Source organism: Ochotona curzoniae, unplaced genomic scaffold (assembly GCF_017591425.1).
Source record: "Ochotona curzoniae isolate NIBS_2020 unplaced genomic scaffold, NIBS_Ocur_1.0 contig_3819, whole genome shotgun sequence".
NCBI lineage: Eukaryota > Metazoa > Chordata > Mammalia > Lagomorpha > Ochotonidae > Ochotona > Ochotona curzoniae.
The window spans coordinates 8338777-8478558 of record NW_024466004.1 but is presented as its reverse complement, the minus strand read 5'-3'; the positions used below and the strand labels follow the sequence as shown (position 1 = coordinate 8478558).

Below are 139782 nucleotides of genomic sequence, written 5' to 3'. Positions count from 1 at the left end.
TGATGCCATTAACTTCAAAAGTGTCAAATTCATTTATTGCTTCATCAGTGAATTGGAATACTGTTCATCAATGAAAGGGAATTTGTTTCATTTTTCACGACTCAGACTCCTAAGGGAGCACAAGATAAATTACATTCATGACCATATGTGGCAGTTCTGCTTCTCCTAATAGGATCACATTGATATTCAATACATATTTGTTGAATGACTTTATAATGGCAAAAATGTAAACACAGCCTAAGTGGCCAATCAATATAACCTAGCTAAGTTCAAGAAATTATAGTATATCTATTTAATGCAATATCACACAGTCATTAACAATTATGCTTTTGAGGACCTGGCACGGTAGCCTAGCAACTGAGGTCCTTGCCTTGCACATGTTGCAATCCCATATGGACACCGGTTCTAATTCTGGCAGCCCCGCTTCCCATCCAGCTCCCTGCTTGTGGCCTGGGAAAGCAGTCGAGGATGGCCCAAAGCCTTGGGATCCTGCACCCATGTGGGAGACCTGGAGGAAGTGTCTGGCTCCTGGCTTCAGTTCGGTGCAGCATCAGCCATTGCGCTCACTTGGGGAGTGAATCATTGGACGGAAGATCTTCCTCTTTGTCTCTCCTCCTCGCTGTATATCTGACTTTGCAATAAAAATAAATAATCCTTTAAGAAAAAAAAAAAAAGCAGTAGAGGATGACCCAAAGCCTTGGGAACCTGCACCTGTGTGGGAGACCTGGAAGAAGCTCTTGGTTCCTGGCTTCAAATTGGCTCAGCTCCGGCCACTGTGGCCACTTGGGGAGTGAATCTTCCTCTCTTTCCTTCTCTCTGTATATCTAAGTTTCCAATAATAAAGATAATAATAATAATAAACCTTGTAGGTACATTATGACCATATCTGTGTAAGAATTTTTGCACAGGAAGAGGGGTCAGAACTCTAATGGTGGTTTTTCTCAAGTGAACAGAATCATGGGTGATTTTTTGTTTTTAATTTGTAAAAGATTTATTTGAAAGGCAGAGTTACAGAGTGAGAGGGGATAAAAGAGCAACAGAGAGAGGGGGAGAGAGAGAGAGAGAGAGAGAGAGAGAGAGAGAGCACTTTCATCCACTGGTTCACTCCCCAAATGGCCCCTGCTGTGGAGGCTGTGCCAAGTGGAAGCCAGGGACCTTAAACTTTATCTGGATTTCCCACTATTGGTGGCAGGGGCCCCACTCCTTGGGTCATCATCTGTTGTCTTCCTAGGGGAACTAGCTGGGTGCTGGATGGAAAGTGTAGCAGCCTCCCAGGGTGCTCACATGGGATGCCTGCATGGCAGGCAGAGGCTTAACAACCCCGTGCTGCACCGCTGGCTTCTCTTTTCATGTCATTTTTAAAAAGTTCATTGTGGAGAAGAGGGAGATGTTAAAAGGGGTCAATAGTCGTTGCCCATTCTGAAGCAGGTTCTTGTGTCTGATCTTTCCCTACTTAGCCTTTTCTTTGGACGCATTGCCTTCCAAAAGGCGACTCGTAGCAGTCATTTGGCTCTGAGATAGCTTTATCTATTTGTCTACAGTAATACTGGCATTATAGGTTGCCTGCAATTTTTCATTGGAGAAAAAAATATATGGTAGAGTCATGTCATGACTCAAATTAGTTTAAAAGCCAGTTCGGGGAAGAGGGGGTCAGAGTAGGGCAGGCGTCGGGGTGGGTGCGGGTTGGGTGGAGATTGTGGAGGGCGCAGGGCGGGGACTTTCCAATACCCCCGACGTGGGGAAAGCCGTGCTGCGGGGACCTAAAGATGTGAAGGGCTGGGGTGGGCAGCAGCGTGCCCATGTTCTGGACCCACAGACTATCTTGCAGGTCCTTGTTTGCTCCCTGAGCGGGAGGGGGGTCACGAGCCCCTGGAGGGGCTACCCAGTCTCCCCTTCCCCACGCCCCTCTAACTCTCCGACCTCACAGGTGGAGCCACGGAGAGTGAGTCTGAGATCAAGCATGCACGTGCACAAGAGGGGTGGGGCTGGGGGACCTTGGCACAGGCACGGTCGTTCCCAGCCCAGCGCTGACCACCAAAAGGAACCGGGTGCGGAGTCCTAGCCTTGCGGGGTCGCTGGGGGAAGACTGGCAGAGAGCGGAGCAGCTCGCCGGAGGAAGCCTGGGACAGGCTGATGAGGGTTGGGGGCGGGGAGTGGGAGGGGGAGGCGAAACGCGTGGCCCGAGTGTGCCTGGGCTGTAAAGCAGAAGCGTGGATGGGCAGCGGGCTGGTGCGAGCAGAGGTGGGACGCGCGGGTCAGGGAGGCGGGGATGGGCGGTGATCAGAGTGTCAGGGTGGCACTCCCCCCGCCTCGGTTGGGCACTGCACCCTTTGCTCCCAATTGGATGCCCACGATTTCCTCCTTTCGCGTGGAAGAAAGCGAGGGTCGGTGGCAGCCAAGACCGGAGGGCATGTAGGAGGGGTGGCGCGAGCAGGCGAGGGAAGGGGCCAGCCGGGCGAGGTGCGCGCCGTGCGTCGCGGGGGGAGGGGTGGGCGCGGGGCGCGGGCGGGGGGCGGGCCCCGGTGGCACACGCTCCGCGGGCTGCGGGCCGAGCGCGCGCCACGAGCCGCCGCCGACACCGCCAGCGCCACCGCCGCCGCCCGGGGTCGCCCGGAGCCCGAGATTCCCGAGCGCGCGGCTGGCATGGCAGCCGCCTCGGCTCCTGGCTCCTCGGCCAGCTAGGGGCGGCCGCTCGGCGGAGCCCGTCGGATCCGGCCTCGCTCTGCGCCCCGGGGCGCGCCGCCTGCCAGCGGGAGGTGAGCACCAGGAGGACAGGGGCGCGCGCGGCCAGGGTGGGGGGCGGCCGCGGGAACCCCAAGGCCCTGGGTCGCCCGCGAGCCCAGCGCGGCGGGGATAGGGAGGGGACGAGGCGGCCGGTCCTGGGTGGCCAGGGGGTGTCTCAGGTGGAGGTTGGCCTGGGGACCGTCCCTTCCTCTGTCTCCCGTTCTTCCCACCGCCCCCGCTTCCCCTCTGTGCTCGAGGCCGCTTCTCGGCGCTCCATCCCGGGAGCCCCTCCATCCCGACTGTGACCCCAGCCCCAGCCCCTGCCAAGCTCCGCGAGTGCCCATCCTTCTCCTTCCCTTTCGACTCGGCTCCTCCGTTGCTGCCTCCATCACTCCCCCTGAGCCCCTCGCAAGCTCAACCCTCCCTTGCCCCAGCCCTCCTGCTGCCCCCACCCCCTTCTTCCGTCCCCTGCGGCCCCCTCTTTTTCTCTGGTCGACTGTTGTCACTTGGAACCCGTAACCGTGCGGCTATGTTTTGAGTCTGGCCGCCAGGTCCTAGCGAGTGCCGTCCCACAGGTGTCCACACGTCCGCCCGTCCGTTCGTCCGTCCCACTCGGGGCCGGCGCTGACCATGCCCAGCGGATGCCACTGCCTACGTCTCGTGTGCCTGTTGTGCATCCTGGGGGCGCCGGGTCAGCCTGCCCGAGGTGAGCGCACCCCGGGGCTCCGGTCGCGGCTCTGTCCTCGCTTGCACGTTGACCTCTGCCGGCCAGAGACGGCACTGCAGCCGTCCCACCGGAATGGGACGCTCTCTATAGACTCTGGGCTGAAGTCTTTGCCTTCTTGAAATCCCAAATCCCCTTCCCCATCCCCCGCGAGTTCAGCATGCCAGAGAGGCAGACTCCAACCCCTGCCTCATACTTCTCGCACGAATCTCTTGCAGCCGATGACTGCAGCTCCCACTGTGACCTGGCTCACGGCTGCTGTGCGCCCGACGGCACCTGCAGGTAGGTATCTTGCACATGTGTCCCTAAACCCTTTACTCACCACTCCCCAGCCCTGCATACCCACAGTCAGGTCAAGCCCCAGGACAAAGAGAGATCCTGGTGATCACTCCCTCCCCCATCCTCCCAGAGGCCCCCCTCCATGGCACCCAAACATCTGCAAAACCTGCCTGCCTTTTCTCCAGTCCTACTCCATTCCCCATTGGCCCTCTTTTACTTCTTGCAGCTTCTCGTTCTGCACTTGGCTTTATCAAGAATTAAACAGGGATTCTGAAGCACTGGTTTTGCCTGGGCAGAGAGGCTGGGGTGGCAGGTGCTGCTGAGAAGCAACTGTGATGAAACAGACTCTCCTGAGAGCCTTTTCAGGAACTGAGTCACCAGCGGTGTGGGGGCTGGGCAGCCCCTATAGCCCGAGGAGGGACGCGTTGGGGAGCTGACAGGGCTGGTTGCTCAGCTAGCAAGGGGTGTTTGAGATCCACAAGAAGACTTCAGAAAGTTCACAGAAATGGAATTAAAAGCTAAATTTAAAATAAAGATTTATTTTTACTGAAAGGGCAGATTTACAGAGAAGGAGAGATAGATTTTCTGTTTGCTGGCTCACTCCCCAAGTGCCTGCAATGGCCAAAGCTGATCTGATCTGAAGCCAGGAGCTTCCTCCAGGTCTCCCATGTAGATACAGGGTCCCAAGGACTTGGACCATCCTCTGCTCCTTTCTTAGGTCATAAGCAAGGAGCTGGATGGGAAGTGGAACAGCCAGGACTCAAACTGGTGTCCATATGGGATGCTAGTGTTTCAGAGACCCAAACTGTCAGCTGATGGCCCTGGAATTGGAGTGGGAAGGTAGTCCTGAAGACCCTTGAGAATTACTTTTTAAATACTTGCAAATACCCCAGGCATGCCAGAAACGGGGTACTGAAGGAATTTAGACATTGCCATGTTCTTCCCAGCACACGCCTGGTTCATAGGTGACACAATAGGAGCTTAGAAAGGTTGGAGTAGAGCCAGGGCTTGAATGTCGGTTCAGATGGTCTGATTCCACACGTGTGTCTGATGGCATTGCACAGCCCTATGCCCACCAGGGACAAGGTGTCATTTCCATAGGAGCAGTCAAATGCTCTGTGGGTTTCTAGCAACTCCAGCCCCACCTCCCTTTCCTCCCAGGGTCCTGACCTTGTGCTTCTCCTGGTCAGGTGTGACCCAGGCTGGGAGGGGCTGCACTGTGAGCGCTGTGTGAGGATGCCTGGCTGCCAGCACGGTACCTGCCACCAGCCCTGGCAGTGCATCTGCCACAGTGGCTGGGCAGGCAAGTTCTGCGACAAAGGTAGGTGGGAGCTGGCAGCTGGGTCCCCTCTGTGTCCCCAGAGGACATCCCTGTGGTGCCCCTGCTATATTCTACTCATGCCCTCTAGTATGGGGTGTCAGTCTGTTGTATGAGCTCATCTTGGACACAGCCATACAGGTAGTAAAGGTAGCTAATAGCAATGATGCCTGTTCTACAGATGAGAAACTGAGACCCAGAGAGGAGCTGTTACACAAAGGCAGTTTTGAGAGACTGACAGAACTCAATATTGTTTCCCAACCAGATGCTTATAGCACCCCGGGTGGTGGGCAGGGCTTCTAACGTGAGCCACATCTACAGACCCGAGGTCAAGGTTGGGGTTGGAGGGTGGCATGACTGCACAACCTGGTGAGTGAGGCCTGGGCAGGAATGGGAGCCAGATGTAAGGGGCTGTCTGCCCATGGGTCCCGTCTCCTCTCCAGATGAGCACGTCTGCACCACACAGTCCCCTTGCCGGCATGGAGGCCAATGCGTGTATGATGGGGGCGGGGAGTACCACTGCGTGTGCCCACCGGGCTTCCATGGGCGTGATTGTGAGCGCAAGGCTGGGCCCTGTGAGAAGGCAGGGTGAGTGTGGGCCCGTGCTGAGTGGGAGGTGGGGTGGAACCCATCTCTTTCAAGTCTATGGGGGCTGCAGGTGGAAGAGATACACCTCGGACTGCTTGGGAAGGGGCCTGGGCATCCTCACACCACCCTGGCAAGCTGGCTGGTGGTGGGAGTGACCTATCCTTTTGTCTGCAAGCTTTGGCGGCTGTGAAGATAATAGCACACTTAACCCTGAGCCCGGCCTCTGGGCCAGACCCTGTGCTAACTGCTTAACACCCATTATCTTATTTAACTCCTATGTGTTGGCTTGGGACTATTTTTATGCTCTTTTAAAATGAGGCAGATGAGAACTCTGAAAAGGGTGCCCCAAGGTGACAGAGAGCTGGAGAGTGGGACGCTGTGGTCAGGGCACTGTCCTGTGGCTGTGAGTAACTTGGCATCTTTCTCCCCTTCCATGTCCCCTCCCCAGCTCCCCATGTCGGAATGGCGGACAGTGCCAAGACGACCAGGGCTTTGCCCTCAACTTTACCTGCCGCTGCCTGGCAGGCTATGTGGGTGCCCACTGCGAGGTGAATGTGGACGACTGCCTGATGCGGCCTTGTGCCAATGGTGCCACTTGCCTTGATGGTGTCAACCGCTTCTCCTGCCTCTGTCCTGAGGGCTTTGCTGGACGTTTCTGTACCATCAATCTGGATGACTGTGCCAGCCATCCTTGCCAGAGAGGAGCCCGCTGTCGGGACCGTGTGCACGACTTTGACTGTCTCTGCCCCAGTGGCTACGGTGGCAAGACCTGTGAGCTTGTCTTATCTGCCCCTGACCCTCCCACCACAGCAGACACCCCTCTGGGGCCCACCTTGTCAGTGGTGGCACCTGTCACAGAGCCAGCCCCCCGCAGCATGGGGGCTGGGCTGCTGCGGATCTCAGTGAAGGAAGTGGTGCGGAGGCAGGAGGCTGACCTCGGGGAACCGAGCCTGGTGGCCCTGGTGGTATTTGGGGCCCTCACCGTGGCCCTGGTCCTGGCCACCATGCTGCTAACCCTGAGAGCCTGGCACCGGGGGGTCTGCCCCCCTGGACCCTGTTGCTACCCTGCCCCACACTACGCCCCAGCATGCCAGGATCAGGAGTGCCAGGTCAGCATGCTGGCCACGGTGCTGCCCGTGCCACCTGACCTGCCCCTGGAGCCTGGGAAGACTACAGCACTGTGACAGAGGGGGTAGGGGCTTGGCAGCCCCCTTCCCTGCCTCCTCCACCCCTCGGCTCTGGTGATCCACACGCCAAGGGGACTTCAACCTCTTGCCAGAAATATACTATTTTTTTAATACACAGAATATAAGATGGGGATTTTATCAAATAAAAATCTGAAAATGCCACATGAACGCCTATCCCAGAAAAGTCCAGCTGTAAAGGGCTAGAGGCGGAGGCTTGGTTCAGAAGACACCTTGGGGCTCTGCCCACCCCACGAAGGAGCTCAGACAGCTAGCTCTTTCTCCCAGTGGGGAAGGGAGGGAGAGGTAGTACCACATGGGAGATTATAAACCAGCAGGCCCAGCTGTGTGCCAGACGGGAGGAGTGGGGGCCCAGGGCACGGGGCTCTCATGGGGCTGCCTGCTGGCTACTCTGCAGCAGCTGCTGGAACAGCGAATGGGGCTGCCTGCGCAGTGCACTGGGTGAGTCCAGCTCCACGACCCTTCCTGCTTGCAGCACCAGGACCCGGTCTGAGTTGAGGATTGTGTTGAGCCTGTAGGAGCAGGGAGTCAGAGGAGGATCTGTGTAGGTGCTAGGGGTGGGGGGATGGGAGGGGTGGGTAATGCCCTAAGGGAAAAAGCTGAGCGGCTTGCCCCCCCAGCCCGCCCACACTCACTCTGCCCTCATTGGATAGAACAGCTTTGTCCCCACAGGCTTGCCCTAACCCTGGCTCTCCTGGCTGGAGGAGAGACCACAGAGGTCCCTTCCTTGTGTGCCATAATGAGCTTGGAGCAGTAGTTCCTGGAGGACCCTAGGACCCCAAAAAAGAACAGGCTCTGGTCCCAGGTCCCTGCAGGCCCTGATGACACTCCAAGCCCTGGCAGTGAGCACACCTGTGGGCAATGGTTAACACGGTCTTGTCTGCAAAGCGTTTGCGGATGGTCTGTTGGAGCAGCTGCTCAGTCTTCTGGTCCACACTGGCTGTGGCTTCATCAATACACAGGATCTGCGAGGGATCCAGAGAAGGTGTAGGAATGGGGAGGAGAGGTTGTGGGGTGAGCTGGACTGCCTTACCAGTCTCTACCTCCTGTTCTGTCTGGCCCAGCTCAGCTCAGTGTACCTGCAGCCCTGCCCACCTTTTCCCTCTCCCCTGGTCCTGTACATGGTTCTCCCTCTCACCTTACCTTGGCATCTGTGAGCAGAGCTCTGGCCAGACACAGCAGCTGCCTCTGCCCCAAGGACAAGCTCCGGCCTCCCTCGCCCAGCTCACCATCCAGGCCACCTGTGAGCCAGGGTGGCTTTACCATGGAGCCCCACCTCTCCCTGCTGCCCAGAAGAGGCCAGGGGCACAGCACTCACCCACGGAGCTGATCACCTCTCTCAGGTGGCACTGCTCTAGCACCTGCCACAGTGCCCCATCCTCGTGTAGGCCCTGGGGGTCCAGGTTGTCCCGAACGGTCCCACTGAACAGAAACGGTTCTTGGGGGATGACAGCCAGCTGGGATCTGGGGGGAGAGAGATACAGCTTCCATGTGAGTTGCAGATGTGGCCACTACTGCTCTCAGTACAGTTTCTAGTTCTGGGGCTGGTGCCTCAGGCCAGGATGCCTTAACTCCCATCAGGGCACCAGTTATCAGCCATGTCTATGAGACTATGCCAGTGCCACAAGCAACAAAGGCACCCAAGGCCTAGGCCCTGTCCTCAAGAAGCTTATATCTTAGGGCCTGGCATGATGGCTTAATTGGCTAATCCTCTTCCTGTAAGCACCAGAAACCCATATAGGAGCTCGCTCATGTCCCAGCTGCTTCACTTCCCATCTAGCTCCCTGCTTGTGGCCTGGGAATGCAGTAGAGGATGGCCCAAAGCCTTGGAACCCTATGCACACATGTGAGACCCAGAAAGAGGCTCCTGGCTTTAGACTGGCTCAGCTCTGGCCATTAGGGCAGTAAGCCAGTTGATGGAAGATCTTTCTATCTCTCCTTTTCTCGGTAAATTTGGCTTTCCAATAATAAAATAATAATTTTTAAAAAAGCTTAGATTGTACTGAGCTACAAGACTTGGAGGAAATATATGCCCTGACTTGGGGACAGCAGTGGCTAGGCAGGGAATGCCCATAGCAGCTGAATCGGGGAGACGGGGGACACTTCGAGGTTGGAGTAGGCCTGGAATTGGTCTCTAAGCAGCCATGTGGTGAGCTATAAGGTAAGGCACTGCCGCTTCCAAGACTGGGAAGAAGGGCAGTGGATGGATAGTGTGCTCATGGATTAAAGACAGTTTCTGGGTATTCCTCTGTTGTGAGATTTACAGGAAACGATCCCCAGGTGAACCTGGGTGTGGGGTTGGGCGGCAGTGGGGGCGGGGCGGAATGCGGACACACATACCCCAGCTGAGGCCACTTGTGGCCACCAATGAGAGGCCCAGCTCCCCAGCTGTCCCAAGCACCACCTGCCAATCCTAAGACCCAAGGGTTGGGTGTTGTGGGGCCGAGCACTGAGAGAGATGGTGTCTAGTGTGAGGATACTGGGAGGTAACGAGAATGATTGAGTTGTAAAGCTCCCCTGGTCAGGGCATCCTGAGACCCCCAAGTGGGAAGTGAGGCCTGAGCACTGCTTTGTCCTTCCTTTGCTTTGTCCTGTCTTCCATCTCACCCCTCTGATAGCTGGGCCTTCTCTACATGCCAGCAGTTCCGCTTCCCTTCTGCCTGCCCCGAGACCTGAGCTCGGCCAGCTGCAGCTGGCTGGTATCCACGCCGTCCAACAGCACTCGCCCCGAGCTGGGCTCCAGCAGCCGGAAGAGCACCAACAGTAGGGAGGACTTGCCAGAGCCCGTGCGGCCCACGATGCCCAGCTTCTCCCCAGGTTGCACACGGAAGGTCACACCATCCAGGGCATGGGGCAGCCCTGGCCGGTACACCAGCACCACATCCTGGAACTCCACACTGCCCTGGGTCAGCCAGCTGACGCCCTGCTGGTGGGGCTGTGCGTAAAGAGATGGGAGTGAGAATGATGGGAAGTGGGGGAGGGAGTGAGAGGTGCAGGAGACGTGGGGAAGGACAGACACAAGCATGGCAGAGGAATGGTGGCCATCATGCATGCAGGCAGGTGAGAGGAGCTGGAAAAGACCGTAGGAAGGGGGCCTGGGGCTGCAGAACGCACCTGCTGTGGCCAGCCTGGGGGCTCCTGGGGTTCCTGGGGCAGGTCACAGCAGTACTCCTCAAGCCGCTCCACACTCACCAGCATGGCCTCCGTCTGCGTGAAACTGCTCACCAGGCCCGACAGCAGGCCCGTGAGAGACAGGGCATAGGACAGCGACAGGCCCACCAGCCCTAGGGAACAGGGACACATCTGCTAGAGGAGACCTGGAGCCTGGGACCAGTGTTGGGGAGAGTGGCTGAACAGAAGGAGCCCGAAGCACAGCCAGTGGCTGCAGGGTGCGGAGTGGGCCTTGCTGACAGGTGGAAGACAAGGCTGAGAGCAGGGAATGGATCAAGGAAGATGGGATGGTTTACCATGGTCCCACATCTACCCCCCGGCAAGTCATTCCCTGAGATGTGGTGTCCTCAACTTTGGGAAGGGAGTGCTTGCTTCAGCAGCACATATACTAAAATTGGAACTTTGGGAAGGGGGTCATGACTGATGATGTGGGGGACTCCCAAGGGGCAGGGAGAGGCCTGGGGCAAGAAAGCAGCATGGGATAAGCAGGTAGCACCTGGGTTGGCGAGGCCCTGCCTGTACTGCACCAGGGCGATGGCTGCAATGGCACTGACCACTGCTGCCCCCATGAGCTGCAGCCGGATGTCCAGCCACTGCATTGTGGCACTGGCAGCAAACTGGCACCTCTGGTTTAGTTCCAGGAGTCGCTGGTTCTCTTCCTCAAACCTGGGGGGGTTCCAGGAGAGAAGTGAGGCCACTGCACTGTCACACAGACCATCCATCTCCTCTCCATAGCACACTCCCTCCTCGGGAACTAATCTATGCACCCTCAGGCCTCAGCTTGGGAACCCAAACACCAGTGTGCTTTTTTGGAAGTGGTGCTGGGGCAGGGAGGGGTCTGTTCTGCCCACGTGGTACCATCATCTCTCCTTTCCTCCTCCCTCAGGGGGCATACTCCCCCCTATCCTACCCCTGACCACCCACCACCCTACATGGCCCTCTTCTCTCCATCTATAGTGGCTCACTGTCCTGGGCTTTGGCTGGCAGAGGCACACTTCACACACCTGTGGGTGACTCCGGCGGCCCGTAGCACGGGGAGGCCGGCCAGGGTATCGGCCAGGTGGGTGTAGAGTGGGGACAGCGTGAGGCTGCCGAGGCGCCGCAGCTCCCGCGAGGACGCCCTGTAGTGGCGCTGCACGCGGTAGTAGATGACACTCAGTAGTGGCAGCAGCAACAGCAGCCAGGGCAGCCCCGAGCCCAGCACAGCCAGGAGGCCCAGCAGGCCCGCGGCATTGGCCAGCAGGATGTTTAGGATAAAGGGCAGGCTGTCATCCACGCAGGCCACATCGGAGGAGAAGCGGTTCAGGACCCGGCCGGTGGGCGTGCAGTCGAAGAAAGTCACTGGAGCCTGGGAGAGGAGGTATGGTTTGGGCAAGGGCAAGAACTGGTAGAAAAGAGGTTGGGGGAGAGTCTGGGGGTGGGTACCAATGTGGGGTTGTTGAACTTGTGGAAAAACTATCCCAAGGGTGGAAATGACACACTCTCCCAGCCCTCTGCCCAGTGGGGATCCCCAAGAAGCCACACTGCCAATTCCTCTCCTTCTGGGCTAGACACATACTGCTTTGGAGGTGAGGGAGCTACTGTGTCTCCCAAAGGTGGGGCTGGCAGACCAGGGAGTGATAGAAGTGTGAGGCAGGATGACTGCAGGATTAAGGGTTAGGGCTCTGGAATCATCCACAACTGCTACCTAAAACTGGGGGGACCCCAGGCAAGGGACTAATCTATCCCTCAAAGCCTCATCTGAAAAAGGGGACAATCAGAGGCCATACCTCCCCAGGCTGTTAGGACTGAAGGCTGTGTACAGTGGCAGTTCAGAAAGTTTGAGGGAAAACAGAAGCAGAGAGTCAGGTACAGCAGTGGGAGCTGGGGGAGGGGGACAGGCAGCCAGGTGCTAAGTCTTACATGAACAGAGTAAGGGGAAGCCACTGAAACAGGCCTGGGAGATAGATGAGGAAGATAAGGCTTTCAAAAAAAAAAAAAAAAAACCTCAAAGAACTGAAAGTCAAGGTGGCAGGAAAGGGCCCCTTGGCCACAGGTTAAACTAAGAAATCTGGCAAGAGGCTGGCACTGTGGTGTTGCAGGTAAATCCACATCACGAGCTGCCAAACATCCCAAATGGGGGCTTGCTTATACTCGGGCTCACTCCATGTCAGATCTGATAGTGTGCCTGGGAAAGCAGCACAGGACAGTCCCTGCACCCAATGGGAGACCTGGAAGAAGCTCCAGGTTTCTAGCTTTGGCCTGGCCCAGCCCCGGTCGTTGCAGTCATCTGGGGAGTTAGCCAGTGGATGGAAAATCCTCTCTTTCTCTCTGTAACTCTGCCTTTCAAACAAAACAAAACAACAAACAAAACGCCTGGCAAAAATTAAGCCGTCCCTTAATGTGGAGGTGGTGGTGGCCTCTAGATCCCATTCCTGTTTAAGCATCTGCCTGCATCATGGCATCCTTTGCCACCCAGAGCCAGAATGAAATGTTATCTTGGAGCCTTTTGTACTGCACAAATCACCAATTTGAAAAAAAAAGTACTTTCAATTAAACTTATCTTGTTAAATTGACTTGAGAAGTACAGAGACAGATCTCCATCTACTGGTCCATGCCTCAAACGGGTGTGAAGCCAGGGCTGAGGTCGGGAGCTGGGAATGACACCCAGGTCTCCCAGGTAGGTGGCAGGAATCTGATCACGTGCACCATCCCCACTGCCTCCCAGGGTCTGCATGAGCAGGAGACTTCAGTCAGTCAAGTGCTGGAGGGTGTCATTGAGCCCCGACACTGGGGAAGGGGGATGTCATCATTTTAACTGCTGGGCCAAATGCTCACCCCGATACTATGTTTTAATTACATTTTCAATGAACTTGTTGAGAGCTCCTCACAGATAGTAGTCAAATGCTCAGCACAGTCAGCCTAGCACACAGTGGGTGCTCAATAACAATGGGTACAAGCAGTCTCACAGACAGCTCTTTCCCTACCTCCTCCCAGTGAAGAACTGAGGCAGTGGACTAGGTCAAATGACCTTCCAAAGCACCTCTATGTCAACTTAGGAGACACGAAACCTGAAATCTGCTGGGATCCCATATGGGCGCTTGTTCATGTCTTAGTTGCCCTGCTTCCCATCCAGCTCCCTGCTTGTGGCCTGGGAAAGCAGCCAAAGATGCCCCAAAGCCTTGGGACCTCACACCCATGAGGGAGACCCAGAAGAAGCTCCTGGCTCCTGGCTTCAGGTCGGCTCAGTTTAGGCCATTGTGGCCACTTGGGGAATGAACCAGTGGATGGAAGATCTTTCTCTCTGCCGCTCCTTCTCTATAAATCTGCCTTTTTGATAAAAATAAATACATCTTTTAGAAGTATCTTAGGAGATTCTGATTCCTTCGCAGGAGGGTGCCCCCTTCTTGGCTCCTAGGAGGAGGCGGGACCTGGGCAGCTGCTGCTAGACAGGCAGTGGGGAGACCCCCAGAGTACTGAGGTCACAACATGGCTCTCTACAAGCACCAGCCTTGGCCAGGTCATTTTATCTCTTAGTGCCTCAGACTGCTCACCTGTGAAATGGGGTTAATGGTACCTGCCTCCCAGACCCTGGTGAGACCCTGAGAAGACAATGGACAGACTAGGACTTTGTAGTGAGAACATCCAAAGTAAACTGCTGGCCAGGCACTCACTATGTGTCAGCCAGCACCCTAAGCACTCACCATGTGCTGACAAGTCTAATTCTCACTCATAAGGGGTAAACCATGTGCTAGATCGACACATAGCAACGGGAACGATCTTAGAAACAGCTTCAATAAAAATGGAAGAGATGGAACATTGGATGTAACCCAGAAACATTTCCATAAATTAGAATTACATGCACACACCACAGGCATTTTTTAAAGAGATAAAGGAGAAGACAGACGCTGTGCATGGCAAAGATTGGTGCCCAGCAAGGAGAAGAGGGTAATGGGCACAGAATGGGAAGGGAAAGGGGCCCCCCATGAATCAAGGGTCTAACATCCGGAACCTTAACCCCAAACGGAAATAACTCAGGCATATTTCTTCCCTCTTTTTTGTCTCACTTTACAAATGGGAAAATACAGGCTTCCGTGACTGGCTTTGAACCCAGGGCCTGAGCCTCTGGGTCTGGGAGGTTGTCAAGTGGGGCACCCACACAGTTCTAAGGACTTGAGGGTACAACAGTCCCCACCCCCTGTTGAAACCCATGTCCTGGCAGGTCACTTTGCAGGACTAGGGCTGCATTCCGCCACCCCCTCCCCACTCCTCACCATGAGGACTCGAAGCAGCAGACGGTGATGCAGGGTGGCAGCTGCTTGCAGGGTGCCTGCAGCAAACAGCACTGCCCGGAGGAGGGTACACAGGGAGTTGAGGCCAGCGATGGTTGCGTAGATGGTGAGGTAGAAATGGACGTCTGAGGAGCCATTGAGGGCAGCTGTGGGTAGTGGGAGCACTGGGGTGCTGGATGGTGGGGAAGGGGCTGTGGGTAACCAAAAGTCAGGGGCCCCTTCCCCTCCCTTTGGGTGCCTCCACATCTGCTAGGAGACACATCCCGCTTACCCTCCACTTTCTGACTGGGGACCACTTTGAAAGCACGAGGCCTGCCCTCAGCCTCAGCCACTTACTTGAGGCTTCCAGGAGAGAAGAAGAGCAGCTGCGGTGAGAAGGGACCTGTGGGAGCCAGGCTGGCAGAGGCTGGCACCTCCTGGGAGCTGTTCTTGGATGCCTTCAGTTCAGAGATCCAGTGGGAAAGCCACCAGTCGGCAGCATTGCGTGTGGCTGAGAGGGGATGAGAAAGAAAAAGATCATGACAGACCCATTGCCCTTGTTCTATTCAAACACCAACTTCCTCTGCCCGGACTCTGACTTCTGCCCTTCTGGCCACTACTCTAAGGCCTCCCAACTTGGGGCTTCTCTCCTAGGCCAATGAGCCTCTGGCTCCAGGCACGGCACCATCTCCCATGAGCAGGACGCCAGGTAGTCTGAGGGAGAGGGTGATCAGAAAATGGTGAGAGAACGTACCCCTCTGAGCCCCAGGACTCTCTCAGAATGGGTGGGTGGGGCATGCCTTTTGTCCCACTGTTGCTCATGCGTGGTGAGTCTCTGGGCTTGGCAATGATTAGTCCAAGGTGACGCAAGGCTGAACAGCACGATCGGAGATAGTGTAAAAGATGTGTGGCCATCCTCTCACCTTGCATGAGGAGCAGTGAGAAGAGGATGGCCAGGGCCAGTGCCGGGCCCACAGCCTTCCAGTATGCCCGGTACACGTGTAAGGCCACAGCACCCTCTTTCTTGCTTTCTTCCCCCAGCAGGCGCCCACAGGCACGTGGTTCCACGTCCAGCCCCTCTTGGGATTTCTCTGGGTTGGGAGCCGACTGGGCCTTGGCTGTAGGCATTGGGGCGTACAGAGGAATTAAGGATGCAGAGGACAATTGAGCATTGCAGGTTTCAGAGGAGCAGGCCAGCTTCGTAGAGAAGAAAGGCATTCTCCACAGTGTGGCAGCGAAAAGCAAGCCCCTCCCTCCTGTCCCCTTGGACCATACCTGAGTCAGGCTCTTGTCCTTCCTCGCCACAGACTTTGGGGATGGCTTGGACCAAGGGCAGAATTTCAGATGGGGGCCCTGGGAGGAGCAGACAGCAGGGGCTGCAATGGCTCTGTGCCCTGCCTTCCTAATAAACACACGTACAAGTTCTACACTGGTTGCCCCAGCCTCTGTAGGGCTCATCAAGGCACTTGGAGACCATCCAGCTGGCCAGATGTTCATCCTTGGAGGACAGTTGCAGTTGCACACATGTACCTATCCAGTCCTGCCCATTCCCACCCAAATCGGTCCTCCTCATGCTGGTGTTTCATTCCTAAGGCTCTATGTTCTTCCGGCTTCTCTCCCCATGAGCTTACCAGTATGTCATGTCCCTCTGGGCAAGAAGCCTTCAGACTTGGTTTGCTTGTTTTCACAAAGGCTGTCCTCCACCTGACCATATGTTCCTTTTTGAGGGCATCAGGCTGCTCTCAGACACTGTGCACTTCTCAGTTTCCAAGACCAGTAGCAGGTCCCCCAACCCTCAGAATCCTAAAGCTGCTGGCATTGTGCCACTATGTTCCAGTCTCCTGCTTTCCTACAGCCATGCCCTAGTTCTGCAGAGGCAGGAGGGGACTTTGGCTGGGCTCGGGACACATCTGACGATCCACCTGTGTCTCTCTAGTCACACCCAAGCAGATGCCTCTCTCCCTCGACTAGACTCCTGTCCACGTTACCGGCCTGGATGAGTCGCCCAGCGTCCATCAGTAGCACCACATCCGCTCTCTCCAGGTACTCAGTGCGGTGGGTGCACAGCAGTCGTGTGGTGTGGCTCAGCATGCCCAGGATGCACCTGTGCATCAGGTGATTGGCCACGTCTGCATCCACAGCAGCCAGGGGGTCATCAAGGAGATAGAGTTCCTTTTCCTGGGGGGAAGCAGGAGGACCCTTGGCACTGGGACCCTGGGCACCACAGCCTCAGTCCACACAATGCTTTTTTTTTTTCTTTTCCCACATAGTGGTCTTTAAAGGGCCTAGAGCTCTGCCTTGGATCCATTGAAGGGAGTTGGGAAGGCCAACTTCTCAGGACCATAGGGAGACAAGAAAAGAACTGGATGCTGGGGAAATATCCCTATTCCCCCACTCAGCCAAGTGCCTGGGGCTTGGGATGCCTCCTAACCCAAGCCAGTCTCCTCCCTCTAACTTACCTGATAGACAGCACGAGCAAGGGCAATCCTGGCCCGCTGGCCCCCACTGAGGGCCACACCCTTCTCCCCGACTTCAGTCTGGTCTCCAGCCGGCATGAGCTGACAAAATAAACACCCCAGCGGGTCTGTGAGCTCCTCAATACCATCCACCTCATCGCCCATCGCTTTGCAAGTCAAGCCAGTAGAGGGGTTTGCAGACACTGAACTTCAATTTTGGGGCGAGTCAGAGGAGACCAACCCTAATTTCAATATTATCTAATATGTCCCCAACACGTCCTGCATCCTCAGCTCATTCAAACGCCATGACAACCTTATGATGTTGGTGAATTTCCTTTTCACAGATAAGATCAAAGGTCAAACAGGCTCACCACAGTGAGAACAGGCAGGACACAAGTCCAGACCTTTTCTTTTTTTTTCCCTACTTGACTTCACAGAGAGAGATTTTCCATTCTCTGGTTCTAGTTCACTCTTCTAAATGCCTATGACAGGCAGGGGTGGGCCAGACCAAAGTCAAGGCCCTGGAACCTAAATATCTGAGCTATTACCTGCTGCCTCCCAGGAGCACACTAGCAGGAAGCCCGACTGGAAACCAAGTAGCCCAGGCATTCCAATATGGATGCCAGTATCCCAAATGGAGCCCATTGGCTTTCCCAAACCCACCCTGCCTTGGTAACAGGCAGGAGGGCCCATGGGACAGGTTGATGTGAAAGTTTTCATAGGTCTTTTAGAGAAGCAAAGCATCCTGAGCTGTCCTAGGGCCTCAGAAGCGGCCTGCTAAGCCAGAGGGTCCCTGGACCCAGAGGGCAACTTTGTGGTGTACTAGCCAGTGAGTGTCTCCAGGGCAAAAAGGGGTAGTCACTCTTTCTTAGTATCTAGACAACACTGGATCCAGTAGCCACTTGGGAAATGCTTGATGTATAAAGCAAATAAATGATAAATGACCTCAGGACATCTAAAGGTCAAAGTCAAAGGCGCTCTTTTCCCAGGAAAGACTGACACATCCCCAGGGAGGGGTGTGCAGCAGTGATGGACGGAGGGGACATGGAGCTGGGTGGAGGAGTCATGAGAGAAATCCTGACTCTCCTAAGAAGTCAGCACTCTGGCTGGAAGGCAAAGGGGGGTGGTGGTGTGGATGTAATGGGCTTGGCAGGCTTCCCTAAGTTTCCAAGTGACACCTTGACCCTGGCAAGCCTTCCCTGTAGGAGACTGGGAAGGCCCTCTGAGTGGACCCAGTAGCCAGACCTAAGACTAAAGGAGTCCCCTGACTGCCACCCTCACATGCTTCAGTGCTTTCACAGGGGTTGGGAGGACATCACTCCATTACCACCAGCCTTCTGGGCCCTGTGGAGATGGGGACAAAGTCATTGGATGCTTTGGAAGGAGTCAAGTGTGCTGAGCAGTTCTATATAAACGATCCCTTACAGAGGCTACCCCTCAGAGAAACAAGTCTCTGGTTTGAGGTTGCAGGGACCCATGAGAAAGCAAGTAAGGCTGTGCACTCACGCGGAGGTCATCATCGAGGGCACAGGCCTCCAGCACTTGTCTGTACAGCTGGGCATCAAACGACTTTCCAAAGAGGATATTGTCCCGGATGGTGGCAAACTGGATCCACGGTTCCTGGGTGGCCAGGCCGAAGCCCTTGGACAGCCCTGACACTGCCACTCGTCCGTGCAGCCTGCAGGGCAGAAGAGCAAAGCAGCCCAGCAGCATCGGGGCTCAGCTCCCAGCTCACACAGGGTCCCTCTGCCTATGGCAGGTGACTGTGAGCTGGCAGCTGCTGGGGGCTAGTGGTGCAAATGAAGCTGCAGGCTCGTGGTGGATCAGGGAAGGAAGAAACTGCTCTCTGGTTGAGCCCAGCAGCTGTCCTGTCTGGGCTGCCCAGGAGCTCAGAAGAGGCTGAGGCTGGCTAAGGGTATCCTTCCCACGGTCACACTCACATGCCTCCCTGGGTCCCCCTACAGTACAACTGAAGAACAGCAGACATCAGATCCACTTGTCTCCTTCCCCAGGGGTCGGGACAGTGATGGTCCATCCCTCTCCAGACAGCCTCTCCCTTTCCACACTGAACAATTCACTCGAGAAAGTGACTGTGTCTTGTTTTTTGGGGGGCTCCTGTGCCCCCCCTCAAAAGGTGCCTGACACTCAGCAGCAATTCGGCAAGTGCAGAGCTGAGGGCGGGGCATGCTGGGGGATGGTACCTATGGAGTTCCCCAGAGATGGCAGCCAGCAGGGAGCTCTTCCCGCAGCCCACCTTGCCCACGACGCCCACCAGCATTCCCTGCAAGGAAATCATGTGATTAAGTGTTGCATCCCAGAGTGGCAAGAGGGGCAGAAGGACAACCCCAGGCTCCAGCACCTGGAGGTCACACTGGCTAAGTCCCCTGCAGCAAAAGGCTGGCCCCCCTCTTTGGACAAGTGTGCGGCCCTGTGATTTTCAGCTGCAGACGTTCTGTTCTTCCCTCATTTCTTAGTTGCTACATACACCCCATGGAAATCTTTCCTTGCTCAAAAAAAACAAACACCAGAACAACTTCCTCCTCCAGGAACAGGCTGGGCTGTTTGTGATGTCCCCGCCCTGCAGGCCTGGGTAGATCCACTTGGTGGCCCAAAGGCTAACCCTAGCCCTTCCCAGGGAGTGTGGGATCACATCCAAGAGGAGGTTTCTCCCTGCTGACTGCGGCCACTCCTTCCATTCAGAGGAGTGTGGATCTCCGGAGAGAGAATGAGGCAAATAAATGAGTGCGAGGCAGGGAGAGGGCAGGGAGCTGTGCAAGTTGAGGCCTGGTTCTGGGGCCATGTCTGAGATCTGGCTGTATTCTTGGCTTGGAAGTCTGCAATTCAATTCTATGTCCCTATTCTCAATTCTTGTTTGCTTAAGCTAGCTCCAGTTGGTTTTTATGACTTACATCCAAACAGCCCCAACTAACACATTAGTAGAATTCCTTTGAAACATTCTAGCCTTGTCTTGCCTAAAATAAGAGAAAACACACAAACAACAGACACATATACACACACAGCCCCAGCCAGAAATGTGAGCCAAGCATGACAGGGGCAAATCAGTCACCCCTGGAACAGACTGGGCTGAGCCATGGGGTAAGGGGTCAGAAAAAGGTCAGGGGAGAGTGACAGCTCTGGACTGGGGTGGGTGGGGGTGGAAGTCCCCTTCTGGCCAGGAACATTCCCCCTGCAGGTTCTTCTTCCCCTGTGCATGTTGCCATGTGTGTTGTGGGCTGTGATTGCTTGACAGCAAGTCACACACACAGAGCACAGCCAAGCCATGGGCAAAATCTTTAGCCTGGAGGGATGCTGGCTAAGCCCCAGGGTCTCCTCTGAACTTCACAGCTGCCAAGAAACATGGCAGGAAAAACACACCCCTGAGACAGGCTGGGACAGGGTTTCTGGCCCAGCGAACCTTTTTCACTTCCAGGTGACTGATGAAGATCTCTTGGCTGCTACCAATGGGGTCCCAGGAGAACAGGGCTGCACACAGCTCCAGCACCGTCAATGGCTCCGCAGGGGGATCTGAACAGAGATGCAGCTACTCAACTTGGCTCCTGACCCACCTCCAGCCTGCTCAGGTAGGTCACCCAGGGCATGTTGCTATCAGTGCGTCTGTCCCGTCCATTGCCCAGAACTCACTCGGCCTCGGCCTGCCCTCTCCCTGACTCAGAGGCCACATTCCCTCTCTCCCTCCCCATTGCCAGTGTTGCCCTCTGGCTTCCTCTTACCTGGGCTGTAGTACGCCTGGGGGCTGTGGTTCGGAAGATCCAGGAAACCCTGGATCCGGTCCAAGGACACTTTGGCCTCCAAGAGACCGTTGATCACCCAAGGGAAGCTGTTGAGGGGCAGGATGAGCATACGGACCAGTGCCAAGGCTGTGAACACCTATGAGGGGTGGAACGGAAGTAAGGCATCAGTCTGATGCCCAAGAGCTGCCAGAGAGCCTGCTGGAGACACAGGGCGCCCTGAGGAGGAAAAACAGGGCAGCAGCAGAACCGAGGGCCTCAGTGGACGGTTCTGGCACTCCCGGACACTCATGCAGGGTTTCAGACTACATCTTTGCAAGCGCACAAAGCTGGCTCACTCTGAGTTCCCCCAATAACTGTGCAGCATTGTCCCTGGGTGCTGGCCAGACCTAGAAATGGGTCATGGGCTTCTCCCTGCAAAATTGTTAAAACAAGGATAAACAGATCTGACTGTTAGATCCAGGACTAACTGGAAGGCAGGATGGCGATGCCATGTCTCAGAGTGTCCCCTTGGCTGGATGAAGCCACAGAATCCTTTTCCTGTCTTCCCCAGCTAGCACTGAGGGTCTGAGTCCCCTCCCATGCCTTTTTAGCACATCTGCTCTCCTCCCTTCCTGGTCCTTACCTTGGTGGCAGTGAGCTGGTGCCCCATAAGGACATAGGTGATGAAGATGACGATGGAGATGACAACTGGCAGGGCAGCCCACAGGTAGACACAGGCTGCATCCAGGTACTTGATGACACGGAGTCGCCCCAGCTCTTTAGCCCGGCAGGCCTCCACTCGGGCCCCCAGTGCCTGCTCCCACCCGCAGAATTTGATGACCCGCACGCCGCTCAGCAGCTCTGTCATGAGCTAGGGACAGGGACCAAATGGGCAGTGTGAGGTGGAGACACTGTTCATGTGCCTTCTCCTTTGCCCAGTCTCCCCCCATCTCCTCCAGCTGCTGGCTAAGCATGCCCAGGACTCTGAGCTCCTGGATGTTCTGTCCTTCCCCAGCCCTGGGCTTTCTTCCTTGTCTCTGTCCCTTCTAGAAATCCCATCCCTCGGATCTTTCTCATTCCTTCCAGTCTTTTACATTTTCTCCATTTGCTCCACTTGGGGGAATGAGTGGGAACTGGAATTTCTTTTTTTCTCCTGGGAGGTGAAGGAGGCACGCAGGCCTCACACAGGGTAAAAACTCTCCTTCTCCCAGTAGATGATGGACAAGCGACCAATTCCCAAAGCCTTAAGACATGGGCTTTGGGAACAGGCTGCCAGTTGTGGCCCATAGCTTGGTGGGGATACAGCAGCTGTTCCCACAGAACAGACCAAAGAGGGCACATTGCAGCCTGGGCCCCCCAAGCCAACGTACCCAGGCCAGATAGCCACAGGAGAACTCTTTGTACCGTAATAGTTGCGCATCTGTCTGTACTCTGAGGAGACATTGGGAGCCTCCCCAAAGGGTCTGGGAGACCTAGCCTGTAGCCATCCTAGGCTAGGGGTGGGGGTGTGTGGAGGATTGTTTGGGAAAGCCTCATGACATAACCAGCTGTAGGGGGATGCTTCCTTACTCTCTTAGTAGTCTAGGCTATTCCTGCCTGAGGTCTGACAGCTAGGCCAGATGGATCCCTAGAACTGGCAAGCCCTTGGTAGAGGCACTCACCATCATGACAGAATGGGTGGAGTCATAATCATGATACCTATGGCTGGTCCTGGCTGAACAGTGAGCTACTCCTTTCCCAAGCCCTTCCCTAAGAAGGCTGGGGCTGTAGATGGGGCTCTGCTGGGCTTCTCCCCACACAGGCTAGTCTGTGCCCTAGACAAGGAAGTGGCCAACTTTGCTTTATAGCTTTGTCATTAAAAAAAAAATCCATTGGTAGGAAAGATGACTTTCCAACCTACCAAGGCTGCCACTTAGAGATGTTAACTAATATGCTACATTACTAATGGGCTATGCTGACTCCAAGCTTGCTTTGGGACAGGTACTTTGTAAAACATGATTGTACAGCCTCACAAGACCTTGGGAGGAAGTAGAGGTTCAAGTGAATGACTTGTTGGGGACAACTGAAGTTATAAGTGCTAGGGTCCTGATCGGAACCCAGCTCTGTCATTTTCTAGCTTAAATTCTTAACCTGGTAGGTCACACTCACTCCCTGAGGCATGGTGCACGGGAGGTGGTAGGGTGGGAGTCCTGGGGACCTGGATGCCACAATGGGGAAGGCTTCCATGTTGCTGAGAGGGGTCCCAAGCCCTCACCTTAACCCGGGCATCCTTGTGTTTCAGCATCTCCTGGTTGCTGGCCATGATACGAGTGGCAATCACCTTGTTGACAGGGACCAGCAGCAGGGCCAAGATGAGCCCACCCACGAAAGCCACACCCACCTGCTGGTGCAGCAGGTAGAGGGTGATGGCCAGCTGTAGGGGCAGGCCCCAGGCCTCATGGAAGCTCCCGGCAAAGTTAAGCAGGCGCTCCGAGTCGGTGCCTAGCAGGTTCAGGACCTCTCCGGCGGGAGGGCGACTGGGCCCGAGCTGGAGAGCCTTGCGGTACAGGAGGCTCAGCACCGCCCCCCTAATCTGCAGGGTCACTTTCCGTAACTCATACCCATACTGATTCTGCAGTATGGCACCCAGGACAGCCCCACCGGCCAGTCCCAGGGCATAGAGCAGACCATGGCTCAGGGGCTCCTGCCCCTCCTCCAGGAAGCCCACCAGCAAGGAGAGCAGCAAGGGTCCAGAGAACCCAAGCATGGTTCCCCCCAGCTTCAGCAGTCCAAGAGTCAGGTAGCACCGCCCAAATGCCACATACAGAGCCTTCCACAGCCGAGCACCTTCCTGCCACTGTGCCTGGAAGGCACGGGCCAGGTAGGATGGATGCAGCCTGTGGGGGAGACGGCAGGTGTCCTGGGGCCTCTGTAGCTTGCCACAGGCACCACGGGTCATCAAAGGTGCCAGCCAGGCATAGGACAGGCGGGACAGCCAACTTTCTCCATCTTCGGCCACCTCTGGTTCTTGTTCCTCAGGTATGAGGAGTTCCTGGGTTGGGGGTTTCTGTGGACCCCCTGGGGCTGCCCAGCCCAGACCATAAGCCAAGAGGGCAGTCAACTGCAGGAGGAGAAGGCAGAGACGGGCTAGGGGCCCTGGGAGAAGTGGGGACAGAAGTGTGCCTCGCTGGCAATGCCATAGCAGGGTTAACACCAAGGCTGGGGCTGGCAGGAAGGCAGTCAGAGCCAAGGTCAAGGGCCCTCGGGAGCAGGTGTGAGGGGAATGAGCCAGTGCCCAGAGGGTGAGGCTGTGGCTGATCCAGGCCACAGCTGCCACACACCCAGCAAACACTTCCAGCCCAACAGGCCCTGGGCCTGCCCCTGGTGGCAACGCAGCTGGCAGAAGGTCCAACAATGGGAGGATGGCGAGCAGGACGGAGGCTGCAAGTCGGAGGCGCCAGCCAGGGCTACAGCGTATGATGGAATCTGGCCTCCTGGGGACATGTTGGAAGAGAGAAAAAAAGGCCCAACGTGGCGGACCCCAGTCAAAGACACACCCCTTCTCTCCCATCACTCCCTCACCTGTACTCACCAATGCCCTTTTCTATTTGTTCCTCTTATCCCCATCTCACTGAACATTGGAACCCAGGATCTTTTCTTCCAGGAAGTCTTCCAGATTGACTCTACCCATGCTCTGGCCTACCCACACTTACTTCTTTCTTTTTCATTTTCATTTATTAGAGAGTTACACACACACAGAGCTAATTGTTGTATCATTTCCCCCAAATGCCGCCTGGGCTGTGAGAGGCTAAAGCCAGGAGCCTGGAACTCAGTCAAGGTCTCCCCTGTGTGGATAGCAGGATCCCAAGGATTTGAGTCACCAGCCACTGCCTCCCAGGGTGCACCTGAGAGCTGGATTCGGAAAGGTGGGGCTAAAACCCAGGCCTTCCAACAAAGGGTGTGGGTGTCCAAAGCAATATACTAACTACTGCACCAAAACTCACTTCCATTTTAATATAAGGGTCTACTTATGATTGTTCTTAAATTCACTTTAGAGAAAGATTTATTTTTCTATTTGAAAGGCAAATTTACAGAAAGAGACAGTAAGGATTTTCCATCTGCTGTTTCACTCCCCAAATGGCTGCAAAAACCAGCCAGAGCTGAGCCAATCTGAAACCAGGAGCTTCTTCTGGGTCTCTTAGTGGTAGAGGGTCCCAAGGACTTGGACCATCCTCTGCTGCTTTTGCAGGTCATAAGCAGGGAGCTGGGTGGGAAGTGAAGCAGCCAGGACAGAAACTGTCACCCGTATGGGATCCTGGCGCCTATAAGGGGAGGATTAGCCTATTGAGCCACCATGCCTGTTCCTTAAATTGAATTTCCTTTTTTCACATTTATTATATCTTTAATTTTAAATTTTTATTTGAAAGGCAGAATTACAGAGAGAGGATAGCTAGCTCTTCCATCCATAGTTTCACTCCCTAAATGGCAGCAATGGCTGGAGCTGGGCTGATCCAAAGCAGGAGCTTCTTTCCAGGTTTCCAATGTAGATGCAGGGGCCCTGCTGCTTTCCACTGTGCATTAGCACGGAGCTAGAGCAGAAGTGGAACAGCCAGGACTTGAACTAGTTATATGGGATGCCGGTGCCACAGGCAAAGACTTAACCTACTATTCTATGGAGCCAGCCCCACCAAAAAAAAAAAATTTTTTTTCTAAGAGCCAGGTGATTTGTGCACATTGAGAGTCAACTACAGAAAACACACCTGCAGCAGTATTAGAAAGCCTTGAAGGTTCACAGAGAGAAGAGGACTGGGCAGGGGCATTGTTACAGCTGTTAACATGCCAGGTTCTTGTACTGCAGGACCTGCTGTACATCCTGGCTCCATTTCCAACCCAGCTTCCTGCTATCACACACCCTGGGAAGGCAGCAAAAAATGGCTTGATATATGTGGGTCCCTGCCGCCACAACAGAGGCAGACTGAGTTCTGGCCTCCTGGCTCTGTCTTGGCCCAGTCCTGGCTGTTGTGGGCAAGGTGGAGTAAATCAACAGGTGGAAGAACTCTGTCTTTTGAATACAATGAAAATAGATACAAATTTAAAAATAAATAAAAAAAAGGACTTAACTTGTTATGCTTTTTGTTGGCAGAGTTCAGTCACTAGGAAATTTGGCTGTAAATAAAAATGCTTACAAATAAATCTTTTTTTTTTTAAAGATTTATTTTTATTATTTCTTTTTAAAGATTTATTTTTATTATTTTTTTTCATTGGAAAGGCGGATATACAGAGAGGAGAGACAGAGAGGAAGATCTTCCGTCCGATGTTTCACTCCCCAAGTGAGCCGCAACGGCCGATACTATGCCGGTCCGAAGCCAGGAGCCTCTTCTGGGTCTCCCACGAGGGTGCAGGGTCCCAAAGCTTTGGGCCGTCCTCGACTGCTTTCCCAGGCCACAGGCAGGGAGCTGGAAGGGAAGCGGGGCTGCCGGGATTAGAACCGGCGCCCATATGGGATCCCGGGCGTGCAAGGCGAGGACCTTTAACCACTTGCGCCACCGCGCCGGGCCCACAAATAAATCTTTAAGAGGAAGGGGGATGGCATCATGGTACAGCAGGTTAGTATCCCATATGTGAGGACCAGTTCAAGTCCCGGGTGCTCTGGTTCCTGTTAATACCAATGTGCAAAAGCAGTGGATGAGCCAGCCTTTGGGCTCCTACCACCACCTACATGAGAGACCTGGATTGAGTTGCTGGCTCCTCTTTTTTGTGAAGGAAAAGATTGGAGTTGGTGCTTAATCCTCTGCTTGCAAGTGCCAGCATCCCACATGGGCACCGGTTCATGTCCTGGCTGCTCCACTTCCCATCCAGCTCTCCACTTGTGGCCTGGGAAAGCAGTAGAAGATGGCCCAAAACCTTGGGACCCTGTACCCATGTGGGAGACCCAGAGGATGGTCCTGGCTCCTAGCTTCTGATTGATTCAGCTCTAGTTGCTGTAGCCATTGAGGGAGTGGACAAGCAGATGGAAGATCTTTCTGTCTCTCCTTCTCCGTAAATCTGCACTTTCAATAAAAATAAATAAATAAATAAATAAATAAAGGAACCAAGTTTTCCAAGATGTGGGACTAGAAGAACAAAAACCAGGCTGGTGGAGATGGTTTCCTGATCCCAAGTTGGCCATTCAGCAGCCTCTAGGCCTCTCTCCATATCACTTTCCTCCCTGGTACCATGAGAAGCCTGAAGTCTAGACCCAAAGCCAGCTGAGGTCCTCTGCCGAGATTCTGCACAAAGCCTGTTGAAGCAGTCATTCAGAACTGTTGTTGAGTCTGTGATGGTATTCCTTGCCCTTCCTTAGGAACCAGGAGCTCCCAAGAGTGGGCCAGTCTCCAGCAGCCACTCCTCGCAGAGGAGCACACTGAAGTATAAACTGGGTCTCCCACCTTGCTGGCTCATCTTTTTTGTAAAGGAAGAAGATCTGAGGCTGGCTTGATGGCTCTTTTGCCCAACCCTCACTAGTCCTGTTCCCTCCAGACCAAGCAGATCTGTAGTGTCTCCTGGCCAACACAGCTGCCCCTAATTCCTCTTGTATGGGCTCCCTCTCCGTCATCAGCCTACGGAGACATCGGAATGCTGGGCTTTATCAGCAGCCAGAGACTAACCTCGGCTGTCTCCGATCATACAAGGACTAAGGTTACAATCAGGATGAGTTGAGCATCCCACATTTTAGAGCCTTAAACGCAGGAAGGCCAAAGGCTTCGGTTTTACTCTTTTACTGTCATCTGCTTCTCCAGCTGAGTTCCCATACGTTTTTCTTACCCTAGGAGCACTCGGGCATGTAAGTGGTGAGAAACTGAACCTACAGTTTATTCAACACAAATCAGACTTTTTGATGAAAAACACTGCTTACCCAATGCTGCCTTCAACCCATGACAGCTGTGTGTGGGCATGTGCCAATCGATAACAGGGATGAGTTCTACCATGTTTGAGAACTATGCCAGGCACCAGCCGGTAAAGCCACCACTTGCAACACCAGCAGCCCATACTGAAGTACAGGCTAGAATCCAGTTGCGCGGCTTCTGATCTGCCTCTGGGCTAATGTGCAGGGGAAAGCAGCCAACGAAAGCCCAAGTACTCAGCTCCCTACCACCCACATGGGGGAGACGGGGCTGGAGTTCCCTGCTTCCGCCTGGTCCAGCCCAGAAGCAAATCGCTGGATGGAAGATCTCTATCTGTGTGTCATACTGCCTTTTAACCATATTCTTTTTCTAGTTGCCAGGCACTGCTCTATAAGCGTAAAGGCCCTGTTTCATTTATACTTCCCAACAATCTTCAAGACTCACAGAGAAGGGAAACAACTTATCCAAGAATAGCACTCTGCTAAGCGGTTGCGCTTCAGTTTTATTCTCCTTAGTCCAGAGACCTCCCTACCTGGTGACAGGCGGGAGAGGCCTGCGGGCAAACACGGACAGCTGTCTCTACCCACCTCGGGCGGCCCAGGTGGCAGGCACTGAGGACGGCGAGCAGCGCGTGGGGCAGGGCGCTGAGCACCAGCTGGGTGAAGCAGTGGCCCGTGGTGTCCCCTTCCCACACCGGGAGCGGCCGCGCTGCGCTGGTGCCGCACAGCCGGGCCAGAAACTGCTCCATGGCCGCCTAACCTGCGGGGGAGAGCCGAGGGGCAAAGGCTGAGAGGGTCGGCCAGCGGCGCCCACCTCCCACACTGCAGCCCATTCTCTGCGTGTCCTTCCGAGGGGCAGGAAGTGGGGGAGGCTATGCTCCCCGGAGCGGGCGGCTCTCTGCACTCTGCTCACCCACCCACTCGCTTCCCCTGTTTCCCTTCCCCTCGGGAACCTCAAACCTGAACAAGTTGCTGGGAGCCAGATTCCGAAATCCAGAGTCCTAGGCGCGCAAAGGGACGCGTTGCCGGGGTCAGAGGGCTGAGCCGGACTCGTCGGGCGCCCCCTGGAGGCGGGAAGACCTTTCAAGGCGCTGCTCGCCCCGCCCATCCGCTGCTGCGCGCGTCTGTGCGCAGGCGCGCCGCCGCCGGCCCTGGGTGCTTCGGCAGCTTATCCTCAGAGCGGCAGGAAGGCAGTTGAAAAGCAGAATGTACTTACTAACAGGGTAAGGCTGCTTCAGGACTCTTAGAACCATTTGCTTCCTTATTCAGAGGCTGTATTATCTCCTTGGACCTCAGTTTAGCAGTACAACGGGGTTAGGAATACCAGTACCAAAGTACAGTTAAGAGATTTGGATAATTAAGAGCGACAAGGCCAACGGGCTGTGCTCACAGTAGCCCTCCAAAAATTAATTTTAGAGAACTAGTGCAGGGTGTGGTATTGTGGGGTAGCAAGTAAAGCCACAACCTGTGTAGTGGGCAACCCATAGAGGTTTCCAGCTACTGCACTTCTTTCCTTTTTTTTTTTTTTTAATTGTTTAGGCAGATTTACAGAGACAAGGAGAAACAGAGAGAAGGATCTTTGGTCGCTGGTTCATTCCCCAGGTGACCACAGTGGTCGGAGCTGAGCTGATCTGAAACCAGGAGCTCTCCCACATGGGTGCAGGGTTCAAAGGCCAGCCTCCTCAGTTTTCCCAGGCCCTAAGCAGAGTTGGATGGGAAATGGAACAACTGGGACATGAGCCAGCGCCCATATGGGTTTCCTGTGCTTGGAGGTAGAGGATTAGCTGTTGGGCCAGTGTGCCAGCCCCCCTTCTTTTTTAAGATATGTGGGAAGGCAGTATGTGCCTAGAACATGCCATCCAGCCATCAGGCTAGCGTGCTGTAGATTGCCCAAGGAAGGGTGTCTAGAGATTTATTGGCGTGGATGAGGGCATGACAGAGGAGGAATGGTTTCTGGGTTCTTCCACAGACTAGGACACTGTACTCACAGATAGGTGAGCAAATTGAGATGAAGTGGTTGAAAGGGGGGGAAACCAGAGGACATATCTGAATCAAGCCAAGACACTCATCCACATGGGAGACCTGTGCTGGAATAAATAACTTCACCTGCCGCCCACAAGCACACACAGAAAAAGCAGGACTGAGGGCAGACCATGCCAAGCTGGGCCATAGCACCTGCTGGCACATAGGAGATCTGGAACTAGTACACCTGGTAGGGACACATGGGGAGCACAATAGCTGAGGCTGGTGGCTGATCAGGCTGGGTCAGGGCACAGCAGCTGGTGGCATGCACAAGAGCTGAGACAGGGTGTGGGCCTTGCCCGGCTGGACAGGCTGCAACACCCAATAGTGAGTAGGCCATGCCAGGCTGGATTGAAGCACTCAGAAGTACACATAAGATCCAGAGATGGAAAAAGGCCTGGAAGGGGAACCCTGGGACTCCCCTACTAGGCTACATGAGAGAGTCAGAATGGATGTGGGCCAGCCTGGCTAGGCTGCAGCACCAGTAGTTGGTAAGTGCCAGGACTGGGTGCAAGTCATGTCAGGCTGAACTGCAGTGCACCCTGGAGGTGCAAGATTCAGGGCTGGAATGGGACTGGTAGGGGAACCATGGACATTCCTCTGCTGGGCTCCGGCTCCTACTAGAGAGCATGAGAATCAGGGTTGGGAGTGGGCCAGGCTAGTCAAGGTGGCAGCATCTGTTGGCATACATGTGGGCCAGATCTGAGGACTGGATGGGATGAGCTAAGCTGCAGCACCCATGGGTGTGCATGCATGAGAGTGAGAAGGGGTGTGAAATGGATCAGGCTAGACTGCAGCACATGCTGGCACACAAAAACCTGGGCCTGGAGACAGGCCTGACAGAGGTTATTGGAGGCACTGTGGCACTCACTGGTATGCATGAGGACCGGGTCTGTGGCAGCCTGGCTGGGTTAGACTGCAGCACCCATTGGTTCATGTGAGATATGGGTCTGGGGTGGAACTGACCAAGCAGCTTCATCCACTAGTATGTGAGTTGGCTGGTGCAGGTGACAGGCCAAACCTGACTCTATGCTAGCTAGCACACATGAGTCAAGCCTGAGGTCACCTCAGGTAAGTCTAGACCACTGGGCCCAGTCCATGAGCATAGGGAAAAATCACAGGATGTGTGTTTCAACCTTGGAGTGTGTGTACTGGCACTGGGCCTCCTCAATTGCTGATGCCTATGCAGTAGATAGCAGGCCCAGATGCATACTGTGGACATGATAGTCAGCTCATCTAGGCAAGCAAGGAATGTTGGCGCCCTGTCGGAGGATAGAAAGCAGAACAGGTTAGACAACTCTCCTAGCCAAGCTTTGCTACATGTTCCTGGGTCTGTGGATGCGCTAAGGTGGACTTGGTAAGCCATGGGCCTTGGGAAGATTTTATCAACCCTGGTGTAACAAAGCTGCCATCAACATTGGAAAACTATCAAAATCACTCAAGTAACACCCTTGGAACATTCTTCCCGCATCACATTTTCTTCTTTGTTGTTGGTTTGTTTTATTTTGTTTTGTTTTCTCTCTCTCTCTCTCTCTTTTTTTCTGGGGTAAGGGAGAAGATAAAGGAAAAAGCCCCACCCAGCCTCCCACCCATTTGAGGGTTCCCGACGTGGGGCATGCTCCGAGGGCCCTGCACACGTGCTTTTTTTCCCCCAAAGATTTATTTTCTTTTTATTACAAAGTCAGATATACAGAGAGGAGGAGAGACGGAGAGGAAGATCTTCTGTGCAATGATTCACTCCGCAAGAGACTGCCACAGCCGGTGCTATGCCGATCCGAAGCCAGGAGCCAGGAACTTCCTCCAGGTCTCCCACACGGGTGCAGGATCAAGGCTTTGGGCTGTCCTCAATTGCTTTCCCAGGCCACAAGCAGGGAGTTGGATGGGAAGTGGAGCAGCCAGTATTAGAACTGGCGCCCATATGGGATCGCAGTGCATTCAAGTTAAAGACTTTAGCCGCTAGGCCATTGCGCCAGGCCTGCTCAAGTGGTTTTGATAGTTTAACAGTTCTGAATTGCTGCCAATCTCACCATTCCAAGCACGATGAAATCTCTCCAGGATCCACTGGCTGACAGTCCACCTTAGAGTCTCCATTTGCCCAAATTTTCACTGTCAATACTTGGCTGGGGTAGATGATCAATTTGTTCTGTCCTCCATCCTCTGTTGTGGTACTAGGTGTCCTCTGCAGGTTCTAATGGACAGCCATTTCCTCCATGTGCACCTGGATATGCTGTCCATTGCTCTGTCTGAGCCTCTGAGGAGACAGCTTTGACACATGCACTCCATGGTCAAACTGGAAACTACACTTCTCATGGTTGTGGTTCTGAGATCAGTTTAGTTGGAGGGTTCCCCAAAGAATCTTCATCTGAGATGATCCCAGGCCTGATTCTTGTGTGTGAATGCCAGTGCAGGGTCCAGCACAGTCCATCACCCTAATCAGCTTATGCATATGTTGGTGGTTACAATTGCCGGGTCAGTTCTATTTCTAGCCCTGTCTTCCACATGAACCAGTGGGTGTTGCAGTCCAGCATGATCCTGCTTACCACAATTATGACCCTCACACAAACCAGTGGGAGCCTCAGTCTAGTCGGAGTAACCCACAATAACCTCCACCAGGCTTACCCCCTGCCCTGGTTCCTATGCTTGCCAGTATGTACAGTAGACAGGTCTAGTCTATCCCACATCTCGTTCAGCTCTCCTACATGTCAATGGGCATTGAAGCCTAGTTCAACCCCAGCCCAACTATCTAGCTCACACATATGTGGGCAGGTGCCATTATGTCTAGCCATGCCTGCCCCAGTCCTGGTTCTCATGCTCACCAGATGGAATGGCAACCCAGAAGGAAATGCCTATTGCTTCCCTACGGGCCCCTCCCCACTCCCGGATCATGCACTCTTCAGGTGGTTCTGCATTTTAACTTGACAGAATTAGCCCCCAGTGCCAGCATCTGTGGCAAAGCCCAACCAACCCTCACCCACTCTGATTTATGCTTGCACCAGTTGGAACAGTCAGTCTAGCCTGGCTTTTCCCTGATCTAGCTCACATGAGGCCCACAGGTGTAGCCTTGTCTGGTCTGGTCTGTTCCCATTCCAACTCACGCTCTCCAGTGAAAGAGGTGTTCCAGCAGAGGAGCCCTCCGCATTCCCTCTACCACCTTTGTCCCCTCAGCACTCCTGGTTCTCACGTGTGCTGGTTGGGTGCTGCGGCCCAGTCTTACATGTCTCACCTCGCCTCCACGTTTACCAGTAGCCCGGCCTGGCCCAGCCAACCCCCAATTCCAGCTCATGTTGGTGGGAATTACAGCCTCGTTCAGCCCAGCGGGCACCCAGTCCCAGCCGTTATGTGAACTGGTGTGTGTTGCCACCAAATCCAGCCTGACCCACACTCTATTCCAGTACTCAGATTCGCCAGTGCATGATGTGAACTGGTTCAGCCTGGTCTGCCCCCGACCTGTGCCAAATGTGTGCTGGTGGGTATTGTTTCTTGGCCTGGTCTGGGTTACTCCCTCTCATGGTTCTTGCCTCACCTGCCCCCACATCATCACATTTTCTAAGGCATCATCAAATGACTGCCATTCCCAGGTGTCAATGTAGTTTGACAGGAAGGAGTGGTTCCCCTCCCATTCCGCCTGCAGATACTACAGAATAAAAAAAACTGAAACATATGTCGCACCCACTTTCCTGCATACCTCAACCCTCTGCAAATCAAGACCCTCATGGGTGTGCATCACTCTCAACTACGTAAACAATGTTAAAAATAATTTTTAAAAATAAGTAAATAGGGGATCTGGCACAGTGACCTAGCAGCTAGAGTCCTCACCTTGGGTGTGGCAGGATCCCATATGGGCGCCGGTTCTAATCTCGGAAGTTCCACTTCCCATCCAGCTCCCTGCTTGTGGCCTGGGAAAGCAGTCGAGGACGGCCCAAAGCCTTGGGACCCTGCACCCGCATGGGAGACCTGGAAGAGGCTCCAGGTTCCTGGCTTCGGATCGGCATAGCACTGGCCATTGTACTCACTTGGGGAGTGAATCATCGGATGGAAGATCTTCCTCTCTGTCTCTCCTCCTCTCTGTATATCTGACTTTGTAATAAAAATAAATAAATCCTTAAAAAAAAAAAAAGTAAATAGGGCCTGGCATGGTAGCCTAGAAACTAAAGTCCTTGCCTTAAACGTGCTGGGATCCCATATGGGCGCTGGTTCATATCCTGGCGGCCCCACTTCCCATCCAGCTCCTTGCTTGTGGTCTGGGAAAACAGTCAAAGATGCCCAAGGACTCCCTGCACCCACGTGGGAGACCCAGAAGACGCTCCTGGCTCCTGGCTTTGGTTTGGCGCATCTCCAACTGTTGCAACCACTTGGGGAGTGAATCGTTCATTGGATGGAAGATCTTCTTCTCTGTCTCTTTTCCTCTCTGTATATCTGACTTTGTAATAAAAACAAAATAAATTTAAAAAATAAATAGAGAGCCCAGTGCGGTAGTGTAGTGGTTAAAGTCCTCACCTTGAACACGCTGGGATTCCATATGGGTGCCAGTTCTAATCCCATTGGCCCCACTTCCCATTCAGCTCCCAGCTATGGCCTGGGAAAGCAGTCGAGGATGGACCAAAGCTTTGGGACCCTGCGCCTGCGTGGGAAACCTGGAAGAAGCTCCTGGTTGCCGGCTTCAGATTGGCTCAGCTCCAGCCGTTGCGGCCACTTGGGGAGTGAACCACTGGATGGAAGATCTTCCTCTCTATCTCTCCTCTGTGTATCTGCCTTTCCAATAAAAATAAATAAATCTTTAAAAATAAATAAATACCTCATGGGACAGTGTATGTCCCCCCCCCAAAAAAAAAGCTGGCCTGAATCTGATTAAGTCACTAATTGTAATTATCTACATACCAGAAATACAAGGGACAGTTAACCAGTACTCCAATACAGCTGCCAATGTTCAGCTTAAGGGTTCCAGTGTTACGGTGCAATGAGTTAAACCCCGGCCTGTGATGCCAGTATCCTATATGGGCCCCAGTTGGAGTCTCTGCTGCTCCACCTCCTGTCCAACTTCCAGCTAGTGTGCTTGGGAAGGCAACCGAAGGTGGCCCAAGTACCTGGACTGCTCTAGCCATGTGGGAGACCTGGGTGTAGTTCCTGACTCCTGGCTCCTACAAGGCCCAGGGCGTTTTGGCCATTTTGGGGTGTGAAGCAGTGACTGGGAGATGTACCTCTGTCTGTGTAACTGCCTTTCAAACAACTCTAAGAGAAAAGAGTAAGGAGAAAATTGCATATTTATTGAAATGCATATAGGATTTATTAATGTGGATGGGTGACACTTTTGGATTTAAAACTTAAGCTGTCTTAACATTACTAGAACAAACTCGGCTATGGTACAAATGTGTGCAGAATAATATGTGCAGAAAATTTATAGAAACCCACTCAAACTTCGAAAATATCTCTTAATACTAAAACTGATCTGATCAAATATGTATCTATGAATTGTGGAAGTGTCGGGCTTAATGGGGACATGTTAGAAACACTCTCTTGAAACAGAATCAAAAGCAGGAAGCCACTAAAACCTCATCTATTTTGGTATATATATGGTAGCCCAAGCCACTGCAAAAAATAAACAAGGCAAAAAGTCAAATTAACAGAAGCTGGAATAAAAGGTGGGGACTAAAGTATATGAAATTGTTCACAGCAGGTTCAAGTTCTGGCTTCTTTACTTCCAATTCAGCTCCCTGCCTATGGCCTGCAGAAACGTCAAAGGATGGCCCAAAGCCTCGGGCCTGTGCACCTGCATGAAACACCCAGAAGAAGCTCTTGGCTCCTTGCTTTAACCAATCCAGCTCTGGCCATTGCAGCCATTTGGGAACTGAAGCACTAGATGAAAGATCTCTCTGTGTTTCTCCATCTTGCTCTGTAAAATCTGCCTTTCAAATAAAAATAAATCTTCAAAAAGAGAACTTAGATATTTTAGCATCCTTTGACTTTAAGAATTAAGTGTTAATTTTTTAAACATGTGATCATGGTATTTTGATTAGTTTTATCTTGAAATATTTATTTATTTGAAAGGTGGAGTTAAAGAGAGATGGGAGAGACAGAAATCTTCTATCTGCTTGTTTACTCCCCAAATGGCCAAAACAGCTGGAGCTGAAGCCAATTTGAAGCCAGGAGCTTCTTCTGGGTCTCCCACAAGGGTGCAGGGTCCCAAAGACTTGGGCCATCCTCCACTGCATTCCCAGGCCACAAGCAGGGAGCTGGATGGGCAATACAGAAGTTGAGCCACAGCTGGCTTCCATATGGGATGCTGCACTTGAGCCGTTGCACTATTACGCCTACTCCTTTCATTTTTCAAGTGAGTCCAAAGGTACAAGCTTGTGTCCTTCCGTCTACTTTGGGGATTATTTGTCAGTGCAGCAGCAGTTAGGTGGGAAGAGAAGTGAAGGTGCACTGTCTTGAACTTCCAGAAGTCTTAAACCAGTCACACCTATCTTTTCTAGATTTATATATTATTTATTTAAAAGACAAGAGTTGCAGAGATGGGAAGATATAGAGATTCATCTACTGGTTTGCTCCCCAAAACAGAAACCAGGAACCTGGACCTTTATCCAGGTATCCCACTCGGGTGCAGGGTCCCAAGGCTTTGGGCCATCCTAGACTGCTTTCCCAGGCCATAAGCAGGGAGCTGGATGGGAAGCGGGGCTACCGGGATTACAACTGGCACCCATATGGGATCCCAGCATGTTCAAGGCGAGGACTTTAGCTGCTAGGCCACCACACTGGGCCCTAAATCTGCTTTTCTAATAAAAATAAGTAAATCTTTAAACACACATACCACAAATATATTTGGAACTTCCGCATCTCGGGATGCTTCTCTCTGCCTGCTGTCTAAACCTCTTCATCGGAAAGGTCTTCCCAGTCACTCTATCCAAGTGGAAATGCATCTGTGCTCGCTTTGGCAGCACACATACAAGAGGAAATGCGTCTACATTGATCACTCCCTGTTCCCTTACCTAGTTTAATTCAAAGCGCATAGTGCTACATGAAATATTCTTTATTTTGTTTTTGTTGATCACCTGCCCCACTTCTACTAGACTATGCATTCTGTGAAATCAAGGGTTTTATTACTTTTACTCATTTCCATATCCTTAAGGCTTCAAACAGTGCCTGATGCATGGTAAATGCTCAATAAGTTACTTGTTGAATGAATGAATGAACTCATTAATGGGGGAAACTAGGTCAACCTACAAAAGGCTTTTCTGCTCCCGCCCACTCTGCAGCAGGGAAGTGAGTAAGAAACACAGCAGCAGCTACAAGTATCACTTTCGGAAAGCAACAACACTGTTGGGGCCTGAGTGTCCATTAAGTGTTTGATGATTCTGACAATTGCACATATTCTGTAATGGTTAGAAGCATCCTGCAGAGTGAATCTAGAACCTGGTGGGTAGCCAAGCAGGCTTTAGAGACCAGGATTTGAGTCTTGCTCCCTGTTCCTTAGCCATATGATCTTAGACAAATCCTTCAAAATGTTTACCTCTGCTCCTCTGCAAATGTGGTTAATAACAGAATCTCTCACCGAGTTGGAGGGAGAATTGAATGAGATCATGTAACTAAAGCATGTAGCAAATTCCCTGGCATAGCTAGTGGCTGGAGAACTGTTGCTATGGTACCCATTTTTCAAATGAAGAAATTCATTCTTGGAGTGTTACACTGAGCAGGTTGGGATCGCATGAATATCCGAAGATGGACTGAGTGAGGATTCGGAGCATATTTTGTCTACAATATTACATGAGGCTTCTCCATTGCCAAGTTCTGTTCTGCCTTTTAAGTTTCTTTTCCAGCTTGTTAGCTCCCCCTTGTGGTAAATAAGCAAATATTTACTCATCGGAGCTGGGGACCGTGGTTGCCATGGACAAGCATCCTCTCAGCATCCTAGGACACTGAGCCGTCCAGAGACAGGCTCTCCTGTAGCAGAAATCTCAGGAGTGTTAGCACCCTGCTCCCGCTCTCTCCCTGCAGCTGATGATGCTGAGGCCACTTTGGAAAAAAATGTGAAGGAAAAAAATATAAAATATTGTAATACCAAAAGAGCCTATGTTTAATACAGCATTTCAGCTATCTTTGTGGCTCATGGTATTGTTGGATAAATATGACTTACAGACCTCACAGGGTATATCCATAAGCATGTCAAGGAAAAATCAAAGTTTGAGATGGTAAACGATAATGCATTAAGTTGCTTTGTTGTAGCTACTCAGTCCCCAAACAAATCTTTAACTAAAACATGCAAGAGTTGATGCTGCAACATAATTTTATTAGAGAAAGCAAGGTAAAGCCTACTGAGCCCAGGACCCACACCCTTTACCAGAGTTCACCCTGAACAGTGGAGGGTTTTTTTTTTTAAAGATTTATTTTTATTATTTTTTCATTGGAAAGGCGGATATACAGAGAGGAGAGACAGAGAGGAAGATCTTCCGTCCGATGATTCACTCCCCAAGTGAGCGCAACGGGCCGATACTATGCCGATCCGAAGCCAGGAGCCTCTTCCGGGTCTCCCACGCGGGTGCAGGTTCCCAAGGCTTTGGGCTGTCCTCGACTGCTTTCCCAGGCCACAGGCAGGGAGCTGGAAGGGAAGCGGGGCTGCCGGGATTAGAACCGGCGCCCATATGGGATCCCGGGCGTGCAAGGCGAGGACCTTTAACCACTTGCGCCACCGCGCCGGGCCCATATATACAATTTTTTTTAAAAAGATTTACTTATTTTTATTGGAAAGGTAGATGTACGGAGAGGAGGAGAGACAGAGAGGAAGATCTTCCGTTCGATGATTCACTCCCCAAGTGAGCACAATGGCCAGTGCTGTGCCAATCCAAAGCCAGGAGCCTGGAACTTCTTCTGGGTCTCTCATGTGGGAGCTGGATCCCAAGGCTTTGGGCTGTCCTCAACTGCCTTCCCAGGCCACAAGCAGGGAGCTGGATGGGAAGTGGAATTTCCAGGATTAGAACCGGTGCCCATATGGGATCCCGGTGCATTCAAGGCGAGGAATTTAACCTCTATGCTATTGCGCCGGGCCCTGACCTCTATATACCTAATAATAACCTCACATTGTCTTACTCTTACATTTCACTTTTACAGCATGGATTCTTTAACAATGTAGTGGAAGCAGAGAAAACACAGAGAATGCTGTAATTTTAGGCAGTATAGGGAAAGAGAAAATCGGGAACAGCTTGCTGAAATGTTATATTTGTCAGGTTTCTCACTTGAATAGATTCTGAATAAGTTAAATTGCTGAGTAGCTCAGAGAAGCACTACAAAGTCTGGACAGCAGGCTCAGAGCCCACACACAGTCCTCTCTGCCCATAATTCAGATGCTCCAAGAATAGTGCTCGGTCAGGGCGCTTTGCCCACTACCTGCCATGTACATCACTGGCAGCAGCAGGTCACTGCTCCACGGCTGCTATGGAAACTGGAAATTACTTCCTTCAGGAACATTCTTTTATCGATGTGGCTTATTTTCAGCAAACAGCTCCAGAGTTGGAATCTAGTGTAGGTGCTCCAGACAGGCCCAACGTCAAGTCAGGGCCAGCATCTGGCTTCAGCAGAGGCTAGGAAAACGTGTGTGTGGTATTCCCAGCTGCTCTGGTGAAAAGTGGGGTTGACTTTGGATGAAATGCATAAGGTGAGAAATTCCCAGATGCTGAGCAGTGTCTCTTTCCACGTGGAAGACCTGTGTTGGGATAAGCGACATCACCCAGTGTCCACTGGTGCTTTCGAAAGCCATCGCTGGGGGGCATACCTGGCTGGGCTTGGCTATAGTACCCACTCATGAGTGTCAGAGCAGAGGATGGGCCACGTTACGCTGGGTTGCAGCACCAACCAGAACATGAAGGAACCAGATCTGGGTGCAGACTCTATTGGGGGACTGTGGGCTCACCTCTGGAGCTGCAATGCCTGCTGGCTTATGCAGAATTGGGGACAGTGACTGGCCGAGCCAGGCTGGATCAGTGGGATTCACTTGAAAGCAGCCCACTTGACACTCACAGGGGCTGGGACTAGGAGAAGGCCGGGTGAGCCAGACTGCAGTAACCGCTTGCAGATTTGGGGTTGGGAACAGGCCTGGTAAAGGAACATAGAGAACCCCTTTATTAGTTCGTAGCTCCCTCTTTGGAGCACAGGAGCCAGGGCTGGAGGGTGAGCCAGACAAGGTAAGGCTGCACCACTCATCAGCGTTTGTGTGGGCTGGACCTGGGGACAGGCTGGGCTGGGTCAGGCCTTAGCACCTGCTAGCATGCACAAGAGCTGGGACTGGGGATGGGCTTCAGAGGGAAACTCTGGGTACTCCCCTACTGGACTGCAGCTTCTACTGGTGAATGTGAGGACAAGGGCTGTGGGCAGATCAGGCTGGGCAGGGTTCCAGCATCTGCATGTGTATGGGCTGGGTTTGGGGGCAGGTCAAACTGGCCTGGGCTCTAACACATGCTGGCACTCATGAGAACAGGAAAGGGCATGGGACATGCCAGGCTAGGCTGCAGCACCCACTAGGTCACATGAAAACCATGTCTGGTGGCACGCCAGGCTGGGCTAGGCTATAGCACCCATCACTGAGAACCAGAATGGGTGTGGGTCAGGCTGGGCTAGGCCACAGTACCCTCTGATGTGTGCCAGGACTGGGGACCAGCAATGTCAGTCTGATCGTCAACACCCAACCACATACCAGGGATCCAGGGCTGGGAGTGGGGAACTTGGGGAATGTTCTTACTAGACACAGCACCTGCTGGTAAGTGTGAGAGTCAGGGCTTGGAACAGGCTAGACCAGGCTGAGCTGCAGCACCTGTCAGTAAGTGTGTGAGTTGATCTGGGGGTGGGCCAGACAGGATCAGTCCAGAGCAACAATGGCACAAATTAGAGGCAAGACAGGGTACAGGCCAGCCTGGGTTGGACTACAACAGCAGCCAGTTCATATGGAGGTTAAAGGTAGGCCAGGCTGGGCTAGGCTGTTGTACCTGCTGGTGGATGCTGTGACTGGGGGTGGACCATCTCAGACTGGGTAATAGCACCTGCTGACAAACATAAGACCTAGAGCAGTTGAGAGTGTGTCTGGTAGGGGAACTTTGGGAACTCCCATGCTGGGATGCTGCTTCCACTGGGAATGTGAGAACTGGGACCAGGAATGGTCCAAGCTGGGCTAAGCTGCTGTTTAACAGCAAGGAGTGGCCCTCTCTACCTTCTGCCCTGTGGACTCAGGAGAAAAAAAAACCCTGAGACATTTGTTCCATCCACCTTCCTCCATACCTGCCACTCCCCACCCTAATCAGAGGCTTACATGGGCATGTTTCCCTCTCAACTATATAAACAATATTAAAAATAAAATAGAATTTAAAAACATGCGGCAAGGCAAAGAACAGCATTTTGGGTCAGGCTGCAGATTGCCCAGGGAAGGGAACTTGGAGATATATTAGAGTGGGAACACTGAGGGCATGATTGACAGTGAAGGAATCATTTGTGCAGTCTTCCACGGACCAGATCACTGTACTCTCAGGCAGGTGAGTGAACTGAGACAGAGTGGTTTACAAAACCGAAGTTGGAGGGCATGTGTGGATTAGGCTAAGGTACCCATCCAATTTTGGAGACCTGGGCCAAACTAAGTAGCCTCTGGGATTGGGGGAATGGCCAGTTGAGCTAGGCTACAGTACTTGCTCACAAGTGTCAGAGCCACATGTCAACCATGACATGCTGGGCTGCAGCACCAACCAGAATGTTACAGAACCAAGTCTGGGGGCAGCATCTGTGGGGCACATGTGGCCTTACCTCTATGGAACTTCAATACCTGCTGGTATGCATGAGAAGTGAGGGTGGTGATGGGCTGAGTCAGGCCAGATGCAGAACTCACTGATACTTGCAAGAGCCAAGGCTGAAAGAAGGCTGTGCTGGGACAGGCTGCAGCACCACCAGTTGCTCTCAGCTGCGACTAAGGGCAGAGCATGCTAAGCAGGACTGTGGCACCCACGAGCACATGTGAGATTCAAGCCTGGGACCAGGACTGGTAAGGCAACAGCTTCTGCTGGTGGGCATAATAGCCAGGGTTGGGGTGGGCCAAGCTGGTCTAGGAGGCAACAGCCATTGGCATATGTGTGGGCCAGGTTTGTGGGAGGGACAGGTTGAACTAAGCTGCAGCATCTGTGTGTACAGGAAAGCCTGACAGGATGCCCTAGGCAGGATGGACTAACCTAGGGCATAGCACATGCCAGCACACACAAAAATCAGGGCTGTGAGTGGGCCTGGTGGGAGCGCTGGAGCTCGCCCTAACTAGGCCCCAGCACTTGCTGCTGTGTGTGAAGACTGAACCTGTGGTGGGCTGAGCCGGGCTAGGCAGCCAGTTCATGTGAGAGAAGGGGCTGGAGATAGATCTAACCAGGCAGCTGCATTCGCCAATATGTATATCAGCTGGTACAGGTAACAGACTGAACCTGACCCTACGCCAGCTGGTGCACATAGGAGCCAAGTCTAAGATTGAGATGTCTTGGGAGATTCCCCAGCTAGATGGCTGGACTCAAATCCCAGCCACAGGGAAAATCACAATGTATGTGATGTGACCCTGAAGTGCATGTATCAGTACTGGGACTCCTCAGTTGTTGACGCCTGTGCAGTGGTCAGCATGCCCAAATGCACACAGGGGACATGACAGCCAGCTCATCCAGCTGAGCAGAGCATCTGTAATGCCTCGTCAGAGGATGGAAAACAGATCAGATTGGTCAGCTCTCTTGGCCAAACTTTACAGCATGTTCCTGGGCCTGTGGATGCACTAAGATAGACTTGGTCAACCAGTAAATCTTGGAAAAATTTTCTCAACCCAGGTGCAATGAAGCTGACTACATCTTAAAACCATCGAAACCATTCAAGTAACACCCTTGAACACTCTTTCCCACATCAGGGTCTCTAAGGCATCGTCAAATGACTGTCCCCCATCCCCAGGATTGATGTAATTTGACAGCAAGGAGAGGCTCCTCCCCCTTGTTTCCCAGCAGACCTGGAGAATAAAAAGGAAAGAATAGACAAAAAAAAAAAGGGGGGGGGGGTGGAGAGGGGTCAGCGCAGTAGCCTCGTAGCTAAAATCCTGGCCTTTCAAGTGCGGGGGCTGGGTGGATGGGAAAGGTGGCACTGGTTTGTGTCCTGGCTGCTCCACTTCCCATCCAGCTCCCTGCTGTGGCCAGGACTGGAAAGTAGTTGAGGATGACCCAAATTCTTGGGACCCTGCACCTGCGTGGGAGACCTGGAAGAAGCTCCTGGCTCCTGGCTTCAGATCAGCTCAGCTCTGGCCATTGTAGCCACTTGGGGAGTGAAACATCGGACAGAAAATCTTCCTCTCTCTGTCTCTCTTCCTCTCTGTATATCTGACTTTCCAATAAAAATAAATAAATTTAAAAAAAAAAGTAAAGCAAAAGCTAATTAAGTATATTAGAAGTCAGAATAGTGCATTCATCTGTCTTTAAAACTTCTAAAAATTGCATTTGAGAGACATAGAAAGGGAGAGGCAGTGACCCAAGAATTGGGACCTCCCAGGGGCCACCTCTGGAGGAAGCTGGACTGGGAGCACTGCTGGACTTGTGCTTAGGCACTTCAATATGGGATGCCTGCAGGTGTCCCTAACAGCATCTTACCTGCTGGGATAAACAGGAGCTCCTGTTTATTTCCCTGATAATCCTGTACTATTTGGTATTTTTATATTCCTAAACAGTACAGATAATCTAAGTATAAGCACAGTATGCCCAGGCTGCAGGCAAGTACCTAAGTTGCTTTATTTCTAGGCAGGTGTAACACTGCTGGGAGAAAAGCAGCTAATAGCTGGTGGGCATTCTGGGACTGGTTAATGCTAAATTTCTGTGAATTATACCAATATGCCAGCATAGTTGCTTATTTTTTTAAGTGGCCAACCAGACCACTGTACTTGCATGTAGGCAAGGGGGCTGACATTGGGCGGTTCAAGGAGGGAAACTGCAAGGCCTTTCTGAGTCAGACCACTTCACTCATCCACATGGGAGACATGAGCTGGGCTGGTTACACAAAATCCAGAGTTGGGAGGCATGCCTGGCAGGGCTAGACTATAGTACCTGCCAATGAGTGTTGGCACAGGAGATGGGTCACACCATGACACCAACCAGCATATGAGATAACTGGGTCTATGGCAGATTCTGTGGGGAATTTATGGACTCACCCCTTTGTGACTGCAATACCTGCTTGTTTGCTCAAGAGCTGGGGATGGTTATTGGCTGAGCTAGGCAACAGAACTCACTGACACTCATGGGAATTGGGATTAGGATCAGACAGGGCTGGTCCAAGCTGTACCACCCACAGGCACACTCAAGAGTTAGGTGTGGAATGGGCTGGGCCACAACATCCACCAGCACACACGAAGATTGAGACTGGGGGACAGAATATACCAGGTAGGAGCCTAGCACCCACTGGCATTCATGAGATCCACGTCTGGGAGTGAACTTGGTTGGGGAACTTGAGGCACTCCCCTAGTCAGTTCCCACTGGTGAACATGTTAGTCAGGGCTGGGTGTGGGCCAGGATGCCAAGGCAGCTCCATCTGTCAGCAGGTGTGGGGGCTGGCTTGTGGGGAGTGGACTGCTGAAATACACAGGAGCCAGGATGGGGTGTGGGCCATGCCAGGCTAGGCTATCTCACCTACTTTTTTGATTGAGAGTCAGGGTTGAGGGCAGGCTGGGCAGAGCGTGGCTCAGCACTTATTAGGAGAGTTGGGACTAGGGCACAGCTTGCCAGGCAAAGCCAGGCTGCAGCATCTGATGGCAAGGGCCAATACAAGGGCACCCATACCAGGCTGGGTCAGAGTAACCACTGGCATACAGAAGGTCTGTGGCTGAGAGAGGGCTTAGTAGGGGAGAATATGGGATACGCCTGCTGGGCTATGGTTCTCACTGGTGAGTGTGGAGGCTGGGAATGGGGACAGGCCAGGCTGAACATGGCTGCAACATCCCTCAACATGTGTGTGAGCTGGGCCTTGGGGGTGTGCCAGATTGAGCTAGGTATCAGGACCCATTGGTGCTCATGAGACCCAGAGTGGGTGTGGGCTGGGCTGGGCTGGGCTAGGTCTCTGTACCCACTAAACCAGATGAGAGCTGCTTCAGGGGGTGGGCCAGGAAGGGATGGGATGTAGTGCCCACTGGAGAGAGCCTGAACGGACATGGGATGGACAAGGGACTAGAGGTAGATTGAGTCAGGCTGAGCCAAACACCCACCAGTGTGCGTGAGATCTGTAACTGCGAGCTGATCTGATAGGGGTACTTGGGGAACTCCCCTGTTAGGATACAGCCCCAGCTGGTTAGTGCAAGAACTGAGGCTGAAGGTAGTGCAGGCCAAGCTAGGCTGCGGTACTTGTCAGCATATGTGTGGGTCAGGTCTGGAGGCTGGCTGGACTGGGCTGGTTTGTAACACCTGCTGGCAGGTGTGCGAGTCAGAGTGGGGTGCAGGTTAGGCCGGATTGAGATGAATCACCACCAGTTCACATTAGGACTGGAACGGGGGTCTGATTGACCTGGGCTAGGCTGCAGCACCACCCAGCTTGAGCTAGGACTAGAGGCAGGCTGAATGGAGCCAGGCAGCAGCACCTCCTGACAAATGCTGAGGCAAGATAGACCATGCAGACTGGGCCACAGCACTCACTGGCACATGCAAGACTCCAGGCTGGGAGTGAACCCTTTGGGGGAGGGTATACTGGGCCACTGTTCCCACTGGTGAATGTGAGAGCTGGGACTGGGGGTGGATTAGGCTAGACAGGGCTGCAACAACCATTGGCCTGCATGCAAGCTGGGTTTGAGGGAAGGCTGAGCTAGGCCAGGCCACTGCATCCGTTGGCACATGCAAAAGCCAGGATAAGTGCTAACTGGTTGGGTTTTGCTACAGCATCAGCTGGCAAGTGTCAGGATAAGGTGCAAGTCGTGTATGGTACCCCCCTGAAAAGTGCAGATCTGGGACTGGTATCAGGCCTGGTAGGGAAACTGGGTACTGCTCCACTGGTATGTATAAGGGTCAGGTTTGTGGTGGGCTGGGTTGGGCTGGGCTGCAGCACCCGTTGGTTTGCCTAGGACATGGGGCTGAGGACAGAACTTACAGGCAACTATATCACCAGTGTGTGCATAGGCTCATGTAGGCACATTCAAGTGTCAGGTCTGGGGTCGCCCCAGGTGAGGTTTCCTGGGGGATCCTCCAACTAGACCACTGGACTCAAAACTCCAGTCACAGGGAAGATCATAGGATTTGTGGTCCGAACTTGAACCACATGCATGTCTTAGGACTGGGCCTCCTCAGTTGCTGATGTCTGTGCAGTGGATGGCATGCCCAGATGCATATGGGGACAAGACAGCCAGCTAATTTAGGCCTGCGGAGGACATCGAGTGCCATGTCAAAAGATGGAGAACAGAATGGGTTGGACAATTCTCCTGGCCAAGTTTTAACAATGAGTTATCTGAATGAGTGCGTGCACTGGAGTGGACTCTGTCAGCCCATGGACCTTTGAAGAATTTTCTCAGCCTTGAAGCAACAAAACCAACAGCATCTTAAGACTAACAAAGTCACTCAAGCAACACCCTTGGGGCAATTTTCTCCACAAGAATTCTAAGAGGACATCAAGCAGACATCTCCTACCCACGAGTACTGATGTAGTTTGGAAGCTGATCTCCTTTCCAGATACAGAGAAAAGGATAGAAAAGGAAAATTGGAAGCATTTGTTCCATCTACCCTCCCCTACGCCTTGACCCTCTCCGACCCTAATCAGTGGTCCACATGGGCGTGCATCCTTGTCAGCTATGTAAACAAAAACAAAATAAAATAATTTTTTAAAATGTAGTGTTGTCTTTTTAGATAATAAAAGGATAATTTTCATAATGGAAACATAAAAATACTTTTAACTCTGCTAGATTTTCAACTGTTATAAATGGTTCCATTTAGAATACCTAAGAGTGGAGACGATTGTGACAGATGCTCCCCCTAGAGGCGAGATAGCATAACAATCATAGGCATAATTGAATAGTTAGAAAATTACACAATCACATATGCCAAGGAAAGGTAGTTTACTTTCCCGCCTATTGGAGTCTTCACAATCCAATTGCCAGTAATGTGAACTGCTCCATTAGTAGCTCTCTGCTGCTTTTTATTTACTCAGTCAAAACCAGTACTTCATGTACATTCGCCCGCCTTTTGGATAATCTCTCCATATTTCTCTCTGCTATGCCTTCTGGAATGTGCAAGGCTTATGAAGTCTCCCAGTGAGTTGGGACATAGCATCTTCTTAAAGTTCAATTTGATTGATTTATTTGAATGGAAAATAGGAGAGAGAGAGAGAGCTAAACATCTGCTTGCTGGTCTACTTGCCAAATACCCACAGTCTGAAGCCAGGAGCCCAGAACTCAATCCAAATCTCCTTTGTCAGAGGGACTCAAGTACTTGAGCCATCAACTGATGTCTCCTAGGATACACATTAACAGGAAGATGGGTTGGAGGAAATGGAGGCAGAACTTGAACCCAGGGCCTCCAATACAGGATGTGGGAATCCTAAGCGATGTCTTACCTGCTATCCCTTATACCTCTCCCAGATTTCTGCTTGTTTGCTTTTTATGTTTTCTTTATTTGGGGCCCAGTGTGGTGAGCTGTCTCTCAGCCTGGGGCACCAGCATCCCATTTGGGCATTGGATCCTATCCTGGCCACTCCAATTCCAGTTCAGCTCCCTGCTATGGCCTAGGAAAGTAGCGGAGAGGGATTCAAGTTCTTGAGCCCCTGAATACACATAAGGGACTTGGAGGAAGTTTCTGGCTCCCAGCTTCAGATTGGCTTAATTCTGCTATCAAGTCACATGGGAAGTGAACCAGGAAGATATTTGTCTTCTCCTTCTCATCCTGTAATTCTGCCTTTCAAATTAAAACAAAATTAGTATTTTTCCTAAGATTTTTTTTTTAATTTAAAAGGCAGAGATATAGGGAGATGAGAGAGAGAGGTCTTCTATCTATTGGTTCTCTCCCTAAATGACTGTGATGGCCACAGCTGAGTTGATCTGAAGCCAGGAGCCAGGAGCTTCTTCTGGGTCTCCTATATGGGTAGATGAACCCAAGGACTTGGGCCATTTGCTACTTTTGTATTAGCAGGGAGCTGGATGGGAAGCAGAGCAGCCAGGACACGAACTGTCACCTATATGGGATACCAGAGCTTGCAGGTAGAGTATTATTATCCTGTTGAGCCATGGTGCCATCCCCCAAATAAATTTTAAATGAAAAATATTAATAAAAAGAATAATCCAGTAGAAAATAGAAAATAGAAAATAGACAAAAGAAATAATAAAAATAATGTAAATTTAAAAATAGGTAAGAGAATTGGATAAGCAATCAACAACATATCAAAAGGATCAATAAATATGTTTAAAGATGCTCAATTTCATTTATTGTTGAGGATATAGAAGTTGAAACCACAATGAGATTGCACTTATAGCAAGTGTTCCTGTGGGACTGGAATTTGTCACGCTGGTTGAGAGGGGCACATAGACCAATGTGTAACAGTTTCTTAGGAAAGGGCACGTCACACTTTACAGACCACATGGGGAAGCATCGGCTTAGTAAGGAGGCAGAGGCAAGAATAAGAGAATTGCATTCGGCCACAGCCTTTACTGCTGTTTCTTCAAGAAAAGCAAGACGGGGCATTCAGTAGCCCTTAGGGTGAATTGCTTTGAACCATGCCGGTGGGCTATGGGCTATACAAGTGGTCTCTAGTTAGAGTGCTTGGCCAATTTAAGGCAAGCGAGATACCGGTTTGGTGTGTAAGGGTTAGATAAAGAGGGGTCAGAGCATATGAACTCGGGGATTGGTTGGCTGGTTGGTATGTCTGACCTCAGCATTGGCTTTTGTGTGCATCAGCCAGTGCAGGGTCAAGGTTTGGTTCATCACCTGCACCAGCCAATGCAAATACTGGTGGGATGCAAATACTTGGTTAGCTCCATTCCTAGCCCCATATCTCAAGTGAACCAATGGGTGCTGTATCCCAGCCCAGCCAGCCTGCCACAGGCCCAGTCCTCATGCATACCAGCATATTTCATGACCTAGTTGGGCAACCCCTCAATAATCTCCACCAGGCCGGCCCCCAGTCTCAGTTTTTGCGTGTGTCAGCATGTACTGTGGCCTAACCTGGCCTACCCTGCCCTCAGATCCAGCACTCATTAATGCTGACAGGTGCTATATCCCTATTCAGCCTCACCCACATCCAGCCCTGATGCTCACCACTGGTACAGCCTGGTAGGTACAGCCTAGCAGGGGAGTGCCCACAGTTCTCTTGTCAGGCATGCTTCCAGTCCTGGATCTTTCACTTACCAGCCTGATACAATTCACACCCAGTACTGGTACCTGCCTGCTGGTGCTACAACCTGCCTGCGCCGACCCACATCCATTCTGGCTTTCATGCATGCCAGCAGGTGCTGCAGCCTAGCCCAGAGAAAAGCTGATGTTAAAGAGATAATACTAATATTTGGCAAGGATATGAAGCAACTCTAATATTCATGCAAGGCTTGTGTAAAAAGTTCAGTAACAGGAGTTGGCTTTGTGACTAAGCCGGTTAAGTTGCCACTTCCAATGCTGGCAACCTATATGAGCAACTGCTGGAGTCCTAGCTGCTCCATTTCAAATCTAACTCATCTGAAGAGAGAGGCAGAAGATGGCCTGAGGGTATGGGCCCCTCTCACACACTTGGAAAATCTAGATGGTGCGCCTGGTTCCTGGTCCTTCAGTGAATGAAATCCGTGGATGGAAGATTCTCTCTCTCTCCCTCTCTCTTTCTGAATGTATGACTCTGCCTTTCTAATAAACAAATAAATAAATTTCAGAGGCTGGTAAAGTGGTTCAACTGGCTGATCATCCTCTGCCTGCAAGACAGGCATTCCATGTGCACACTGTTCATGTCCAGGTTGCTCCACTTCTCATCCAGCTCCGTTTGTGGCCTGGGAGGGTATAGGAGAATAGCCCAAAGCCTTGAGATTCTGTACCCATGTTGGAGACAGGGGAGAGGCTTCCGGCTCTGGCTCCTGGCTTTGGATTGGCTCAGCTCTGACTGTTGTGGTCACTTGGGGAGTGGATCTGTGATCTGACCTTAGAATGCATATATGGGAACTTGGGGTCCTCAGTTGCTGATATCTGCACAGTGGACAGCATGCCCAGATACACATGGGGGGACATGACAGTGAGCTCATTGAGGCCTGTAGAGGATGTTTAATATTAGAGGACTGATGGCAGAACAAATTAGATACCTCTCCTGATCAAGCTTTGACAGCAAATATGTGGGCAAGTGGAGGCTTTACGGTGAACTGTGTTGATTTTGGAACAAAATCAACAGCATCTCAGAACCATTGAAACCACTTAAACAGTGAAAGAAAGGAAAGGTAATTGGGCATGATTTTTAAAAATAAGCAAGTCTAACACTACAATGTCATGATGTTGCAACGTGAGAGAGAGATCACGCCAATCAAGCGTAGGATGTATTAAGGAGTCTTTATTAACCAAGCTTGGCCATGGCATTGCCCAATAGAAATGAGCAAATGAAGTTACCATGGCAATCCAGTCTGAATCAAAACCCTGAGAGGAGGGCCCAGCATAGTAGCCTAGCAGCTAAAATCCTCGCCGTGCATGTGCCGTTGGGATCCCATATGGGTGCCAGTTCTAATCCTGGCAGCCCTGCTTTTCCCGCTTCCCATCCAGCTCTCACAAAGTTTGAGACTTGAGGGGGTGGACTATGCCAGGTAAGGGCCAACCACCTGCTTTGCACATGTGAGATCTGGGTCTGGGAATGGGTCTTGGGGGGAACTTGGGAAACTTGCCTGGTTCTTGTTGGTGAACATGTGAGTCAGTGCTGAGTGTGGGTCAGGCCAGGTAAGGCTGCTGCACTTGTCAGCAGGTGTGTGGGTTGGCTTGGGGGATGGACCAGGCAGGACCGGGCCAAACAGTAGCTCATTGGCATGTGCAGGAACCAGGATGAAATGTGGGTCATACCATGCTGGGCTATCACACCTATTAGTTTGCTTGGAAGGCAGGGATGAGGCTAGACTTGGCAGGGCTAGACTGCAGCACTCACCAGTGAGATATGGGACTGGACTGCATTAGGCCAGGCTGTAACACTGAAAGGTAAAGACGAAGTTGGTGGATGGGCTGTGCCAGGCTGGGTTGGAGCAACCACAAGCATGCAAAAGTTCCCTGGCTGAGAGCAGGACTGGTCGAGGAGCTAAAGGCAATGCACCAGCTGGGCTGAGGTTCCTAGCAGTGAGCACAAGAGCCGTAATGGGGGCAGCGAACTGGCCAGACATGGCTGCAGTGTCCCTCAGCTTGGGTATGGACTGGGCCTGGGGTGTGCCAAACTGGGTTAGGCTCCGGCACCTGTTGATGCTCACAGGAGCCAGGGTGGGAATAGGACAGGCTGGGCTAGGTCTTGCCACCTGCTGAGTCACACGAAAGCTGTATTTGGGGATGGGTCAGGTGGGACTAAGCTGTAACTCCCAATAGTAAGAGCTAGAATGGGTATGGACCAGTTAGGCAGGTCACTGTTCCTGCCAGGACAGAAGATGAGCCAAGTCAGGCTGGACCAAGAACTCACCAGTATGTGCAAGATTTGTGACTGGGAGGTGACTTAATAGAGGAGGTTGGGGAACTCCTCTGTCATGACACAGTCCCTGCAAGTGAGCACAAGAACCAAGGCTGGGAGCACCCCTGACCAAGCCATGTTACAGTACCTGCCAGAATACATGTGGCTCAAGACTGGGAATGGGCCAGGCTGGGCTAGTTCAGAGCACCCACTGGCAGCATGAGAACCAGGATGGGATACAGGACAGGCTGTGTTGGGCTGCAACACTAGCCAGTTCCCATTAGGGCTGGGACTGGGTGGTGGCTGGGCTGAGCCAGATTGTAGGAATTGCCAGTGAATGCCAAGGTGAGGCAATGCATGTCAGACTGGGCTGCAGCACTCGCCAGCACACATAAGACCTCCCAACACAAGCGGGGAAGGCAAGCTGGTGCTGGTGGAAGGGCTGTCGGTCTCCCTTACTGATCCACTGATACTGCTAGTGAGCATGGGAGCTAGGACATGGGGCTGACCAGGTTGGGCAAGGCTGTAACACCCATAGGTCTACATGTGGGCCTCTTTGGTTGCTGAAACCTGTGCAGTGGGCCACTGCTCCGGACCCAACCCTTCCCACCTTAATCAGTGCTCTACATGGGTATCCATCCTATCAACTATATAAATATTATAAGAAATAAAATATATTTTGGGCCACAAACTGGCAGTGTGGCCTAGTGGCTAAAGTCCTCACCTTGAATGCACCAGGATCCCATATGGGCGCCGGTTCTAATCCTGGTTGCTCCACTTCCCATCCAGCTCCCTGCTTGTGGCCTGGGAAAGCAGTCAAGGACGGCCCAAAGCTTTGGGACCCTGCACTCACATGGGAGACTCGGAAGAGGTTCCTTGTTCTGGCTTCGGATCAGCATAGCACCAGCCATTGCGCTCACTTGGGGAGTAAATCATCAGATGGAAGATCTTCCTCTCTGTCTCTCCTCCTCTCTGTATATCAGACTTTGTAATAAAAATACAATAAATCTTAAAAAAAAAAAAGAAATAAAATACTTTTTAATTAAAAAAAAAAATGTTTGAAAACCCAAGAAACAAACAACAAACAAACCCAAAAAACAAAATCTTTCCTGGTGATGGCATTATTCTTGAGTGCCTGAAGGGTGTTGGAATTCAGGGTACAGTTGAGAGGGTACTGTTCATCATTGTCCAATTTATATTGAGAGCAGGCCAGACCAGAGGTTGCCTAGGTCCAGGACCAGGTCGAGCTGGAGGAGGCATTGCATCAAATGTTCCCTTGGCACTTGACTCTTACGAAACAAAAGAAGACAATGTGGTAGCTTGCACCAGCATTCCAAGAAGAGAAGGAAAAAGACAGCAGGTAATCCTGGTTAAACCCTGGTCCCAGCATTGAGGTCTAGGTTTGGGCCTAACATCCACTTCTTGGGTTCTTGCCCCTTACTTTATTTTTTCATTTATTTATTTTTTTTAAGATTTATTTTATTTTTACTGGAAAGGCAGATATACAGAGAGGAGAGACAGAGAGGAAGATCTTCCGTCCGATGATTCACTCCCCAAGTGAGCGCAACGGTCGATGCTATGCCGATCCGAAGCCAGGAGCCTATTCCAGGTCTCCCACGTGGGTGCAGGGTCCCAAAGCTCTGGGCCGTCCTCTGCTGCTTTCCCCGGGCCACAAGCAGAGAGCTGGATGGGAAGCGTGGCACCCGGGATTAGAACCAGCGCCCATATGGGATCCCGGGCGTGCAAGGCGAGGACCTTAACCACTGCGCCACCGCGCCGGGCCCGCCCCTTACTTTAAAAAGCATTTTAAATACAAGCACCGACAGGCATAAGCAAGTGATAAGGTTTAATCAGAAGGTGAGGAATACAGACATATATGCGCCGTTCAGGGAGAGTGAGCCAGGAAGAGAAACTTAAGCCAGAGAGATTGCTACATTTTGTCCTTGGAGTCAGGGAGCAAAAGAGCAAGGGGGTTTGCAAGGGACCTGGAGACAGAGTATCCTGTCGAAGCTCACCAGACAAAGCAGAGCAAAGCAAAGAGTCAGCCCCTCCTTCAACTTGGGCTTTTTAGGGGGCTTGGAGCAGAGTGGTTCCAGATAATAAGTGAGTTCACAGGAGGGCAGAGTATTACAAATGCGGGAGATGGGGTTTCCAAACTTGTGACCCGAGCTAGCTGCCTGCTGGGGACCAGCTCCAGTCAAGTTTGGAGCTTGAGAAGGGGGCATGGAGTTGGCGAAAAGAGACACGGACACTGTCACTTGGTGCCCTCTGCCAACAGCTCAAGAAGCTGTCTGTTTTATTTATTCAGACACACCACAAACTTCTGCACAAACATTTGATTTTTCTATCTTTAACTTCAGGACTAAGCCGGCATGCACAGATGTTTGATTAATTGGTTTTCTACTTCATGGTCAACCAGGTGCTCTTTAAGATAATTCTGTAAGTTACTATAATCAGTTTCCTCAAAGCAAGCCATTATTCATTCTTCAGTAGTAGCCATTAGGTGACAGCCAGGACTTCAAGGTCAAGGCACATGTGGTTACCTCCTAATTGGTAATATATTCCCACTACGTTTCTGTTTCTATAACCTATATATCACTTAATGGGAGAAATACATCAAAAGGGACAAAAATAAAGATCCAAGACTAAGTTTCAAACATTTAAACCCCCCTACAACTATAGGCTCTAAAATCCCATAAGCAGTCAAACAATAATTAAAGGTGTATCTCTATTATATTAATAAAAGTACCCTTTAATTCCTCTAGCCAAAAAATTATAAAAGCAGCTACAGAGTTGCAAGGACAGGCTAACTTTAATATTACAGTAATTGTATTTATCACCATAACACTTTCAGCTTATACTCCCACTACTTATATTAATTTTTAGGATTCTTGGCCCTGGCGCCATGGCCTAGCAGCTAAAGTCCTCGCCTTGATCGCACTGGGATCCCATATGGGTGCCGTTTCTATCCCGGCAGCTCCACTTCCCATCCAGCTCCCTGGTTGTGGCCTGGGAAAGCAGTCGAGGATGATCCAAAGCCTTGGGACCCTGCACCCATGTGGAAGACCTGGAAGAAGTTCCTGGCTCCTGGTTTCAGATCGGCGCAGCACCGGCCATTATAGTCACTTGGGGAATGAATCAATGGATGGAAGGTCTTCATCTCTGTCTCTCCACCTCTCTGTAAACCTGACTTTGTAATGAAAAAAAAAAAAAATTTAGGATTCTTATCAAGCCATTTCCTAGAAGGCATGTTACATATCTGGGCCAGATTCTGGGATAATGGGTACACAATAAGTGTCCAGAAACAGCATGAGCTCAATTGCACTCCTGTGTGTAAATTGTTAAAGGCTCACTAACTAAGACATTATCAGCAACATTAACTCCCAGGCTCACATTGGTTGCAAAAACCATCTCTAAGGGGCAAACAACAATGCCTTAATGCATGACAGAATTCTTAGTGGGGTGGTTGAGTGTCCATGCAAAAAGGAGGTGAGGGCCAGGCATGGTGGCCTAGTGGCTAAAGTCCTCGTCTTGAACACACTGGGCACCGATTCTAATCCAGGCAACTCAACTTCCCATCCAGCTCCCTGTTTGTGGCCTGGGAAAGTAGTCGAGGATGGTCCAAAGCCTTGGGACCCTGTACCCATGTGGGAGACCTGGAAAAAATTCCTGGCTTCTGGCTTTGGATCAGCATAACACCGGCTGTTGCGGTCATTTAGGGAGTGAATCATTGGACGGAAGATCTTCCTCTCTGTCTCTCCTCTCTGTATATCTGACTTTGTAATAAAAATAAGTAGATCTTTAACAACAACAACAACAACAAAAAAAGATGAAACTGTGTTAAAGTGGTTGGAGAGACATCCACCAAACCCTGCCATACAAGTGGAAGCTCCTCATGGCCTTGCCAACAGGGGAGCTGTTCTCTTCATATCTTTGTGTCATCCACACTTGCTACACAGACCCCAGCAGCTACCTACCTAGGCCAGATCACCAGTGGAGGTGGAAGAGTCCTGCCAGTGCCCAAGCTTTATGGAACAGAAATGGAATATCAATGTAATCATTGTGTGGCTGGTTCAGGGTCAGGTTGATTTAGAAATGTCCCAGATCATCACATTTGATTTCTTCAGGGATGGAGAAGGTCCCTGTAACGGGCCACTCAAATGACAGGCATTCAGCGGGAAACAAGCCACGCAGGACAATCATGACTGATAGTCAGGGACCAGAACATTGGCATAGCAAGCCAAGCCTCCATCTGAAACTTCAGTTCCAGTCCTGGCTGTTCTGCTTCCCATTCAGCTCCCTATTAATGTACCAGGGAAAGCTTCAGTGGACAGCCCAAAAGTGCTTAGCCCCCTGCACCTGTGTGGGAGACCCAGAAGGAGTTCCTAGGTCTTGGCTCCTAGCTCCTGGCTTTGGACTGGTCCAGATCCAGCCACGGGCTATCAGGAGTGAACTAGTAAATGAAAGGTCTCTTTTTATGTGTGTTTTTCTTTCCCTCTCTGTAACTTGGCCTTTCAAATAAAAATAAATGCATCTTTTAAAAGGAGATGAGTAAATAGCAGTATTTTTTTTTAAGGTTTATTCATTTTTATCAGAAATACAGCTCTTTCTTTTACAGAGAGATCTCCTAAGGCTTTGGGCCACCCTCTGCTGCTTTCCCAGGCCACAAACAGGGAGCTGGATGGGAAGTGGAGCAGGTGGGACATGAACCAGCACCCATATAGGATTCTGTCACTTATAAGGTGCAGATTTAGTCAATTCCGACATCGCAGCAGGCCTAGCAGTAGTTTCACTTCACAGAGGAAGGATGATGCTTCAAGCAGCAGGGCAAAGAGGAGAATGAACAAAGGGCAAAGGTGTGAGAAGATGCAACAGCCTGGAAGCAGCAGGCAGGTGGAGGGAGGAGAGGAGAAAGTTCTGTTCCACTGAGGAAGGCTGGACAGGACAGGGCCTTCAGAAGCCACAGCCCTTGAAGGCTTGGGGGGAAGAAATTTCTTTCTTTTTTTTTTTTAAGATTTATTTATTTTTATTGGAAAGGCAGATATACAGAGAGGAGGAGAGACAGAGAGAAAGATCTTCCGTCCAATAGCTCACTCCCCAAGTGAGCATAACTACTATGCTATTGCACCGGGCCCCGGGCAGGCATTTCTATATGCAGGAGTGGTTTGTGGTTGCATGGGCTCTGACTAGCAACTTTGCTTTTTGCCTTTGCGGTTACAGGTATAAGCCAGGGAAAATTCATCTCCAGGATGAAAGGCAGCATATGAAAGTTCTGAGAAGTCTCTTATAAATAAGAGACCTCAAAATAAAATCAAATCAAAACAAACAAAAAACCAAAAACTCATATAAAGCCAAGCAGGAGTGTGTGTGTGTCTTTTTCCCTAACATCATTGTAAAATTTTAAATGCTTTCTTTGTGAAGAAAAAAAATGTATTGTTCAATTTATGAAACAAGGAAAAGAACCAGAAAATATACTCAAAATGAAGAGGAAATAATAGATATTGGGAAAAGAAAGTGAGTTAAGAAATAGAGCAGTAAAAGGAAAACACTAACCACCAAACTAATCCTTTAAGAGGAGCAATACAACAGGACAACACCTTGTGAACCTGGTTAGGGAAAAATAAAACCAGCTGTTGCGATCACCTGGGGAGTGAATCATCGGATGGAAGATCTTTCTCTCTGTCTCTGCTCCTGTCTGTATATCCAGCTTTCAAATAAAAAAAAAAATCTTAAAAAAAAAAAAAAAAAAAGACAGTTACAGAGAGGAGAGACAGAGACATTCCATCTGCTGGTTCACTTCCCAAGTGGCTGCAATGGCCAGAGCTGAGACCACCCAAAGCCAAGAGCCAGAAGCTGCTTCTGGGTCTCCCACTTGGGTGTCAGGTCCCAAGGCTTTGACCCATCTTCAGCTGCTTTCTTAGGCCATATAAGCAGGGAGCTGGATCAGATGTAGAGCAATTTGGACATGAGCCGGAACCTATTTGGAGTGCCAGCACCACAGGTAGAAGCTTAGTCCTTTATGCCACGATGCCAGCCCCATTTTTTAAAAAGAATTATTATTATTATTTTTTTTTATTGCAAAGTCAGATATACAGAGAGGAAGAGAGACTCCCCAAGTGAGCGCAGTGGTCGGTGCTGTGCCGATCCGGATCCAGGATCCAGGAACTTCCTCCAAGTCTCCCACACTGTGCAGGATCCCAAAGCATTGGGCCATCTTCAACTGCTTTTCCAGGCCACAAGCAGGGAGCTGGATGGGAAGTGGAACTGCTGGGACTAGAACCAGCGCCTATATGGGATCCCGGTGTGATCAAGGCAAGGACTTTAGCCACTAGGCCACACCGCTGGGCCCGGATAGTAGTGATTTAAAAAAAACAAAAAGAATCCACCATGGGGGAGGTAGGTTTTGGGAGGGGAGGGGAAATCCCAGTGCCTATAAAACTGTGTCACATAATGCAATGTAATCAATAAAAATAAATAAATAAATAAATAAATAAATTTTAAAAAGCACTTTTTGGGCCCTACGTGGTAGCCTAGTGGCTAAAATTCTTGCCTTGCGCACATTGGGATCCCAGCTGCTCCACTTCTCTTCTAGCTTCCTGCTGGTGGCCCGGGAAAGCAGTGGAGACCTTGGGACCCTGCACCTGCACAGGAGACCCAGAAGAAGCTCCTGGCTCCTGGCTTTGGATTGGCTCAGCTCTGATCACTGTGACTATTTGGGGAGTGAACCAGCAGATGGAAGATCTTCCTCTCTGTCTCTCCTCCTCTCTGTAAATCTGACTTTCCAATGAAAGTAAATAATTTTAAAAAGAAATAAATAAAATTTCATGCTTTGGTTAGCCTTATTTCTTTTGTGTGTTGCCTTTCTGGCTTTTGGCTTTTGCACTTAGGCTGATAACCAAATAAATTCTTGCCATAAGTCAGGGATTGAGGACATTTCTGAATTTCTCATAATAACTTCCCCAGGCCTGTCTGTACTCAAGTCTTTGGACCCCAAAATGCTTGGTCTGCCGAAAGATCACTTGGAAATCTATCCTGATGCGACTCTACATTCATTTTCCTCTTTGGTTTTAACATCTGCAAAGTATCCTGGGGGTGGCCAGCTGCTTATGAGCTGTGATGTGAGGAATCAGATGAGCTAATAGGTAGTTAGTTAGGGCCTCTGGGAGCTGGTAAAGTTGCCTTTTTTTAAAAAAAGATTTATTTTTATTGGAAAGTCAGATACATAGAGAGGAAGATCTTCTGTCCTCTGATTTATTTCTAAGTGGCTGCAATGGCCGGAGATGAGCTTATCTGAAGCCAGGAGCCAGGAGCTTCTTCCAGGTCTCCCATGTGGGTTCAGGATTCCAAGATCCTGGGCCATCTTTGGCTATTTTCCCAGGCCATAAGCATGGCGCTGGCCCCCAAGGGCACATTTTGAGTCAGTTCCCTTGAGGACAGGCAGGAGGACACATCAGAATACAAATCCCCATCTCTGAGTTAATGTCATGACAAAAGCAAAGAAAATGGGAAGTAGTGGCCTCCAGCCTCACCCTTAGGAGGAAGAGCTAGGTAGCACAGCCTGAGTTTCTTTGAGGTGAAAGACAATAGCAACCTCACTTATTGTCTCCAGTAGCCTAGTGGCTAAGTCCTAGCCCTATGTACACCAGGATTCCATATGGGAGCTGGTTCTAGTCCTTGGTGGCCCTGTTTCCCCTCCAGCTTCCTGCTTGTGATAGCAGTGGAGGACAGCTCAAAGCCTTGGGATTCTGTACCTGCATGAGAGTCCTGAAAGAAGTTCCTGGCTTCAGATCAGCTCAACTCCGGCCATTGTGGCCACTTGGGGAGCGAACCAGCGGATGGAAGATCTTTGCTTCTTTCTCTAATTCTGACTTTCCAATAAAAAATATATAAATCTTAAAAAAGATTTTTTTTCTTTCTTTAAAGATTTTTAAAATTTATTTTTTATTGGAAAGTCAGATATACGTAGAGGAGGAGAGACAGAGACGAAGATCTTCTGTCCATGGATTCATTCCCCAAGTGACTGCAAAGGCCCAAATTGAGCTAGTCAAGTCAGAAGCCAGGAGCTTCTTCTGGATCTCCTGTGTGGGTACAGAGTCCCAAGGCCTTGGGCCATCCTCAACTGCTTTCCCAGGCCTCAAGCAGGGAACTGGATGGGTGTGGCTTAGCTAGAATTACAACCAGTGTCCATATGGGATTCTGCGTGCAAGGCGAGGACTTTAGCCACTAGGCTATTGTGCCGAGCCCAGAAAGAAAAGTTTTCATGGGGACAATTTCAGTGTGCAAAGTGAGATTTAAGAAAGCAAGAGAGGGCCCGGCAGTGTGGCCTAGCGGCTAAGGTCTTCACCTTGAATGCTCCAGGATCCCATATGGGCACCGGTTCTAATCCCGGCAGTTCCACTTCCCATCGAGCTCGCTGCTTGTGGCCTGGGAAGGCAGTCAAGGACTGCCCAATGCTTTGGGACCCTGCAACCGCGTGGGAGACCTGGAAGAGGTTCCTGGTTCCTGGCTTCAGACAGCATAGCATTGGCCGTTGCGCTCACTTGGGGAGTGAATCATCGGACAAAAGATCTTCCTCTCTGTCTTTCCTCCTCTCTGTGTATCTGACTTTGTAATAAAAATAAACACATCTTTTTTTTAAGATTGATTTTTATTATTTTTTTTTATTGGAAAGGCGGATATATGTTCCGGCCAGCAGAGCCAGTAGCATGGACACGGCGAGGGTCAGGGAATCGGGCACCGACAGGAGACCAGTAGTGGTGGAAGAGGTCTCTCTCTGGCCTCCCTTTATTCAGCCATATATACTTTTCCCTCAAGCCTCTAGCAGAACAATTGGATGCTAATGAGTCTGACAGACCAGGTGCCACTAGCCTCCAAGCCCATTTCCTGCAGGAGCCAAGCTTAACAAATGCAAATCAACTCCTTAGCCCACAACAGATATACAGAGAGAAGAGACAGAGAGGAAGATCTTGCGTCCAATGATTCACTCCCCAAGTGAGCGCAAAGGCCGATACTATGCCGTCCGAAGCCAGGAGCCTCTTCCGGGTCTCCCACGCGGGTGCAGGGTCCCAAAGCTTTGGGCTGTCCTCAACTGCTTTCCCGGGCCACAGGCAGGGAGCTGGATGGGAAGCGGGGCTGCTGGAATAGAACCGGCGCCCATATGGAATCCCAGGCGTGCAAGGCGAGGACCTTAAGCACTGCGCCACCGCGCCGGGCCCAATAAATAAATCATTAAAAAAAAAAAAAAAAGCGCGCGAGAGAGGTCTCTTGCCTGCCACAGTGCCAAGGCAGAAAAAAACCCCAAGAAATGGTGGAAGTGGTGTCTTTTAAGCACCATCTGGGTCGGGAGGGGGGCGGGGGAGGGAAGGGAACAACAACAGGAGTCACTCAAGGGGCAGAATAGAGATTTAAAAAAAAAAAAGGGCAGCTCAGTTGCCCTGGGCAACGAGGCCTGGCAGTTTGCTCAGGACAAAAAAACATATCACAAAGGTGACATGGGTGGCTTCTTCCTCCCACTCAGATGATAATCTCAAATCTCAGGCACCATTTCCCAGCAGGTAATTCAGAGTTGGGGTTGCTTTGGGTTAAGTCTCTCTGCTTTTGTCATGACAACCACTTTAATAGATGGGAATTGATATGTTGATTTTCTTTGTTCTCCCTGAAAGGGACTAAGGGTTATGAAGCTAGGTTAAAAAATGGAAGAGAAAGGGTAAGAAATGGGGAGAAGCAAGATTTTGTCTTAAAAGGAGCTGGAACTAGACACCCTTTCTGCCTCATTAGTCCGTCTGATGCCTCACAGAATCCCCAAACTGGGTCCGGTTGCCTGAGTCAGAAGTCCAATCACTGACCTCAGGTGCTGGAAGACAGTAGGTATTTGTCACAAAGCACAAGAGTGAGACTCCCAGCAGCTATTGCTTAATTCCCAGGCTCCCCAAAGAGTTGGGGGAGACGGTTGCTGTATATTGAAATTGCAAGTGACTAGTTCCTATTCAGGCTTCCAATCTTCCTTTGATGGGGGAGTTTGCTATACTCTTTTTGTTTGTTCATTAATTACACTGTATTATGTGACACAGTTTTATACATACCGGGATTCCTCCCACCCCTCCCCTAACCCTCCCCCCATGGTGGATTCCCCCCCTTGTTGTGTAACCACAGTTCAAGTTCAGTTGAGATTCCTTCATTGCAATCATATACCAAGCATAGAGTTCAGCATCTTTTTTTAAAAAATATTTTATTTATTTATTGGAAAGTCAGATATACAGAGAGGAGGAGAAACAAAGAGGAAGATCTTCCGTCCAATGATTCACTCCCCAAGTGAGCGCAATGACCAATGCTATGCCGATCCGAAGCCAGGATCCAGGAGCTTCCTCTAGGTCTCCCACAATGGGTGCAGGGTCCCAAGGCTTTGGGCTGTCCTTGACTGCTTTCCCAGGCCACAAGCAGGGAGCTGGATGGGAAGCGGAGCTGCTGGGATTAGAACTGGGACCCATATGGGATCCTGGTGCATTCAAGGCGTGGATTTTAGCCGCTAGGCCACGTCGCCGGGCCCAGAGTCCAGCATCTTATTGTCCGGATAAATTCAATGGCTTCTTGGGGAGACCTTCTCTGGTCTGAAGGTAGAGCCAACAGAGTAAAATGCCGATCAATTAAAAGTCCCAACGTAACATCAGCAACAATATATAACGTTATGGAATTAATTGACATACTATTGAGTAAATAATATGTTAAAATTAAATGCAAGTTCTTAACAACCTCCTGTGACTACTTCGTTGAGATTTCAACAATTGAGGTGCAAAACAGTTTAAGGAGGAGTGTGCAGAGAAATCTTCAATACCTTGGTGAGGAGTACTTAACCTTTGTGTCCTACCTGGTAAGGTATATGTGAGCCATGCTGACCAAGCTTTCATTGTTGTTCTCTGCCTATCTATTCTAATTTGTGAGTGAGTGTGTGTGTGTGTGTGTGTGTGTGTGTGTGTGTTTGGGGTGGGGGGCTCTGGAGCGACCCTGATGGTCATTGCAGAGAGGGTGGGGACCCTAATTTGGAACTAAGTAAGGACCAGAGAAAGCTCCTCTCCCTTGTCCCAAAGGAAGTTTACTGTGCTTCTGATTCTGGGGACCGCTCAGGGTTCCTGGCTGTTGTTCCGATGACCTTGGATCCTATGAGGAAGGATTTGGGCTTCTTTCACCCCATGTAATAGATCCAAAAGGGGGTGGATGACTTCAAAGTTCTCGGCCTGCGAAGGCACTCCAGTTCCCCGTGGTCTCATTGGCAGTTGGGATGTAGTCCTTGGTGCCCGTACTGATAGTCCTTGATAGTCTGGGAGTCTCCAGGGTTGGGATACAAGTCTCCTGTCTCCTCCTGTCCCCCTGCTCCACTCTAGCCCCCCCCCCCGCATATGACCTCCTGTTAATATGCTGTCAGGACTGCTCTTGATTTCCCCTGTATGTCTTTGTAGTTTTACTATTGTCTAATGCTGTTTTGAATCTATTGTCTGTAAGTTACCTGTTATGTTCCTGATAGGTTACACTACACGGCTTCCTCACACATTCAAAGGAGATGGAAGATTTCCTTGCTCTCCCGCCCCATTTCTAAGTAGCACAGGGTTTTGAAAGTTTATTAGGTTTTACAGTTTTTCAAAACACATGGGTTGAGACCGTATTAGTTACAGGTGCATCTGAGGAAGATTTATTGTCATTGGGAATCTTTTTTTTTTTTTAAAGATTTATTTTTATTATTTTTTCATTGGAAAGGCAGATATACAGAGAGGAGAGACAGAGAGGAAGATCTTCCGTCCGATGATTCACTCCCCAAGTGAGCGCAACGGGCCGATGCTATGCCGATCCGAAGCCAGGAGCCTCTTCCGGGTCTCCCACGCGGGTGCAGGGTCCCAAAGCTTTGGGCCGTCCTCGACTGCTTTCCCAGGCCACAGGCAGGGAGCTGGAAGGGAAGCGGGGCTGCCGGGATTAGAACCGGCGCCCATATGGGATCCCGGGCGTGCAAGGCGAGGACCTTTAACCACTTGCGCCACGGCGCCGGGCCCTGTCATTGGGAATCTTTAGGGTAATTCACGTCCCCAAAGCCCTGAGGGTTCAGCATGGAGCTTTCTAAGCATCAATCAAAGAACCAAAATTCCAGAGCTCCCTGGCCAGGCGGCCAGCAGGCAGAGCCTAGCGCCAATGCTCGATGGCAGCTCCCCACGCACGAGTGGTAGCCGCTGTGTGAGATCCAGGCATGAGCCGCCATGCAGCAGCTAGAAGTCCAACCCCCCAGGCTCAAGTCCCCGGGAGTTTGCTATACTCTTTAGGGAATTTATAGCGGTGAGGGGGTAGGGTCACATTGATGTTACATTTTCTCCAGACAGTACTAGCCATCAAGGCTGTTACCTGCAGGGGAGCAGGTTACTATTCTAGATTAGCATCCTGTAGAATCCCTTGTGCCCCTCCCTCAATTCTTGGAATTCCTTTTGATAAAGGATTGGCAAGGACACCTTGTGCTAAGGGTGATGGGAGGGTAGGCTGACCTCATGGGCAATTTGGTCTCACTAACCTTCTAGGAGTCGTTTATATTCTCATTCCCCCAAAACCATTGGCTCCCCTCTCGCAAATTAACAGCGTAGACATGGTCTGGGAAAGAGTAAAGACAATCGCAAGGCCGCAGAGCCAGCCACGTCCCCAGGCCTCGAACATTCTCCGGAAGATCGAGTTCCTCTTCGGCTAATTCCTTTCTTCCGCCCCGCCCACCGCGCGCGCGAGGTTCCGGGGTCACGTGGCCGCCCGGCGCGGGGCGAGGGGGAAGGGAAGTGGGTGGTGCGGCGGCCGCCATCTTGCGCGGCTGGAGGCGGGGCGTGTGGGGCGCCGGGCGCGCGCTTCCCTTCCCGTCCCCTCCCCTCGGCCCGGCTCGCGCGCGCTTCTCCGGGCCGCTGCCTGTGGCCGCCGCTCGCTCCCCGGAGTAGCGGATCGGGGAGGCCCGGAGGGCGGGAGGGGTGTGTCGGCCGCGTGCTCGCGCCCTCAAACCGCCGGCTCGCGGGGGCGCGCTGGGCCGGGCGCGGGCCGAGGGGAGGGTGCTGCCCCGGGGGGCGGCGCGCCGCGGCCCTGCTGGTGGCGGTGGCGGTGGCAGCGGCTGCAGCTGCGGCGGCGCGCTCGGGGCCCGCGTCCGGGGCGCCCGCGGGTCGGAGCTGCTGGCGGAGCCATGTACCGCAGCGGCTCCCGCCCCTCCGTCTCCTCACACCGGCCTAAGGACGGCGGCCCGCGCAGCAGCCGCAGCTCCGGCTCCTCGTCAGGCTCCGTTCGTCGCACTTCGCCGCCACCGCTCTCCTCCTCGTTCCGTCGGACCCCGACTCGCCGGCCCCGCTCGCCTTCAGGGCACCGCGGCCGCCGGGCCTCGCCGTCTCCCCCGCGGGGTCGCCGCGGCTCCCCGTCCCCTCCGCGGGCCCGTCGCGGTTCCCCGTCGCCACCGCGGGGCCGACGGCTCTTCCCTGCGGGCTCGTCCGGCTACCGAGGCAGCAGCCGAGGGGAGTCCCGCGCTGACTTCGCCCGGGACGGCCGCGGAGACCATTCAGGCGACAGCGGCAGCCGGGTAATCCCTCGCCGGGGACCTTCCCCTCCATCCCCAGTCCTTTCGGCTGGAGTACCGGCTTCCACCAACGCCCCCTCGGGGCCCCCAGGCCCGGGTCCTGGGTGGAAGCCTCGCCTCAGCCCACCCTCCCCCTCTGTGGCTCCCGTCTGCCCGGGAGCATCATTTTCCACGATAACGGAATGGGGACCCCTCGGGCGCCAGGACGGGAGGCAGCGTCCCGCTTCTTAGGACTTGGGGTGAGGTGTTGGAAAAGTTGGCCGGGACGAGGGGGCGTTTCGAAGAGTTGACGTCTCAAGGGTTGCGCGACGCGTGTCCCCTTGCCCAGGAGCTTGCTAGCTGCAGCACGGGGCCCGAACCTTGCCGAGGCTAGCGGTGTTAGCGACTCGCCCATCTAAAGCGGAATGAAGTGTGCAGAACCACAGCCCTGCGCATGGACACACCATCCCCTCCCTGACCTGGCAGTAGTAGTTTGGCTTCCCCCTAGTTTCCCCTCCCCCCACACACACCCTGACCCTGGCCACCTTGGTTGATGAGTTACTGCCGAGGGGTTCCCTGCTCTGCCCAGGGAAGCTTGGGTATCTTGGGAGAGGAGGCGGCAGTGCTGGAGCTGAGTATGTTCGGTTGGCATCTGCCCCTGTGTCGAGGCCGCAGTTTGCATCGTTAGGTTTTACTGCCCCAGCAGCTGCAGCAGCGCAGGGTAGATTCCGTGGACTTGAGGTATAGTGGCCATCTCCGACTAGAGCCTCTGGGTAGGGTTTGCTGTTTTGAAAGTGGTTTTTGTTTTTGGTTCATCAATTTGTTTTTTCGTTTAAGCTTAGTAACAAAGTGTCTCTTTTCGCCGGCGAGTCTGACATGTAACCTGGTTGAATTGCTACTGTTTAGGCTGAGCAGTGTCAGTCACTCCCCTTCAAGGGAAACAACAGAAGACAAGCAACCAAAGTCTTCCTTTTCTCCAACGACTGATTGGCTTCATTCTTCTGGGTTTTAGTAAATGGTATCTTCCATTGCTTAAGAAAAAGTTGTGGTCTCCCTCCTTCCCACAGCTCTTCTGTCAGATGAACTTGATATCTGTATAATCTGCTAGCTCTTCCTCCAGGTTACATCCGCCAGAACAGTCTTGTGGTCTTCAAAGCCCTAGACCCTCTTGGCGGAGCATTGTATTTGGCTCCCATCCAATTCTCTTTTGCCTCTCTGGTAATTCTGTATGCAGTGGTCCATCTGATGATTTCCACCTTTATTTTATACATTTCACAAACATTCTCCAGCATTGGGCAAGTTCTGGGATGTCAGGCCACAAAGGTGAACTAATCAGAACATTTCCTGTCCTTGTTTCACCTTCTGGAGAAGAGCTAATTAGTAAGAGATGTTAGAAAGGCTGTGACGTAAATGTAATTGCAAAGCAAAACAAACAAAAAAACGAAGTTAGTTGAATTTTTTTTAAGACTGATTTTATTTGAAAAGCAAAGTTACAGAGAGGGAGAGATAAGGAGATGTTCCATCTGCTGGTTCACTCCCTAAATAAATGCAGTCTTTGGGGTTAGGGCCAGGCTGCACCCAGGACCCTGGAACTAACTCTTCTTGATGTCCTGTATGGCTGGCAGGGGCACAAGCTCTTGAGCTGTTTTCACTGCTTTTCCAGATATATTAGCAGGAAGCTGGATGGGAAATGCAAGCAGCTAATAATGTAACTGTTGCTTATATGGAATGCTGACATTTTGGGTCAGGACTTATCCTGATGTGCCACAGTGCTAGTCCAGGGGGTTAAAATTTTGAGTGTGTTTGAGAGAAAACCTTTCTGGGAAGGTGAGCCTTGAAAACAGACCAGGAGGAAGTGAGGCAGTGAACCATGCAATCATCTGAAAATAAAAATGGAGAAAGGCCACATCACTTTCCCTCTTAAAACTCCCCTGTAGCTCTTACTAAGAGTAAGTCCAGATTTTTGTTTTGGAAATTCAGATATACAGAGAGGAGGAGAGATAGAGAAGAAGATCTTCCATTCTATGGTTCACTCCTCAAGCAGCTGCAATGGCCAGATATGAGCCAATCCAAAGCCAGAAACCAGGATCCTCTTCCAGGTCTCTTGTGTGGGTGCAGGGTCCTTAGGGCATAACTGTTTTCGCAGGCCACAAACAGGGAGCTGGATGGGAAGTGGGACTGCTGGGATTAGAACCTGCTCTCATATGGGCTCCTGGTGTGTTCAGTTCTACTTAGTTTTTTGTTTTGTTTTGCTTAAGATTTATTTATTTATTGGAAAGTCAGATATACAGAGAGGAAGATCTTTCGTCTGATGATTCACTCCCTAAGTGAGCGCAACAGCGTATGCTATGCTGATCCGAAGGAGCCAGGAACTTCTTCCGGGTATCCCACACGGGTGCAGGGGGCCATCCTCGACTGCTTTCCCAGGCCACAAGCAGGGAGCTGGGTGGGAAGTAGAGCTGCTGGGATTATAACCGGCACCCCTATGGGATCCTGGCGCATTCAAGGCAAGGACTTTAGCTGCTAGGCCACACAGCCGGGCCCAGTTCTACTTAGCTTTTGTAGGACCAGTGTCTCACCATCTAGTTGTTAGGGTGAGTGATACTGCCTCAGAAAGACTTTCTCCGTTCTGTGTGGAGAGAGTAACTCCTTTTCTTGGGTTGTTCTGTGTTTTAATGACTCTAGCATCTACCTCTGCTAAAAGTATTTGACAAAAAGTTCCTGCTTGTGTTTTGCTCCCTTCTCTTTGTAGGCTCCAGTTCTCTGTTTGCATACTCACTACAAATGGGAGATCACTGGGAAGATCAGATGTATGGGCTTTTGTCTCTGAAAAAGGAAAGTTGTTTTTTTAAGTGCTTTATTTGTGGAGGAATATATTCTGTCCACTGGTTCACTCTCCAGATGGATGTAACGCCCCAGCTGAGCCAATCTGAAACCAGGAGCTTTTCTGGGTCTCCCATGCAGGTGTAGCGTCCCAAGACTTTGGGCCATCCTCCAGTACTTTCCTAGGCTATAAACAGGGAGCTGTACGGGAAGTAGAGCAGCCAGGACAGGAACTGGCACTCATGTGGAATGCTGATGTTGGAAAGTGGAGAATTTAGCCAGTTGAACTATTGCTCTGACCCCTGGAGTAGTATCTTGTAGCTCTTTCTCATCTTGTTGGACCACAGCTCTGATTAGGGAGAGATGTGTTTCTGGGTAGTCTTGACTGATTACCATGTGATCTTTGATCTTACAGAGGCGCTCTCCTGGTCTACATTCTGACTCTCTGGAACAAAGCCTAAGGATCACGGTGGGCAATGACCACTTCTGTGTTAGCACCCCTGAACGGCGGCGGCTTAGTGATCGATTGGGGTCACCAGTGGATCATCTGGAGGATATGGAAAGGTAGGCCATGGCTGAAACAGTGTGGGCTATGTTAGTTGAAGGCAGAAATGCTGCTGTTTTCCTCACAAGGATGTGTTTGAAAGGCTGGCGCTGGCACTGACGCTATTCTGTGAGTGCATTTGTCTGATAGAAAATACAAATTGTAAAAGGTTTCCTGAGTGAATACAATTTTGAATGAATTGTATAGGAGAAAAGACTTTAAAAAGGTCATCTTGTGCCAGGCCTTGTGGTATAAGGAGTGAAGTCACTGCCTGGAACTTTGCTATCACAGTGCTTGGGATCCAATCCTACCTCTGCTTCTGATCCAGCCACCTGCTAATATACTTGAGAGGCAATGAGTGATGGCCTTTGCTTGGGTTCCTGCCAGCCCCGTGGGAAGCCTGAATGGCTTCTGGCCACAGCTGTTGTGGGCGTTTGGGGGAGTAAACAAACAGATGGAAGGCCGGCCTATCTCTTTCTCTGTCACTCTTCCTTTCAAAGAAAAAACAAAATAAAAGTTTAGAACAAAGAATCTAATCAGAATTCTTCCAAATCAAAAACCATTGAGATGGTATAGATTATAGATTGTTAATTACTAGAAATACCAATGGTTCTGGATAAAAGAACGTCTTTTTAATTTATTTTTTTAAAAAGATTTATTTATTTTTATGACAAAGTCAGATATATAGAGAGGAGAAGAAACAAAGAGGAAGATCTTCCATCCGATGATTCATTTCCCTCCCCCCCCCCCCATTAGTGCAAAGGCCAGTGCTGTTCTGATCCAAAACCAGGAGCCAGGAACTTCCTCCAGGTCTCCCATACAGGTACAGGGTCCCAAAGCTTTGGGCCATCCTCGACTGCCTTCCCAGGCCACAAGCAGGGAGCTGGATGGGAAGTGGAGCTGCCGGGATTAGAACCGGCGCCCATATGGTATCCTGGCACATTCAAGGTGAGGACTTTAGCTGCTAGGCCACACAGCCAGACCCTAAAAGGACATCTTTTTTAGTGGTATATTTAGATATGTTTTCACACTTGTTCAGGGTGAAATACAGATTCTGAAAGGGTTTAAATATTCATATATAATGTGTGTGTGTGTGTATATATATATATATTTTAATGTATGTATATTAAATAAGGCATTAATAGAAATACATCTTTAAAAATGTTGAAGTTCAGTTATTGCTTTACAGCTGAGGAAAGGCACGTATTCCCAGGGTGTCTAAAGACCTCAATCACTAGGAACCTAACTATATAAGGGAAGTAAGTAATCATGTCAGGTGTCTTTCACTTCACAAAAAACAAAATGTAGGGATGGAAGTACAAGAAAGCAGTCTCTGATCTCTATGAGCTGAGACTGTGTTTGACACGGTCCTTGTCCAGCACACTGCAAGTTTTCATATGGTTAGTAGCAGTGAGTCAGGGTGGTACTCTGTCAAACTCAGGCTGTCTTTATTGGTGCCTAGGACTTGGACAGGCAGGTGGGGGGAAGTTGGGCAGTCCAAGGGTTAGTGTGTCCATTGGTGATATTTTTTTCAAAGCCCAGCGTCTATGGATGCAGTGAAGCAGGCAAGACATGTATCACTGAAGCTCCTGAAGAGAGGGTTTCAATGTGTGTAGGTATCTTGCTTAATTGAGGGAATAGCCCTTGCCCTTCTAACTGTTCCTATTCTGAAAATGGTTGAGTAGGCTGTCTGGATAGTTGATACATGTTATCATTCTCTTCCTTCCTTTGTGAGGTGTTGAGGTAACTTCAATATTTCCTCTTGGTAAGCCTTTGCATAACCTTTGTTGTGCATATGTATTATGGATAGCCAGTTCTCTGTCTCTCTCTCATTCTTTTTATAAGATTTATGTATTTTTATTGGAAAGGCAGATATACAGAGAGAAGCAGTTTTCAGAAAGAAGGATCTTCATCCTCTGTTTCACTCTCCAATCAGCTGCAAGGGCTAGAGCTGAGCTGATCCAAAGCCAGGAGCCTGGAGCTTCTAGGTCTCTCATGAGGGTGTAAGATCTCAAGGCTTTGGGCCACCCTCTGCTGCCTTCCTAGGGCACAAGCAGGGATGGGAAGTGGAGTAGCACCCATATGGGATCCTGGTGGATACTAGATGAGGATTTAGCCTTTAAGCTATTGTGCCAGCTCCCACCCCCATTTTTAAAACGATATTATTTATTTTTATTGGAGAAGTAGATTTACTGAGAGAAAGAAAAAGATCTTTAGTCTGCTGGTTCAGTCTCCCAAGAGGCAGCAATGGCTGGAGCTGAGCCAATCTGAAGCTAGAAGCCAGGAGCCTCTTCTGGGTCTCCCATACAGTGCAAGGTCCCAAGGCTTTGAGCTGCCCTCAACTGCTTTCCCAGGCTACAAGCAGGAAGCTGGGTGGGAAGTGGAGCAGCCAGGACTCAAACTGGTACCCATATGGGAAACCAGCGCTGTAGGCGGAGGCTTAATTTATGCTGTGGTGTTTACATCCATTTTTCTTTTAAAATTTGTATTTTTGGGGACCAGTGCTATGGCTCAATAGGCTAACCATTCACCTTATAGCACCAGTATCCCAAGTGGGTTCTAGTTGTGTTCCAGGTGCTCCACTTCTGATCCAGTCCCTCACTGCTTGTTCTCTGGGAAAGCAGTAGAGCATGGCCCAAAGCCCTGGAACCCTGCACGGTGTGAGAAAAAGTTCCGGGCTCCTGGGATTCAGATCAGCTCAGCTCTGGCCATTACATCCATCTGGGGAGAGAGCCAGTGGATGGAAGATCTCTCTGTTTCTTCTTCTCTCTGTAAATCTGCCTTTCAAATAATTTAAAGATAAAGAAAAATATTTTGCGATGTAGTGGGTTAAGCCATCGTCTGTGATGCTGGCATCTCATAGAAGTACTTAGACCATCCTTGCCTTCTTTGGCACATTTGCAGGGACCTAGAATAGAAGTAGAACAGCTGGGACTCAAACTGGAACTTTAGTAGAGGATGCTGGCATTGCAGTTGGTGGCTTAGCTGGCTGTGCTGCAACACCAGTCCCAAACTTTGTTTTTAAGTTTTACCTATATTTGTAGCATTTCTTTTTATTGTTGATATTTCATTACCACATTTTACAATAATTAGCACATTCATCATTAGTGAATAAATTATAACATTTGTGTTTTGACTTTTTGAATAGTGGTGCAATGAACTTCAGTGTACAAGCCTTTCTGTCTTTATGTGGGTACATATACTTTTAAAAATTTGTGTTTAGGGCCCATTGTGGTAGCCTCGTGGCTACAGTCCTCGCCTTGCACACACCAGGATCCCGTGTGGGTGCTGGTTTGTGTCCCTGCTCAACTCCGGCTATTGCGGCTGCTTGGGGAGTGAACCAGGGACAGAAGATATTTCATTTTATATTTCCTTCTCTCTTTATATCTGCCTTTCCAATAAAAATAAATAAAACTTTAAAAAAACCTTGAGTTTAAAGTAAAATTTTGTGTAGTTTTCCTTAAAATTCAGTGATAGAGGGGCAGAGAAAGAGAGAGAATCTTCTATCTGGTATTTCACTCCCCAGGTGTTTGTGATAGCTGGAGCTAGGTTGATCTGAAGCCAAGAGCTTCGTTTGGGTCCCCCTTATGGTTGCAGAAGCTCAAGGCTTTGGACCATCCTTTGCTGCTTTCCCAGTGTATAAACATGGAGCTGGATTGAAAATGGGGCAACCAGGACTTAAACTTAAACTGGTGCTGATATGAGATGCCAGTGCTGCAGGCAAAGAATTGTTGTGCTATACTACAATGCCAGTCCCATCTAATGAAGATTTTTAAGCAGAGAAGAACCCATGTACCTATCACCCACATCTAATAATCAGTTTTTAAGATTTGTAAAAAAGATTTATTTATTGGGTCTGGTGTAGTATTCTAGTGGCTTTATGTACTAGGGGATTGTTATTTCTATCTGTGATTTAAGACATAAACTTTTTTTTTAAATTAAGGACTTGTTTATTTTATTAGAGAGGCAGATTAGATTTACAGAGAGAACGAGAGATAGAAAAATCTTCCACCTGCTGGTTCACTCCGAAGTTGATCTGAAGCCAGGAGCTAGGAACTTTTTACAGGTCTCCCATGAGGGTCCCAAGGCTTTTGGCCATCCTCGCCTGCTTTCCCAGGCTATAAGCAGGGAGCTGAATGGGAAGTGGAGCTGCTGGGACACAAACTGGCACCCATATGGGATCCCAGTGTTTGTAATGGGAGGAACAGCAAATTGAGCCATTGTGTCAGGTCCTAAATGTTCTTTTTATTTATTTATTTTTAAAATTATTTTTTAATAATCTTACTTGATTAGGGTAAAAGGGTCAAGGGCTACAGGGTGAAAGTGGGTAATACCATTGTTTCCACAATAATATTATCATTTTTCCCTGTATCTGGGGTCAGGGGAGAAAGGGAAAAGCCCCACCCAGCCTCCCACCCATCCCAGATCCCCAAAGGGAGGTGCACTCCTAGGGTCCTGCTCAAATAGTTCTGGATTGCTGCCAATCTCGCAGTTCCATTTGCAATGAAACCTATTCAGAGTCCACTGGCTGACAGTCTCTTCATGCTTGGGGTTCTAAGATCAGCAGTTCAGTTGGAGGGATCTCCAAAGAAACTTCATCTGAGATGATCCCAGTTCTGATTCTTGCGTGAATTTGCTAATACAGGGTCCAGCACTGTCCGTTGCGCCAGTCGGCTTGTGCACATGCTGGTCGTTGCCATTGCTGGGTCAGTTCTGTTTCCAGCCCTGTCTTCCTCATGAACCAATGGGTATTGTAGTCCAGCTTGATCCTACCCAGTTCATACTCGGTCTTCACACAAACCAGTGGGAGCTGCAGCCTAGTTGGGGTGACTCCCCATCTCCCCCACCAGTTCTGCCCTCTACCCTGGTTCCCATGCTTGCCAGTATGTACCTCAGGCTTGTCCAGTCTGTCCCACATCACATTACCTCTCATACATGTCAATGGGCATTGAAGTCTAGTTCAACCCAACCAACCTACTATCCAGCTCACACACATACTGATGGGTGCCTTTCTGTCTAGCCATCCCTGCCCCTGTCCTGGTTTTCGTGCTGTCCAGTAAGAGTGGTAACCCCGAGGGAGGTGCCCACTGTTTCCCTACTAAGCCACTCCCACTCCCTAATTATGCACTCTCCAGGTGGTTCTGGCATTTAACTTGACAGAATTAGCTCCCAGTGCCAGCCTCTGCCAGCTAATACTGCGGCTAAGCCCAACCAACTCTCACCCACTCTAATTTTTGCTTGCACTAGTCGGAACAGTCAGCCCACTGTGGCCCCTCCCTTATCTAGCACACATGAGGTCCACAGGTGTTATAGCCCTGCCTAGTTTGATCTGTCCCCATCCTGACTCACGCTCTCCAATAGAAGTAGTTGTTCAGCAGGGGAACCCACCTTCCCCTGTTGGCTTTGCCTCCTCCCCCTGGTTTTCACATGTGGCGTTTGGGCGCTGCAACCACATCTGGTACAGCTCATCTCACCTTGGCATTCCTTAATGTGTACTGGTATGTGTCGCAACTGAACCTGGCTCGACCCGTACTCTGTTCTGGTGCTCAGATGCACCAGTGCGTGATGTGAACAGATTCAGCATGGTCTGTCCCCAACCCATGCCAAATGTGTGCCAGTGGGAAAATTTCCATTGCCTGTTCTGGGCTGTGTCCTATTGTGCTTCTTGTGCTTACCTGCAGGGACTGTGTCCTGCCAGAGAAGTTGTCTAGGCTCCTCCATCACAAACTCTCCCAGTGCCAGATTTCGCGTATACCAGTGGGTCCATGAGCCAGCCCTACTCAGTTCACCTCCTGTCCTAGCAGGAACAGTGGCTTTTCCTGACTGGCCTTCAACCCAATCTGGTTCTTACTGTAGGATGCTTCAACCCAACCATGGCTCGTCCATACCCACATACAACTCACACATGGTTCAGTTAGGGCTGAGACCTAGCCTAGTCTGTCACACATCTACCCTGGTCTTCCAGAGCACCAGCTAGTGTTGGAGTCTGGCCCGGCTTGGTGCTTCCAGTCCCAGTCCACACTTGTGCTAAGTGAGATTACAACCGTATCCTGATCAGAACACAGCCCCCATTCCAGCCCATGTGCTCCTTGGTGGGAAACTCAACCCAGCTAGGGTGTCCCCTTAGCTCCTCTACCGGGCCTATTCCCAGCCTTAGATCACATGCAGGCCAGTAGTTGCTCTGACTCAGCTTGGCAGAGCCCCTCACTTGTCCTGGCCCCTGCCTTAGATGCTGTGGCATAGCATCCCTGGCTCACGCAGATCAGTAGATGCAAGGGCCTACTTTGCATGACCTGTGCTCCAACATGATTTCTATTGTTTCTTGTGAGTTAAGGTTTATGCTGCCCTGCTCATTGTGCCCCCTTCCAGTGGCAGCCCGGCCCACCCTACATCCTGTTTTAGGATGCACATTCAGGTGCTGCTTCCTTGACCTGCCCTGACTGTTGTGGGTTTCTTTACCTGTGAGTGATGGCAGGTGCCATGGTCACACCTAGCTTAGTCCATCGCAATCCCAGCCTGTGAGCTAACCAGGACGACTTGCATTTCCACAGGGTTGGTTCCACACAACCCCACAGAGTCTACCCCCAGACCAAGTTCTCTCACATGCTGGATAGTGTCTTGACCCTGCCAAATGTGACCACTCCACCACCCAGTTGGATAATGGTACCCAACCCTGCCAAAGAGGCCCCCATCCATAGCTTTGGTGTGAACTGGTGTGTGGTGATCAGTGATGTTCTATGCTAACAGCCCATTTCTGGATTCCTAATCGGGCTGGTGAATCTGTCTGACCCAAATTATTTTCTGGGTACTTCCCTCCAAACCACCAGGTCTCAGTCCCTACACATGCCTGAAATTTTCATGACCCTGTCACTGGGAATCACCCAAAATTCATTTTTCACCTACACTAAAACTGGCCTTATGCATGGGTGTTCCCAGGCAGCAACTACGTATCTTAAAAAACTCAGAGTTCACTGCTTGGTGGCCAGCAGGCAAAGCCTGGCACCACTTGGTGCACTGACCACCCAAGGCCGAGGACTTGTTCACTGCCTTCAGGCAGTGTTTTTGGCCTGAGTCCCCAGCATTGGGTCCAACCCGGCAGGGGCACCCCCCATAGCTGCCACACTGCAGGGAGCTGCAGTTGCACCCAACCCCAAGGCCCGAACTCCTCCCCCTAAACGTTCTTTTTAGATACAAAAGCTGTATGACCATCATGCCCCAAAAGATTTTTTTTCCTTTTTTTTTTTAAGATATATTTTATTTTTTTTGGAAAGTCAGATATACAGAGAGGAGGAAAGACAGAGAGGAAGATCTTCCATCCACTGATTCACTTCCCAAGCGACCTCAATGGCCAGAGCTGCACTCTGCATGTGAAGCCAGGAGCCAGGAGTCTCTTCTCGGTTTCTCATATTGGCATAGAGTCCTGAGGCTTTGGGCCATCCTCTGGTGTTGTCCCAGGCCACAATCAGGGAGCTGGATGGGAAATGGGGCTGCTAGGACACAAATTGGTGCCCATTTGGGATCCTAACAGCTGCAAGGCAAGGACTTTAGCGACTAGGCTACCACACTGGACCCAGATTTTGTCTATTGTATGTGGTGTAGAGTCAGAACTACGAGGATAATTGTTCCATCCTGTATTTTTACTTTCATACCATTAAAGTTGAGACTTGTATTTTATTTAATTTACATTTTATGTTTAATGTTGTTTACATAGTTGAGAGGGATGCATGCCCATATGAGTCTCTCATTAGGGTGGAGAATTTGAGATATGGAAGATAGTGGGTAAGACACATGTTTTAGGTGTTTTTTTCCTCTTTATCTGCTGTTCCTGTGGGTGGAAATGGAGGAAACCGGTTCTTTGCTGTCAAAGTACATGAGGTCCCAGGGGTAAGCGATGACTATTTAATGATGCCTAAGAGATCTCGATGTGGAAGTAGATATTCCAAGAGTGTTGACTTTTAATAGTTCTGAGACATTGTCAACTTCATTGCACCAGGGTTGAGAAAGTCCACTTTAGTGCATCCACATTTGGTTATAAAGCTTGGCCAGGAGAGTTGAGCAACCTGTTTTGCTTCCTATCTTATGATGTGGTACTTAATGTCCCCTAGTTGAGCTGGCTGTCATGTCCCCAGTGTGCATCTGGGCATGCTGTCCCTTTCACAGACAGGTATCAGGAGACCCAGTCTTGAAACATGACTCCAAAGTTGGACCACACATCCTGTGATTTCTCTTTGGCTAGGGTCTACTCCAGGGGTCTAGTTGAGGAGTCTGCCAAGAAGCCTCACTTGGGGTGACATCAGTCTTGACTCTTGTGTGCAATAACCAGTGAGGGTCAGATGTAGTCTGTTACCTGATGCACAAACTGGTAATTGCAGCTGCTTGCTTCCAGCCCCATCTCTCACATGAGCTCATGGGTGTTGTGGCTTAGTCCAGCCCAGCCCACTACAGGCCTGGTCTTCAGTGGTTGCCGCAGCCTAGTTGTGATGACCCCCAGCAACTCCTACCAGGCCTGTCCCCAACCCTATTTTTTAAAATTTATTTACTCATTTTTATTGTAAAGTCAGATATACAGAGAAGAGAGAGTGGAAGATCTGTCCTGCTGATTCACTTGCCAAGTGGCTTCAATGGCTGGTGCTGAGCGGATCTGAAGCCAGGAGTTTCTTCCAAGTCTCCCATGTGGGTACACAGTACCAAGGCTTTTGGCCATCCTCTGCTGCTTTTCCAGGCCACAAGCAAGGAACTGGATGGGAAATGGGGCAACCGGGACACAAACTGGATCCCATATGGGATCCTGGTGCGTGCAAGGTGAGGACGTTAGGCACTAGGCTGCTGTGCTGGACCCCAGCCCCAGTTCTTGTTTGTGAAACAGCCTAGCCATCCTGTGCGACATCCTATCTGGTTGTTGTCCGCACTCATGGATACTGCAGCCTAGTTCAGCCTGTTCTACCCACGGACCCGGCCCACACAGAATGCTAGTTGATGCTGTCACTTGACCAGTTAGCCTGTTGCAGTCCTGGTTCTTGTGCTCACTAGTGGGAGCTACAGCCCAGCAGAGAAATGCCTAAAGTTCCCCTTCCAGGCATTTTCCCAGCTCTGGATCTTGTGCCTGTTGGTGGGTACTATGGTCTAGCATTACGTAACTTGCATCATTACCAGCACTTGCCAGCTGGTGCTGCGGTCTAGCCCAGCTGGCCTGCGCCCATTCTGGCTCTCATGCCAGTGAGTATAGCCACCTAGCCCAACTGGGTCCTCCCCAAGACCTATCCCACAGGCCTGCTACAGCCCTGCCTGGATCAGCCCAGCTCCAGTCTCAGTTTTCAGGTGCACCAGTGGAAACAGTGACCTACCAGGGGAGTCCCTAAAGTTCCCTTACCAGGCCTGCATTCAGTCTTGGATCTTGCATGTTCCAGCAGGTGTTGTGGGCCAGTCTGAGATGGCCCACCCCGGTCTTGGGATTTGCTAGCAGATCTGTAGCTTGGCTCAACCCAGCCTGCCCTAAGTCCCAGCTCTTGCTGGCGGCTGTTGCAGCCTAACGCAGCCTGGTCCATCCTCGTCTCTCATGTGAAATGGCAGGTGTTGTGGTCCAACCTGGCCTAGCCTGTGCCCCATTTTAGCTCTTGCTCTAGTCAGTGTGTGCAATGGACTGGCCCAGCCTAGTCTGGCTTTGCCTGCCTCTGCCTGACTCAAGCTCTGCCTTGGCTCACTAGCAGGACCTGCAGCCTAACAGGGGAGTTCCTCAAATTCCCCTACCCAGCCCACTCCCAGCCATGGATCTCAGATTGTGTGTGTGCCGACTGGACTTTTGTCTAGCCTGACATGGCTGGTTCCCAGTCCTGGTAGTCATTGCAACCAAGCCCAACTGGCCTGTACCCATTCTAGCTCACTGGTGGGAGCTACAGCCTACCCCAGCCTGCCATCTCCCGGCCCTTTCTGTCATTGACCTGGCAAATGTCATGGTCTGGCCCGGCCTGGCCCACATACATCCTGGCTCTTGCAAATGCCAGTAAGTGCTGGAATCTAGCCCAGTCTTTCATTCCCCTAGACTTAGCCCACATGCTTGCTGATAGATGCTACAGCCTTATCCAGCCCAGTCTTCTCACAGCCCTGGGTCACTCACTCACCAGTGGGAGCTTCAGCCTAGCAGGTGAGTCTCCAGTTTTCCCCCTACCAGGCCCATTCCCAGCTCAATCTTGTGCATGCTGGTGGATGCTTCAACCCAGCCTTGCCTCGCCTACCTGCAGTCTCAGCTCTTGCTGGTGGGTATTGTAGCCTGGCCCAGCCTGGCCTGAGCTACCCCCGGCACCAGCTCTTGTGCTCTCCAGCAGGAGCTGCAGCCTAGTTAGGGAATTCCCCCAAGTTCTCCTTTCAGGCCTGCTCCCAACCCCAATCTCATGTGTACTGGTGCATGCCATGGCTCTGCTTGGCATGGTCTGCCCTTGGTCCTGGCCTTTGCATGTGCCATTGGTACTGTAGCCTGGCCCCGCTTGGCTTCCTCCCAGCCCCGGCTCTCACAAGTGTCAAGTGAGTTCTGCAGTCCAGCCTGGCTCATTCCATCACTGCCCCCAGCTCTCATTCGAACTAGCAGCTGCTGCAGTCCCACAGAGGTGAATCCACAAACCCACAAGTCCCCTACATAATCTGCTCCCAGATCCAATTTTCTTGGATTTTATTGGGTGCTACTGCCCAGCCTGACATGGCCTATCCCGTGCTCTAACATTCAGACAGATACTGTGGCCTAGTCCAACCAGGTGTGGTCCCCCAGCCCTAGCTTTCATATGCACCGGCAGGCAGCAGGTGACACTACTTAGCAAGTGCCTTGGCCTGACCCTGACATGCTCTCCAGTCTCTCCTCTAAACCACCTTGTCTCGGCTCCCTTGCCTGCCTTTGAGTGTAGTGGCCCGGTCTGTGGAAGACCCCAGAAGTCACTCTCCTGTGAGACATGTTCTTAGCTGCTCCCACTCCAACATGTCCCAAACTCCTTTCCCCAGGCAATCTCAAGCTCAGATTTCTTGCCTGCTCTTGGCTACTTTTCTTCCAGCAGTGTAACACTTGCCTAAGTAAAAAGCAACCTAGGCAGTTGTCTATAGCTGGGGGAGACTCTTGTGTTTTTTTTAAAAAAATACTTATTTGTTTGTATTGGAAAGTCAGATATACAGAGAGAAGGAAACAGAAAGATCTTCCATCTGATGTTTCACTCCCCAAGTGGCCACAACAACTGGTGCTGAGCCATTCTGAAGCCAGGAGCCAGGAGCCTCTTCTGAGTCTCCCATGTGGGTACAGGGTCCCAAGGCCTTGGGCCGTTCTTGACTGCTTTCCCAGGCCACAATCAGGGAGCTGGGTGGAAAGTGAGTCTGCTAGGACACGACCCTGTACCTATATGGGATCTTGGTGCATGCAAGGCAAGGACTTAAGTCACTAGGCTACCATGTGGGCCTAAGACTTTTGTGCTTCTTTTTTTTTTTTTCTGCTCATTTTTTTGGGGGGATGGGAGAGAAAAAGATTTTTATATATAATCTTACATAGTTGATGTAAGAGTACAAAGGGTCAAGGGCTACAGGAGAAATGAGTAAGACCATTGTTTCCAATTTTTCCCCCCCTGTATCTGGGATCGGGAGAAACAAAGGGAGAATCCTCACCCAGCCTCCCTCCCATCCCAGGTCCGTAATGTGGGGCATGCTCTGAGAGTCCTGCTCAAGCAGTTTTGATAGTTCAACAGTTCTGAATTGTTCCCAATCTTGCCATTCCAAACATGATGAAATCTATTCAGAATCCACTGGCTGACATAGTCTCTTCATGGTTGGGGTTCTGAGATCAAAAACTTCGTCCAAGGTGTTCTCAGACCTGATTCTTGTATGTGCTTGCCACTTGGGGGTCCGGCACAGTCCATCACCCTAATGAGCTTATGCACATGCTGGTGGTTGCAATTACTGGGTCAGTTGTGTCTCCAGCCCTGTCTTCTACACAAACCAATGGGTGTTGCAGCCCATCCTGAGCCTGCCCACCACACACACTCGGCCTTCACGCAAACCAGTGGGAGCTGCAGCCTAGTTGGGGTGACTCCCCATCACCCCCACCAGTCCTATCCCCTGTGCTGGTTCCTGTGCTGGTTCCAGACTGGTCCATTCTGTCCCACATCCCATTCAACTCTCATAAATGTCAGTGGGCATTGAAGTCTAGTTCAGCCCAACCAACCCTACTATCCAGCCCACACACATACTGATGGGTTCCTTTCTGTCTAGCCACCCCTGCCCATGTCCTAGTTTTTGTGCTTTCCAGTGGGAGTGGTTACCCAAGAGGGATGTGCCCACTATTTCCCTACTAGGCCATTCCCACTCCCTAATTATGCACTCTCCAGGTGGTTCTGGCATTTAACTTGGCAGAATTAGCTCCCAGTGCCAGCCTCTGCCAGCTGATGCTGTGGCAAAGCCCAACCAACTCTCATCCACTCTGACTTTTCCCTGATCTGACTCATGAAGCCCACAGGTATTGTAGCCCTGCCTGGTCTGGTCTGCCCCCATCCCTACTCACGCTCTCCAATGGGAGTGGTTGTCTAGCAGGGGAGCCCATGTTCCCCCTGCCGGCTTTGCCCCCTCCCTCCCTGGTTCTCCTGTGTGCTGTTTGTATGCTGCGGCCACATCTGGTACAGCTCACTTCACCTTGGCATTCCGTAATGTGCATTGGTTTGTGATGTGACTGAACCTGGCCCAACCCACACTCTGTTCTGGTGCTTGGGTTCTCCATTGGGTGATGTGAACTGGTATAGCCTGGCCTGCCCCTGACCTATGTCAGGTGTATGCCGGTGGGCATCTTTCTCTTGTGTGGTGTGGGTTACTCCCTATCATGGTTCTTGCACTCACCTGCAGGGACTGTGTCCCGACAAGGGAGTTTCCCAAGCTCCTCCATCCAAACCTCTTCTTATGTTAGATCTTGTGCATATTGGTGGGTCCATGGGCCAGCCCTACTTAGTCCACCTCCTGTCCTGGTAGAAACAGTGGCCTTTCCTTGCTGGCCTTCAATCCATTCCAGTTCTTACTATTGGATGTTTCAGCCCAGCTGAGACTCGTCCATACCCAGACACTGCTCACACATGGCTCAGTAGGGGCAGAGACCTAGCCTAGTCAGTCCTACATCTACACAGGTTCTCCAGAGCACCAGATGGTGCTGGTATCTACCCTGGTTAGGTGTACCTAGCCCCAGTTCACACTTGTGCCAAGGGAGATGCAGCCACCCCAGCTCGCAAGCTAACCAACAGGACTTGTATTTCCACAGGGTTGGGTCCATACTTCCCCCACAGAATCTACCTCTGGATCTGGTGCTCTCGCGTGCTGGTTAGTGTCTTGACCCTGCCAAGTGACCCTTCCCCTGTTCCGCCACTCAGTCAGGTACTGGTACCTACTCCATCCATAACTTTCGTGTGGACTGATGTGTGGCAGTCAGTGATGCTCTATGCTAACAGCCCATCTCAGTATTCTTTTTTTTTTTTTTTCAAATTTCCAAGAGGAATTTTATTGATGGCTCCAGTTTATTTCCTCCTCCCTCAAAAAAAATTAAGTGAACAGTAATCTTAAGACTTTATTCAATTCATAACAAAGCTGAGAATGAAGGTTAGAACTGGATCACTTGGCCCTTTCTCTTCTTATCTCCTCCCAGTTCAGAATGTTTACGTCTCTTAATAGCCTGCATTCTCTTGGATCTGCAGTTGCGCTCTACACACTCAAGCCTCAGCACAATCTTCTTTGTGGTTTTAGCCTTTTTCCGGAAAATAGGCTTAGTCTGCCCGCCATAACCACTCTGCTTCCTATCATAATGCTGTTTCCCCTGGGCATAGAAGGAGTCTTTGCCCTTCTTATACCGTGTTACTTTGTGGGGCTGATGCTTGCCGCATTTCTTACAGAAGGTCTGGCGTGCTTAGGAATGTTCACCATGTTTGCGGAACAATACTGGCATGAAAATCTCATCTCAGGATTCTGTGTGGGTTGGTGAATCAGTCTGGCCCAAATAGATCTTATGGACTCTCCCCTCCAAACTATCAGGTCTCAGCCCCCACCTTTGCCAGAAAATTCCGTGACTCCGTTGCTGGGAATCACCCAGAATTCATCCCTCATCTACGCTCACACTGGCCTTATCCATGGATGTCCCTAGGCAGCAATTACATATCCTAAAAACCCCAGAGCTTGCTGCCGGGCGGCCAGAGGCAGAGCCTGGTGTCAAATAAGCGCACTGGCCGCCTAAACCTAGGACTAGTTCACTGCCTGTCGGCAGTGACTTTGGCCTGAGTCCCCAGCATTGGGTCCGGCCTTGCTGGGGCACCCCCAACACCCGCCACATTGCAGGGGGCTCCATTTGCCCCAACACCACGACTGAACACTGCCCAAACTCATCTTGCCACAAGATAATCGACTTTTGTATTTCTATGAAATGAAAGGCTACAGTGAGTTACACCAACTCCATTTCCTAGACCCAGTATTGGCAATGTACTTGTGAATTTCCAGGTAAGGCAGGAGAGAGGGTTGCAGAACAAGCGGTGAAGGAGTTTTGTGGTTGTTGGTATGTGACTTAGCAAAAGAAAGCATTGAATTATCTTTTAAAACAATGAGAAAATAATACTAATTGGATCATTAGTTAAAGAAGTCCCCCACAGTGACACCCTCTTTTTCAGATATTAAACAGAACTTTGTTATCTAGACAAAAAATTGAAGGTATTATAACTTAAGTGGTATAGAAGGCCCAAAGCTCTGCTGTTTCCGTTTTCACAGCACCTTTTCCATTAGGTGGCTTCTTACACTGCTTAAAATCTTTGTGGAGTGTCTTAAAAACTGTTGATCTGGATTGGTGTTTCTCAAAGGTTAAAGTACATACAGATCACCTGAAGATCTTGTTAAAGCTAAATTCTGGTTCAGCAGGCCTGAGGGATGGCCTAACAATCTGTATTTATAGGAAATTCTCAGGTAATGCTAATGCTTTTGATGCAGACCACACTTTAAGGAGTAAAGAGCTTGAGTTTTAATTAGTGTGGAGTTGAGAGCTAGAATGAAGTTGTTTGTTGGTGGTGCTTTCACATTTCCCAAGTTCTGGCCTGATACTCTGCATCCTCAAAATTTAGTCGAAGAACTAACTAACCTCAGATGCTTTGTCTAGGTGTATTGGTAATAACAGGATATTTTGAAAAAAAAAATTGTCACTTCCTGTAATGCCAACATCCCAAATATGTGCCAGTTTGAATCTCAGCTGTTCCACTTTTAATCCATCTCCTTGCTAATGAGCCAGGGCAAGTAGCAGGAGATGGCCCAAGAGCTTGGGGCCCTGTATTCACATGGGAAACTGGGACGAAGCTCCCGATTCCTGCCTTCTACTTCTGTGTGGCCTAGCCCTGGCCATTTTAGCCATTTCGAGAGTGAACCAGTATATAGAAGATCTCTCTCTGTCTCACCATGTCTTTCCCTCTTTTTTTTTTAAATTGGGTGGGCCTTCTTTTTTTCTTTAAGATTTATTTTATTTTTATTGGAAAGGCGGATATACAGAGAGGAGAGACAGAGTTGAAGATCTTCCCCGTCCAATGACTCACTCCCCAAGTGAGTGCAACGGCTGATGCTATGCTGATCCGAAGCCAGGAGCCTCTTCCGGGTCCCCCACGCGGGTGCAGGGTCCCAAAGCCTTGAGCCACCCTTGACTGCTTTCCCAGGCCACAGGCAGGGAGCTGGATGGGAAGTGGGGCTGCCGGGATTAGAACCGGTGCCCACATGGGATCCCGGGCGTGCAAGGCGAGGACCTTAACCACTGCGCCATCACGCCGGGCCCTCTCCCTCTTTTTGTAACTGTGCATTTTAATAAAGCTTTTTAAAGTTATTTTTATTGGAAAATCAGATTTACAGAGAGAAGGAAACAGAGAGAAAGATCTTCCATCCTGTGGTTCACCCCTCAAATGGGCACCGTGGCCAGAGCTGAACTGATTCAAAGCCTGGAGCCAGAAACCTCTTCTGGGTCTTCCATGTGGGTGCAGGGTCCCAAGGCTTTGGGCTCTCCTTGACTGTTTTCCCAAGCTACCAGCAGGGAGCTGGAAGGGAAGTGGAGTAGTCAGGACACAAATCTGTGCCCATATGGGATCCTGGCACATGTAAGGCAGACTTTACCCACTGCTAGGCTACTTGATTAGAAGCTGAAGCTGCTCGTGTCCCTGGGGAAAGAGATGGGAAAAGTTCCACAGATATATAGATCTATTCTCGTCCTTTGTGACTACTGTCTTTTTCTCTGTGTTTTCCACATGTGATTCTCATTCTTGTCTGTTTTTACCAAGTCCTTTCAATGATGCTTTTCTTTATTTTCAGGGATGACCTGACAGACGATTCTGTCCTCAGTCGAAGCTCCCAGTGCTCTCGTGGTCCTGAGCGATATATTTCCCGGGAGGAGGGACCACTCAGCCCCTTCTTGGAACAACTTGATGAGGACTACAGAACAAGGGAGGCTTTTTTGCATCGTTCTGATTATAGTCACCACATTGGTGGTCGTGATGAATTCTTGCGGGGGACAGGGCGGAATAGAGACAAAGTTAAAGACTCATACTCTGTACGATCTGAGGAAAGGAGCTGGGAGGCCAAAAGGGCCCGTTACGATGATGCTGAGAAGATGCACAGCACAGGTGGGGAACACCCAAGTTATACCTCGGGGACTCGAAACTATCGACAGCGGAGACGGAGCCCAAGTCCAAGGTTTCTAGATCCTGAGTTTCGAGAGCTGGACCTTGCTAGGCGAAAGCGAGAGGAAGAGGAGGAACGAAGTAGGAGCTTGAGTCAGGAGCTGGTGGGAGTTGATGGTGATGGCACTAGCTGTTCCATCCCTGGATTGTCAGGTGTCCTAACAGGATCAGAGCCAGGATATTCTTTGCATCGGTCTGAAGAAGTATCTCTGATGCCCAAGAAGTCCATTCTTAAGAAGCGGATCGAGGTAGGTGTGGAACCTGCAGGTATCTGTCGAGTGTCTTGCTAGTTCCTTTGATATCTTACAAGCTGGTTTCTTTCCCAGGAACTATGTCGCTAATAAATACTGGACCTATTTGTTATGTCTATACTTTCCAAGATTCCCAGCCAAAACGGTGGGCCTCATAATATGTCAGTAAAGCTCTTCCCTTGCCATATAGTAGGTTTTTTAGGTAGACATTTGAGTATCTGCTCTCTTTTTTCCACCTCAAATCAGGTGGACCTGTAGGAGTCTTTGAATATGGATTTCTTAGAAATTAAGCTTAAAGGGGAAGAGAAGGAGTTGACTTAAATTTCCTCATCTGTTTTTACAGTGAATTGTATAAGACTTTATACCAGAAATTGGTGATGCTGATTTTGGCTCCTTCCACCAGCTTGCTGTGTGGTTTTCAGACAAATCATTTCACCATTCTAGATCTTATGCATATGTATACACACACAGACACGTGTGTGTGTGTGTGTGTGTGTGTGTGTGTGTGTGTGTGTGTGTGTGCATGTACATTTTTTTCTCATGTATAGATGGTAAGGCAGGGCCATTCATGTTCACCTGTCCTCTTAGGAGTGTAAAGCTTCTGAAGAAGATCGCTAGTAGCCAGGAGAGACTCATGAGTTAAAAGAGTTCAGAGTTCCTTTTCCTTACTGTAAAGCAATTCTATTTTTTATGGTTTTTCTCCTAACGACCCATATTAAAAACAAATACAAGCCAAGGAATCTCTAAAATCCTATTGCATTCAAGTTCCTTGATTAAGACCGTAGTGACCAAAGGTGAGGATTCTAGCCAATCTCTCTCCCTTCAGATTTCTCTGTGCTATAGCAGAGACCTGGAGAAATGGGAATGCTTATCATGAGCCTGGCTAAGGAAGCTCTTCTCCCATTTATTCAGATTTACCCTTCCCCCAGTAATTCAGGAAAAGCTTGGTTTCCTCCTTGTGTTCTAAGATTCTTTGTAGAAGCTAAATTAATTATTTGTCTTTTGCAGCTTGAGAATTTTTCCAGCAGTACCAGCTCTAGCCAGGATCATCCTCTCTACTCTTCACACCCATCTCTTCCACTAAGTGGTGATATTGCTGCATTTGCCTCAGAGATTGAGAACAAGGGGACTATAGTAGAGACTGCCTTAAAGGAACGTCAGGGTAGCCTCTACCAATGGGGTACCCTCCCTGGGATGCCCAAAGACAGCAGTCCTCACAGAGAAAAATTTGGTAGTTTTCTCTGTCACAAGGAGAAACTGGATATGAAGGCTGAGGGACCTGAGCGGAACACAGACTTTTTGCTGCCTCATGAGAGAGCTAGCCAGGATGGCAGTGGTTTTTCCCGCATTTTGAGCATGTTAGCTGATTCTACTAGTACGCAAGAAAAAAGGCGACGTAGCTTTCCTGATATTGAGGATGAGGAGAAATTTCTCTATGGGGATGAAGAAGAGGATTTAAAAGCAGAGTCTCCACCAAAGCCCTTTGAGAGTGAAAATATGATGCAGAAGGCAAACTCCCTACCCTCTTCAGCTCCAACTGTGAAGCTAGAATCCCTAGAAGAGACCAATCCAGAATATGCCAAGATTCATGATTTGCTGAAGACCATAGGGCTGGATATTGGTGTGGCAGAGATCAGCAAACTGGCTGCGCGTACCCAGGAACGACTTCATGGCAAGAAGCCATCATCTCGCTCCTCAGTTGACCGGCGTTCCTCAGTTGACCGACATTTTTCAGCTGATCGCTGTTCTTCAGTGGATCATTGTTTCTCAGCTGATCGACGTTCCTCCGATCCCCATAGACTAGAGAGCAGGGATGCGCACCATAGCAGTATCCACTCTCCGGAGGCATCCCATCCACACCCAGCCTCCCCTGTGGATCCTTACCTGCTCACACAAAACAGCCCTCCATTCCTCAAATCTGACCATCCCTTGGGTCATATATCAGGACCAGACGTGGTTGGTAGTGGCTTTCGGTCATCTGCAGTCAGGTGCCTGTTACCAACAGCCTCTTCTACCCCAATTAGACTTTCACATTCTGCTTCTTTATCTCAGTTTCATATGCCAAGGACCTCTCAGTTTTCTGCAGCCCGGATATCTTCAAACTACCAGGGATCTGCCATACCCTCTTCCTCCTTTGATGCCTATAGGCACTATATGGCATATGCAGCCTCAAGATGGCCCATGTACCCCACCTCCCAAACGTCAAACCACACTCTACCTGAGCCACACAGGATAATGCCAATAACCAGACTAGCTACTCGTAGTCGTCCCAATCTCCGTGTGATTCCGACGGTTACTCCCCATCAGCCCAAGCAGGAGGAGTCGGAGCTAGGCGGGATTCCTGCTGCTCAAGTGCCTGTACAGATGTCTATCCCACCACTCATAAGATATAATCCAGAGAAGATCTCTGATGAAAAGAACCGTGCATCCCAGAAGCAGAAGGTAAATATTCACTTTGGGTATCCTATGCCTGAGTTTTCTATTTTAATATAAATTTATATTTGTCTTATAAAGGGGACTGAAAATTTACAAGGCCCTGTCACTTTCACTTTTCGGAGTTTTCTGTCATCCCCTGAGTGACATGGATAGCTCTACTGGTGACTACAAGGCAAGGACTTTAGCTGCTAGGCTACTGTGCTTGGCCCTACAAATCTGGTGGATTTTAAATCTACTTTTACTGTGTAACTCAATCTTGTGTATCCTCAGTTTTCTTACTGTACAATAGAGAAAATATTGTGAGGGTTGATGTAATACAACTTACTCATAACCCATGTAAGCTTCCTTCTCCAGGGTTCCCTTTGGCTAAGAGCCATTTTCTGTTAGTTACTGTTAGCACCCTTAGGATCTTCTCCATAAAAGCAGAGCTTTCCAGGCAGTGTAGAACTATACTGGATAATTCTACTCTGGAACTTGGAATAGAATGAAATACTACTCTGATTATAAGGCAGATCTTCAGTGTGCAGGCATTTAATCCTTAGATTCAGATAATGAGGGCTTCTGGAAAAGAGAAGTAGGAAAGGGGGGATATTACAGGCGGCAGGACTCTTTCCCATTTTGTACTTTGTAGGTTATTGAAGAGAGGGAAAAACTAAAGAGTGACCGGGAAGCCCGCCAGAAGAAAATGTATTATCTGAGGACTGAGTTGGAACGGCTTCATAAACAACAAGGTATCAGACAACTCCTTGCATGACTGCCTTTCTGTAGTGACTTAAGCAGGTGATCCAAATGGAGAGGTTTTGGTGCTCTCAGATTCAGTCACCTAAAGCATGACTTAAAAAAATTGAGTGTTAGAGTTACAGAAAATTACATAATTCAAAGGAGCGCATCTTCCAGGTTAACATTGTACTATATTTATTTGATTCACCTATTTCTCCTTTTTAGTGTCTCTTTGTATATAATTTGTTCTGAGTTCAATTACAGGAAGTTACAGATTTGAAGCTCCTTTATCCCCAAATACCTAAGTGTGTATTTCCTAGCAACAAAGATCTCTTGTACATAACCATAGTGTACTTAACATTTTTTTAAGGAGTTATTTCTTTTTGTTGGAAAGACAGAGAAGGAGAGACAGAAAGACCTTTCATCTGCTGGTTTACTTCCCAAGTGGTTTCAATGTTCAGAGCTGATCCAATCTGGAACCAGGAGCCAGGAGCTTCTTCCAAAGCTTTGAGCCATCCTTGTGGCTTTCCCAAGCCACAAGCAGGGAGCTAGATGGGAAGTGGGGCTGCTGGGATACAAACCAGCACCCATACGGTGCCCGGCACATGCAAGGTGATGACTTAAAGCACTAGGTTGCCAGCTGGGTCCCTTGGCAAAATTCTTTAAATCAATGTTAATATTGTTATCTAGTCTACCATTATTATTCCTATTTTACTAGTTATACTAGTTATGAACATTAGAGCAAAAGGAAATAAAAGAATATTCACATTCAGTTGTCACGTTCTTTTAGTCTTTTTGATCGGTAGTAGTTTCTGAGTCTTTGAATTTGTTAATAGCATTGTGAAGAGGCCACATATTTTGTAAAATGTCTCTTTATTTTGGATATGTCTGATCTTTCCATATGATTTTTGGCAGGAACATAGCAAAAGTAACACTGAGTTCTTAGTAGGTGTTGGTTTTGTACCATAACTGCTGGTCTTAACTGATCATTATTGGCTTAAGGTGCTATAAAGTTGTTATTTGATCCTTTCAACTAAATATCTTGTAAGAAAGCTACTTTGAGACTATGTGAATATTTAGTTACTTCTCAAACTTCCATTTTCTTTTTTTTTTTAAGATTTATTTATTTTTATGACAAAGTCAGATATACAGAGAGGAGGAGAGACAGAGAGGAAGATCTTCCGTCCAATGATTCACTCCCTAAGTGACCGCAATGGACGATGCTATGCTGATCCAAAGCTTGGAGCCAGGAATCTCACATGGGTGCAGGGTCCCAAAGCTTTGGGCCATCCTCGACTGCTTTCCCAGGCCACAAGCAGGGAGCTGGATGGGAAGTGGAGCTGCTGGGATTAGAACCAGTGCCCATATGGGATCCCAGCACATTCAAGGGAAGGACTTTAGCCGATAGGCCATGCTGCTGGGCCCCAAATTTCCATTTTCTAATTTTTAGCATCCACTGATGATTCTTGAATAAGTTATTTATCATAGTCATTTTATAGCAACTTTTTTTTTAATATTTATTTTTTTCATTGCAAAGTCAGATATATAGAGAGATAAGGAGAGGCAGAGAGGAAGATCTTCTATCTGATGATTCACTACCCAGGTGACCGCAACAGCTGGTGCTGTGCCGATCCAAAACCAGGAGCCAGGAACTTCCTTCAGGTCTCCCACACGGGTGCAGGGTCCAAAGCCTTTGGGCCGTCCTCAACTGCTTTCCCAGGCCACAAGCAGGGAGCTGGATGGGAAGAGGAGCTGCCGGTATTAGAACTGGTGCCACTGTGGGATCCCAGCACATTCAAGGGAAGGACTTTAGACACAAGGCTACTATGCCTGGCCCAGCAACTTTTAATTTTGTTATTTCTTCTACCTTTATAGTTGACTTTCTGCCTTAGAGGTACTGTACAACTTATTATCCCCATTTATTCTGTTAATTTGTATCAGTGTACATTCATGAATTCTCTATTCAGGAAGTTATATTTGTCTATTATGGATTCTTGTACTTTAATTAGGCCAAATTTGGCCATTGGGAACCCCTATATTGTTTCCTTTTGGTATGTCCCCATCATTTTTGAGTACATGCTTATATTTGAATACAAAAAGATGTTTTATAATTCCTTTTATTCCATCTCTACACTTTTGAGAATTCACATACACATGAGGAAAGAATATAGTAAAACTTCTAAATACTGCAGCTGATGATAGTATTAAAAAAACAGGGAGAAAATGTATTTGTTTCTGGATTTGGACTATTTAGGGATGAAAAATTATTATTTTTAAAAATTTATTTATTTTGGGGCCCAGAGCCGTGGCCTAGTGGCTAAAGTCCTCGCCTTGAATGCTCTGGGATCCCATATGGGCACTGGTTCTAATCCCGGCAGCTCCACTTCACATCCAGCTCCCTGCCTGTGGCCTGAGAAAGCAGTTGAGGACAGCCCAAAGCTTTAGGACCCTGCATATTTATCATATTTATAAACCTTTTTGGAGGATACATGTACACAAGCTCATGAACCATTTTGGCCATAGATCTCTAGTCAGTCATCTTCCACAAAAAATAATGTGAGCATCCAACAGTTGCCTTAATAGAATCTTTTTCCACATCAGCCTGTGCAGTAGGAATATCTTCCTTGCTCTTAGAAACTTTTGTGGGAATAAATTTGGTAAGCATAAGTCCCTGACTGATTGTGCTTATAAGTGAAAAATAAATTGTTCTAACTTATTTTCCCTTTGCTTCCTTTTGTTGACATTTGGCTATTCAGGAGAAATGCTTCGTAAGAAAAGAAGAGAGAAAGATGGCCACAAAGACCCACTCCTAGTGGAGGTGAGTCGGCTTCAGGACAACATTATGAAGGACATTGCTGAGCTTCGACAAGAAGCGGAGGAGGCGGAAAAGAAGCAATCCGAACTGGACAAAGTGGCTCAGATCTTAGGAATTAACATCTTTGAAAAATCTCAGAAGTCTTTAAATGACAGTAAAGAGTCTCCAGAAAAGCCTGCGAAAGCAGAAGAATCTATGAGTCCAGAAGAAGTATCATCTTCAAACGCCTCCAACAACAAGGTAACAACTCGACTTTTCCATTTCTTTTTTGTTGTTGTTGTTCTTTATTTTTGACAACCTTACATAGTTAATTAGGGCACAAAGGTTCAAAGGCTACAGGAAAGTAGATAAGACTATCATTTCTACATTTTTTTTTTCCTGTATCTGGGGTAAAGGGAGAAGACCCACCCAGTCTCCCACCCATCCCAGGTCCCCGATGTGGGGCATGCTCCGAGGGTCTTCCTCAAGTAATTTTGATAGTTCAATAGTTATGAATTGCTGCCAGTCTTGCCATTGCAAGCACGATGAAGTCGCTGAAGAATCCACTGATTGACATAACCCATCTTAGAGTCTCCATTTGCCCAGTTTTTCACTGCCAACATATTGCTGGGGTAGTTGATTGATTTGTTCTGTCCTCTGTCTTTTCATGGTTAGGGTTCTGAGTCTGGAAGTTTGACTGGGGGTATCCCCAAAGAATTTTGGGAAGAAGTGAACCCAGATCAGCCAGATTCTTGTGCGTACTTGCAAGTACAGGGCCCTGTGCACTCCAATACCCCAATCAGCCAGTGGTTGCAATTGCTGGGTCGGTTCTGCTTCCAGCCCTGTCTTCCACTGGAAGCAGTGGGTGTGGCAGTCCAGCTTGATTCTGCCCAGCACACACTCGGCCCTCACATAAACCAGTGGGAGCTGCAGTCTAGTCGGAGTGACCCACAATAACCCCCACCAGGACTGCCCCAAGCCTTGGTTCCCATGCTTGCCAGTATGTGCAATATAGTCCATTGTGTCCCACAACCCATTCAGCTTTCATACATGTCAATGGCCGTTAAAGCCTAGTTCAACCCAACAAGCCCAACTATCCAGCCCACACACATAATGTTGGGTGACACCCAAGACCCTGCCTTAGGTTTCGTGCCCTCTGGTGGGAGTGGTAACCAAAGAAGGAGGAGATAACTGTCTCCATTCTAGGCGACTCCTGTTCCTATTTATGTACTCTACAGCTGGTTCTGGGATTCAGCTTCACAGATTTAGACTCCAGTGCCAGTCCATTTCTTTAAAAAAATTTTTTTTTTTAAATTTTATTTGTGGATGAGTTTTACATAGTTGATTAGTGTGTGAAAGATCAAGGGCGAGAGGAAAGAGAGATTATTGTTTACACATTCTCTTTTTCCTTCCTGTATCTGGGGAAAGGGGAGAAAAGGAGAACAGCCATACACAGACTCCCAACCATCCCAGGGTCTCCAGTGTGAGGCATACTCCAAGACTCCCGCTCAGATGGTTTTGATACTCTAAAAGTTCTGAATTGCTGTTGATCTCGACACTCCAATCATGACGAAATCTAACCAGATTCCACTGTTTGACATAGTCCACCTTAGAGTCTCCATTTGCCCAGATGTTCACTGTCAACACTTGGTTAGGGTAGTTGATCAACTTGTTCTGTCCTCCATCCTCTGTTGTGGTACCAGATATCCTCTGCAAGCTCCAATATACTGCCATATCTTCCATATGCATTTGAATGTGCTGTCCACTGCTCCATCTGAGGCACTGAGGAGGCCCAGCTCTGAGTTCTCCTCCACCCCCCGTGGTTCTCACGTGTGCTGGTTGGGGAATACGGCCCGCCTCATCTCAGCATATGCCAGTGGGTGGTGTACCAGGCTGGAACTGGTCCACACCCCAATTCCAGTTCATGTTGGTGGGGCTACAGCCTAGCCCAGCCCAGCCGGCACCCAGTCCCAGCCCTAATGTGTACTGGCTTGTGCTGTGGCCTGACCCATTCTGGCCTGGCCCTGGTACACTCCATTCTGGTGCTCAGTTTCACCAGCAGGTGATATGAACTGGCCCAGCCTGGTCTGTCCCAGACCTGAGCCAAATGTATGTTGGTGGGAACCATATCCTGGGCTAGTCTGAGCTGCTCCCTGTCTTGGCTCTTGTGCTCACCTGCAGGGACTGTTTCCCAACAGAGGAGTTCTCCAAGCCCCTCCATCCAAACCTCTCTCAGTGCCAGATCTCACACACACCAGTGGGTCCATGGGCCAACCCTACTTAGTCTACCTCCCATCCTAGCAGGAATGGTGGCTATTCCTAACTGGCCTTCACCCACTTCAGTTCTTTTTTTTTTTAAAAGATTTATTTTTATTTTTATTGGAAAGGCGGATATACAGAGAGGAGAGACAGAGAGGAAGATCTTCCGTCCGATGATTCACTCCCCTAGTGAGCGCAATGGCCAATGCTATGCCAGTCCGAAGCCAGGAGCCTCTTAGGGGGTCTCCTGCGCGGGTGCAGGGTCCCAAAGTCTTGCGCCATCCTCGACTGCTCTCCCAGGCCACAGGCAGGGAGCTAGATGGGAAGCAGGGCCGCCGGGATCAGAACCGGCGCCCATATAGGATCCCGGGCATGGAAGGCGAGGACTTTAACCACTGCGCCACCGCGCTGGGCCCCCACTTCAGTTCTTATTCTTGGGTGTTACAGCCAAGCCAAGCCTGGTCCACACTCAGCCACGGCTCCCACATGGCTTGGCAGGGGCAGAAACCTAGCCCAGCCCATCTTACACCCACCCTGGTTCTCACAAACACGAGAGGGTGCTGGAGTCTAGCCCAGTCTGGCATGCCCCAGACCCACTCTGCACCTGTGCTGGGGGACACTGCAGCCATGTCCAGACCAGACCACAGCCCCACTCTGGCCCTCGTGCTCACCAATCAAAGTCATAATGGAGCCAGGTCCTCGTTGCTCCCCAACCAGGCCTGTTCCCAGCCACAGATCTCACGCTTGCCAGTGGTTGCTCTGACCCGGCTTGGCATAGCTCCTCATCTGTTTTGACCTTTGTCTTTGGATGCTGTAGCCTGGCTTGACCCAGCTGGCCTCCAGTTACCCCTCTTGTTGGTGGGTGCTGGAATCTGGCCCTGCTAAGTCGGCTCCTATCCCTTGCTCTTGTATATCAATATGTGTGATAGCCTATTCTGGTATGACCTGCACTCCAGCCTGGTCTGTACTCACTAGTGGGCTAAGGTTTGCTCGGCTCTTCCCGGTTCACCCTCTTCCAAAACCAACCCACATGTTTGCCAGTGGATGGAGTTGCCTTGCCCAGCCTGCAGAACCCCTGGACCACATGCTCATCAGCGGTAGCTGTGGCCTACAGGAAAGTTTCCCAAATTCCCAAGAGGTCCATGGCCAGACCCAGATGTCATGCATGCTAGCAGATGCTAGACCCATACCTGGCATAGCCTGCCACCTCCATCCTGGCCTTTATATGGGTTAGTGGGTGTTTCAGCCCAGCCAGCACCACACCCTGTTTGAGGATTCCCATGCATGGTGCTGCAGCCTGGACTTGCCAAATTGTTCCCAGCCTCAGTACCCATGAGTGTTCATGGTTTCCATGGTCATGCCTAGCTTGGCCCATGACGACCCCAACTCTTAAGCTAACCAGCGGGACTTGTAATTCTACAGGGTTAGGCCCACATGTCCCCAACAGAATCTACCCCTGGACCTGGTTCTCTTGCATGCTGGTTAGTGTCATGGCCTTGTCCCCTTTAAGACACTCACTGTTAGGTACTAGAATCTGGCCTTGCCAGACAGGCCCCCAGCCCTCACTTTGTTGTGGGCTGGCATGTGGTGGTCAGCAATGTTCCATGCCAACAAGCCCAGCTTAGGTTGCTCAAGTGGGCTGTGGCATCGGTCTGACCTGTAAGGTCTTCTGGTCTCTCCCCTCAGAAACACCAGGTCTCAGTCCTCTCACTTACCTGTAAGTACCATAGCCTTGTTGGGAGTCCCTCAGGAGTCCTTCCTCACTTGCAGTCTGCTCCCACTGTGGTCCTCCCTGCTGCATATCCCCTTGCTCCTTTCCCTATTCAATCCATAATCCTTCTGCCCAGGAGTACATGAGGTTCTTCAGCCCAGCCTTCAGAAGCCCAGTGGGTGGTGTGCTGATCCAAAGCTCCACCCATCAGAGTTCCAAGCCAGTAGGTGCTGCAGCTTTGCTCGGCTCTGAATTCAGCATTAAACTATTGATTGTGGTCAGCCTTCCCACCACTTTTTCTTTCTCTAATGTTCAACCATTATCAATGAATCGCACTAGTGATCAACAATGTTCAGACCAACAACCTGAATGTTTCCGTAATTGCTACACGCCTAATCAGTTATGGTCTCCTTATCAGCATTCCCTCCAAAGTAAATCTCAGTTTCATTTTAAGACTTAATTTATTTATTTGGAAGGTGGAGTGACAGAGAGGGAGAGACAGAAAGAGAGATATATCCATTGAGTCACTTCCCAAATGACTGCAGCAGATGTGGCTGAATCAGGTCAATCCCAGAAATTTGGAATTCCTGCTACGTTTCCCATGTGGGTGGCATGGGCCCAAGCTCCTGGGTCATCTGCTGCTATCCCAAGTGTATTGACAGGGAGCTAGGTTGCAAGTGTAACAGCTGAATTAAAACCAGTGTTCATTTGGAATATTGGCAACTCAGGTGATGACTTAACCAACTTGCCACACTAGTGCATCCATTGCAATAAAGTCTAAGTCATGTGAAGCCTTGAAGTTCCTACTATATTCTTAAAAAAAACTTTTTTTAAAAAAATATGTTTGAGAGAAATAGCCAGCGCTTCTCCCAACTTCTAGTTCAATCCATAACTTCCCACATTGGCTAGAGCTAAGTCTGTTCAAAGCCCTAAGCTAGGAACTGTATGTAGATCTTCCAGTAGTAAAGACCTGAGTTATTACCTACTGCCCCCATAGGGTTCAGAGCCACAGAAAGCTAGAATCAGGAGTGGAGCCAGGGCCTGACAGCGTGGCCTAGTGGCTAAAGTCCTTGCTTTGAACGTGCCAGGATCCCATATGAGCACCGGTTCTAATCCCGGCAGCTCCACTTCCCATCCAGTTCCCTGCTTGTGGCCTGGGAAAGCAGTTGAGGATGGCCCAAAGCCTTGGGACCCTGCACCCACGTGGAAGACCTGGAAGAAGTTCCTGGCTCCAGGCTTCGGATTGGCATAGCACCGGCCGTTGCACTCACTTGGGGAGTAAACCATCGGACGGAAGATCTTCCTCTCTGTCTCTCCTCCTCTCTGTATATCTGACTTTCCAATAAATAAATAAATCTTAAAAAAGAAAAAAGAGTGGAGCCAGAACTTGAACCCTGGGACTTCAATATGGGAGACAGGTTTCCTAACCAGTCTTTTTATTCTTTCTAAAAAAATATTTCATAATACAGTTCCTTAGGTTCAGAGATTTCCCCTTCTAGCTTCTCCCTCCCACTGTTTCCCCCCATATTGTAACAATATTATAGTCCTTCAACAACAACGGTCCTTAACCTGAGTCTTTTTTTTTTCTTTTTATTTTTGATGATGTTTACATAGTTGAAAAGAATAGACACCCATGTGAGCCTTTGATTAGGATGGGGGAGATCAAGGAATGGGGAAAAGTGGATGAGACAATTATTTTCAATTTCTTCTTTCCTCCTATATCTGGAGGAAGGGGAGAGGGTTGTTCCCAACAGCCTAACTACATCAGTGCCTAGAGATGGGACAGCCAATTGATGTCATCCTATAGTTCCTGATGTGGGACATGTTCTGAGGGCACTGCTTACATGGCTTTGATAGTTCTGATGTGTTGATTTTGTTGTTCCAAGGTTGGGGAACTCCTTCCAAGGTCCACTGTCTGACATAGTCCATCCTAGAGTCTCCACTCACCAGATACTTGCTGTCAAAGCTTGGCTGGAAGAGTTTCCAATTTGTTCCGCCCTCCGTGTTACTAGACGTTCTCTGCAGGCCTCAACGATCTGTCATGTGCCCCATGTACCGCCCACTGCACAGGCTTCAGCAACCCCTAACCACAGGCTTAACCACCAGACAAAATGTCTGTCCCCTGCTACATTATTAGTTCTTTCTCCACATAACAGCTAGTGATCATTGTACTTCTTCCTAATCTAACTCTTCAGCCTTATTTCATACCTGTGGTGTGTGAGCTTATGTATGTGTGTCATTTATTGATTTGAGAGGCAGAGTTAGAGAGAGAGACAGGTCTTCCATCAACCAGTTAACTTTCCAGCCTCAGTGACTGGAGCTGGGCCAGGCTGAAGCCTGGAGTGAGGAGCCTTTTCTGGGTCTCCTGTGTGGGTATAGGACAACAAGCACTTGGACCACCTTCCACTGCTTTCCCAGGTATATCAGCAGGGATGTGGAGCAGCTAGGACTCAAACTAGTGCCCAAATGGGATGTTGGCACTGTAGTTATTGAATTTACCTACTGTGCCACAACAAGAGCCCCAGAGTGTGAGCTCTTTAATAACTCTTTCATAGGATTCTGATAGGGAATAAGCATCTTTGAATCCCTAATTGCTTCATTTTACCCTTTTTCGTCTCATCATCCAGTATTCCAGGTGCACAGATTATTCATCTGCTGTACAGCTGCATTCATATTTACCATCTCTGTGTTTAAGAATTCTGTTTTTTTTTTATCTTACTGTCCAACATTAGCCCGTATTTTCTAAGTATCTTGTTTTTCGCCTAACGATAGATTAATTTATTTTAAAATTATTTTCTTGTTGCAAAATTGAAATGTTTTAAAAGAAAGCTAATTCACATGTAAATTCTATACTGATGACATTTCAGCAAATATTTTGCCCAGATTTCTTCAGTAGTTCTTCATAGATAGCGGTCCACTTTGTCTATGCCCAACACTAGCCCTGCTCTTCAGTTTTCCATTTCAGGGTGAATATGGTAATTGAGTTCACTGCCTCTAGTTTTCTGCATTCTTTTTTTTTTTTTTTAAAGATTTATTTTATTTTTATTGGAAAGGCGGATATACAGAGAGGAGAGACAGAGAGGAAGATCTTCCGTGTGATGATTCACTCCCCAAGTGAGCGCAATGGCCGATGCTATGCCGATCCAAAGCCTGGAGACTCTTCTGGGTCTCCCACATGGGTACAGGATCCCAAAGCCTTGGGCTGTCCTCGACTGCTTTCCCGGGCCACAGGCAGGGAGCTGGATGGGAAGTGGGGCCAACGGGATAGAACCAGCGCCCATATGGGATCCCGGGCGTGCGAGGCGAGGACCTTAACCACTGCGCCACCGCACTGGGCCCTTCTGCATTCTTTTAAATATTTATCTATTTTTAGTGGAAAGGTAGATGTACAGAGAGAAGGAGACAAAGATCTTTCATCTGTTGGTTCACTCCCCAAATGGCAACAACTGCTGATCCAAAGCCAGGAGCTTCTTCAAGGTTTCCCACATGAGTGCAGTGTTTTCCACAGCTTTCCCAGGCTATAAGCAGAGAGCTGGACAGGAAGTGGAGCAGCCAGGACATGAATCAGTGCCTATATTGGATGCTGAGACTTGCAAGGGAAGGATTAACCTGTTGAGCTATCATGCCAGCCCCTATTTTTAGCATTTAAAAAAAAGATTTTTTTTCTTTTTATTGAAAAGGCAGATCAGATTTATAGAATGCAGGAGAGGCAGAGAGAAAAATCTTCCATCTACTGAATCACTTCCCAAGTGATCGCAATGGCTGGAGCTGAGCCAATGTGAAGCTAGGAGCTAGGAACTTCTGGATCCCTCAGATGGGTTTGATTGCCAAGGCTTTGAGCCATCCTCTATTGCTTTCCTGGCCACAACAGGAAGCTGGGTGGGAAGCGGTGCACATATGGGATTCCGACACTTGCAAGGTAGGATTTAGCCATTGACCAATCATACCAGGCATATTTTCTGCATTTTTTTCAAAATTTATTATTATTATTATTATTTTTTACAAAGTCAGATATACAGAGAGGAGGAGAGGCAGAGAGGAAGATCTTCCATCTGATGATTCACTCCCCAAGAGCACAACAGCCGGTGCTGTGCCAATCCGGAGCCAGGAGTCAGAGGCTTCTTCCAGGTCTCCCACGTGGATGCAGGGTCCTAAAGCTTTGGGTTGTCCTCAACTGCTTTCCCAGGCCACAAGCAGGGAACTGGATGGGAAGTGGAGCTGCTGGGATTAGAACCGGTGCCCATATGGGATCCCGGCATGTTCAAGGTGAGGACTTTAGCCGCTAGGCCATGCTGCTGGGCCCTATTTTCTGCATTTTTAAAAAGGATTTGTTGTATTTTTTGACAGCACAGTGACAGAGAGGGGAAGGCTGAGAGAGAAAGAGGTTTTCTTTCTACTGGTTTACTCCACAAATGTCTATCATGCCGGGCTTAAACCAGGAAGCTGAAACTCAGTCCAGGTATCCCACAATAGGTATCAAGGACCCACAAACTTGGTGGAATCTTCTGTTACCTTCCCAGGGGCATTATCAAAGAGCTGGATTGGAAGCAAATAATTTATTTTTATTTTATTATTTTTTAAAAGATTTATTTATTCTATTGGAAAGGCAGATATACAGAGAGGAGGAGAGACAGTGAGGAAGATCTTCCATCGCTGATTCACTCCCCAAGTGACTGCAGCAGCCAATGCCGCTCCAATCCAAAACCAGGAGCCAGGAACCCCCTCCAGGTCTCCCACACGGGTGCAGGATCCCAAAGCTTTGGGCCGTCCTTGATGTTTTCCCAGGCCACAAGGAGGGAGCTTGATGGGAAGTGGAGCTGCCAGGATTAGAACCAGCAACCATATGGGATCCCGATGCATTCCAGACAAGGACTTTAGCTGCTAGGCCACTGCACCAGACCCGGAAGCAAATAATTTAACACTTAAGCTGGCACACAGATATGGGATACAGGCATTGCAGGTGGCAGTTTAACCCATTATACCACTATACCGGTAGGCCACCTATTTTCTACATTTTCTTTGCTTAACCTGTCGGTCACCTTTTCTGTCTTGGTGTTTCTTCTCTCCCTGGATGTTATTGTTTTTTTTTTTTTTTTTAAGATTTATTTTATTTTTATTGGAAAGACAGATATACAGATAGGAGGAGAAATAGAGAGGAAGATCTTTGTCCAGGAATTCATTCCCCAAGTGGCTGCAACTGCTGAAGCTGCGCCCATCTAAAGCCAGGAGCCTGGATCCTCTTCCGGGTCTCCCACGCATGTGCAGGGTCTCAAGGCTTTGGGCCGTCCTCAACTGCTTTCCCAGGCCACAAGCAGGGAGCTGGATGGGAAGCAGGGCTTTCAGGATTAGAACTAGTGCTCATATGGGATCCTGGTACATGTAAGGCGAGGACTCTAGCTGCTAAGCTATCGTGCTGGACCAGTTGTTATTATTTTAAAACTTAAGTAGTATACTTAGTTGGATAGGTAACATTATTCAACTACCAAAGTGTATTCAGTTAAAAAATGGAGCCAGTATTTCCATAATTTTGTGTGTTCTTGAGCTATTTTAGTATATGCAAGTAGATATATTGCTATTAGAATTTACTCCTTGTAATATGATAATGCCTTAGGATAAATTTTGCTTGAGCCTTGAGGCTGATTTATCTTGGGGTTCCTCCCCAGTTTGTACAGCCTTAGCCACCAAAACTATAGTCAAGTAGCCATATTCTTATTGAGTTTTTGAGAGAGGACATGGATAATGTACCTTGAATTCCTTGTAAGTATCAATTTTCTTTCCCTTTCTAGGAATCAATGGTAAACAATGATCAGTCTGATACGAGAAGTCCCAACTCTGCTGAAAGCCTCCAGTTGGCTGCTATGCAGTCAGATCAGCCCACTGCTACTTATGAGTATTATGATGCTGGCAATCACTGGTGCAAAGACTGCAACACCATTTGTGGGACTATGTTTGACTTCTTCACCCATATGCACAATAAGAAGCATGCACAGGTAGGTGTCCTGCCTTTGGTTGCTTCCACTCTCACCTCCTTCCCCATGAGCTTCTATGTCCACATCTGCACTGCAAAACTGGAAAATGAAATATTCTCATGGGCAGGAGACCCAATCTGAAGAACCAGGAAATACCAACAAAGGAGACCCCATCCCCAGGGTTGAGTCTAGGGAACCTGCCTATAACTAAATACCATGGCAAGTATAAGTGAGGCTTCAGCCTCTTTGATTCCTTTGAGTACCTGATTTTTTTCTTTCATTTTACCCATTTCTGATACTTGCTCTAACGTGTGTTTACCTTTTCCACAGGTGATTTCCATTTAAACTGTTGGCAGAGGGGGGTGGCTAGGGGTGGGTGGCTGGGAGATTCTGGTCCTGTGTTATATGTTTGGGTGAAAGAAAGAAGTGGGACATTGAGTTATCAGTGCTGTTGTATGAGCACCTCTGCCTCTTGCAAATAGACACTGGATCCCTACAACAGACCTTGGGCTTCAAAGACCCAGAGTGAGGCCAAGCAAGATACTGTAAAGCGCATTGACAAGATAACTGTCCCTGCAAAAGGTATGTTATCTCTCTGCCTCCTTAGCATTTCTCTTATATTCAGCTGGGGAAGAGGTATTCCTGAATAGGGTACTAGGGAACAGCTTAATATGAAACACAGTCATTCTTACTCATGAAGGTGTAAGAATGACTTTCGTATGAAAATGGTGAGTTAGGTCCTAGAGAGATGATGTCTGTAAAAGAATGGTCTCTACCCATCTAGGGAAAAATCTAACAGATTTTAAATATTTATCATTGGCTTATCTGTCATAGTCTTATTTGAAATCTAAGTTGAAAGGAATAGTGAGAGATGAAATAACCTCACTGCCTTTACAAGTACAAACTATACAGTATCTTGTCATTGTTATTAATATGTTGAGAAGTAGAAAGTTTCTTTATAAAGTCTTGTGTGTTAATTTCTAGTAAACGTTACTACTATATCCTATGGATCTTAATTAATTAATACTAGCTTCAAAGATCTTTATATATATATGTGATAATAGGTACTAAGATGCTTAGTGCTAATTAGTGTTTGGTCAAAGTCAGCAACAAAGAATGGCCATGGCAAAGGTGCACTCGTGAATTAAGTGGTTATATTTCCAAGAGACAGGAGGAATAGAGATCTAGAATTCAAGTTTTAGGTTAGGAAGGTGATGCCATTAGGATTCATCTAAATGCTGTTTCTGATTCCAGAGTGGTAGGTCCTCTGCACTCTTACCATTTTAGTCCACTGGGGTGGTAGAATTTCCTTTTGTTGCTCTCATCGTATGTGAAACTTTCCTTAACTTACTTCTGTTTCTTTCAGGCTCTGAGTTTTTGATTCCCATCACTGGATTTTACTGCCAGCTCTGTGAGGAATTTTTGGGGGATCCAATTTCTGGAGAACAACATGTAAAAGGTCACCAACACAATGAGAAATACAAGGTTGGTCTTTGTAGTAGATTGTGGGTTTCCCTCTTTCTGCAGTATTAGTTACAGATTTGTCAGGCAACTTCAGAACCAGGGATGGTCACTGACACTTCCAGTACCATGTAACCATTAGGAAGTTCTTAACCCTAATGAGAGATGATGAGCTGTTAGTCTATACCTTTGAGTAAAATTACTCTAGGAATTTCTTCTGAGTGAATTCTAAGTAGTAGTAGTAGAACCAAATTTTCTCTGTTGTGTTTTGACCAATTGTTAAGCCTTTATCTTTTCTCTTCCCAGAAATATGTGGATGAAAACCCATTGTATGAGGAACGACGGAATCTGGACCGCCAAGCTGGCTTGGCTGTAGTTCTAGAGACAGAAAGACGACGACAGAATGAACTAAAGCGTAAACTTAGTGAGAAATCAAAGGAAGAGAAGAAAGAGAAAAAGGCAAAAGTTGTGAAAGAAACAAAGGATGACAAGGATTCTGAAGAATTGGAGGACCAACTCTCTGAGGATGGCAGCTCTCCTGAAAAAACTGAGAAGAAGAAGAACACTAGCATGAAACTCCAGCTAAAAGAAGAGATAAAGAAAGAGTCACCAACATCATCTTCATTTGGGAAATTTAGTTGGAAGAAGACAGAAAAAGAGGAAGAAAAAATTTCAGTGGTACTCCCAAATGTCCCTAGAGAAGAGATAGTGGAAAGTAATAAAGACAAAGAAGATGGTAAAGCTGAAACTGGAAAGGCAAAGCCCATCAAAATCAAACTCTCTGGGAAAACTGTTGTTGCACATAGCAGTCCTTGGATGCCTGTGGTGACAACTTCAGCACAAACTAAGATCCGACCAAACCTGCCTATCCCATCCACAGTACTTCGCAAGTCCAGTTCAATCACAGTGAGCAAACCTGCACCTCTTAACACATTTCTCTCCATCAAGTCCTCTGGAACTACTGTCAAGCCCCTGCCAGTTGTTAAAGAATCTTCAGCTGATCTCGTGTTGCCACCAGATATCATCTCCAAAGCATTTGGAGGGGAAGAGGTGATTCTAAAAGGATCACCAGAAGGAAAAATGGTGGCTGAAAAGAATGAATCATGCCATGTACCTGAGCAAATGCTACCACCTCCTCCTCCACCACCACCACCACCACCACCACCCCCGCCACCACCCCCGCCAGTTGTACCTCATCCAGCTGCTCCGACTCAAGCAAATACTGTCTTGGCTTCAGTAAAATCGAACCTAGTTGTATCTCAGACTGTCAGTCCTGGCTTCCTGGGCCCTAACATTTTGAACCCAGTGTTGCCTGTAGCCATCATGGCCTCAGCACAGCCAGCTGCCATTCCTTCTGATGAGACAGCTCCTGGGGTGAGTGAGAGTGACTGGGATCAGACCCTATTCTCTGTGTTAGTGCGTCCTCCACCACCCCTTTCAAGTGTGTTTAGTGAACAAGCCAAAAAATTGGAAAAGCGAAATTCATGCTTAGCCACAGCCAATGCCAAAGACTTATATGGCATATTCTACAGTAGTGGTGGGAAGGGGGCACCTGAGCCTAAGCTGAGTGGTGGTCCATTGACCAATGGGGAAAATAGCAGCTTTTCTAGAACTGAAAGTTCAGACACTTCTTCCACTTCTACATCCCAAGAAGAGTTACCTCAACATAAGGGTTCAGCCATTGCTCCTGTAGTCAGCAGCACTGAAAAGCCCATTGCAAAAACTCTGGTGTCCCTAGGGAAATGGTCACCTGTAGAGCCTGGAGACCCAAAAACCAGAGGCAGTAGCTATGGCTTTTTGCAACCTTTGACAAGGTTGTGCCAAAGCAGACCTTGTGAAACTATTACCCCAAAGCCAGACACTTCAGCAAAGTGGACTTGTAGCTCCTTCCAGATTGATACTAAAAAGGATGTATCTCCAGAGGTAAAACTTGAGCTTGACCAAGGAGATCCAGGGCCACCTGGTGTAGAAACAGCTGCTCAACAGTCAGATACACAGTGTCATACCAAGGACCCTCAGAAGTTTGTAGAAATTCACCTCATAGAATCTGGTAACCAGAATAAGGAAAGCCAGGACTGTCATGCTGAAGAATGTGGAGAAAGTAAGTTGGGGACAAATAATGAACTAAAAGGAAGAGTAGCAACTGAAGTGAGAGGAGATCACGATCTTGACTCCCACAGCTTGGAAGATTCTAATGTGATCTATGGAAAGCCATACACATGGAAAGGAGAAGCAGAGCCGTCCAAGAAATTCATGACAGGGAGTGAAACTCCAGGTAAAGCAGTGATTGAATTAGGTGCACAGGCTCTCTCATCCACAAAGAAAAAAATAGACTCTTTTCCATCAGAAGCTAGATCTTCAACCCAAAGCCCACAAGATCTAACTGTGAAAATTTCTGCTCCAGAAATACTACTTCCATCCTCAGCCAGATCAGATATATGTTTAACAGGTAGTGCACAGGAGCAAGGATTTTCAGCTGGTAACAAGGAGTGGCTAGAAAATTCAACTCCAGAATCAGCTTCCAGAACCTCTAAGTACAGAAACCTCAAACTCAAGAGAAAAAAAAGGTCAAAAGGCTTTCGTGGTAAAATGACCTATGACCTGGCTGTTTGGAATGAGAGCAAAAAGAGAACAGAGAGCTGGGTAGGTCCTGAAAAACCAGAAATGGAAGCTGTGGAGCTGCGAGATGTCCGTCCAGAATTAACGGTGACAATAGAAAACAAAGCCTTAGATGATTTCAGAGGTGCGGACTTAAAGGTAGAGGAGATTGCCGCCCTGGGAAGCCTGGGGGATATATGTGCTGATTTTTGTGATAGTGAGATAGATCCAGCTTGTAGATCCCCAAATGCCTCATCTCAGAAAATGTGTGAAGAAAATTCTGTATCATCTGTAGGTTGTAAATCCTCTACTTCCACCGACTTTAAACCGATTCCATCTTTTTCTGGGTTTCCACGAGAGTCTCCCAAATCCCTGGTGCTTAATTTTGAGACAAAGGGTGTACAAAATTCATCTAATCCTAAAAGTGGGAGGATTACTTCTAACATTATGAAAACTGGATTTCCTGTGGAAAATGTTGACCGAGGCTTCGGAAGTCTAGAGGGAACCCACCAGGCCCTTGACCTATTAGCAGGTGGAATGATGCCTGAAGAAGTAGAAGAAACTTCCCAATTAGAAAAACAGGAGTCACTCAGATTAGAAGCAGAAGCAGTTAATCCTGCAGGCCTTGGGCCATCTCCTTGCCTTCCAGACCTTGTTGACTTTGTCACACGGACATCAGGAATTCAAAAAGACAAAGTATGTTCTCCCCTGTCTGAATCAGGTGACCTTCCTAATTGTAGCTCTCTGGATATGGGACCACTGCAGCCTGAAATTCTGAATACGTCCATCGCAGAGGCATCAGTTTCTCAAATAGATGAAAACGGTGACAACTCTTTGAATTTGGGAACAATTCCAGCTTCAAGGTCACCTCCAAGGGAGCAGATCATTGGAGCCAATGAGATCCCTCTGGAAATGCCTGAACAACAAGGTTCAGTTGATGTCATTCAGGACTATACAAAATCCAGTACTTGTGACTAAGAATATACACCCAGAGCTACTTGTATATAAATCAGATTCTCAGATGACCCAGGATTTGTTGGCAATCTCATCTAAAACCTACACCAAGAAATGAAGTCAACATCTTAAGTAGATGTTCATGGAAGCTAAAAAAAAATGTACCTCCTTGCCCTCTTAAAATCCAAGACAAATTAATCATAACTTCTATACATATTTGTAAAAATAATTATTTTTGTTTGCTTTTTTGGTCAATTTATTTCTCCTACTTTGTCATTAAAATCTGATGTCTATCTGTCTCACCATAGTGTGCTTTGATTGTATTTTGGCTATGATGCTGCCATTTCTGGAATGTGGGGGAGGAGGGAGAAAGAGAGATGACTTTTCCAATTGCTGTGTTGTATTCTTACCCAATTTTCTGGGCAGCTTATGGATCTCTGGGACAAACACCAGAAAGTTTGCCAAAATGGAAAGCTTCTGATGAAGAAAGAATTATTCATCTCTAAGGCTTCCATTTGGATAAGCCTGCCTTAACATGGTTTGTTTACTGTTTACTTCCTTCATTGTCATGTCAACTCCTGCACTCTCCTACTCTGTTACCTGAGATGCTCCTGCTAACTCACAAACCCGTTGGGAAATGACCTCAGTAAACAGGGAAGAGAATCTGGCAGGCTCACTTTGGAAGACAGCAATCGGTAAGGCTTATTCACAGCCCAATGCCAGGAGCAGATCTGCTTTTTTGGTCACTTTTATTTTTGAAATGGCCTTTGTCCATTGTATTGTGGTCTGGTGACACTCTGTATTAAATTATTTAGCAGCTATTTCTGTTCCAAAGCGATAGACTATCTGAAAATTGTTGTGGAATTGTACTCATTATTTGTTCTACAAACCCATGTGTATCCCTCCTTCTACCTCTCCTTTTCCCAGGTAGTTTCTACCATAGTGTGACGTTTTGGGTTGTACATTTTGTTAAAAAGATTAAAGAATTTATGAGTTGACTTGGAAAAGTTTAACTTTATTTTTAATGTGTTAATTATTTGGAATAAATACTTTAATCTCATGTTTCTGGATTTTTGTTCTGAAAGTATTCACATTTTTAACTACCAAGAAACTACAACAGTGAAATCGTATTGTCATGTTGTGTGTCCTTATTCATTCTTCATCCACTTGTCAGAGCTGCTTCTTTAGTGCTAGAAAGCTACATAGTCTGTGCCCAGTACTGCCTGGAGAAAATGAGGGTGGTAGGCATCTTCCTGCTGTGAAAGCTTGTGTTGCCTCTCCGTGGGCTTTTCTGGGAACTCTGCTCCTCTCAGTGTGTTTCTTGCTAACAGGAGCTCAGTCTTTAGTTTGTCGGATCTGTCCCAGCTCCCATGACCTTGCCGTTAGCAGTTTGTCACTTGGCTCAGCAGAGGCTTCAGATTGCTGTTCTCTCACCCACTCTAAACAGATAATGCAGAATTATTAATTTTTTCTTTGCCTCCTATTTCCTGTGTACAAAGCTGCAGAATCCTTAGGTTGTTTGGCGATCTATTTCTAGAATTTTGGTTAAGGACAACGCTGAAGTCACCCAGGTCGTAGCTCCTCATGTGGAGAATGCACAGATATGGAATAACTAAGATCCCCAACTATGCTGCAACCATTTACCTTGCTTTGATTTTGAACAAATTACTTTCAGAGGGCTGTTTTGTATCTGCTGGCTTGTTTTTGGATTGTTTCCTTAAACAAAGTTAATTATTCTTACCTTAGCACCAAATCAGAAATCCAATATTATTATTTTTTAAGTAATCCAATATTCTAAGTAATTTTTCATAGGCCTGATTTTTAGACTTAAAGTAGAAACTTAGCATATTTCCCCCAGAGGAGATTCCCTTGATTCATAACTATTATAATTATAACTTCATCTAAAATGAGTTTTAACTAAACTTAGTTGAAGCAGTTCTAAAAACTTGGAATTTTATAAATTTTCAAGCTTCCTGAGCTTGAGAGTTTTATTTATGCAGTGTCCTTTTCTGGCTTGGAAACCATAGACTGACCCAAAGGTACCCAATAGAGGAACTTAAATCTGGGTGGACTTGTTTACCCAGAGAATTGGATCCTCCCTGTTCTCTAGGAGGTCATTTGCAGGAATCTAAGGAATATGATCATTTAAAATATTAATTTGTACTAGCTTTCAGGCATGTTCACTTGGTAACTTCTATTTCTCTTTGGAAACGGATCGGCTTTCTTGGAGAAAGAGTGGGTGAAGGTTAATTAGACTTGACAATCCTAACCTCACTTTTTTTCCTTCAGAATCTTCTCCAGGTTAAAAGGCCACTTGAGAGGGACAGGAAGAAAGGTAGAATCTAGGAAGGACTAAATTAATTGTAACTGGGGCTGCTGTACTTTGAGCCTAAGCCTTGATAGCAACTCCTGTTGTGCTCTCTGGTGTCTACCAATCTAGGTGGGTTGGCTAATTGATTGGTTGGTGGTCTATAATAATACTCGTTTCTAAGAGTTAAAGGAATGACATTCCTCCTATCTACCTTGAGCCAGCAAAGGGAGAGCTTTTAGGTATCTATAGACTGGGCTAGAATGATCAGTAGGGTCCTGGCTTTTGAGACTATTCAGAAAATCCCTGTGAAAGGAAGGGTAGAACTCTAACATAGTCACGGAGGTAAGGCATATTTATTTATTGCCATCACAGTATTGAATGTGACTTAGAAGATGGGCACATGTGAGAAATGGGCTCTAACCTTCATATGTGACCTATAATGTTCTATAACTTTTATAGATTTCCACGAACATGGTATACATAGTTTTTATTGGCTGCCCTCAACTGTTTGAATAAATGATCATGTGTGTAAATTGCAGGGAAAAAAAAAAACACCTAATTTTACCTACATTTTGAAAATAATTTCCTCAAATGGCCCCTTAGGTTTGTGCAGAAAGCCATCTTCCATTCACAACACATATTATACTTAATATTTCTGCTAACTTCTGGGTAAGACAACAAAAAATATTTTCACTTTTCCCCATGCCACTTAATCTTGGGGGGAAAAAAAGTTACAAGAATGTTTTGGTATCAGAACTTGCTGCAAATTGCCTGTCATTTCTAAGATGAGGGCCTAAGGGAGAATTGGGAGTGGATTAAAGGGTGGATACACAGAACACCGGTGTCTAACTTGAACACCAACTGCTTTTTTTTTTTTTTTTTTTGAGTGGGGAAGGGGGCAAAGAGCAAATAGCTATAATAAAAGTAAGTAGTTAAAATGTTCTTAAATCTTAGGTATCCTCACTTTAGTAAACCTTACCAAGCTCAAGTTACAGAACCTAGGCTTAAGTCTTCACTGATAACAGTTCATGTGCGAACACTGACAAATGGAAATAGTTTGGTATTGTGAGCACATTTCTTATTTAGAATCTAATTTTTACAATGTTTATGTAATTTTTAGTTCAGTGATGTATATGGTACCAGTATTCATTGGTCAGTTGATTCTATCATGAAAATCTTAAAATAATTGCTGTTCTCCAGATTTGCCCTCCACCTATACATTCTTAAGAAAGCAGTCATAAGTATTTATTATAGCTCTTAACACGGTTGTGATTTTGTATTTATGTATTTCTTTGAATAGTATGTGTCAAGTATATCTTAAATTCTCTAAAGCAGGAAGTCTGTCTGCTTACTTTTTTCATTTGTTTTTATAGTGCACAACAGTTGCCTAGCACACAGAAGGTGCTTAAGTTTTTTTAAATCAGTGTGGCAATAATGGCTGTTTTTGTCAAGTGGTTGATAATGTTTAGCAAGTTGTAAGTGGGTGAGAACTTTTTAAGTTTAAGAACTTAAGAATACAAATTGTATTTTGGAGTGCTTAGCACTCCAAGGGCTAACTGTTCCGTGGCTGGTTTGGGGGATATTCACAACAAAGCTCTATCTATAGGGGTGAGTGCATGTAAAGTCTGGGAAGGTGGTTTTACCCATTTCAACAGCCTTCTAAACTAGTGGGGCCAGGTCAGGAGAGGGAGAACATTGCGGCTACAGTTTCTAGAACACAAACAGGATAGGAAGGGGAAACTGGCCTTTAAATTTGCAAAAAACATTTCTGGAGTTCTAATTTTCAAATGTTCCCTGTTCTAGCCATACTTTATAACCATGATAAAGTTAGTCAAATTCTAAATCCTGTCAATATCTAGAAGGAAATTAAAGTTGTGTAGGGAAAAGAGATGCTTCCACTTTTTGTTTTTTGTTTTATTTCAACATTTTGATCATGAAAGTATATTTTAAACAGAATATTAACACTTTATAAAATATGTACATGTGCACACACACAAACATGCTGTATTTACATTAGAAGTTTCATCTGGTGCTGTGGAAATGGGGTCAGGTGTTTTCCTTTTGTAGCAAAAAAAAGTTGTGTTTCTCCTACTCACTTCCTGTCACTACTGCTCTTGCTATTTTCCTTGCTAAACTTCCTAAATTTGTCATAGATGCCAGACAACACTTTCAAGAGTCTCTCCACTTTTCTTCTCTTCCTGCTTCCCCTACTCTTGCCTTTGTCTCTGTTGAGGTTGTTATACATACCCGTTAACGCTGTAACAGCACTAGAGCATTCTATAAATCAGAGCTTTAATGCAAGTATACAAAAAAAATTATCAAAACTTTTCTGCATGCAAAATGATGAAAATAATGTCTGCCAAGCTATGATGATTGAAAGTTTTACATGTTTTAATTCCTTTCATGTGCAGGGCAGGCAAGAAATTTTTTTTTATATAGAAAATGAAGGAAATTAGTATGTTTAAAGGAAGTGAACAAGCAAGACAAAAATGGAGTGTTATGTAACAGTAGAACAAAAGTTAGAGGATGTAGAGAAAGCAAAGACAGTATGCCATACTGAGCTGGTATTTTCTTTCATCTTCTCTGTTATTCCGTCCCTGCTAGAGTTCATCCAGCCTTGCTGCAGCCTACCTACTTCGGAATGATTGTGTCACATTACTGATTCTCACCAGCCTATCTTTCTTTCCAGGAACAATTCCAGAAGTCTTCAGATTTCCAGAGGAAAGAATACAGCAGACATCCCTAATCCAGGGAGGCAGGATTAAAAGCCAGAGAGTCCGTGGAAATGATGAGCGCCCTTGTGGCCAGTAGGCAATCACCTCCAGGGTCTGAGTTTCAAAAGGTAGGTATGGCTACTGTGAAAGGAGTGGGTTATAGAGAAAACCTTGTTTTAGGTGCCAGGAAATGGTGAGTTGGATAAGTGAGAGAAAATTGTGTTTGTGGTATACATGCTGCTTCTTGTCAGAAGAGGCATAAGAGTGGATATCGAAGGTATGTATTTTAGACTTGCCACTCCTTACCTTATTTAGCATTGAATAAATTCTCAAACATCTCTCTCTTGTTTTATGTTATGATGTGTTTGTAAAAGCTGGGAATTCAGATCTGCCCATTCTTGGATCTGCAACCCAGTGTCCTCAGCAAACAGAACATCTCTTGTCAGTGCTAGTCTTCTCTTACTGGTCCTTATAAAAATTTAGGTAAAAGTGGGACAGCTGTCTACTAGTTTTCATTTTACTGCTTCTCCTACACATATTGGAACATCTGGTACACAGAAGGGAGCGAGCATCAGTTTGAAATACCAAGGCTACTCCTTCATCTCTATCCATCTAAAATGCCAGTAAGTACTTCTTTTACTCCACTATGTCTTTTTGTGCTATGGGATGAGAAACCCTGTGGGAGTGAGAACCATAAGCTGATCGTAAGTCCTTTACAATTAGATTTCATTTACAGCTGAATTGCCCTGACTCTACATTTACCCAGAAAGCCCTTACTCTAGTTTTATTCCTAAGAACAAAACTTCTGTAGCACCTTAGAATCCTGGAAATCTAGTTACTACAGTTTAGTAATTTAAGGGAATGTTCATGTACTACAAATACTAAAATCCGTATAATGTATAACCAAAGCCATCAGCACATGATGAAGTAAAGGGGAAAAAGTGTCTTAGGGCCTCTTGCCGTTGACATCCAATCAGTTAAGAACTACTCACTCCTAAGACATGACCCTGGGATGAAGCAATGGAAAGCAGCCTTGTGCCAGGGCTGCCAAAACTTTGTCACCACCAGTTTCTCTCCATTTCTCAGCCCAAGATCTGTTTTTCATCAGCTGTCACATTCCTCTGCTCATGGACAATCAAGAATGTTGGTCACAAGCTTTCATTCCAGGGCCTGGTGGCATGGCCTAGTGGCTAAAGTCCTCACCTTGAACACGCCAGGATCCCTTGTGGGCGCCAGTTCTAATCCCGGCAGCTGCACTTCCCATCCAGCTCCCTGCTTGTGGCCTGGGAGAGCAGTCGAGGACAGCCCAAAGCTTTGGGACCATGCACCACATGGGAGACCCGGAAGAAGTTCCTGGATCCTGGCTTTGGATCAGCATAGCATTGGCCATTGCACTCATTTGGGGAGTGAATCATCGGACGGAAGATCTTCCTCTCTTTCTCTCTCTCCTCCTCTCTGTATATCTAACTTTGTAATAAAAATAAATAAATCTTAAAAACAAACAAAACAAACAAAAAACAAGCTTTTATTCCAATCTGTGACTCACAGTCCTACCTCCTGTTTTACTGTTAGACCCCAATTGCTTGTTTCTGAAGTCATGTTTAAGGCATACCCATCCAGGGAGTGGATGAGAGAAATGGAGCTGCTGCTTTTTTAAAATGTATTTACTTATTTACTTGAAAGAATTGCAGAGAGGGAAGAGTCAGAGAAAGATCTTTCATCTGCTGGTTCATCCCCCAGATGACCTCAGTGACCCATCTGGATTGGCCCAGAGCTTCTTCCAGGTCTCCTCCTTGGGTGCAGGGGCTAAAGCACTCAGGTCACCTGATGCTGCTTTTCCAGATGCAGTAGACAGAGCTGGATCAGAAGTGGAGCAGTTGCATCTTGAACCAGTGCCTGTATGGGATGCCAGTGTTGCAGGTGGTGGCTTAACCTGTTATAATAATGCCAGCCCAGAACCTTCTCTTTTGAATCTTTTTGTTTTTCCTTTGGACTTTTTTAGAGTTCATAGATGTTATGATGATATTTTTTAAATCTACTTTTTCATGAAAGTATAGCATTTTTATGTAACAAAACTTGCCATCTTAAAGTGTGCACTTCTGTAGTTTAATACATTAAAGTTGCACAATCACTGCCATTATATAATTCCAGAATATTTCCATCATTCTCCCACCCCCAAAAAACTCATACCTATTAGCAGACACTCCTGGTCCACCAGCAATTGCTGATCTATTTCCTATCTCTCTAACTGAACTTAGTCTGAATATCTCATATACATGAAGTCATGCAATATATGTTCTTTCATGTCTGACCTGGTTCATTTAAATGTAAATGTTCTCAAGGTTCCTTTGTGTCGTATATCATGTGCCACTGTTTCATTGTGTTTTATGACTAAATAATATCCCATAGTATGGATGTATCATGGGTTTCTAATTCATTAGTCAATAATGCTCAGCTTATTGTGAATAGTGCTGCTATGAATATTTATGTAGTTTTTGTGTGGATATGTGTTGTTGGTCATCTTGGAAAAACACATAGGAATAAAACCTAAATCATATGATAATAATGTTAAACCTTTTTTTTTTTTTTTTTTTTTTTTTAAAGATTTATTTTTTATTATTTTTTCATTGGAAAGGCGGATATACACAGAGGAGAGACAGAGAGGAAGATCTTCCGTCCGATGATTCACTCCCCAAGTGAGCGCAACGGGCCGATACTATGCCGATCCGAAGCCAGGAGCCTCTTCCGGGTCTCCCACGCGGGTGCAGGTTCCCAAAGCTTTGGGCTGTCCTCGACTGCTTTCCCAGGCCACAGGCAGGGAGCTGGAAGGGAAGCGGGGCTGCCGGGATTAGAACCGGCGCCCATATGGGATCCCGGGCGTGCAAGGCGAGGACCTTTAACCACTTGCGCCACCGCGCCAGGCCCTGTTAAACCTTTTAAAAGTAAACATTGGGGCCCGGGGCCTAGTGGCTAAATCCTCGCCTTGAACGTGCCAAGATTCCATCTGGGCGCCGGTTCTAATGCCAGTGGCTCCACTTCCAATCCAGCTCCCTGCTTGTGGCCTGGGAAAGCAGTTGAGCATGGCCCGGAGCCTTGGGATTCTGCACCCGCGTGGGAGAACTGGAGGAGATTCCTGGCTCCTGGCTTCAAATCGGTTCAGCACTGGCTGTTGTGATTACTTGGAGAGTGAATCATCGGACGGAAGATCTTCCTCTCTGTCTCTCCTCCTCTCTGTTTATCTGCCTTTCCAATAAAAAGAAATCTTAAAAAAAAAAAAAAAGCATGTGTTGTTCAGTTTCCATTTCCCAGTGAGGAAAGGTATGTCTTAAGAGAGGGGGTCATTGATTGAAAGAGCTAGGGGAGTGTGGCTTCCAGCTTGTGACCCTAGCTACCTAGCTTGTAACGTAGCTAGCTACCTATACCATTTAATTCTCTCCCTCCCCTCAAAGAATTTTGACTCCTAAGGGTTGCTGAGGGATACAGATTCATCACATTTTCTGTCATTACTTCTTGGTGATTGGAATGGTAGGGCTTGCCTTTTCCTGGATTTGGAACTCTTTCTATCCCATCCCTCTTACAAGCCAGAGAACAAGCCAGATGTTGTTGGCGGATTTGCACAGGAATCACAGCATAGGTCTAGTTATGTGATTTATGCACCAAGGTCAGACAACACCCACAGGTTCTAATCTCTGAGATAGGAGATTCTGAGGTGTCTGCAGCCACCATTAGATGAAAGATCGTGGTGCCAATGCCAAAACCATTGATGGTCCTCCCTCAACAGCAGGGGCTGTTGCCTGGCCCAGGGATTCTCGGCATGCCAGCTCTTTAGACTCTCAGCCTGGCCCCAACTCCAGTTCTCGTGTGCACCAGTGAATACAGCAGCCTGGCCCGAAGCAGTATTCTAGTCCCCCTACCTGGCCTGCCCCCAGCCCTGATCTCAAGCACCCTCATGGGTGGTGTGACTCAGCCCAGATCAGCAGTCCTCAGGGGCTTCCACTTCAGACCAAGCAGATGTCAGCAATCCACTCATTTCTCTTCCCTCCCATTGTAGATTTGATATTAAAGATTGGGGAACTATGCTAGCACACTGGTCTAGTTAATACAGAGCATGAACCTGGCTCAGAATGTATAAAAAAGTAGCCGTTGGCCACTTTTCTTCCAGCAGTGGAACACTTGTCTAGGTACAAGGCAGCCTAGGCAATTGCCTAGAACTGGGTGCTTTCTGCTGTCAATTTCTGACTTCATTTCTTTGTGGTTAATGAAGAAATTTTGTATGGCTTAGAGATGTGTTAATGTATTGTTTTCTGACCACATGAAGGCCACATGTATGTTCTCACCCAAAATACGTTCTTAGAGAATATTTCATGTATACTTGAAAAAAAAAACCATAATCTGTTGTTGGGTGATGTGTTCTATGTATGTCTGATAGGTTTGCTTGGCTAAATGTTGTTCAAGACTTTATTAAACTTGTGTCTAGATGTTGTGTTTATTATTGAAGTGGGAAGTGGGAATTGGAGTCTCCATCTACTGTGTAGAAATGTGTATCTCTGGTTTTAGTTTGCCATGTATGTTTTGGGCTTCTATTGTCTGATACATGTGTATTCATGGTTGTTCTATCTTCTTGGCATACTGAGCTTTTTATAAATATATAATAATTTCTTTGTAACACTTATTTGTTTAAAATATATTTTATCTGATGTTAGTATGACTGTCTCAACTCTTTTTTGGTTACTATTTGAATGGAATATCTGTTTCATCCTTTGAGCTTCAAACTATGTTTCTTTGAACTTAAGACAACATGTAGTTGAATGATGTTTCTCTTTGATCCAACATGCTAGTGTTTGTATAATTGATGTCTTAGTCCATTCATGTTGCTTTAACAAAATAGGTGACTTACAAACAACAGAAATTTGTTGTCACATTTCAGATTGTTGGGAAGACCAAGATAAGGGTACAAACAGATTTGGTATTTCATAAAGGCCTTCTTGGCTTTTAGATGGCGTAAAGAGACAAATTCTCTCCAGATCTCTTTCAACACTAATCCCATTCATAACAGTACTACTCTCATGAATAAAAATGTATTTATGTATTTCTTTTGAAAATGTTACAAAGAGAAAGGAAGAGACACAAACCTTCCATCTGCTTGTTCACTCTAGATGGCTGCAGTGACCAACCCCTGGGCCACGCCAGATCCAAGAGCTTCATGCAGGTCTGCACACGGTAGGTAGGGGCCCGAACATTTGGGCCATTTTCTGCTTTTCTCAAGTCATTCACAGGGATTTATATCAGAAGTGGAGCAGCCAGCACCCATATGGGATGCCAACATCAAACTGAAGGCTCACCAGCTGTGTCATAATCATTTTTTAATTGCATATTGAAAAAATCTTTTCACACTGCTCTGCCTATTTTTTGTTTTTTAAAGATTTGACTTAAAATTTTTTTTAAAATCATGTTCTTTAAAAAATATATATTTTTATTTTTCATAGGCTACCATGCAGAACCCAAGATCCTTTTTTTCAGATAATGAATAGCAGAACTACAGAGAGGGAGAAAAGAAAGGTCTTGCTTCCGTTGGTTCAGTCCCCAAATGACCACAGTGTTGGAGCTGAGCTGATCTGAAGCCAGAAGCTTCCTGTGGGTCTCCCATGTGGCTGAGCACTGAGACCATCCTCTGCTTTCCTAGGCACATTAATCAGGAGCAGGGTCAGCAGCAGCAAGGACTAGTACTCGCCCTCATATGGGATGCCAACACTGTAGGCAGTAGCTTAGCTTACTGGGCCACAGAATTGGCTCTATCTTAATTTGCATTAAAAAATATATGTATGTGGGCCTAGTGCAATGGCTTACAGGTAAAATCCTCGCCTTGTATGTGCCAGGATTTTATATGGATGCCATTTCCTGACCTGGTTGCTCCACTTCCCAAACAACTCGCTGCTTTAGGCCTGGAAAAGCAGCAGGGGATGGCCCAAAGCCTTGGTCCCTACACACGCATGGGAGACCTGGAAGAAGCTCCTGGTTCCTGTCTTTGGATCAATTCAGGTCCAGCTATTGGAGCCACTTGGTGAATGAGAACCAGCAGATGGAATATCTTTCTGTCTCTCCTTCTCTGGGTAAATCTGCCTTTTAAATAAAAGTAAGTAAACCCCCTCCCCCCAAAAAAATGTATGTAGGCCAACGCAATGGTGTATCAGACTATAACTTTTCCTGCACTGCTAGCATCCCATATGGGTAACCAGTTCATGTCCCAGCAGTTCCACCTCCCATCCAGCTCCCTGCATGTGGCCTAAGAAATTAGCAGAGGATGGCCCCAAACCTTAGGACCCTGCACCCACATCGATGATTCGAAAGAAACTCCTGGCTCCTGGCTTTGGATTGGCTAAGCCCAGCCGTTGCAGCCATTTGGAAGTGAACCAGTGGATAAAAGGTCTTTGTCTTCTTTCCATAAGTCTGATCTGTCTTTTCAATTGGAATAAATAAATCTTTAAAAAAAATTTAAAGGGGTCCTGGCATGGTAGCCTAATAGCTAAAGTCCTTACCTTGCACGAACCAGGATCCTATATGGACGCCAGCTCATATCCCTGCTGCTCCATTTCCCATCCAGCTCCCTGCTTGTGGCCTGGGAGGGGGTTTAAGGACAGCCTAGGGCCTTGGGACCTTGCACCCATGTGGGAGACCTGGGGGAGTCTCCTGGATCTTGGCTCCTGGCTTTGGTTTGGCTTAGCTCCGGCCATTGCAGCCACTTGGGGAGTGAGGCAGCAAATGGAAGATCTTCCTCTCTGTATCACTGTCTTTATATAAATCTGATTTTCCAGTAAAAAGAATAAATATATTTGTGTATTAATTAATAAAAGAGTATATGTGTGTAGACTAGTGTAGTGGCATAGCAAAGTAGTCCTTTGCCTGCAGTGCCAGTATCCCAGTGGGCACAAGTTTGTGTCCCAGGTGCTCTACTTCTGATCCAGCTCCCTGCTAATGGCCTAGGAAAGCAGCCGAGTGTGGCTCAAGTCCTTAGGCTCCTTCACCCACTTGGGAGACTTGGAAGAAGCTCCTAGCACCCAGTTTCAGATAAATTCAGTTCTAACCATTGTAGCCATTTGGGGAGTGAGCCAGTGAATTGGAGAAGTCTCTCTCTTTGTCTCCCTCATTCTCTGAAACTCTAATTTTCAAACAAAATCAAGTAAATTCTGAAACTATGATTTGTAAATACAATTAACCTTTAATAAAAAGAATATATGTAAAATTACCTGTGGTGCTTTATAACTTGTGAAATAATTTTTATATACAATCAGCAGCATTTCTGCCTGTGTACAGGTATATACATGTTGTATTAATTAGGATCCCTTTGGGTGTATCAGAAACCTAACTAAAACAAGCTTAGCAAAAATAAGTAGAGTAATTTAAGGCTTGGCTACTGAGAAACTGAGGAGAGCATCTCTGGATGATCACAGATGCTATGCCTTTCAACTTTGCTTGACCTCGTTTTTGTAGATCTTTTTCCTCAAAAAACAATAACCCTACAGTCTCAAGACACCACAGATCTTAAAGGTTTCCAGCTGAAAAAGGAGTGAATCTTTCCCTATAGTAACAGAAAGTCTCCAGAATGAGGCCTGTTGCCATTGCCCAACAGAATCATTGACCTGATGCTTAGCTATGAGCCTGCACACCATAGGCAGTAACAGTCCCTTCTCCTTACCTAATAGCTCCTCTTGGTCATTTTGAAGTAATGAAAAGCTGGCTGATACATAGCCTGAATAACATAGTCCCATGACCTGGAAGGGCTGATATTATACATTATAAAACATTACTTCAGCACCATAGGTTGGATATTAATCCTCTGCCTGTGGTGGGCCACATGGACCACGGGGACACCAGTTCAAGTCCTAGCAGCTCCCTTTAATGATCTGATAGAACAGCAGAAGGTGGCTCAAATCCTTTGACCCCGGCACCCATGATGGAGGAACTGAAAGAAGCTCCAGGTTTTTGGCTTCAGACTGGTCCAGTTACATTGCAGCCATTAAGAAAGAAAATGAGCAGATGAAAGATTCATTCTCTCTTCCTACTTCCTTCTCTTTCCTCCCACACTCCCTCCCTCCTTCTCTTTGGTAAATCTTTCAACTGTAAATAAATTGTAGGAGGAAATTTAAAAAAATTTTTTTTGATGATTTTTACATAGGTGATTAAATGCAAAGGGTCAAGGGCTACAGGAAGGTGGGTGAGACTGTTATTTCCACATTCTCTTTTTTTTCCCCTTTCTTTATCTGGGGAAAAGGCAGAGATAAGAGGGGAAGCCACACTCAGCCTCCCAACTGCCTCTGAACGCTGGGATGGAGAACAACCAACCAGTGCAATCCCAGGGTACCCGATGTGGGGCATGCTCCGAGGGTCCTGCTCAAGTATTTTGATAGTTCAGCAGTTCTGAATTACTGCCGATCTCGACACTCTTAAGTACGAAAAAAATCTCTCCAGAATCCACTGGTTGACATAGTCTACCTTAGAGTCTCCGTTTGCCAGATGTTCACTGTCAACACTTGGTTAGCGTAGTTGATCAACTTGTTCTGTCCTCCATCCTCTGTTGTGGTACCAGGTATTCTCTGCAAGCTCCAATATACTGCCATATCTTCCATATGCGTTTGAATGTGCTGTCCACTGCTCCATCTGAGGCACTGAGGAGGCCCAGCTCTGATAACATGCACTCCATGGACAGACCATGGAACCTGCAATTCTCTCCATGGTTGGGGTTCTGAGTCCAGTGGTTCAGTTCAGGGGGAATTACCAAGGAGACCTCATCTGAGGTGATCCCAGACTTGATTCTTGTGTGTGCTTGCCACTAGAGGGTCTGGCACAGTCCATCACCGTAATGAGCTTATGCACATGCTGGTGGTTGCAATTACTGGGTCAGTTGTGTCTCCAGCCTGTCTTCTACACAAACCAATGGATGTTGCAGCCCATCCCGAGCCTGCCCACCACACACACTCAGCCTTCACGCAAGCCAGTGGGAGCTGCAGCCTAGTCAGAGCGACCCTTAATAAGCCCCACCAGTCCCATCCCCTGCCCTGGTTCCTGTGCTTGCCAATATGTACAACAGACTGGTCCATTCTGTCCCACATCCCATTCAACTCTCATACATGTCAGTGGGCATTGAAGCCTGGTTCAACCCAACCAGCCCCACTATCCAGTTCACTCATGTGCTGGTGGATACCACTGTCTGTCTGTCTAGCCATGCCTGCCCCTAGTCTTGGTTCTCATGCTCACCAGTCAGAGTGGCAACCCAGAAGGAGGTGCCCACTGTTTCCCTGATGGGCCTACTCCCACTCCTGGATGTTGCACTCTCCAGGTGATCCTACTGTTTAGCCTGACAGAATGAGCCCCCAGTGCCAGCATCTGCCAGCTGATGCTGAAGCAAAGCCCAATCCACCCATACCCAATCTGGCTTATGCATGCACCCGAAGGTACAGTCAGTTATCCTGGCTTTCTCTTGATCCAGCTCACATGTAGGCCACCAGGTTTTGTAGCCCTGCCTGGCCTAGTTAGTCCCTGCTCCCAGCTCCCACGCTTACCAGTGGGAGTAGTGGTCCAGCAGGAGGACCCCTGCAGCCCTGCTACTGAGTTCTCCTCCACCCCCGTGGTTCTCACGTGTGCTGGTTGGGGAATATGGCCTGCCTCATCTCAGCATATGCCAGTGGGTGGTGTACCAGGCTGGGACAGGTCTACCCCCCAATTTCATTTCATGTTGGTGGGGCTACAGCCTAGCCCAGCCCAGCCGGCACCCAGTCCCAGCCCTAATGTGTACTGGCTTGTGCTGTGGCCTGACCCATTCTGGCCTGGCCCTGGTACACTCCATTCTGGTGCTCAGTTTCACCAGCAGGTGATATGAACTGGCCCAACCTGGTCTGTCCCAGACCTGAGCCAAATGTATGTTGGTGGGAACCATATCCTGGGCTAGTCTGAGCTGCTCCCTGTCTTGGCTCTTGTGCTCACCTGCAGGGACTGTTTCCCAACAGAGGAGTTCTCCAAGCCCCTCCATCCAAACCTCTCTCAGTGCCAGATCTCACACACACCAGTGGGTCCATGGGCCAACCCTACTTAGTCTACCTCCCATCCTAGCAGGAATGGTGGCTATCCCTAACTGGCCTTCACCCAATTCAGTTCTTATTCTTGGGTGTTATAGCCAAGCCAAGCCTGGTCCACACTCAGCCATGGCTCCCACATGGCTCGGCAGGGGCAGAGACCTAGCCCAGCCCATCTTACACCCACCCTGGTTCTCACAAACACGAGAGGGTGCTGGAGTCTAGCCCAGTCTGGCATGCCCCAGACCCATTCCGCACCTGTGCTGGGGGACACTGCAGCCATGTCCAGACCAGACCACAGCCCCACTCTGGCCCTCGTGCTCACCAATCAAAGTCATAATGGAGCCAGGTCCCCGTTGCTCCCCAACCAGGCCTGTTCCCAGCCACAGATCTCACGCATGCCAGTGGTTGCTCTGACACAGCTTGGCATAGCTCCTCACCTGTTTTGACCTTTGTCTTTGGATGCTGTAGCCTGGCCTGTCCCAGCTGGCTCCTAGTCCCACCTCTGGCCCTGCTAAGTTGGCTCCTATCCCTGGTTTAAGCAAACTGGTCTGTGTAATAGCCTATCCTGGCATGACCTGCACTCCCGGTTGGTTTTCTGCACTTGCCAGTGAGGTAAGATATACTTGGCCCTGTCCAGCTTGTCCCTTGCAAAATCAACCCACACACTACCCAACTGGTGGAGCTACCTTACCCAGCCTATGCACCCCCCAGTCCTGGACCATATGTTCAACAGTAGGAGCTATGACCCACTAGGGGAGTTTCCCGAGTACCCTCACTTGGCACACTCCTAGACCCAGATTTCAGGCATACAAGCAGGTACTAGGTCCTTTTCTGACATAGTCTGTACCTGCATCTTGACCTTTGAATGAGCTGGTGAATGTTGCTGCCCGGCCCATATCACACACTATTTTAGGATGCACATGCAGGCGCTGCAGCCTGGACCTTCTCAGCCTATTCTCAGCCTCAGTATCAAGATCATAGATAGATAGATTTATATTTCTATTATTGAAAAGGTAGTTTTACCGAGAGAGACACAGATCTTTCATCTACTAGTTCACTCCCCAAAGTGGCTGCATGGCTGAAGCTGAGCCAATCCCAAGTAAGGAGCCTGGACTTCTTCCAGGTCTCCCACACATGTACAGATTCCCAAGGCTTTGGGCCGTCTTTTACTCTCCCAGTACACAAGCAGGGAGCTGGATGCAATGAGAAGCATCCTGGACATGAACTGACACCCATATGAGATTCTAGTGTCTGCAAGTCAATGATTTAACCACTGAACTATTGACCAGAAAAAAAATTTTTTTAATTACCTCCCAATGCAGTAGAGGATGACTCAGGGCCTTGGCACCCTGCACCCATGTGGGAGATCAGGAGGTGGCTTCTGGCTCCCAGCTTCAGATTGCTGTTGTGATTACTTGGAAAGTTGAACCAGCAGACAGAAGATTTTTCTCTCTGTATCTTCTTTTCTCTGTAAATCTGCCTTTCCAGTAATAAAGATAAGGAAGTTTCTAGTATTTTATGCATAAACTAAGGAGCACTGCCACCATTTTAACTGATAGGCAAGCTGACCTCTGAATTTTTCCTGGTCACCTCAGTTCCCAGTAATTGTGTTAGCTATCATGCTGTTAGGTATTTGGAGGTGGTTTTTCCTATATTCTCTCAGATGTAATACTTGAGAACCTACATCTATTTTTGCATAGAAAATTATACTTTAAAGCTGTTAATTGATGTCTTCACCAAGAAAAATGTAAGGCAACTATGGCAAAGAACTAAAGGGTCTTTCCTGCCAATCTTGATTCCGAATTAATCCAGCAGATGCCATGGAATCACAAAATGTAGCCCATTCCGTCCCATACAGGTAGTCAAAGCGGCTGTGAGGAGTGCACTCTCAGTAGGTCCAATGGTGACAAGATGATTCTTAAAATGAGGGGAAAACAATGATAACTGCCAGGGCCGTGACGGCTGTGTGATCCTACAGTAGGAATTCTCCACAGGGGATCAGTAGGAAGACAGAAGACTCAACCATCTTCTGCTACATGCGTGTATCTTTTGTTTTATAAATGTATTTGAAAGACAAGGAGTGAACAAGCAGATGGGAGTGTCTCTGCCTTTCACATGATACAAATTAGTCAATATAGATTTGCAAAAATAGATGGGTGGACATTGTGGCACAACAAAGACACTGCTTGAGACCCCGTCATCCCATATCAGTGTGCAAGTCCCCAGTCCCTGCCACTTCCTAGTTCAGATCCAGCTTCCTGTGAAAGCAACTGGGAGACAGCAGAAAATGGCCTAACTATGTGGGGTCCTGCCACCCACAGGGGAGGCTCTGATGGAGTTTCTAGCTCCTGTCTTGTACCTGGCCTAACCCCCAGGTGTTGCAGGAATTTGGGGGCGTGAACAGGAAGTGGAAGGTATCTCTAGTTTTTACACCCTTCCCATGTCTTGGTCAGGCAATTTTTCTTGTTCCAGGGCTTTCATTAGTAGCAACTCTGCAGCCCTGCCAGTCCCCTTGTGTTAACACCAGCACTCATCTACTTAGGTGGGAGGGGGATTTGTATATGACATGTAACATTCATTCACCAACAAACCTTTGTTGAGTCCCATGTGCCAGAGATTTGAGTAAGGCACTAGAAATACAGTGGTTGGCAGTGTGGTCCTTGTTCCCACCTTCAACAGAGCTCAACAGACTAGGCAGGCAGACAAAGCCTAGATAGGATAGGGGGATGAGCAGGAAGTGAGCAGGCCTGTGTGACTGTCTCATTCATCGAACACCTTGCCTTAATCAATGGGAAAGGCATTGCTCAGGTGTCTGCTTTTCTTTCCTTGTTGAGATCACGTCTCAGGAAAGGAAATGAAAGCTGTTACAGTTGGTACCCCCTCTGCTCGCCAGCAGAGGGTATGCTATAGGAGAGAGCTCCTTGGGCCAGTAGCTTGGTGCTGAGTGGATGAAGGGAGCCAGGGATAGACAGGATTTGATGAGGTGAGGTTATCTCGAAAAAGAGGTTAGCCTTTGCAGAGGCTCCAAGACAGAAAAGAACTTTGGCAAGTTGAAGACGCTCAATGTGGTTGGAGGGGTTGATGTAACAGGCAAAGTGGTGAGAAGACTAGAAAGTTGGCAAGTCCTAGGGGTAAAGAAGCTTGATTTTGAGGATAGTAAGCAACTGTGGCAAAAAGTCTTCACTCCCCAAGTGAGCATACTGGCCGGCCGGTGCTCTCTGATCCAAAGCCAGGAGTCAGGAACTTCCTCCACATCTCCCATGCAGGTGCAGGGTCCCAAGGCTTTGGGCCCATCCTCGACTGGCGCCCATATGGGATCCCAGACGTGCAAGGCGAGGACCTTATCCGCTATGCAATCGCGCCAGGCTTAGCAAATTTCTTAAACTTTCCAAGCTATCTCATCAGATTGTTGTATCAGAACAAGTACAGTGTTTGTGACTGGTACTCCGTGGGTGGAAACTGTACTGTTTGAACCATGCTTCTCTCTAATACCAGTTTCAAACTTCTCTTTGGGAACAGAGTCATAAAATCATGTATCATGAAGAGACTTCAAAATTCTGCATGTGTTGCTTGCATCCCTTCTGTAACACTGAGGATGGGTAGTCTGTTTCTGGCATTACTTCTATCCAGGGACAGGAAGTTCACTGCTGTCTAAAGCAACTACTCCATGTTGGGCTCTATTAGAAGGGTCTTTTTCTTCAACTGCATCCCAACCTGCTTCCCTGTGACCTCTATCCAGGAGTCTTTGATAGTGCCAAGAATGCCTTTCACCTGTGAGAACTCGCTAGGTGCTTCAAATCCTCACCATTCACTCATGCAGAGTTGAAAAGCTCATGTCAGTTTTCCTGACAATAATCAAGGGATCAATTCATCAATAAAGTCACAATGTCAAAATATTTGTGTCTCATAACAGCTCAAGAATGTGAGGTCAAAAGTCTCAGTGGGAAGCTTGAATAATAGCAGGAGCTGTCATTCAGTGACTGTACTCAGAGCTAGAAATACCCAGGTAATGAAGTCCATTCCTTCCCATGGAGAATGTCGAGTACACAAGCTCACTGTAGTGTACATCCTGTGGTGGGAAAGGTGCAGTGGGTAGCCAGGAAGACAGAGTCTGCTTCTCACTGGAGACAAAATTGCACCTTGACAGCCGAGTAATATCTCACTCAGCTGGTCTTTTCCATCTGTGGTAATCGTATAATAATCAGAGGCTTGAGTCACGCCAGCTGTTATTTAAAACAGCCACTGTGAGTATCTGTAAATGCATTCCTACAAGAAGTGTTCCTTCTCTCTGTTAGCATTCACCACAAAGCATCTTTTTTACAGCACCAGAATAAAGGGAGCCAAAGAAGAGGAGAATGTTGTCATTTATTCTGCCTGCAAATGGATTTATTTATATTTGTGCTGCACTCAGTTCTAGATCTTGGGGAATAAAAGACCTGCATAGTAGGATGAGGAAAGTGCAACGTTCCAAAGCAGAAAGTGCCAAAGATCTCTAGGAAAGAATTACTTGGTGTGTTCTGGAAGTGCTGAGGAATACACACATGGGCAGATGAAATCACTTAGGGTCTGGCCTTGTGGCTCAGGAGGTTAAGCCAGCATGCCTAATTTCCCTGGTTCCCACCGCCCTGATGATACACCAGGAGCTTTGGCCCCCATCATCCACTTGGAAGACCCAGATGGAGTTCCTGGTTCCTGGTTTCAGCCTGCCCCAGCCCTGACCATTGTGGCTATTTGAGGAGTGAACCAGAGGTTGGAAGGGCTCTTTCTCTTTTTCTCTACCTTTCAAATATTATATACTTTAGAAAAAGAAGAAATCATTTAAGAAAAAAGTTCTAAAACTACTGCTCTTGGGAGTAGGCACTTAACATGTCTCATGTTGGAATGCCTGGGTTCAGTTCTCAGCTCTGGCTCTTGACTCCAGGTTCCCCCCAGTGTAGACCTTGGCAGTCAGTGGTGATGGCTCAAGTAATGGGGTTGCTGACACTCATGTGGAAGACCTAGATTGTACTCCCGAATACAGCGCTCCCAACAGTGGATGAAAGCCTACTCTTTTTGTTTTAATATCTATTGTTATTATTTGAAAGGCAGAGGAGACAAATCTTGCATCCACTGGTTCACTCACAAATGCCTGTAAACAACCAGGGCTGGGTCAGTCAGACCAAAGCCAAGAGCCCAGAAAATCTCCCTGTGGGTAGCAGGGACTCAAGTACTTGAGCCGTCAAGGCTGCATCCCAAGCGCATTTGCAGGAAACTGGATCAGAATCACACACAATACTGGATCCCAGGCACTCCAATATTGGATGTAGGCAAACCAGACAGTGACTTAATGTGCTGTACTACAAAGCCCACCCCCCAATGCCTTAAAGAAAAAACTTCTTTTCACTTATTAATAGGCAGGGTGACAGAGATCTTCCATCCACTAGTTCACCCCAAAGGGCTGTAACAGCTGAGACTGGAGCCTGGGACTCCATCTGGGTCTCCCATGTAAGTGACAGGGCCCAAATAATTTACTACCTTCCCAGGCATATTTAGCAGGAAGTTGCCTCAGAAACAGGGCAACAGGGACATGCAAATCAGGATTCCAATATGGGATATGACATCATAGGCTGCTGCTTTACTCACAAAACCATAATGCCTAGCCCCTCTTTTTCCAGAAGAAAATGTTAACTTCTGTTTGTTTTTTAATTTCCATTTCAAAGACAAACACAGATCTCCTGTTTTCTGGTTCACTCCCCAAACGCCTGCAACATTCAGGTTGGGCCTGGTCTTGGTCTTGCACATGGGTGGCAGGGATCTTGGACATTAGTAGGAATCTGAATCAAAAGCAGAGAAACCAGGCAACCCAACAGTGGATACCCATGTTCCATGCCACAACTTGATCACTGTGTCAAAATGCCTGCCCCTGGGGGGGAGGGGTGTTGGGGAACTGCAAGTGTTCCCTCCTCCCTTTTGTTCCCCACCACCACCACACACACCACTGCCTGATATTTAAAGAAGAAGCCATGTGTGGAAACTCACTATTTAATAAAAAGTTACACTCAAAAAAAAAAAAAAAAGCCTGCTCCAACGTGTATATTCTGGTTACCAGATCCTTATTATAATCTTGATTATTTTTTAAAATTTTATTGCAAAGGCAGATATACAGAGAGGAAGAGAGACAGAGAGGAAGATCTTGCGTCCAATTATTCACTCCCCAAGTGGCTGCAACAGCCGGTGCTGCGCCAATCCAAAGCCAGGAGCCAGGAATTTCTTTCCAGGTATCCCACATGGGTGCAGAGTCCCAAGGCCCTAAGCCATCCTTGACCGCCCTCCCAGGCCGCAAGCAGGGAGCTGGATGGGAAGTGGAGCTGCCGGGATTAGAACCAGCACCCATATGGGATCCCAGCACACCCAAGGCAAGGACCTTAGCCATTATGCTATCGCACTGGGCCCACCAGATCCTTATTAAACTGATGATTTTCACATATAGTCTGCCATTCTGTGAGTTTAAATCTTGACATGTCCTCTGAAGTACTGTGGAATACGTTTACCAAAACATTGTAGTATCTTGGCAGACATTTGGCCTAGTGGCTAAAGTGCTAATTAAGATGTGCAGGCCAGAATGACCAAGTTTAACAGCTGGTCTCACTTCTGACACCATCCTTGTTAATGAAGACCCTGAGAGGCAGTGGCCATGGCTCAAGGTAGCCAGGATCCTGCCCACCCCCACTGCCATCCTGTGAGAGACCTTGATAGTATTCTGCTCCTGGCTTCAGCCTATTCCAGCAGTTAGCACTGCAGGCACTTGGGCAATGAACCAACAGATGGGAGTGTGCTCTCTCTTTCGCCAAAAGTAAAAAATAAATAAATAAATAAATAATAAATTAAAAGATTTATTTATTTTTATAGGAAATGCTGATTTACAGAGAGGGAGAGATAGGAAATCTTCCATCCACTGGTTTACCCCCTAAGTGGCTGCAATGACCAGAGCTGAGCCAATTAAAAGCCAGGAGCTTCCTCCAGGTCTCCCGTGCAGGTGCAGTGTCTTAAGGCTTTGAGCCTTCCTCTACTGCTTTCCCAGGCCACAAACAAGGAGCTGGAAGGGAAGTGGAGCAACCGGGATATGAACCATCACCCATATGGGATCCTGGTGCATGCAAGGTGAGGACTTTATAGTCACTAGGCTACTGCACTGGGTCCCCAAGTAAAAAAAAATTTTTAATGTAATCTTCATGTAAACTATGTGTGTAAATGACACTTTTAATAAGCATTATAACTTTAGGAGTCAATCATTCTATATGGACAATGGTTTTTAAAATTTATTTAAGAGTCAGATTTTAAAGAGAGAAAGAGGGCGAGGACAGAGAGAGAGATCTTCCGTCCATTGGTTCACTCCCCAGATGGCTGCAATTGGATCTGAGCAGAGCCATGCTGAGATCCAGGAGCCTTCTGGACACAGGATCCCAAGGCTTTGGGCCATCATCTGCTGCTTTCTCAGGCCACAAGCAGGGAGCTGGATGGGAAGTGGGGCCGCTGGGATTAGAACTGGTGCCCATATTGGATCCTGGCATGTGCAAGGCAAGGACTTTTAGCCACTAGGCTACCACACCGGGCCGCAGAGAAGCCTCTAAACTGAAGGAGCCATCATGGTAGCAGCTATTGGTTTTAGAGCATTTATGTGTTGGGTCTTGTTTGGGCACCCTCAATGTACTAACTCCTCCAGTTTTCATATCAGGTGAGGTGGTGCCTAGCACCATGATACCTCTGTGCACATTAAAAAAAAAAAAAAGGAAGCAGTGCCATCACCCCTCCCTCCCTTCCTCTTTCTGCCTTCCACCGCCTTCCTCTGCTTGCCAGCGCCAGTGCCCATCAGCAGTGCAGCAAAGGGAAGCAAAGGGCAGGCTTCTATTGCACCACGCCCCCAAGACGACGCCAGATTTCTGTTGATGAAGCAGGACTGGGGTGGCCTTCATGAATTTGAAATCATTGGTGGTCAGAGAGCTGGGGAAATCCTGGCGAACGTCACAGGCACGTTATAAACAAGCAAGGGGTGATCGGCTTGATGGGCAACTGGAAGACGTAGAAAAAGAGGCGGAATCACCCGCACTCAGGCCATCAGCAGTGAAAGCCAGAAGTGAAAACACAGGAGAGCCAACACCCTAAGGGTTCCACCTGCCCCCAGGGATGTGAAACACACAAATAAACAGACTAAAAGGGGAAAAGAAACGGAAAACAGTAACTCGCCCAAGAATAGCAAGAGAATGAAGCCCGGGACTGCCTGGCTTTCAGTTGCTGGCCAACTGGACTTCCGAGGTGGAATCCAACCATTTCACGGAATGCCACTCCTTGGCTTTCCTGGGGGAGGCGGGCGGGGGGAACAGGATCTCCCTGGCATCTGCACTGTGCACATCTGTTCTTACCCTACCCAGAAACTAATACTCCCCTCTTCCCTCATTCCCCATGCTGCCTCGGTCTGGGCGTCTTGGTCGCACCCTGCTGGGAGCCCACACAGCTTCAGATCTCCGTGTTCTCCCCAGGGGCAGCGGGCTTCAGCGTTCTTCTTAGAAGTCGCTGGCCTGTCCCGCACCTCCCACCCCAGCAGGAGAGGGGCAGGGATCTGAGCGTCCGGCGGCCAATAAGCACCTCGGAGCTGCCCACTGAGACCGCCAGGTGAGCGGTGGGCGGCCCCAGCGGAACAGGCGGAACAGGCGGGCCTGAGCCGCGGAGCCTCCCCGGTGCTGTGCCCGCTGCCCCGAGCGAGTGAGCCAGAGCGAACGAGCGGAGCCATGAGCTGGACCTGCCCGCGCTGTCAACATCCCGTGTACTTCGGTGAGGCCAGGGCTGCCGAGCGGGTAGGAGCTGGAGTGGGCGGGTTCCCTGAATGGGATGTGGTCCCCGCCCCCTTACAGTTCCCACCTGAGGCCTTTTCTTCTGAGAGCTCTGGAAGAGCTCTGGGCGCTGCGGTGGCATAGAGGTGGCCTCCCCTGGGGGCGACTTGTCATTGCCTCCAGGGAGCAGGCAACAAGGACAAGCTGAACTGGTTCTGGATAGGGCTGATAAGGGTGTGGTGAAGGAGAAGGTCCCCCCTCCCCCGCCGGCCTGACCGGGCTTCTCACAGCTTGGTTCCACCTTGTCCCCCACAGCCGAGAAGGTGACCTCCCTGGGCAAGAACTGGCACCGCTTCTGCCTGAAATGTGAACGCTGCCACAGCATCCTGTCCCCGGGTGGGCATGCAGAGGTGAGGCTTGGCTAGGGCACACAGCCCTGGGCTGTCACTAACCCCCCTGTCTCCCCAGTTTCAACCTTGGAGGAGGCCTGCCAAAGGCAGTCCTCAGCAACTAACCCAGGGTGGGCCCCACAGCAGCCAGGATTTGGGGACCACATGGAGAGCAGGGGGATGGGCAGCCTTGCCTCCTGGCTTCATCTTGCCCTTCCTCCCTGGAGCACAGTGGTAGCTCTGTCCATCCAGCCACTAGACAGACACTTGGCAGCCTGTCATGGGGAAGGCTGTAGGGCACGGGGGGCCCCCTTGGCTCTGAGCTACCCCTTTTTCTCCTGCATGTGCCCAGCACAACGGGAGGCCATACTGCCACAAGCCATGCTACGGGGCTCTTTTCGGACCCAGGGGTGAGTACCAGCCTGGGAAGGGATCAGGGTGGGCTGGCAGGGCAAGCTTAAGGCTGACTGCCCCTCTTCTCTTTGCAGGGGTGAACATCGGTGGTGTGGGCTCCTACCTCTACAATCCCCCCACTCCCACCCCTGCCAGTGTCACACCCCTAACCCCCAGCAGCTTCAGCCCCCCTAGGCCAAGGACCAGCCTCCCGCATGGCAAGAAAAGTAAGGGAAACTGGGCCTCGGCTGCCGCCACTTCTCCTCATCATTGCTGTCCTCCTCCTCTTCTCCTGCCTCTTCCCCAGGCTGGAATAGGGGACAGGGTCAGGTGGTACTTTCCTACTCAGCCCTGTGCTTCACAGTCCAACTTCATTCTTGGAAAACTCTTCTCTCTACACCCCCCTCTGCCCCTCTCGTTCTAGCTTGCCCCCTCACTCATGTTAGCTGCTGGGTGAAAGAGGTAAGTTGGACAGACAGCATTGCAACTCCCAATTTGCAGGAGCAGAGAGGAGAGGTGTCTCTGTGCAGTCATACAGCTAGCAAGAGGGCCAAGTGGGACTAGAACTCTGCCTCTCCCAGGCAACGGCTGCGGAGGGAATGATCTATGTGGGGCACGAGGGGTCCTGGAGATGGAGCCATCCCCTCACATTCCTCCACTTCTCTCTCTGGTCACTGGGTCTGCCAGCCTGTGCAGTGGGCAGTGACACCATACTTCCCAACACCTGACACCCCTGCCCTGGCCAGCTCCTAGAGCAGCTCGGGTTGCTTGAGGATTGAGTTGCTGATGGGGTGGGGCCGGCGAGTACCTGAGCGCCTTGGGAGGAGGAGGAGCTGGAGGAAGAAGAGGCGGATGGTCCCTAACACCCAAAGCGATGGAGGAGACTTGGCTGGGGTGGGGGTGGGGAGGCTGTGGATCAAACACAGCCATAGGAACAGGTCAGTGCCATGTACCGGCTAGTGCCAGGTACACAGTCCCAGCCAGGCCTCTCCTCCTTAAAGGCCCCCCACACACGAAGACATTCACTGGGGAGACCTCACTGTGCCCCGGCTGTGGGAAGCCCGTCTATTTTGGTAAGTGACCATGGAAAGAAAGTTTGGACATTGAGGCTGGTAATGGGTGAGGGAGTGTGGAGGGGACACCAAATGAGCAGCAGAGGGCACCAGTCTCCCTTCCTGGCCGCTCAGACCCACCACTTCACTCTACCACCAGCTGAGAAGGTGATGTCTTTGGGCAGAAACTGGCACCGACCCTGCCTGAGGTGCCAGCGCTGCCGGAAGACCCTGACTGCCGGGAGGCATGCTGAGGTGAGCAGGGCAGGGCAGGGCAGGGCAGGGCTGGGCAGGGCTGGGAGGCTAGCTGTGTTAGGAGAAGGCAGGCTGGGGCTTGAGACACAGCCAGACCCAGACGGCTCGTTCTTTCTCTCTCTGTCTCCCCAGCACGATGGTGTCCCCTACTGTCACATCCCCTGCTACGGCTACCTGTTTGGCCCTAAAGGTGGGCACAGCCCTCTCCCCAGACACAAGGCATGCGTGCAGCCTGTGGGGATGGGGACTCCTCCAGATTCTCCTCAGCCCCGCGCCCCCAGACCCAAGGCCCTTGGTGACTGGACTGTGTTCCTCAGGTGTGAACATTGGCGATGTGGGCTGCTACATCTACGACCCTGTGGAAGAAAAGTCCAAATGAGCTGCTTGCCCTCACTTGGGTTTCTACCCCAGTCCCTCGGTGCTCCAACAGGAGCAACAGAACTCTCTAGTCCCATGGCCTAGGATGGGGCATTGGGAAGCAGGGTCCCAGACACCTGGGCTTAGGGAGACAAAGAAGTGCAGACTTTTCTCTACTAATCCTTGCCTTTCCCATTCCTGTCTGGATAGAGGACACAGGCCACCCCATTGTGGAGGGTTTCCCTCCTGGCCTTGCCCAGTGTCTTTCTTAGTAGCTCCTGGAACTTCAGAGTACTCACAACACTGGGTTTATTGCACTCATCCCCTCTGTCTTCTCCAATAAAGTGTTAAGTCCCAGGTCTTCAAGTCTCCTTTGGGCTAGGGTTGGGGGAGACGCTGCCTGCAGAGTGCCTGAGAGTAAGCAGGGCTGACCATGGAACCCCAGCAGTTCATTCGCCTTGCCCTGGGGCAGTCCCTAGCAGCACACAGTGCATGTCCAGCAGCCCCATTGGTCCCAGAGGTCATCACAGGGCAGGCTTTTTTGCACCCTCCCTAGAGGAAGCACCCCCCACCCATGCAGCCCCTCGTGGGAGCGTGATAGCATATGCTGCCATGAGGTCTGCAGAGAGGCCTCGTTATTCCCCTGGGAGGTGAACTCACAAAAACCCTGAGGGGGAAAGCCACATGCCCCAAGGTCACACAGCAGACTGCCAGCAAAGCCGGAAGCAAAGCTTAGGACAACATTCAGTGGGTTTTTCATCCACAGCTCTATCCCAAAGCCCCTCACCATGCCCCAGTCCAAGAGCTATGTTTATTTATAGCATATGCACACATACCTCCCTCAGCCATGCAAGGGCTGCCCCGAGTTCCCTATGGCCTACTGTCTTTTGGGATGCTGTCAAGGCTGGGTGAGCATAGGGAGAAGGCCCCGGGGCCAACTCTGGCTCTAGGTAGGGGGAATCTGAGGCCCTGAGTCCTCCTCCCCACATCCTGGGCTGCTGAGTGTCCGTGCAGGGCTGTGCTCAGTGCCACTCAGTTCTGCACCTGCTTCATGACCATCTCTTCATCCTCAAGACGGGACAGGACCCTGGGGAGGAAAGAGGCATGGGCAGTGGTGGGGGTCCACTGTTGAACCCACCATCCCAACCTGTCTCATCATCGGGCCTGGCCCAGGGCTCCCTGCATTGGCAGCTTCCAGAAGGCAAACGGGTGTCCTTCACCAATGACTCACACACGGTGTGTACAGTCCCCTGACACCTGAGGCTGCACACATACACCTCTTCCTGTGTCTGCACACACACATACACACTCAGGCCATGTACCCTGAAGCCCTCATTCCTGCACATGCACAGATATGCCCCAAGCCCATGAGGGTAGACAGGTCTTCACACGCATGCACTCCCACAGATGTGGTCCTGTGCACACACCTCTTACTCTCCACATCCTGGATGGTCTCTGGCAGCTGGGCCCGCCTGGTCTCTGGCAGCAGGAGGGCAGTACAGGCAGCCAGTAGGGCTACCCCTCCGTAAGCAAGCTTGGGCAGTGACAGCCACACGCCGTCCAGCAAGGCTGCGAGTGGGGCCAAAGAGCCCCCCAGCCGGCCCACCAGTGCCGTGAACCCCATCCCTGTCTGCCTGTTCAGGGAGAAGATGAGGGAGGCAGTTAGAGTGCATGCCTGCTTAGGGTCATGTCCCACAGGGCTCTCCTCCCTCTCTGGCTAAGGAAGCTAAGGTCCTCCCAAGCGGATTCTGGGACCCTATACTGACCCAGTCGCAGATAGCGTCCCACCAAAAGCAGGGTGCCAGAAGAGAACTGGGGAGGAGCCATGTAGACCGACGAGAGTCAGCAGCTGGTACAGGCCTTACCTTGCTGTTCACTGCACCCCACCCTCCACCAACAGCTGATAGGGTAGCTTTGCTGGGGTGGGCAGATGGGGCGTCTTGGGACTGTTTTCTTCCCAAAAGGCCCAGAGAGGTGGTCCCCCTTGCCTCAGGGTCACACAGCTTGGGAGAGAGAAAATCTCCCCGCTTCATTTGGGTAAACATTGCAATGTAAGAATGAGTGGGAAGGGAAGCATGCAGAGACAGTGTGTGTACATGCAATTGTGGGTTAAGACACGTGATTAGCAAGCCCCACCCCAAGGTGGGGACCCAAGCTGCCTTCACCTGAGCACGGTAGGGTACAACTCGGAAGTGAACAGGTAGGCGGTAGTAAAGGCAGCTTCAGAAAATCCCTTTCCCAACACCGCTAGGGCAGTGCTCCAGGAGCTTCCCTCTGGAGGAAAATCGGTTCAGGAGATGAGAAGGCCAATCGTGAGAGCCACAATTGGAGGCGGAGGTCCCCGGAGAGGCCCAGTGAAGAATCAGAGCTGGGGGTGGTGGTGTCCAGGGGGATGTGTTGGGGGGGTTGCTCACCGGAGGCCACCAGCAGTCTGATGCCCAAGGCCAGGGCCGCGCCCAGCAGCGTCCCCGCCTGCGTGAGGCGGCGTCCGGTGTGGCGCACCGACACGTAGACAAGTAGCTTGGAGGGCAGCTCCACCGCCCCGAACAGCAGCTGTGTCTGGTACAGGTTCAGCCCCAGACCCGCCACAGCCAGACTCTGGCCGTAATAGGAGAAGTTCACACCAAACCTGAAAGGCATCACAATGCCACCAGGGTCCCCCCTTCCTTCCCACCTCACTGTCCTCTGTGCCCAGAAAGAGCTGGACACAACCCCGTCCCCTCCCCGGACTCCCACCTCACACCCCCACAATCCTAGCTGTGCCTGCTGTCTGTGCTAGTGGCCGGATCACTTTGACTGTGACCTTCACAGCAGAGAACTGACAGCGGCCTGAGGCTCAGGAAGGTGGATTGACTTGTGGGAGGCCAACCAGGGAAAAGGTGACACAGCCTGAGTTGGAGCCCACGCATCTAGGGCCTACTCCTTCTTCTGGCCTCGGCCAGCCAGATGGTCCCAGGAATGGGTCCCCTGTCCTTCTCCCTTAGCACCGCTGCCCTGGAGCTGGTTCCGTCCCCCCACTGTCAGCCTCCTCCCCACTCTGTCCCCTCCTCCCTTACCACACCACCATGCAGCACAGGGAGATGTATCGGAGTCTGGGCGTACGGAACAGGTCAAGGTACGAAGGTCTTCGGACCACCTGTTCCCCAGCAGCCACCTCACTCAGTGCCTGGCCGGGGGAGGGGGGACTTTTCAACAGTGCCAATTGCCAGTCCCCCACCGTCCCCCTTCCTGCCACCCCTCTGTTCCTTTCCTCTGTTGTGCCAGGATGGCAGGTGTACATGAGAGTTGAGGAGGGTGAGCCCTGAGGGAAGGTGTGACCCACCAGGTAGGAGGACAGCCTGGCAGAGGGGGGCTTTTCCTGCCACCTGTAGTGGGGAGAGGAACTGGACCAAACTCCCCGAACCCCACCCCAGTACGCAGTTACACCAACTCACGTGTATCCAATCTCACCTCTCGACTCAGACTGTCCTCACGCACCAGCCGCCTGTTGAGCCTGGCACAGCGGAGCAAGTACATTTGGGCCTCATCCACTCGGCCCTGGGTCAGAAGCCAGCGTGCAGACTCCGGCACCCACCTGTGGAACAGGCAGGAGACATCTCGGCTGCAAAATCAGTACCTCCACCACACATCCCAGCACCCTACCATACCTCCTAGCACCCCACCATACCTCCCAGCACCCATGCCACACCTCCCTCCAGGCCACACCACATGCTTTTACTCCTGGAGACCCTCTCAGGCTGGAAGACTATCCATTCCCCAGGCCCTCCAAACTTCTCATTGTCATTTAAAGTCCAATTTGAAAAGCCACATCCTCCCACACTGCCTGACCCAGGCCTGAGGTCCCCGCAACCTGAAGGTCTTTTTCTTCCTCAGCTGAACTTCACACCTTCCAGAACTTGCCTGCCAGTGCCAGCCACCTGCTGCTGTCCACTGAGCCATCAGGAGGGCACAGAATGACGGAAGGATAGACTTGCCATCACAGCCACAAGAGCCATCCAAACTAAAGTGTGTTTGGGAAGCAATGCCCACCTGGCCAGGCCCTCCCACTCCTGCCAGAGGCTAGCTTCAGCCTGCATATTGGCCTGCTGACTGTGTCCTGGCCTACTGTCTTTCTGAATCTGCCTTCCCGTTCTGGCCGCTGCCACTGTTCTCATACCGATCCAGTCCCTGCTTCTCCACACCTTGTTCTTTGTGGAGTTTTTTTTTTTTTTCCCTTTAGTTTTTATTTATGCTGAAAGCTGGGGAGAGGGAGAGAAACCAACAGACCAGAAGAGCTATTGTTCTCAAGTCCCCTTTCCAAATGGCTGCATGGCCCGTGCTGGGACACGATGGAGTAAGGGGCTGAGAACTCCCTCCAGGCGTCCCACATGGGTGGCATGGATCTAACTGAGTGAGCTGCCACCTGCTGTTTCTCAGGAAGCTAGAATCAGGAACGGAGCCAGGACTCAAAATTGGGCACTTTGGTGTGGGTAGTGGGACTCCCAGGCAGGGTCTTGACCACTAGGTCAAATGCCCACCCCTTGTTCTTTGTTTTGTGGTGGGCCATGCCAACTTATTCTGTCCTTCCCCACCACCCACGTTCCCCATCCATCTATATCAATCTCTATTTTTCTTTTCATCTCTCACTCCATATCTCCTTTCCTTTGCTCAGTCTGTCCGTGACTTCCTGCACCTCTCACCCCGCAGCTGTCCACAGCCCCTCCCTCACCAGAGGCTGAGGATGCCTGGAGCCAAAGGCAGGGTGACGGCCAGCAAGAGCCACCGCCAGTCCCGGATGAGGTAGCCAACCAGCGCCAGCAGCATCACGCCCCCCGTCCAGAAGGTACTACTCAGGACACCTGCCACGATGCGGTGCTCCACGTCGAGCCACTCCAGCTCTGGGCCCCCGGGGGGCCAGGGCCAGAGACAGGAAGACAGGGAAGTGAGGGTTAGCTGGGCTCAGCAGCACCCTGACCGCTGCCTCCCTCCAGCCCTCTGGGCTCCCCGATTGTCTCTCGCCTGCCTCACCCAGGGGCATCACAATGATCGTGAAGCCAGCCAGGGCTGAACCAGTGAGGGTGCGAGTGATGGCGAACATGACATAGCTGACCGAGGCAGCGGACACCAGGCCCAGCACCAGGGAACTCACATAGGCCACCAGCAGTAGACGACGACGCCCAAACCTACAAAGGGTCATGTCCAATCAGCTCCCATGGGAAGCAAAACTTCCAAGAACACACAGCGAGGAGGCCAAGCCCACCCTCCAGCCCGAGGGGAGAGGATGCCCAAAGCCCCACATTTCACTCCACCTGTCAGCCAAGTATCCAAAGACCACAGCCCCTGTCAGCACACCAACAAAGAAAAAGGTGGACACAGCTCTGCTCAGATCCTTCTGCTCACACACGAGGTCCCACTGCAAAGACAGGCAGTGAGGGGCTCCCCTGGGCACCTGCCCTTCCCAAGCCACCTCCATCCCCTCCTCACCTGTCTCTGGGGCCTGCTCCACCAGCTGTGCCATTTGAGTGAGCAACCCTTATGGGGTAACCAACCTCCCAGTCTCAAGGTGTGTGACAATTTGCACCTGCAGTCTCTGCTTCTTCCTATGGGCGGCCTTGGCCATGACCACAGGAATCCTAACACTGTCCTCCCCCTCCCCGCCCCCTCCAGCCCCAGGAGACTCTATTCCTACTCCTTCCCCTCCTTCACCTACAGATCGGCTTTTAAACCCCAGGCCTGGGAATCTAACCAGGCCCACTTCCAGGAGAAGTGCCCTCTGGAGCCCCTTCCCTGATCCGCAAGAACAGCTCCCATGGAAGGGCCTGGTGCTTGATATTCATCCCCACCATCTATAGATGGGCAAACTAAGGCCCTAAGAGGCGACAGGTATCTAAGACCCACACATAGGTCACCAAAGGCAATGCAGAGCCTGCCCACACCCACACCCACATGTAAACACAGACATACACAAACATGGAGATACACAGACATGCCAACACAGAAACATAAACACACACAAATATACAAATGCACACAGATACACAAACGTGCAAGTACACACACACACACAGAGCATGCCTCCCCTCCTGAGCTCATGTACCTCAGTAGTAATAGTGGAGGAGAACTCAGAGCGGTCATATTCCCAGCCCTGCGAGCAGGGCACGGTGGAGGGTGTGCCCCCCAACTCGCCAGGGCTGGGTCCCTCTCTCCCCAGCGTAATGTTCTGGGGAGCCTGGGGATGGGCGAAGCGGAGGCAGGAGCTAAATGTGCCATCAGGCTCCCGGGGCACGTAGGTCTCGAGCCATGCATCCTGGTGGCTGAGGTTGGTAGGAGCCCCAGGTAGGGCACAGCGATGGGCAGGCACAGCAGCCAGGAAGACGGGCAGCAAGAAGTGCAGGGGTAGCAGAATGCGGGGCAAGGCCAGCAGGGCCAAATTCCGTAGCTGGAAGGGCCCAAAGCCACCCACCTGCTCCAGCAGCTCCTCGAAGCCCATGCTGCCCGCCCACCAACCCACAGTGTCTGGAGTAGGCTCCTGCTGCAGCACCTGGTACTGCTCACCCTGCTCTCCACATGGACCCCTGGACTCTGGAGGCGCCAGGCCTCTGCAGCCAGAACTCAGCCCCCTCCCTGGGGGGCAGGCCCAGGATTGGGCCCTCCTGAACCACCCCACCCAGTCCTCCCAGTGTCTGTGGGGAGGTGCTGCTATCTGGTCAGAGGTTGCTGACTCTGCAGCCCTCACATATTACTACTCAGAGTAAGTAGGGGAGCCCAGGGTCATCATGCTAAAGAGACTGGGAGTACAGGAAGCAAGTGTTTAGTCCTGGGGCCACTGGGACATGATGCACCTACTCTCCTTAGATGTCTTTTGTCCTAGGAGGCACAAGGTAAGCTCTCCCTGTCTGCAGCAGCCTGACCCGCAGCTCCAGGTCTGAGAGTTGGACTCCAACTGAGTGAAAGGTTCTGCCCACCAAGTCATAAGGCCTCCTTCTTCCCCTAGTTCATTGCCCTGGCCCAAGACACACCAATGCAGTTGGAGAACTCTTGAGGTTCCATGCTCCCTGTGTCCCCATTCCACCCAGTGGCTGGTCCCAGGTCCTGCCTGTCCTATCCTACTATTCCCTGAAGCTTCCCAGATGAGTTCTAGGAAAAGAGGAGCTGCTTCTGGCTTTTCCAGCTGTGGAATCTGGCCCTGCTGGCTTCACCCCATCTTCCTGGCTTCTGTGTTTGCCCACCACTGTGCCCGGCCTGGCATTCCCACCAACCTCAGCCACAAACATGCATTGCTAGAGGTCCATCTTTCCCAGAAACTGCTGAAGCCTTGTCTCTCACAGGAGCTACAGTGCTTGTGGCCAGTTTGATTGGCTTACTCTGTTGCTCTCAGTGGAACAGAGTGTCACTCACAGTCCCCCATCCCAAAGGCACAACAGAACGGCCGGCATTGTGGCATGGCAGCTTAAGCTGCCAGCATTCCATATGTCAAGCACTTCTGATCCAGTTCCCTGCCAATGCACCTGGGAAAACAGCAATAAACAATGGCCCAAGTGCCTGGGTCCCAGTCACAGCAGGACTCTTGGCTGCAGCAGAGGGGAGCTCCTGGAGAAGTTAAGCAAAAATGTCTGGTTGCTCCAGGAGGGATCCCCAAGACAGCGCTAGGCAAGGCTGGGGGCGTGGCATGTGCTGCTGATGACAAGCGCGGGCTGAGGGAGGGGCTGGGCGGCGTGCTGAGGCCCAGTGCAGCCGGGTCGGCAGTGGTAGACTTGGGTGTACACAGTTCCTG

At 49.4% G+C, this 139782-nt stretch overlaps 5 protein-coding genes and 1 pseudogene across 13 annotated transcripts; 3 read left to right on the top strand and 3 right to left on the bottom strand.

The window, feature by feature from the left end:
• Positions 1–3352: 3352 nt before the first annotated feature.
• On the top strand, positions 3353–6817 carry DLK2 (delta like non-canonical Notch ligand 2). 3 transcript variants are annotated; one of them, XM_040983435.1, is made up of 5 exons: positions 3353–3430; positions 3667–3730; positions 4918–5027; positions 5579–5633; positions 6082–6817. In XM_040983435.1, the coding sequence occupies exons 1-5, from the start codon at positions 3355–3357 to the stop codon at positions 6815–6817; spliced, it is 1041 nt and encodes a 346-aa protein (XP_040839369.1). In that variant the 5' UTR covers positions 3353–3354. The 3 variants fall into 3 exon arrangements, with proteins under 3 accessions (XP_040839369.1, XP_040839368.1, XP_040839367.1); XM_040983434.1 differs by having other exon boundaries at positions 4918–5030; positions 5489–5633; XM_040983433.1 differs by having other exon boundaries at positions 4918–5048; positions 5489–5633.
• Positions 6709–28352, bottom strand: ABCC10 (ATP binding cassette subfamily C member 10). Of its 2 annotated transcripts, none has more exons than XM_040983431.1 (22): positions 28269–28352; positions 27897–28068; positions 22701–23919; positions 21090–21317; positions 20447–20603; positions 20131–20240; positions 18917–18996; positions 18222–18393; positions 16719–16817; positions 16248–16437; positions 15535–15612; positions 15183–15377; positions 14617–14770; positions 14263–14452; positions 11014–11357; positions 10506–10675; positions 9953–10122; positions 9511–9773; positions 8157–8302; positions 7982–8079; positions 7691–7803; positions 6709–7350 (listed from the first exon to the last, which is right to left on the bottom strand). In XM_040983431.1, exons 2-22 carry the CDS (start codon positions 28055–28057, stop codon positions 7206–7208), a joined length of 4482 nt encoding a protein of 1493 aa, XP_040839365.1. In that variant the 5' UTR covers positions 28058–28068; positions 28269–28352; the 3' UTR covers positions 6709–7205. The 2 variants fall into 2 exon arrangements, with proteins under 2 accessions (XP_040839365.1, XP_040839366.1); XM_040983432.1 differs by having other exon boundaries at positions 9511–9764.
• A 35678-nt stretch (positions 28353–64030) lies between these two features.
• On the top strand, positions 64031–110758 carry ZNF318 (zinc finger protein 318). Of its 6 annotated transcripts, XM_040983425.1 has the most exons (11): positions 64031–64494; positions 67709–67857; positions 84161–84795; positions 85762–87221; positions 87847–87946; positions 90692–90990; positions 100486–100689; positions 101151–101250; positions 102035–102153; positions 102436–104573; positions 104754–106688. In XM_040983425.1, the coding sequence occupies exons 1-11, from the start codon at positions 64108–64110 to the stop codon at positions 105703–105705; spliced, it is 6543 nt and encodes a 2180-aa protein (XP_040839359.1). In that variant the 5' UTR covers positions 64031–64107; the 3' UTR covers positions 105706–106688. The 6 variants fall into 6 exon arrangements, with proteins under 6 accessions (XP_040839359.1, XP_040839358.1, XP_040839357.1 ...); XM_040983424.1 differs by having other exon boundaries at positions 84161–84776; positions 85788–87221; positions 102436–106688; XM_040983423.1 differs by having other exon boundaries at positions 102436–106688.
• On the bottom strand, positions 81395–81760 carry LOC121158599 (annotated as a pseudogene).
• A 505-nt stretch (positions 110759–111263) lies between the features above and the next one.
• Positions 111264–132386, top strand: CRIP3 (cysteine rich protein 3). Its single transcript, XM_040983430.1, has 9 exons — positions 111264–111329; positions 129293–129584; positions 129899–129993; positions 130325–130382; positions 130461–130592; positions 131367–131438; positions 131578–131672; positions 131805–131862; positions 131990–132386. Exons 2-9 carry the CDS (start codon positions 129542–129544, stop codon positions 132049–132051), a joined length of 615 nt encoding a protein of 204 aa, XP_040839364.1. The 5' UTR covers positions 111264–111329; positions 129293–129541; the 3' UTR covers positions 132052–132386.
• A 675-nt stretch (positions 132387–133061) lies between these two features.
• On the bottom strand, positions 133062–138498 carry SLC22A7 (solute carrier family 22 member 7). The gene is made up of 10 exons (XM_040982982.1): positions 138106–138498; positions 137318–137421; positions 137037–137191; positions 136738–136906; positions 135480–135603; positions 135086–135195; positions 134444–134658; positions 134195–134303; positions 133457–133663; positions 133062–133116 (listed from the first exon to the last, which is right to left on the bottom strand). The coding sequence occupies exons 1-10, from the start codon at positions 138496–138498 to the stop codon at positions 133062–133064; spliced, it is 1641 nt and encodes a 546-aa protein (XP_040838916.1).
• Positions 138499–139782: the final 1284 nt, after the last annotated feature.

What these genes read in the sequence shown, in the direction of transcription:
- DLK2 (XM_040983433.1), top strand. Translation starts at nt 3,355, where the DNA reads ATGCCCAGCGGATGCCACTGCCTACGTCTCGTGTGCCTGTTGTGCATC. An exon ending in GCGCCCGACGGCACCTGCAG is followed by an intron (nt 3,731 to 4,917) that starts GTAGGTATCTTG and finishes TCTCCTGGTCAG; the next exon opens with GTGTGACCCAGGCTGGGAGG. An exon ending in AGGCAAGTTCTGCGACAAAG is followed by an intron (nt 5,049 to 5,488) that starts GTAGGTGGGAGC and finishes TCTCCTCTCCAG; the next exon opens with ATGAGCACGTCTGCACCACA.
- ABCC10 (XM_040983431.1), bottom strand. Translation starts at nt 28,057, where the DNA reads ATGGAGCAGTTTCTGGCCCGGCTGTGCGGCACCAGCGCAGCGCGGCCG. An exon ending in CCAGGCGTACTACAGCCCAG is followed by an intron (nt 20,241 to 20,446) that starts GTAAGAGGAAGC and finishes ATCTCTGTTCAG; the next exon opens with ATCCCCCTGCGGAGCCATTG. An exon ending in TGGGCGACTCATCCAGGCCG is followed by an intron (nt 15,613 to 16,247) that starts GTAACGTGGACA and finishes TGCTCCTCCCAG; the next exon opens with GGCCCCCATCTGAAATTCTG.
- ZNF318 (XM_040983423.1), top strand. Translation starts at nt 64,108, where the DNA reads ATGTACCGCAGCGGCTCCCGCCCCTCCGTCTCCTCACACCGGCCTAAG. An exon ending in ACGGCTTCATAAACAACAAG is followed by an intron (nt 87,947 to 90,691) that starts GTATCAGACAAC and finishes TTGGCTATTCAG; the next exon opens with GAGAAATGCTTCGTAAGAAA. An exon ending in ACAATAAGAAGCATGCACAG is followed by an intron (nt 100,690 to 101,150) that starts GTAGGTGTCCTG and finishes TCTTGCAAATAG; the next exon opens with ACACTGGATCCCTACAACAG.
- CRIP3 (XM_040983430.1), top strand. Translation starts at nt 129,542, where the DNA reads ATGAGCTGGACCTGCCCGCGCTGTCAACATCCCGTGTACTTCG. An exon ending in CCCCGGGTGGGCATGCAGAG is followed by an intron (nt 129,994 to 130,324) that starts GTGAGGCTTGGC and finishes GCATGTGCCCAG; the next exon opens with CACAACGGGAGGCCATACTG. An exon ending in TGGGAAGCCCGTCTATTTTG is followed by an intron (nt 131,439 to 131,577) that starts GTAAGTGACCAT and finishes CTCTACCACCAG; the next exon opens with CTGAGAAGGTGATGTCTTTG.
- SLC22A7 (XM_040982982.1), bottom strand. Translation starts at nt 138,498, where the DNA reads ATGGGCTTCGAGGAGCTGCTGGAGCAGGTGGGTGGCTTTGGGCCCTTC. An exon ending in AGGACAGTCTGAGTCGAGAG is followed by an intron (nt 135,196 to 135,479) that starts GTGAGATTGGAT and finishes TCCCCCGGCCAG; the next exon opens with GCACTGAGTGAGGTGGCTGC. An exon ending in CTGTGCTGCATGGTGGTGTG is followed by an intron (nt 134,659 to 135,085) that starts GTAAGGGAGGAG and finishes GATGCCTTTCAG; the next exon opens with GTTTGGTGTGAACTTCTCCT.